This window comes from Balaenoptera musculus, chromosome 3 (genome assembly GCF_009873245.2).
Source record: "Balaenoptera musculus isolate JJ_BM4_2016_0621 chromosome 3, mBalMus1.pri.v3, whole genome shotgun sequence".
In the NCBI taxonomy this organism is placed as follows: domain Eukaryota; kingdom Metazoa; phylum Chordata; class Mammalia; order Artiodactyla; family Balaenopteridae; genus Balaenoptera; species Balaenoptera musculus.
The window spans coordinates 65345629-65489807 of record NC_045787.1 but is presented as its reverse complement, the minus strand read 5'-3'; the positions used below and the strand labels follow the sequence as shown (position 1 = coordinate 65489807).

Below are 144179 nucleotides of genomic sequence, written 5' to 3'. Positions count from 1 at the left end.
TGGCTATGCCTAAAAAGACTGGCCATACCAAGTGTTGACAAGGATGTAGAGAAACTGGCACTCACATACACTGTTAGTGGAATGCATAATGGTCAACCACTTCGGAAAACACTTTGGCAGGTTCTTAGAAAGTCAAATATAAACTTATAATATGATCTAGCCATTCCATTCCTAGGTATTTACCTAAGATAAATAAAAACATATGCCTATACAAAGACATGTACATGAATGTTCAAAGAAGCTTTATTTGCTATGGCCCCAAACTGGGGAAAACCCAAATGTTCATCTCAAAATAATTATAGTGAGTGAAAGAAGCCCAACAAGGAGTACATACTGTATGATTCCATTTATATAAAGCTCAGAAACAGCAAACTAATTTATATTACAGAAAGCAGGTCAGTGGCATCTAGGGATGGAAGGGCCAGTGAGGAGGAATGGGGGGGGAGGGTGAGATTAAAAGGGACACAAGAAAACTTCTACTGGAATAGATTTATCTTGATTGTGTGATGGTCTTACTGGTATAAACATATATTACAACTTTTCAACTGTATTTTTTAAGTCTGTGCAATGTATCACATGTCCATTTTACTTCAATAAAGTTATTAAAAATTTTTCTTTAAAAACCCATTAACTTGCCCCTAAACTACAATAAACACACATATATTACACACAGACATTCTTATACAGAGCATACTGTGAGACCTACTAAAGTAGACTAAAAAAAGACAAAAGGAAAATATGCACACACTCAAACCATTCTGCTTCTAATCCCAGTGATGAAGAGAAGAGTAGGATGAAAATTTCTAAGGCATCCTTCTTATATGCAGTGCCTACTGCATTCTGTTACACCATAAACCCGATCGTTGGAACGCATATTACTAGATGTGTTTGTCATTGTGCAAGATAATGGAATATCAAATTTTGTTATGTTTCTCAGCATAAATAAAATTTCTATGATGAGGTTCCACTATAATTTCTACCTATTCCATTGCTTTTTGGATGTTTGAATATGAAAATCACTTTCTACCTTAAAGGTCTGCACAGTCTCGTGGGAAATTCAGCATGTAAACATTTATAATACAATGTTGTTATGGCTATACAGAGGCAATTGATTTCACGCAGGGACAGAGGCTTGGGTAAAGCTTTATTGAGGATGTGAAATTAGAACTGTGACTTGAATTATATGCTGACATTTTCCTAGAAAGGAGGAAAGAGATTATTTCAGAAAGAAGGGCCTTCCTTTGATTAGAAGCACCTTCAAAAATAATGCAGTAGGGGCTCCAGAAATTCCTCCTTTCTAGCTCCTAAAACTTTTAAACTGCCATCTCCAAGCTGTTGATTGACTACCAGTTGCTGGGCTTTTTATATAGTTATCCCACTCTGTCTTACATTAGCTTTGCAGAGTGGATATTATTATCCCCACCTTACAGATAAGGAAATGTATAAATCACTTTAGGCTAAGGGGCTGTGTGGTCTTAGCGGTTTACAGCAATAAGAGTTTGTTTTCTGCTCACATCATAGGCCTCCACTGTGGATCCACTGTGTCTGTGCTCCATGTCATCTGTTCTTCTGGACCAAAGCTGAAGGAACAGCCCCTATCTGGGACATACTCATCTTGTGACAGGAGAACAGACCAATAGTGGAACCACAACATGGCTCCTAAGACTTCTGTTCACATTCTATTGGCTAAAGCAAGATACATGGACAAGGGTGACATAACGGCTGGAAGTCTAACCCTCTCTTTGGGAGATTGTACCATGAGCCACGTACCGTGGGAAGGGATGTATCATTCTCTCACTGCAAGAGGTAGCAACTATTTGGACCTTCAGAGGAGGAAGGTTCAGGAAAGTTTGTGTAACTTGCAGGCCATGTAGCTGAGTAGCAGAGCCAGGATTCAAAACTGGTTTTTTACTGTCAAAACCTCAGCTCTTTACACTATTCCACACTGCCTCTACCATGGATCTCAAAAGGGCCAGACAGGTCAAGACTAACTTTAAGTGTGGGGAATGTCCTTGGGATGGAAAAGAGAATCTACGTATTGTGTGTGGTGTGTCTGTGTGAAATAGGGTAAACAGAGACACAGAGATGTGAACTGGAGAGAAGTGAACACACAGGCTGATTGCTTTGTCTTCCCTCAGTTCTAGAACTAGAGGAAAAGAGAAATTCTCTATTTCTCTGTGAATTTATCACACCCTTCCCCCGAATACAGAGAAAAATATTAAATAGGGGTTTGAGGCTATTTAATACAGCCTCAATGTATAGCAATACATCACTTGGCGTTTATTAAGTACACCATGGATAAAGCACTAAACTAAGTCCTCTAGAGGAGACACCAATCAGATTGCAACCCATATGAACCAATATTAGAACTCAAATAACTCAAACAACAAATCCTTCAACCCTACAAGGCCTACTTCAGATGCATGGCTAGTTGGGAAGGTACCCCACACACAAGTTAATTTCACTTTATGTCAATTGCTAACAAGAGTCTGCAAACTCTGACACACTGTCCCTCTGTCAAGTCCTTCCACTTCCAATTCTGCCAGGGGCAACTCATCTTGCCCCTGGTTTTCCTTCCCTGGAGTCCTTTAGCACATGAGCATTTCCATATTAAAACTGAGGGAAATGCAACATAGAGGAGCTGGCCTGCTTGCCTGGAGCTTTAGCATAAATCAATGGAAGAGGGAGGACTTCAGTAATCATCTGAGCCCCAGTCTTTCTCTTCTGTCCTTGGAACGGTTCTGACTGAATGCCATTTCTTCCGAAGTCATCGTTAAGTAAATAAATGGAAGAGGCTGTATATAACAAGCCAGAGACAACAATTATGTGGCATTCTACGCATGACAGAACCGATTAATTTTCTGTCCTTTTAAAAATAAATGCTGTTACTTTAAGTCCGCACATTAGGCAAGTTTTAAGGAGCTGGTTGCTAAGGGTATCTAGGGAAACCTGGCAAGAACTGTTTGTAAGTAAATCTATGTTACATCATATAGAATAAGTCAAGTACCAGTTGGCAGAGTTCAGGAAAGAAAAAAGACATAAAAGATTAAATTTTATTTTAAGGTTGTATGGTGTGATGCTCAGCTTGACCATGGCTGTGTCCACTGCTGAGAGTCCAAATATGTCATGGGCCGCAGCTTGTGAACTACTGGGAAATCTATTTGCATGGAAGCCTCATGGGACTCCTAGGAAATAACTGAACCTGTATGCATTTGTGGGGTTCGGACATCTCAGGTCTGCCTGGAAAACTGGAGGAGCTGACAGAGTGAATGGGGGAGGACAGGAGAGGGTGAGGAATGCGCTGACAGCAAGTGCGTTCCACAGAGGACAGCAGCATTCGCGGTGAACTTGGCTCAGAGAAAACACACCGGAACGTACGTTTGCAGTGACGGCAGAAGGGAGTTTTACGTATAAAACGAAGGTGCAGTTTCTCAGTGGCAGGTGCTGTCCATGCCCACTCCGTTTACTGGCAGCCATGGTGGACATTCCCATACAGGCGGCCAGCTCTCTATTTCTCGGTCTTAGGGCTTTCTCCAAAGCCACGGGAGTTTCCCCAGTGCTGCAGCATAGCTCAGAAATGCTGGAGATTTAACACCCTCAGGAGCACCCCTCAACGAATAAGAAATGGGAGTCGGCGGATAAATAGCCAAGCTTCCTAGATACTTGGCGGACAAGTCTGTGGTGTATTCCACCCAGTATCTCAGACAGCCCCTAGTCAGATGGAGCCCCTGTTTCTCCACATAACCAGCTTATCATAACCTTGATCAGTGCTTCTTCCTTTTCTCTTTCTCTCTCCTCACTCCTTTACTCATGCTTACTGGAATATCTCACAAATTAACAACCTGCTCCCAAATCCTTGTCCTGGAGTTGGCTTTTGAGGAAGCCAAACAGTGATACTCACTGAACTCCATGTATCATGGGGTCCAAATAACTCAGCTTTTGAATTCCATTAAAAGGCTATAATACAAAGCCGGGGGGAAGACCGTTTGCCCACTCTGCCAGACTTTCTCAAAGCTCCCAGCGCCATGAAGATTCAAGGTGGTGACAAGTAGAGAAAGACTGATAGAACAGTGAGAGAACAGAGCCTTTGCAAAGCAGTTCCAAAGAGCAGTGGGGTTCAATACGGGGTTCAGAGCAAAGGCAGCATCAACCGCCCCATTGGGGTGACAGATACCACTTAAAGACACCAGCTGAGGGCTGTGAACCAGTGAAGAGATGTGGCAGGGTGGATGTCCCACAGGAAAAGAGTCATCAAGGGCATGTTAATATGCTTGTATGCTTACTGATGTGTTGCTTAGATAATGAACATTTTGGAATTATAAATTGCAATAGGGAAAAATAAAATCTGACACAGAAATAAAGATATTCTGTATCTCTCTATGGATCAAGGCAGTTATAGTTATTTCTTCCCTGTTGACAGGTTTTAGGAAATGAACATCCAAGCAGAGCACAGACTGCATAACACAGACGGCTAAGAGAGAATGAAAATGAAGTGGACCAAGGAAGAGAAGAGTCACCAAGGTTATTCTCCAAACTGAGCCCTGGGTGAGGGGTTAACTCCAAAGTTACTGTAAGGAATAGATGCGGAAGGTTAAAGGAGGTCCATGTAATAATTAAAACACCTAAAAGAGCAGTAAGTTGAACTACCAGGATATAGTTTAGAAATTCCAATTTGGGAGAAAAATATTACCTGGAGGAGTTGTTAAATTTTGCTTAACAAAACAAAGACCCAGAAGCTATAAAGGAGATAATAAACACACTTCACTATATCAAATATAAACATTTGTAGACAAAAGGTCTACACAAAAATAAACCAAAAAATGCACTGGAAATATGTCAATATGCTAGATATATTTGTATATAAAATAACATTAACATTCAATATAATAGGTAAAATTATTTGAATAGAAATATTAAAATATTTGGACATAATAGATATAATTTGAATATAAACAGTTACTATAAATAATATATAAAGAGCTTCTATAAACCAGTAAGTGAAAGAAAAATAGATATAAGATTGGGATTAGCCAATTCGCAGAAGAAGAAATCTTGGTGCTCAATCAACATAAAAATGTGATCTTTCCCTCCATGGTCCTTTATCCCTTCTGATCTCCCATCAGAATCTTTCTGCTTCTTTGGCATGGGCTCTGGCCTAGGTTGTCAGTCATTTGGTTACTTATGATTACATCAGGGCCTGCTTGTAGGAGGAGGATGTGAAAGAAATTCTACTTTTCCTGGTCCAGCAACAGGGTGAAAGAGCTACAAGGCAAATAACCCCTAAGATTGACAGTATCTTACAGTGTGACTCCAGATACTTTATTAGAGACTTTCTTTTCTCAATCTTACTAAGAATGGTACTGTTGTCTGCATCTGAGCATAATTCCTACAGTATGCTCATGTTTTTTTCTACCTTTTAAAATAATCTATTTTATCATCAGGAAAGTGTATAGGGGAAGGAAGCATCAAAATCCCTAGACCACTAAAAATTTTAATAAATGCATATTCAAATTTTATGAGATAGATTTGTAAATCATTTTAAGGCAGTAAATATATATTAATTCCCTTTTTTCTTTTATTCCTCTATTATTATTGATACCATCATCATTATTCATCTATTTGATGTGACAGAGACAGAAGGGGCTGGGCGTCAAAATCTGCCATACTGACTGTGGTTTTGTCCATTTCCTCTTGAATTTTTAATATCTTTGGTTGTACATATTTAACAATTCAACATTCATGGCTGTGGATATTTTCACTGTGGAAATTTAATATTCTGTCAATATTTTTTAAAATTTTCCTCCTGTATTATGACTTTTGCATGGTGTTTTCTGATATTAATATCGACAACCCCCTGTCCTTCTCTTGGCATTTGCCTGGCATACCTTTCACTCATTCCTTTGTTTGTTTAGCCTTCCAATTTCCAAGAAACTAGTCTTAATAGTGCCCACACAGTCTCTGCAAATATTTGTAAATCCAAATAATGAATCAAAACAGGTCTCCCTCTTTGAGAATGAGTTGACAAGAGAAAAATACCTTTTTTATTGGACTGGGGATCTAGTTGGTCATAAAAGGGCTGGAGAGTGTTGGTGGGAAGGCAGGGACCTTTTGCTCTGCTGAGTGCACTGCCTGTAGTCCTTGAAATTGTAGGCAGTCTTTTCATAATTATGTGATTTGGGGCAGTTTCCGCAACCTCCCTGTCTCTCAGGTCTATCTCGTCTGTAAAATGAAAATGATGATTATACATACTTTCCAGGATAGATGTGAGGATTAAGCAGGTTAATGCACGGAAAACTGACCAGCACCTGGCATGCTGTAAGTGTTCAAAAAACTGTGAGGTAACATCACGGTTCCTAATGTTACTCATGTCACAATACAGGCTCCATCCAACTGTTTTCCACTTTCCCTGCACCTCCAGAGCTCCCCTGTGGACATTTAGGGGTACCTGTGACAGGTGAGAGCTGCAGCTGTCAGTAGGAACTTGAGCCCGTGGAACTGGGTTTGCCATTTTGTTTTGAAGATTTAACTGAACAGAAAATGTTGTGTTGGCATCATTTTTTTTCACACAACAAAAAGATATATGGAAACAGACCACCCCAGTCCTCCTCAAGCCCCCCTTCCCAATGCAAATTTTGTAAATAGTTTCTTATGTAGCTTTTCTGAAGCCTTCCATAAACCCTTAAAAATAAGAAAAAAAGGGCTTCCCTAGTGGCACAGTGGTTGAGAATCTGCCTGCCGATGCAGGGGACATGGGTTCGAGCCCTGGTCTGGGAAGATCCCACATGCTGCGGAGCGACTAGGCCCGTGAGCCACAACTACTGAGCCTGCGCGTCTGGAGCCCGTGCTCCGCAACAAGAGAGGCCGCGACAGTGAGAGGCCCGCGCACCGCGATGAAGAGTGGCCCCCGCTTGCCGCAAGTGGAGAAAGCCCTCGCACAGAAACGAAGACCCAACACAGCCAAAAATAAATAAATAAATAAATAAAATTTAAAAAATAAATAAATAAAATAAGAAAAAAAATCAAGGAAGAAAAAAACCCCATGAATGGTAGTGTTTCACCTTTACACACTGTTCTGCACTTAATAACACCTCTTGCCTACGGCATAGACTTTCCCTATCATAAATTTACCAACAGTCTATTGATGGACGTTTAAGGTATTCTCTGGTTTATTATTTTATTTGCAAAAAGAAAAGTCACAATGAATATCCTTGGACACGTGGATCTATTTTCTGAAGAAGAATTTTTAGAAGTAGAATTCTGGGCCAAGAGTATGAGAATTTTTAATTATGGTAAATACTGTCAAATCATCCTCAGTGGAGATCATTCCAATTTACATTCCCACCAGTGGTGTGTGAAGGTAGAAAGCTGTCTTCCCCACACTTTTACCCTCGAAGCATATAAGCAAGCCTTTTTAACTCTGCCAGTGTGATAGCTGGAAACAGTGTTTCATTACAGTTGTAATTTACTTGTCTTTCATTAAGAATGAAAGTGGGTGTGTCTGCGTTTGCTACCATCATCTAGTGGTTGTGTTAGTGTAGTGAGAGGATGTATGAGAACGTTAGTCCCAGTTTAGCTGTGGGTTTAGAAACACTATGGTTGGCAGCCTGAACCTTAGTTTTGTTTTTTTTTTTGCTCATCACAGAAATACTTTAAAAATCAAAACTGCAGGTTTCCTTAGCCTCATTTTTTGTTTCTTTTATTTCATACTTATTTATTTATTTATTTTTTTACCAATTCAGTAACATTTCTAAATCGCAGTGGCCCAGAAGTTCTCAGGGAGTCTTTTACACTTCTATTAATTTTCTTTTCTGTGAAAATATACTAAGAAAATATAAAGAAGGAAATCCTTTCCTGCATGCCTGCAGCAATTAAATGATGAATGGTTAGCTGGGAGAGCAAGGCTCTCAAAGCAGGGGAAATCAGATGATTAGGTTCTGTATTTTAAATTAGGAATATGTACACTGAATACACAAGCAATCAGATACCCATTTATGCAGAAGTACGGAGAGCTCAACATTAATCCATTAATGACAAAGGAATCCAACATAAAAATGCAACTTTTCCTCAAAGAATACAACTTTCTTTAAAGAAAATTATATGTTTTAAGTCATTCTGTTCAGGACTAAGTATAAATGAACAGACACATGTTTAGACAAAGAAAGGACAAGGTATTTTCAGTGTGAAAACCTGAACCCTGAAATAACAACGAATCTGAATATGGTGTTCACGAGAATCATTTCTCAGTGAGGTGAGTGCCCCTCCAACGAGTATTTATAAGTTGATATTTCTATTTATAATCTAAACGTCACATAGGTTTTTCTAAAAGCCCTCTTGCCATACTTTGTTGCTCAGTTACAGGATGTGCAATGATAATTCCTGAATCAATGGGTTGTGCTGGACAATTCTATTGCTACATTAAACTGGTAAACAGTACATTTCCCCCCAGTGTCTTCTGTTTCCTATAGTCATGTCCCTTTCGCTATTGAACAGATTCTGGTTTAATCTAATTTTTCCATAATGATTCATCCCAACCTTTCACTGGACTTTCTACAGAAATTAAAAAGATTTAAACACTTCAGAACATGCCTCTGAAGATGCTGTGTTGGATAAATTTTATTAGTAAAGACAATTAATAGTTCATCAAATTACTGCTTTGACTGCCAGATTTGTATATGGCAAAATGGAAGTTGTTAAAAATAATGTTATGCAATATTAATTAAACCTAACAAAGGAACAGGTTAATGTAATGAATAGAGCAGCATTGAACCAGGCTACATGGCTCAGTTTCTTTACCAAATCTCTACATACATACATACATACATACATACATACATACATACTCTACATCTCGTACTCTTAACGGTTTTGACCCAACGTGATCTTCTCAATAATCTCTTTCCCAAAGCAATAATAATAAATACCAGTGGAGAAAACACTTGAGGGAGCATCTGTCCAGTACCTTCACCTTCTTATGGAAACAGCCTTTCTCCTTCACGCACAGTTTAAGAGGAGCCGCTATGGTCAACGAAATCCTCCCTAAGCCCTGGCCATAGAGACGGGCACCTGACCCAAGCTGGTTTTGAACTTGGAACCAAAGAAATAATCAAGCAGTCTCACCAAGAGATTGAATTTGTGAGAATGTAAAGCTAGGGAGCTATCAGTGGTAAGATTAGAAGGAAGAAACAGAAAGAAAATCACTTGTGACACCAAAAGGTAAGACAGAGAAGGGTGCATACAGTACACTTCACTTTCAGATGGATAGGTCAGGGAAGGCTCATGAAAGAAGTGGCATTTGAATCATCAGAAAGTCTACAAACAATAAATGCTGGAGAGGGTGTGGAGAAAAGGGAACCCTCCTACATTGTTGGTGGGAATGTAAATTGGTACAACCACTATGGAGAACAAACAGTATGGAGGCACCTTAAAAAACTAAAAATAGAACTACCATATGGTCCAGCAATCCCTCTCCTGGGCATATATCCAGAGAAAACCATACTTTGAAAAGATACATGCACCCTTATGTTCACTGAAGCACTATTTACAATAGCCAAGACATGGAAGCAACCTAAATGTCCCTCGACAGAGGAATGGATAAAGATGCAGCACATACACACAATGGAATATTACTCAGCCATAAAAAAGAATGAAATAATGCCATTTGCAGCAACATGGATGGACCTAGAGATTATGATACTCAGTGAAGTAAGTCAGACAAAGAAAGACAAGTATCATATGATACCACCTATATGTGGAATCTAAAGGAAAAAGAAAGATACACATGAACTTATTTACAAAACAGAAAAAGACTCACAGACTTAGAAAACAAATTTATGGTTACCAAAGGGGAAAGGTGGGAGGTATGGATAAATTAGGAGGTTGGGATTAACATACACACTACTATATATAAAACAGATAATCAACAAGGATCTACTGTATAGCACAGGGAACTCTACTCAATATTCTGTAATAACCTATTGGGAAAAGAATCTGAAAAAGAATAGATATATAGATATGTATAATTGAATCACTTTGCCGTACACCTGAAACTAACACAACATTGTAAATCAACTATACTCCAATATAAAATAAAAAATTAAATTAAAAAAATAAATGAATAAAATTATGTTAATCACCAAAAAAAAAAAGAAGTGGCACTTCAGCTTGACCTAACTCATGGGTAAGAATGAAAATTCATGTTTTATGTGTACCAGAGGGTGCTCTGGTGCGATTTTGGAACTTTCTCTGTTGTCTTCCCTTCTGGAGACCCTCATTTCTAAGTTACAAAATAGTTATTTGGATATATGTATAAGCATGTGTGTGCACATGTGTATGTGTATATTCATGAATAAAGTTACATGATTAAGGATATTCACTGCAGATTTATTCTCAGTAAAAAGAAATGTGAAAACATATTTATATGTGTACAATATGTATGTCTATATGCACACAGACTCATGACTACATGTTATGACATAAAACAGGGAGGAGGTCCATGAAAATTGTATTCCAAATGCTTATGTATCCTGTGAAACATTTTTCCAGCATGTACCTTCCTTATTGTTATTCTTAATTTGGTTTTTCATTTTTGAAAAGTTATACATGAACACAGTTTAGAGTTAATAGCTTGTTCTAGAAAACAGCACGCCTCTGACCTCCCATGTACCACTACTTCCTGATTTTCAGAGGCAACCACTTTTAAATCATTTAAAAACTTATAAATTAATTTTTATTCTGACTAATTTACTTAAATTGCTTCTTCTTGATCTTTGAGTTTTAGACACTGTTGACTTCCCACTGTGCAGACAAGGCTCCCATCACATGCATTCATCCTGCCATCTCCCCTTCGCTCAAGATAATCAAAACATAATTTTTATTAGATCAATGTTCATTTTTCAGCTGTAGTATACTATTTAGTATATACCATGATTACTTTGCCTTTTCTACACAACATTTTACTGTCTCTATTGTTAATAAGCGTCTTATTTTTGTACGCTTTGTTTCTTTAAAAGTTATTATTAATTGATTTCTATACTATTCCCCCACCCATTACTTAAATCTCCTCTAAATTAATTGAAACTTTTTAGGCACTCAAATTTATTTTCTAGAAAAAGTTTTTCCTAGAGCCTGATGATAAGCTTCAATAAAGGCCAATTATTCTTTTGAACTTTTTCCTAGAGATTCCTTTTTCTTCTGTCTTATGTTGGATGTCTTTCCTGGATCCTGTGTCTTCTGATTCTTGGTTTATTCCTTTATTTTAGGCATACACTTCACAAATATCCCTGGAGAAAAACATGGGTTCTAAAATTTTGGGGGTCTTGCATTTCTGAAAATGTCTTTAATCTTGTCCCAACCTTGAGTGATAGTTTGGCAGGACACAGATTTCTAGATTAGAAGCCATTTTCCCATCAGAATTTTAAAGTGGTTTTTAGTTTATTCTCTTTGTCTCTAATGTTATGAAATTTCAAGATAATTTCAAAATAGTGTGTCTAGGTATAAGGCCTTTTTTTTTCATTCCTTCTATCAGATACAGTATACATTTTTAAATCTAGAAACTCATAACTTTCAATGCTCAGAATTTCACTGAATTATTTCTTCTATGATCTTCTCCCACTTCCCCCACCCCAAACTCCTCAGATGTTGAACTTTCTACATTGGTGCTCTAATTTTATCTTTTATTCTTTTTTTTTTTTTTTTTTTTTGCTATATTTTCTGGGGGAATTTTTCAACCATTCCAACTCTTCTACAAAGTATTTCATTTTTGTTCTTTCATATATTTTTAATTTCCAAGAGCTCTGTTATATTCTATGAAAGTGTTTTGTTTTACTGGCGTTCTGTTTTTACTTTTTGGACACAACATATTTTCTTATCTCTGAGTCTTTTGAAGAGAACTCGGTTTGAGTCATTATTGTTTTTCTCCTTGTTTCATGTATCTCTTTCCTCCAAGTTATTGGGTTTTTTTAATTGTTTTGTTTCTTTATTTTGGTTTATGGCTTTCACCTTGGAGGCTTTCTCAAATACTTAGTGATCCTTGACCGTCTGCTCAAATTTATGACTGAGCCATCAACTGTTGATTAGAAGGTTTACATGGAGCTGCCTCCATAGGTACTGATAGGTATTGAATGTGAATTCTTTTCAGTGCTGTCTGCCTAAATTAGCCCACTGGGTGACCAATCAGATCCCTCAGAGACAGCTTCTTCAATTCTTGCTTGAGGATATAAGCCTAACAGCCAAGCTTAGCGGGTCAACGTAGAGTACATAAATCTTCACTTCATTCCCTGTTTACATGGGGCATTCTGTTCTCCATGTGCCTTAGAACAGAAACAGGACAGAGACCTTCTGTAGAGAGCAAACCAGCCACATTGGGGAGGAGGAGTGATGAGCCTCACAGAGAGGAGGAAAGAACTGGAGGACTAACTTTCTTAAAAAACTTTCAACCCAAACCCTTGTTTTCAGCGCACTTGCATCTCCACTTCCAGCGCTAGCCAGCAACAGCAATTCTGGAGCCTTTTGGAGGTCCCATGGTATACATCAGTTTGCTCTTTGCTTTCTCCACTGTGTGATTGGGACTCAGCTTTCTGGGATCTGCTAAGTCAGTTATAACTCTTCCATCTGTTCTTCAGCTTCCAACATTGAGTTACTGGCATCTTCTCGTCTCTTCTCATTGTCCTTGTTTATTTACAACCTTAAAAAAATACCTTTACTGTCATTTTATTGCAGTTTCAGGAAGGAACAGAAGCTAATGCTTGTGCAACTCACTGTGTTTAACTTTCCAATTTGCATTTTATAGTATACTTTTATAGACTTTAATATTGAGGCTAAGCTAGCCATGTCTGCTTATTTATTGTAATCCCAAAACACCAGATCTTTTAACAAGAAAGTTGTAGGCTTTCTTTTTTTTTTTAACTAAATATGAATGGATAGCAGGCAACACAAATTCACTTTAGAGTAATTTTGATAAGGTATTTAACTCAGCCTCTGTCCTGGAACTTGGGTAAACTGAGTTTAAAATGTGCACTCTGATAAATATTGAATATTTGAACCCTAGCCTTTGGAATCAATGTATTGAAAGTTTTCTTCACGCTTTGGAGTAAACAAGGGAGTCCAAAATATAAAACAAAAACCTGAACATCTATGACACCTGAACAATCTACCATTCATAAGTTCTCACTGTATGCACTAAGTCTGAGACACTTAAATTAACTGAATACCTGCAACCCTATCCCTATAAATTATTAAGAGATTTAAATTTCTTTAAATGAAGAAAGAAATGAAATGAAGAAATGAAGGCAATTCTCCTTACAACTAACTACCATCTATCTTAACACTGTCACTTCTTTTCCAACATATTAATTTAAGGAAATTTTAGAATGGGTTTTGAAATCTTGTTTGAAAAGAATTCCTACAGCTGTTTTTATCTCAACCTGAGGGGATATACTTAGTGGTCCATGAATATTTACCAGAGTATAAGACTTCACAGAATGTCTCAGACATCAGAGAAGCAGCTTCCCCATGTTACAGTTATCCATGCCATCCAAGCAGAGACCTCTTACCAACTGGGCCATCAAAACACACTGGGGGCCAGAGAGGAGAAACAGCCCTGCTCCACCTATGGAAGTGGGAAGGTCCATCTCAGGACAGGTTGGTGATCGAAATACAGGGATTCTCTCAGCAACTCCCATCATTCAGTACCAGATTACATTGACTATTTGTACAACAGTAAACGTCAGGATTTTTAAACAGTGCAAGCCAACTGATAGAGGTAAAGAGGCAATTTCTACAAAACATTCTCACTTGCCAAGGTTAAGATAAGCAAACATCCTGTAAGATTGTCTTAACAAAAATAGATAAGATGTGCAAGAATCTGTGGGGCTACATCCACTCTTCAGAAACTAGTCCCCTTATCATTTGGGGACACACAAAAACCTCTTGGGAAGAAAATGGTTTGCACAATTTGGAATCAGAGTCCAAGGCCATCTTGATGTCTTAAGTAGCTGACTGGTCCCAAGATTCCCCAAGCTACTCTCTCTAAGTGTCATTATGTGACAATGGTTCTAGAATCGTAGAGACTTGTATTCAAATCCTGGGCCTGCCACCTACTAGCTGTGTATATATGGCAAAGTTAGGTAACCTTTTTCATGTAACAAAATTGGAAGGGAATATTAGTTAGAATTCTTTTGATTGTAAATGCCAGTAACCCTACTAAAATTGGCTTCAGCATTAAACAAACAAACAAACAAAAGTACTGGTTAACGTAGTTTTTTGGCTCTGCTTTCCTCTGGGTTGGTTTCATTTGTAGGAATATTCTTCCCAGGGAGTAGCAAAGATGGTCCCTTGCCATTCCAAGTATACATACTCTCAATATTAGAAACTTCAGACAAAATGGCAAGGTATCTCTCCTCCAGGAACCACATGAATCTCCAACGTGAATTCTGGATGGCTTTTCTTGAGTTCTCTTGGGACAGTAACTTTGGCTACTGAGATTAGTACAGATTGGCAAATTTCATCTATGTCACACGGAAGTGAAGGCACAATTACCTTACTGCACCACTTGAATTACGTGGAGAGGTAGTTTCCGAAAGAAAAAGATTAAAGCAATTCAAAAAGCAGCCGACGTCCACAACATGGTCTACTCATCCCTATTTTACAGAGTCACCATGACAAATACATGAGATAACTTCAGCAAATTACCTGACACAGTGACTCTCAGCAATTATATTTTAAGAAGCTTCCTTACATAGATAAGCCAATTCAGTCCAGGCATTTCACCTACTGACTTGAAAGTTAGCTTTTTGTCTTTTGCTCAGCAGTCTCTCAAGCGTCTAATCAGATGCTGTTTCTTTAATTTCTAAGCACATGCTAAACATGATCAGTTAAAGCTAGAACTTTCAAAGAAATAATCAAAAGTCCTTACTTCCAAAACAAAGTCTGAAAACCTTAGCAATCAAAATACAGATTGCAAGCAATACACTGAAGTGCTAAAAAGTCACACACTGCCAAAGAACAAAAAATTGGTCCGCTTCAAAATAGGGAGCACCGTTGAAGCAGTCAACTTTAACCTCCACTTGAACTGGTTGAGACAGAGGACATAAACAGCCATTGAAATGACTACAGACTTGGTGTGTTATAAAAATGCTCTATGGAGTCCTGAAAATGAAATCTAGATGTTAAAAACTCTATGTTCTTGCTCTTTCAGCAAGTATCTTAAGATCCAAAAATTAGAGACCGTGATATTTTTCCAAGATCACTGTTCAAACTGCAAGGGTGGTTTATACACCCACTATTTTAACTATTTAGAGAGCCTCCCTTTGCTAGATATAAGATGATGTTTATTCAGTAGCTGGAATTGAGTATGTGCTAGATGACTTTGATATAATTTAAGGGTGAACTTGAATCCATATTTGTCTGCTGTTAGAAAGGGTGTGGCTAGTTGTGTCTTAAATGACTTAAGACTGGGTTGCCTATGTACTGCAATCCCCTGGGACTTCTGAGGGAAAGACAGTAAGAGTAGAAATTCAGAGATGGGGAATTATACCAAGTGAGCACTTACTAGTTTAGCTTGCCTGGAAAAGAGAATGCAAAAAAGAGGCTATGGGAAATATGCATGGAATATTTTAATGAATACTTGATGAATGCAGTTTATGGAAAATTGGATTCTAATATTTCTGCTTAGAGATGAAGCAGTAAAAATTATTTTAAAGAGAGGACTCTATAGATCTTTACAACTCCAGCATGGCTGTAACTCAATGCTGCTTTCAATATATAAAAAAGTCCAAATTACTTCACATTTGAGAATAAAGGGCTTTCTCGGTCAGCAACTGCATCATTTTCTGGTCATGTTCTCCTACACTTTTTTTTGCAAAAGAATAGTGTAAGTACTGCAAATTATGTGAATTGCTTTTTTAGAACATCAATTCCATTTATTTAAAATTTTTGATTTCATGCTGAAATTTAAGCAATGTGCCTTTTTATATTAGGAAATTGCTGTCAGTATACTAGTTTTCTTACTTCCAGCCAGCAACACTTGCTTTCAAAAACTGAAAGGGAATCTACTCTTAGCTTAATTATCAACACACACCTTTTTGTGGGGGGAGAAAAAGATCATGCCCCCGGACAGCGATAACTACAGTGTCTTTCTGGGAAAAGTCTTTTCCTTAGGTTTTTTTGGACCCCTGACTTGACTATGTGTTACTTTTAGCCTTGGGAATGTCTTCAAAGCTTTATGGATTTTAACAAAGAAATCTTATGGGGCAGTTCCTGTTCTCAGATAGTTTAAATCTGGCAGTTTTGCATGTGGTTATACAATGAGGAAATTTGTTTTGCTGATTTCCTTTTTTGGATGATGATATTATTTACCATGGATAAATAGAGCCTTGGAGCTCTAAAGACCCTGAGAGTCCCCCAAGAGTTGAATAAAATTAATAATAGAGTAAAACCTACATCAGTATTTAAGTGGGAAAGAAAAACTGAGTACATATGTCATCAAGAAAAATTCAGTTCCTATTATGTAGGTAGCTATTTTGAATAATAACTTTCAGAATCACTCATCATTCATGGAAAGAAAGGAGGTAAGTAGTTTTTATAATAGATGACATAATCTCTAGGTAACAATCAGTAAACTGATATGTTGAACCTTCCTATTAACAGTGGAAAATACAAATAAACTCCTTGCCCTCAAGTAGCTTATAATCTAAAACTAGAGATAAAACGTATTAAAATATACAAAGCAACAAAGCATCATAAAACTGATAATAACAAGAAATCTTATAAAAACTCATCACTGAACTCAAAAGGCAGCATATGTAATTTTATGTTCAGAGAAGCTCATGAAAGGGGGTGAAGTTTAAGTTGGACCTTAAAGAAAGGGTGGGATTTTGCTAGAGAAATGTACTGAATATGTCTGGGTAGGGAGAACAGAGTGAGCAAAGACATAGAGCAAAAACAATATTAAAGAAATAGCGATTAGTTAAGCTGGATTGGAATGGAAAGTTTGTGAGAGAAGTAGATTAGCTGCAAAGGTATATAAAAGGTAAATTGTGTGAATCCTCCAATGCAGTACAAAGGGATTTAATCCCAAAGGCAAAGGAGATTAATCTTAGAAAAGACAGATGTATGCAGGGTGAGCTGGACAAGGGAAAGACTGAAAACACAGCGAGCATAAACTAATCTTTGTGTGGTCCTTTCAGATTCGGTGCAGTTGATCTCACAGCAAATGGAGCCAGCCTGGTATCAGTGGAAATAGAAAGGAAAGGATGGATGCTGGAGATATGGCAAAGGAATGTCTGATTAGAGGAAAGGATATCGGACTTTCTGCGTCTGGGGGACTGGAAAAGTGCTGATACAGTAGCAAAAATGTGACATCAAAGGAATAGTTTATAAAGGGGAAAGAGAAAGAGTTTGGTTTTAAAAACGAGTTTTAATACTGATGTCCAGCGAGGAGCCCAGAAGCCAGAACTGGAGAGATATATTTGGTGTCTGCCTTCGTAGTAGGTGAAACCACAAGTATAAAAAGAGGCCCCAAAGGAAGTGGGTATATGGAAGAAGACTGAACCTCAGGACTATCTGAGCCTAAGGATAATATGGTAAAGGAAAAAGAGGCAGCAGGGAAGAAAGAAGCTTCATCCAAGAGCTAGAGAGAGGGCAGAGAAGAACGGGATAGTGAGCTGGGACAGAAACTAAGGGTTGAGGGCATTTCCAAAAGGGCAGAGCTCGCCTCTGCAGCCACATGTCCTCAGGTCACACCTGACAGGTACACTGCCCTGCAGGTTCATCTACGCCAGTGGCGAAAATTCATTCGAGGGAGTATTTTAGGCCCATTTGGCTGCCCAAATGAAGCTACAATTTCCCATTGTCCTTATCTATAGTAGCACCAACATTTTGATCCCAATAACTGAGAAAGAAGAAAGAAGGAAAGGAGGGAGAGAGGGAGAAATGATAAAATAATAAATAATGTAAGGTGCTATAGAAGAGTTAAACAGAATAAGGGTTGTCACAAAAAAAAGAACAAAGTCTTCTGAGAGGGCGTCTGTGGAAGAGACTCTGTATTCTTTAAGTAAAGTTGTTTTAATAGTTAAGAAGTCTGCATTTTTACTATAAGAATTCAGGAAGAGAAGAAATCTGAGAATTTCCTACAGCCCATTATACTGAATTCAACTTTGCAGATTTCGCTAACTGTTATGGTGGCCTTTAATTTACATCACAAAATACGCATCCGTAGCCAAAAGTGTTACAGTTTTTATAGCATTGATTTTAAGTGAAAGTTAAGGGAGTTTTAATCAGTGCTTTAAAAAAGTTTTCTCCTTATTAATTTGGAAGTGCTGTAATGACTTAAGTGGCCAAATTTGTGCCCAGTGAAAGCAAAAAAAAAAAAAATACCAAGAGCTTTCTAATTGAATAGCCACACTGTTGTATTTTTAAATATTCACTGAAAAATTCTCAGAATTTTTAGAATTGAGCTGTTCAGTGTCTCTCTCCCCATATATCCTGTAATAATTAAAACCTCAATTCCACTTTGAGGAACATTTAACACCATCTTTCTCACTTTCTTCAAATAATAAATGTGGCTGCTACATCAGCCATAGACTCATAAAGCTAAAAGAAATCTCAGGATCATCAAGTCCTAGAATCAGAATAAAGGATATTACCTAAGCTAGTTTAATCAGAGACATACATTTTGATAGTTTTAAAAATAACTTTAGGCTTTCAAAATCTACTGGCTTTGCAATGGGTAAAGTTATTACCTTGTAGGCTCATTCCTACAATTTCCTTAATAACACAGATTCTATGCTTATAATAAAGAGATTGAGAGTTTTCCTAAGACACATTTTTATGTATTAAATAAATGCATTCATACATACATAAGCAAGCAAGTATACCTAGGCCAGTTAAAATTAGGTTGGGCTGTAACAAATGAGTCCCCAAAGAATAGTGCCCTACATAAGTATTTTATTTTTCTCATATTAAACTCTAGGGATGTCAGTGTAGATGATTAGGGCAGCTATGATCCCAACCTTCTTCCAACTTTGGTTTCACAGTATAGGGTCTACATTCCCAAGATCTCATGTTCCAAGATGACTGCCTCAAATTACATTTGCCCAAATAAATGTGGTTTCTAATATTCTATATTATAAAAAAACTCTGTAATGAATTCATTTACAGGTAAACCTTTGTTTATAGCTCCCATTTTTCCTCAGAATAAATTCCTAATGCCAAAACGTCATTCAGGAAAGGCATAACAAATTACAACTTTCCCAGCAGCACCTAACTGTACCTGTTTTGCCAACACACACCCTTGAAAAAATTGAGTATATCATTCCCTCAATTATTTGATAGGTGAAAATATTTTTCGGTAATTTTAATTTTTACTTCTTTGATCTTAAGTAATCTTGAACAACTTTTGTGACTATTAACTACTCATATTTATTCTATTGCAAATTGTTCTGATACTCTGATAATTTGAAGCTGGAATGAGAAAATTACATGAAAACATTTTGCATATTATTTATATGCTCTATAAATATGAGATGCTGATAGTGTCTTATTAATAACAAGAACGTCTTTCCTTTCTACTTTTAGGACTGTTGTTCAGATCAAAAGAAATACTCAAAGTGACAATGCTTTGAAAACTTCATATATCTTACATGGAGAATGCATTCGGGTATACTCGAAAGTTGCTTAACTTGTTGACTTATTAACACAGATGGAAGATCTGTTAAGGAAGGTAAGAAATCAGTTTTCCCACTGTTATAGCTCCACATTGATATGGGTCCAGATGTATGGCAAAAGTAAGTTTTTCTAAGGTCCCCCCCCAAAATCACCATTAGCAGGAGGGAAAACAGATTTGGGAGAGAAAACTAAGGTTTGAAAAAGAAATGGGGCTACTTTCTAGACTTCTAAGTAATTATCACTATGGGTTTTTAAACTGACCTCACCTCTCATCTAAGAGAAAACAATATATGACACAGGAATTCTCTTAATAACCCTCTTCTTTCTTTTAAGTTGTCTAACTCTATACACATCATTATTTGCCTTCCTCTGCTCTTAGGATAGATGTTCCTCTATACATTGCCTGTAGAAGCTCCTTTCTGGCCAAGGCTGCAACTAATCTGCAGGATTTTGTCTCTCAAATAGATACCTCCAGCTAAAACTCACTACAGACCAGCTAACCTGCATTCACTTCAAACAAAAACTAAATTCGTCAATATTTTCCTGCATTTCAGTGTCCCTTAAGCAAATACACTGTATGCTAACATTTTGCCAAAGGCAGAACATCTTTTTTGTGTGTGACAATAAAGAGTTCAAATGCATATAATTCATGTTAACAGGATATGCAGATTTGGGACACAAAGAAAAGAGGTGATGGCAATATCATCTTATTCTATCATTTTTATAAATCTTAATATATTCTGATTATGCTGCTTATTTCAAAGTAGTATTAACTATGTTTAAATTATATGTGATTTTATCAGAATTTGAATTAGTCTATTGGACTTATACTATTATTATTTTTATGCATGGTTTATTTCTTTGTATTACTTGTCATGGTGGCTGGTTATTTCGTGGGCTTGGTAAGATATTAACACGAAAGAAATTAGAGGATAAAAGACACTAAACAATTCCAATATTAAATATGCTTTACAGGAAATGAAATGAATAAGTGTTTCCAAAAATGAATATTCTTCAATAAATCATAATTATTTTTCTGAAGAAAAATCCAACATACTTTAGTCCTTGGCTACTGAAAGTTATATGTTCCTGTCTGGGAGGGATGAAATGTTTCCTAAGTGGCTTTGGAACTCAAGAATGCAGAGCACAGTATCTGCATGAAGGGTGGTTCTTTATGCAGTTGGGAAAAATAAGCACAATGATTCAAGTGCCATCTATAGGAAATGTTAAAGTATGGTAAGAAATTTTACAGCGTTGATTGATAAGTAAACTTTCTTATGCAAAATACGTTAAGACTTTAGGCCTTAATTCTGAAATGATTAAAAATTTCTCATGCAAGGAAAGCTCTGGACTTTTATTCTGACCTCTCCTACTGTTAATGTTGGCTTAGTCTATAGATTTTCTCTACTCCGGGTCCATCACAGTGACTGAATGAGGCTGAACATCTGATGCATCAGTTGCAATCTTTTCATGCTGAGGACGTGTTATGAGTGCTGCCGTTAACAGCTGTGATTGTTGTTTGTAATTATCTCTATTTTCCTCATAGGTGGTCTCTTGCCGCTGCAACTTCCAAGCAATCATCTGCAATGTTGACTTCTCTTAAAGCTGTGATGCTCAGAACTGAACTGCCTTCCACTTTATTTGTCTCCACTAGAAAAAAAAAAAAAAGCTTAATGACTGCAAATGTCAGATATGTATTGCTGAAGCTGCCGCCATACAATATGTGAAATGTGGAATGTTGGTTGTTACTTTGATGTTTAAATAAGATAAATGTTTGATATTAAACTGAGGAAGGACTAAGGCTAGGATGACAAGTTATATCTTGACTGAAAATTCTGACTGGTAGTGGCTGCCTTTGCCACTGAAGATGTGAATCTACATTTAATCGTAGAAGAAAAGCAGTTATTCATTAGTAGTGTCTACCCTCAGTACATGGGTGGTGATTCAAATCTATTCGTTTGGGCTAAGAGATTCTAGACAAATCTGATTGTCATTGAGAGCGTTATATTATCTGTGTAATAAATTACTTTTAAAATCCAGCTGTAAGCAGTGTCATGTATACAGGTATAGGTTAACTCTAATCCTCAAGGTGGGGCATTCAGTTACCATTTGAAATAGGTTAAAGAGGAATCCATACGCTGGAAGTGCACTTAAGCCCTTCTAATATTTTATCAAAATCTTTACGAGAAATTTTACTAATCACAAAGAAATCTTAGCAGTAAGTTTTCATTGCTGACAAGGAACTCTACTCAATACTCTGTAATGACCTATACGGGAATAGAATCTAAAAGAAGAGTGGATATATGTATATGTATAACTGATTCACTTTGCTGTACAGCAGAAACTAACACACCATTGTAAATCAACTACACGCCAATAAAAATTAATTAAAAAAAAGAATGAACAGATGTGATTAATGTAGTAAATCATCTGCAAAAAGCTTGAGATATCTCTTAGGGGTGGGGGCTGTTTTCAGTTTTTATTTCTGGAAGTGTAGCAAACGTAATAACTGTTAAACTTGAAACTGAAGAAAGTAATTTGCTTCTGGTAGAAGGCCTATCCAAAATCCTTTCTGTAATTTCTAACCACATGATTGAAAAATATAGTAGTAAATGTGTATCATCTTAAAAAAAAAAAATTTTCATTGCTGAAAAGGTTTCTGAAATGTATGACTGGCTAGAAAGGGTATGTGAGACTAAATAAAGAAGGCATAAAAATTCAACAAATCTAAATTGCGAATCGCTGGAGATTTAGGGTTCCAACAGCCTTGGGCCACTCCATTTCAAGGACAGCCCTGTCATTTGACCCCAGTAAGTGTTGGTTGCACTGGCCTCTGGCTGAATGTTTCAGTAAGATGCATGTCAGAGGGGTTGAGGACAGAGAGACGGATGTTCCAGAAGTAACAAGAACGGATTATATGACTGTATTTCTTCCTGTTTGCTAACAGATATTTGTACATTAGGCAGAACTGGGTTCGAGGTTCAGACTTGCTTTTCTAATAAAACATCACCTGGTAACATGAAAGTGGGAATGCGTAGCCCCTACATATTCCTATTCATCTGAGGTGACATTGTTGGCCAGCTAAATTGACTTAGATTAGTTCACAGAAGGGGTTAGTCTTTTGTGGGAGATGGTTCATCCTATCTCCCTACTTTTCTTTGTTCCTTTTTCTCAGATACATTTTACGTGTAATGTTCTGTTGGAAATTATCTTCTCCTCCACTATCCTTCTCTGAACTTGTTCCTTGCTACTTTTTATCCATCGCATTTAATGAGGCATTTTAATAGCATGTACGTTTCAAATGGAGTAATGACAAATTCTCTTATGGGTTTAGACTCACAGAATTTACAGTTATTGAAGTCTGCATAAGTGTCTCAATATGCTAAAGACAAATCCATTATTTTTTGCAGGCTAAAAGGCCAATAATCTGCCATTCGTCAGGTATCTGAGCCACTTGAAGAAGAACAAAATACAACTTTGGTTCTAGGGCACAGTTGTGAAAGACCAGCTGTGGGCCACTGCCAAGTGCAGAGCACTGCTGGTCACACTAATGAAAAGACAGCTTCTCTTTAGTCTGGCTAGTTAGTAGGCTAACAGTTTGCTGGCAGCAGAATAGACTTTCAGACATTTTTACTTCATTGGTATGACACAAGATATGTATCAATTCTGCATTTAATTTTCCAGCTTTGCCTATGAAAGAAGACATTATTTGCTGTTTGCTAACTATCTGCTGTAGCTTTATTTCCCCAGCCTTCACCTTATATTCAGTGACAGGTTAACAAATCAAGAGCCTCTGATGCAAGAGGTCCAGTTCAGGTAATGATAAAGTAGTTGGTATCAGACTAACTCTCCCACAGAAAACAATTAAAATTTTGGACAAATTATGAAAAACAACTATTGGAAAGCAATGGAGAGGGATCAAAAACAGGCAGAAACTGAAGAAGGTACTGCACTGAGAGATATCCATGTTTAGATGGCTTTCCTCCAAAGGAACTTCTCAGTAGCACATGACAGCTGGGTAGAACCAAGCAGAAAGCTTCAGTCTTAAGATGAAGTGTCCCAGGATAGAGTTCAATTAAAGTTAAACTGTTGTACATAAATATTAAGAGAATTGAAAGAATTTGTTTGTCACATTAACGGGAAATATTTACTCTGCAGAAAGATGATCTTTTAATTTTGAACATGTCTTTTGGACAATTGAAATATTTAAGAAGAATATTGAATATATTTAATTTATAAATTCAGCTAAATATATTTAAAGGTGTTTATTAGTTAACTAAGTTTGAAATGGTACAAAAATGATGGTTAAAAGTTGCTGGACCTAAAAATTATAATCGTAAGATTTGTAAGCTAAAAACAATAACTTACTCTCATTGAACTCACAAGTTTTTGAACGTGTGAGTTCAGTAAATTGAATTCTAGTTATTAGAATCCAAAACTAACCTCTGAGTAGTCTATCTATGGAAAAAAAGAAAAGAAGAATCCTCAAAGATACTAAAGATCTCACACAGTCAGAGACAAGAGCATGACTAATACAGAGGGTGCCGGATGGGAGGTCAAAGTTCAAGCAAATGGGCAACACGGGATCTGAAGAAGCTGAGGAGCCAGAGGGAAGAATGCAGGAAGAGACCAAAGATAGCAAAAACAGGAAGGATCTTTGTCACCCTTTGTTTTAGCCAGGAAATATACACATATATTAGATACAGATATTTAAAAAAAAAGAAAATAGGGCAGTAGCAAGCACGTTCTTCCTTTTCATGAAGCCAGAATATGTGGGATACTGCAATCACCCAGCTGCAAGGGAAAGCTAAGGGCCACAAGGAAAAACTGCACCTAAGTGAACTGATGAAACCCTACAGATCCATCATGATTCATTCTTAGAAATCAGCTATTTTTGTTCTACAGCAGAATGTTAAGCAGAGTTTGGACAATGAAATGTACTGCAAAGTGATCAAGTAATATCAACAAGGAGATCTATGCAAGCTATTAGATTATTCCTTCCTTGAAATACCAAGACTCCCAGAGCCAATTTAATTGCACTTCTGCAGACCACGTTATCCCTGGTGAGCAGAACTACTTTTCCTTTACCATGTGATTCCCTTTTTGTCCTTAACGCTCCCACATACAGCAATATACAGAAGAACTTATCAGTTAGGTACATAAGTGTTTTAAAATCTACCTTAAATTATTTTGGAAAGGGCTAAATTTATATTTAAAATAAAATAATACAGATAATTGGACAATAGAGTCCTACCTTAAATTATTTCCATCCAATCTTGAAATATATTTTCTTTATATTAAATTTTTTTCTCCAAGGTATATTAGAATTTGCTCGCCAGCTATGATGGGCACTCACTGAAGACAGATTTTGAATTACTTTTTCTGATTAACTCATACCACCTGGTAATGCTGGATGTTCAAAATAATGTTTTTGCATATGCAGCTGCATGTGTCATCAAGCAGGAAGACATACAGTCATAGGTTGGAGTTGGGGCTTCAACCTATGAATTTTTGGGGGGAACACAATTCAGTCCATAACATATAATCCAGATGTTTACCATTTTTAACCAATGTCCCCACGCAATTCCTCCCTGCTACTTAGCCCACATTGCTTTAGCTGCATTACTCAGTAAAACAATTTAATGGCACTCTGAAAAATTAAATTCCTAATTCCAAATTTCCTCTGAAAATAGCATTTTCAGGTAGAACCAAGTGACTATAATCATAGCTCTAATCCAATATTTGCTTATATCCTACCAAAGTGCTTCTGAAGAGAGAGTGAGTTGGTCAGAGGCGGGGAGCACAGCCTGTAGACAGTTACATAATAATTAAATCAGAATTATCCTGGGAAGCTTTCTCAAAATATACCTTTCTTTCTCACTAAGCTCTCCAACTCTGAAAAGTTGTATGTGGATATCTGTAGGTACTGTTAAAAGATCTTCCCAAATTTCTCCTCATGCCTTTACTTTCCTTTCAGAAAATTATACAACGAATATTTCCGTGACAGATGCACTTGCTGCCAGAGTTTTCTAACAATTGAACCAGATACCTCTTTACTCTCCAAGTCTATAAACAAATTATTTTGCAAAGGAGAAAATTTTTTTTAAGACATATCAGATTGGTATCTGATATATTGGTGCCATTTAGTTTTATAAATACTTCTAAAAAATAACTTTTACTTCATATAGTAGTTGTAGTTCGTTTTCCGCTACTGTTATAAAGTATCTTTGTTCCTTTTCAAAGCACATTAAGAATATATAATTCTAGAAAATCACACTGAATGAAAAGTGCACTGGCCACGTTAACATATCAAAGTCATAGTGATGCAAAAAGAGCAGCAAAAGGGAAAAAATACGTTGACACACAAATGTTGGCTGGGACTTGGAGAGGAAACTATGTACTGTTCAATATAATAAATAAGTTACAAAGTTCACTTTGAAAAATAGATATAAATATACTAGCATCTGTATAAAATCAGTGGAGCTGGCTGGTAGGCTTTTATTGGTTCATAATAACTGATATTAAAATTTTAGGAAATTTGTTAGCTGGTTGTTAAATCACTGGTAGCTTGAAATGGATGAATCTGGAAGTATTTATACCACAAAAATCAGTGAATTCTACAAATCAGGACTTTTTCCCCAAAGAGCTAGTGCTTCAACATTTACCAGCATACCACCAGAGCACTCAGTGCAATTTATGTACCCATATTTATCACTTCAGTTATAAACATCAGACATTTCTTCCCTTCCTCCTCATCTATCCACTCCCAGTTCATCCATAAAAAAAAACTCTCTATTTAATTTTTTTTATTTAAAGGAGGAAAAACCTAATTGAGAAACATATTGGCTTGGTAGGAGTACTCTTATTTTTAAGTAGCAATAGATCTCCGCAGACCTCCCATGAAGAGATACACGCATACCATGGAATTTCTACATCTTCAAGTTTACTTCTGTAGCTTCTCTGTGTAAACAGACTCCCACAAGGTTGCCTGTTAGGATTGTATACAGCACATAGTATTCCATAAGTCAATGATTCTTAAATGATAGACCCAGGAATTACTCAGGGTCACAAAAAAACAGCCAGATTCTCAAGTCTCACTCTCAGAGAGATTGATGCCATTAAGCCAGGGTAAGATCCAGGAATCAGACATTTTACAGTATCCCAGGACACTGCGCTCCCACTGGTCTTCAGCCTACACCTATGAAGCATTGCCATAAGGCTGTGCATAGGGTGATGGCAGAGTGTGCAGACTTCTGGTCACCTTGCCGAAAATTACTTTGCACCTGCCTACTCTAAGGAGCAGTATCTGTTCAATCTCTCTAGGTCATGCTTACATCTCAATACCCACCTCTTCCCTGAGCCCTGATCAAATTAACCCATCGTCCAATTTGCCTAGATAATTCTAGATAATGTCTAGATAATATGCCAGTACTTTTCCTCTCCAAAATGTATATTTTACTTGCCAAGTGATTGCTGCTGAACAACTACTGCTGGTTTTCTTGGCTAGGGATCAGATTTTTGTGTCCAACTTCTAAGTAAAGCAGGACTTTGCTAGATTGGGACTTCCCCGAAGATCACACAACTTCTGTTCAAAGTCATGCTTCCCAGTTTGCAACCTTTCCTTGGAAGGCCTCAGAGATGCTAAATAAGAAATTCAAAGGCTTTTGAATACACTTAGGGGCCCTCCTTATGTCTCCCCCAAGGAGTAGAAAAGGAATTTAAACTATTTATCATCATCCTTTATTATCTACAGGGTTAATATTTGCCAAACAACTTCAAAGATAGTCAGGAGCTGACCAAGCACATCTCTTTGCTTATTGGAGTTCTGAAATTGTACTGGGACACTGTTCAGTACCAGTACTAGACCTAGTTCTCAGAGACTGAGTTTACCTGAATGAAGGAGTCATAAAACAAGTGGCTATACGTACTGGCCACTACCCTAGGTAGTCCCTAAAAGTTCTTTTGTGAGTGATTTCCAGCGTATACACATGCGGTAATAAATATATTTCTAAATTTTAACCTGCTTTTTCCTTCCATCCACACCTTCCCTGAACTTAGTGAATTCTTCCATCCCCCAACCAAGGGACCTCTTCCATTTCCCAGGCTTGCACAGGGACAGGTAGATATGATCACCTACTGCAAGAAGATAAACAAAGCCTGAGAACAATGCAAGAGAAAGCGATTTGGAGGCTTATGGCAGAGGAAGTTTTCCACTGGCAGAGTCTATAGAAGCAACCAGTTGGGAGGAAAGAATAAAAAGATAGGGAGGCACCATGTAGAAATGAGAAGATAGCGGAGAAAATTCGAGCCGCTGGGAGCTCACTTTTCTGGAAGCTAACTCAGTGTGCAGTTGTTCCCTTTTGAGATACACTCCCTGAGTGGGCAGCCAGTTGTCCACATTTCTGTTGGTTTGTATTGACTTTGATCTAGACCACAGAGAGACAGCCCGGGGTGCAAACAAGCCTCTCCATCTGCTTCTCAATTCGCTAGCTGCTGGCAACCCACAGGTAGAAAACTTAGGACACTTGGAAGCTTGCAGAAAAGAGGATGAGGGACTGTTAGATGCTTAGAAAACTCGTGAGTTAAAGATGGTATGAAGAGCAAGCCTTGCTCTCTGACCAGCAGTACAAGGCTAAAAGTATAACACCTTTGTAAAACTGCAAGAAAACAGGCCCTTCTGAGTGAACAAATCTAAAAAGGCACCTCTGTGGATGGGGGAATTACAGAAAGGTGCCCCCTCTACGCAGATGAATTACATACTGGCAAAAGAGTACAAGTGAGAGCAGCATGGGCTGAACTCCAATGCACAGCCTGAACGACCGCACTCAGCACACTGGCCAAGGCAGGACTAGATAAAACCAGGTGGAAACTGCTCCCATCCATTCAGCTGCGTGGACTGGCCTCTTTGTGGCTAGCTTTTAAGTTTGAAGACTTGGTTCGGGCATTGCCTTCCTTACCTTACCAGACAGGGTCAATACTCCGTTTCCCAAAATACTTTGAATGCTTCTGCCTGAATACTAATCTAAAACTATTATATTGAGATGGCCTGTTTGTGTGTCTATTTCTCCCTCTAAACTGTAAACTCAAAGACAGAAACCACAGAGCGTTGATCTTAAGACCTCTACCAAGTAGCATAGCACCTGCTACATAGTAGGATCTCAATAAATGCTTGTTTAACTGTCTATCCCTTGCAAAGCCATGGCATATTTACAATAGTATTTGCTTCTCTGTTAAACACTTCTAAATAGAAGAGGAAAGCCAATGATGTGGAGACGTTAGTAGCATACAGACACGCCACTCCACTCGACAGATTCAGTGAAGAGCCTTATTTAATTAGGCAAGTACGAAAGATAGCATTTTGAATTATTAATGCACACTGCCTCTCCTTTAACCTAAGCACATATTCAGGTAGATCCTTAAAAATAAACTCCTCCAAACTTCACCCATTTTGTGAAGTCATTGTTATTTGGAAATATTATGAAAAGTACTAACTAGCTAACAGTGATTCTTTTAGTCTCTATATTTACAGTGCATATGTAGAGCCTCTGACAATGTTTCTCCTTAAGCACACAAAATGTCATCACTAAAATGGGTGGGATTATACTGCAATTGTGGGAACAATAATCTGCATATTAAAATTTTAGATTTAGGGACTTCCCTGGTGGCACAGTGGTTAAGAATCCGCCTGCCAATGCAGGGGACACGGGTTCGAGCCCTGGTCCGGGAAGATCCCACATGTCGCAGAGCAACTAAGCCCGTGCACCACAACCACTGAGCCTGTGCTCTAGAGCACGCGAGCCACAACTACTGAGCCTGCGCACCTAGAGCCCGTGCTCCGCAACAAGAGAAGCCACTGCAATGAGAAGCCTGCGCACCACAAGAAAGTGTAGCCCCCGCTCACCGCAACAAGAGAAAGTGTGCACGCAGCAGTGAAGATCCAATGCAGCCAATAATTAATTAATTAATTAAAAACTAAATAAATAAAAATAGAATTTTAGATTTAGAATTTTGAATACAACAATGAAGGAAATATTTGGAAAAGTCATTACCCTGTATTTTTCCAAAAAGATGTGTGTTAGGAATTCTTAATGACAGCACACCTGAAACCTCACAATGCACTAGAGTCTATAAAGCCAGGGATGTGTAGAAACCAGGACTGTTCTGACATTTTCATTGTGTTTTCAGTTTTTGTAAGTAGTCATTTACGTCAAAAGGTAATAAAGCATAAAAGCAGTGCTGTGGGGGCAGTGATTTCATAAAACTGCCTCAGCAATGAAATTAGTAACACACTGCACTGTTTGATAGCGTACCTTTTTCAGATGTTATCAAAATGTAACTTTCAAAACCCTGGGGAGAAAGACATTACATTTTAATTTTCGGGTGAATTACAGTAGGTTTAGTATACATTAATTGAAACTCCTGTGTGCTTGGTCAACATGATAGCCAATGACTACCCGGACTTATATTTTTAAATTTGCCTTTGTTTTATCTTGATAAACTTAGGAAAGAAAGAATGAAAAAAATTAAACATATGAGCAAAAATTTACCTATAAAAATGATCATCAGAATATTGCTTATATAAGAAAAATGGAAAACCATACATGTCTTATAATAGTACATAGGTTACATAAATTATGGTACAGCCATACAACAGAATATACTATACATCCACAGAACAAATGCTGAAAAATATATTTATCATCTCAAAGGGATGTAGACATTTTGTTGCTTAGTTTTAAAAAGCCAGTTCAAGAATGCGAATACTCTTATAAAAATTAAACAGAAACCTCTATTAAAATAAAATCAGGAGGCTAGAAGGAGAAGCTCTCATACCCTATCAGGATAGCAGAGGCCAACAGGAAGAAGAAAGACTTCCTCTTCTTGGCTGGCAAGAGCTCAGCCAATGAGAGACTGTCACTATGCAGCCAATGAAAAACCACTACGTCTCGAAATCTCAATTCCGCCAATGAACACTTTGTCTACTACAAATTTCCCAACTTCCTTTTACCCTCTTTAAAACAGTTCTCTTCTTGTTGCCTGCAGATTTGCATATGGCTCCCCATGGTTGCAGACCCGAATTTCAATTCTTTTTTGATCTCAAACACACCCTTTTTGCTGGGGAATTAACTGGCAGTCTATTTATCTTTAGGTCAAGACTATAAACCTCAAAATGTAAAAAATAATAATAAGCCTGACAAAACAGGACAAAGTTGTTTTATAGGAAGTGGGAAAATGTGTGTGATTGATTTCCTAATCTTTTACAGCAGGTATGCAGTAGATGCTGTCTGAAGTTACCGTTTTCTGAATGGCATTGTTTAAACGATACCTCATTTTTATTTTAGAAGCTGTGGGCAAAATTATGCAGGAACAAACTGCATAAAAACTCCTTTTATTAACCCCGCTCTGAAATATTGTTTACTTTTATACTCACACCTTTTAAAATTTTGAGCTCTTTCTTTTGATATTTGTAATTCAATCCAAGGTAACATTGTAACGATACACTGGTATACACACCCTACTAAAAGCTTTGGTCATGAAGCAATTAAACAAATCAAAAGATAAAATAATTGAGTAAGTTGATTGCAATCACATTCAGAAATGAGCTTCAAACTGGACATGAAAGAAAAGTTAAAGGGGGATGCAGGACTTGAGGGCCTAAATGGTATATAGTATGGGGACAGAGAAAAATTTGAAGGCTGTTTATATAAGGAGTAGGGGACCCAGAAACAGATCTGCTAGCAGAAGCCAAAAGCTTCTGCCTTTCACTCAAATAAGAAATGCCTTGACTCATTGATTCTGCTCTGCTCTGGTCTGGGCTGGAGGGGAAAAGAATAGTCTGCAGAGTACCAGTGAGAGAACAGAGATAAAGGGAAAGCCAGAGCCAGAAAATAAACAGATAAATACATGAAAACAAATCCCTACATCATCTACAATCCAAGGAGAAGTGAATAAAACAGTTTGGCTGAAGCTAAGCATCAATGCCAAAGTGTAGGGAGGACTATAAATGGAAAGGTAAATTGGGATTAGAATATGGAAGGCACTGAAGATAAGCAGTGAAGTAGATTTTAACAGGTATGGATAACCACTTCTGGTTTTTAAGCTAGACTCTGGAAAGAATTAAACAGTGTAAAATGAACTAGAAGTACAAAAGAGGAAGGGGGAAACAACCTCTCATAAACAGCCTATTATATTCCAGGCACAGTAGCCAGTAATTTCACATTTAATATCTATAACAACTTGATGAGGCATATATTATAATTTTCACTTTACAGATGAGGAAATTAGGGCTCAGATAGTGATGTTCTCTTTTTACCCTGATTTCATTAATTTGAGCCCTTTCTCTTTTTTTTTTTTTTTATTGGTCATTCTATAAATGAAAGTTTATAGATTCTGTAGATATTTTCAAAGAACCAACTTCTGGTTTTATTGATTCTCTTTAACGTTTTCTATTCTCTATTTAATTTATTTTCAGTCACTGTTATTTCCTTCCTTCTGTTTAGTTTGAGTTTAGTCTAGTTCTTTTGTAGCTTCTTAAGGTTAAAAGGTTAGGTTATTGATCTGAGATTTCTTTTTTTCTTCTTTAATCTATGTGTTTACAGCATTGATTTCCCTCAAAGCACTGTTTTATCTGCATCACATACATTTTAGTATGTTGTGTTTTTGTTTTCACTCATCTTTAATGAAATTTTGCTTGTGATTTCAACTTTGACCGTTGGTTATTTATGACTATTTTAATTCCCACATATTTGTGAATTTTCTAAATTTCATTCTTTTATTGATTTATAATATAATTCTATTGTGGTTTATTCTATCATCGTACCAAAACCAGACAAAGACATGAAAAGGAAACTACAGACCAACGTTCTTTATGAATCACAAAAATCCTCAATGTAGTATTAGCAAACTGAATCCAACAACATATAAAAGGATTATACACTATGACCAAGTGAGATATATCCCAGGAATGAAATAAATAGCCTTAACAGCACAAAATCAATTACTGTAATACAACATATCAACAGAGTAAACAACAAAAACACATGATCACCTCAATCAATGCAGAAAAATCATTTCACTAAATCCAACATCATTTCATTTAAAAAAAAAAAACAAAAAACTCAATAAACTAGGAAGAGAAGGGAAATTCCTCAACTGAAAAAGGGCATCTACAAAAAACCCAAAGCTAACATCATACTTAATGGGGAAAGACTAAATAAAGTTTGTCCCCAGACTTCCCTGGTGGTGCAGTGGTTAAGAATCCGCCTGCCAATGCAGGGGACACAGGTTCGAGCCCTGGTCCGGGAAGATCCCACATACCACGGAGCAACTAAGCCCTTGCACCACAACTACTGAGTCTGTGCTCTAGAGCCCGCGAGCCACAACTACTGAGCCCACATGCCACAACTACTGAAGACCATGCGCCTAGAGCCCATGCTCCGCAACAAGAGAAGCCACCGCAATGAGAAGCCCGCGCACCGCGACGAAGAGTAGCCTCCACTCACCACAGCTAGAGAAAGCCCGCGAGCAGCAACGAAGACCCAAGGCAGCCAAAAATAAATTTTTTAAAAAAAAGTTTGTCCCACTAAGTTCAGGAACAAGACAAGGATTCCACTCTTGCCACTCCTATTCAATATTGTACTAGAAGTTCTACTTAGGGAAATCGGGCAGAAAAAGAAATAAAATTCATTCAGATTAGAAAGCAGAAAGTGAAACAGATTTTACTCACAGATGGTGTGATCTTGTATTTAAAAATAGATCCAAGCTCATTCTTGTTGGCACAAGGCAGTTCCTTGCCTTTGTAGGACTGAGGTTCCTGTCTCCATGCTGACTTTCAGCCAGGGGCTAGTTTCACCTCCCAGAGGCCTTCCTCAGCCCTTGCCATGGGGCCTCCTCCATCCAAGCCAGTGATAGCACATCCAATCTTTCTCATGCTTTGAATCTCTTGACTTCCTCCTGATGGAAAAAAAAAAAAAAAAAAAACAACACTCTGCTTTTAAAGGGCTCATGTGATTAGGTCAAGCCCACTAAGACAATCTCCTTATTATAAAGTCAACTGATTTGGTACCCTAGTTACATCTACAAAATCCCTTCATAGCAATACCTAGATTAGTGTCTGTTTGAATAACTGGGAGAAGCTATACGTACACCAAGGGTCAGGAACTGGGGGAGACAGGGGCATCCTGGAATTCTGTCTGGCGCAATACCCTTTTAACAAACTGGCTGAACTATTACAGCATTCGTAACTGTGTGTTTAAGAAATATATCAGTATGAGAACAGAGAAAATGAATGCTGAGCTGCATGGTGGACAAGCAAAGGTTGAGAATACATCATCGCTGTAGGGATTATTGACAGAGTATGGCATCAGGCGAGTGTGGCTAGAACACAGTGTGAAGTGGGAGGTGACAACTGAAGCCATACAGACAGGTAGAGACGGAGCTTTTATGCCCCATTGAAGAGATTAAGCTCTGTTCTTCGGGCTATGGGCACCAGGCACACAACATAGTTAAATGTCCTTGTGCATCGATTACTCTGATAACAGTGAGGAGGATGGACTCTGGAGCCTGACTGCCTGGGTTTACATCTTGCCTCCACCAGCTCTGTGATCAAGTTATTTAACCTCTATGTGCCTCAGTGATCTTATCTGTAAAAAGCAGATAATAAGAGTACCTGCTTTGGGAGCTTATCTTGGGAATTTAATGAGTTAATATAAATAAAGCACTTAGAACAGAGATTGGCAAGTAGTAACTGCTATTTCAGGGTTTGTTATCATCATTATTTAAAAGGTAAGAATGGAGAGCATTTAGAAGGCTACTAAAATAATAAAGATACAGTGACTCACATCAGTAAAGACTCAGGCATTTAGACAGAAATGAGAAATACTGGGAAGTAAATCTGACTGGACTTGGAGATGGGTGAAGATGCAAGAGTAGCTGAGAATGATTCCTAGGCTTTCTGCTGCAGGCGAATGGGTAGATGGTGAGTCCATAAGCCAAGACAAGAAATAAAGAGAAGGAGGGGGCTGGTTTAGGTGCAGATGTTCACTTGGGACAGATGGTCAGCCATACATCTGAAAATTAGAGTCTAAACTCTGGAGATTCAGATTTAGGAGTGATTGACATGTTGATAATAAATAAACGAGATTACCTAAGAACAGGTAAAAAGAAAAGAGCAACAGACCAAGAATTAAACCTTGGAAACACTAAAGGGATGGCAGAAGAGAAAAGACCTGCAAAACAAAGCAGTAGTTAGAGATTTGTGAGAACAAGGAGAGAATATCATCACCAAAGCGAAAGGAATAAATAATTTGAAAACCATGTAATGTGGGCAACAGTATAAAAGTAGCATATGAGGACTGAATAGTATCCACTGGTTTTAAAGCTGACACTACTGATGCTGTTAGGAGAGCAGCAGAGTGGATGAGGCAGCAGCCAAACTTACAGTTGGTTGGGCATTAAAAGTGAGGGAAAGAAGATACTTTCAGAAGCTTCTCGAGGAAAATTTTGAAACAGTGACAGAGTTTAGACCAAAAAAGAAAAAAAAAAGTAGGTCTGTTGTAACGTGCAAGAGGGAAGTTCAAAAGGTTGAGTATTTAAATTAGTCTGCCCAGCATGACTTGTTTGTCAGGTTAATTATCCAGCGTGTAGTATTTTAAATTCTCCGTGATTACAGTTTATTAACATTTCTCTGTTAACTTAGTTATGAGTTAGCATTAATTTCATGTGAAACAAACCACCCGTGATTCAAATCTTCTAGGGAGTAAACTGGCTCAATGAAATGTCACTTTTGTTAGAGATCAAAGGTTTCCTTTTCCCCATATTTGTGACAGTGAGGCAGTTACTTCCTGATGCCATTTGGAGCCCTCAGCGGTTTTTGTTTTTGGATAATTTCCCATATTTGGCTAGAAAGATGTCAAAACTGGAATCTCCAAATACATCAGGAATTTCTGGGTCATCTTTAACTTGGAGATCATTCCAGCCTGACCAGGCTTGGGGGTTCTTGTCTCCTGAGGAGTAACAGCTGATATTTACCGAACAGTTTGCGAACACGGCTCGGGTTACACTCTCTTCATGGTCATTTAACCCTCACATATCCGGGTAATCAGCAGCCATTATGATCTTCATTTTGTAGCGGATAAATTTCAGTTTACAAAGATTAGATGACCTGCCCGAGGACTCTGCTGGGGAGGGGCAGGGCCCAGATTTGAATATAAATAACCTGTACCGGGTAGTGGCTTCATCCTTTGCTTTTCCTCTACTTGCACACCATTCATTTATTCAGTGGAGGAAAAGCTGGGTTAAGAAAACAAGTAGCAAATGACTCATATTCCTAATGATTCAGGAGCCTGACTATTTATTATGGGAATAAGTCATGAATTACTTCCTTCCTTCTTTCCTGAGCTTGCCTTCTACCCACCACAGAACACAGTATCATCTTTACCAGAGAGAAAGCAGAAAATAGAAAAGGTAAATGTCACACAAGAGAGTCAATAAACGGGAAAAACGCAGTTCCATCTACCTGTGTAGGGGAAACCCAGTCCTTCCCCCTGTGTTTCTCTTTTACTCTCATGCTACTGACACAGCCACACAGAACACTTTACTTCCAGTCACCGAATGTGTGGAGGTTTCTCCCCACACCAGCAAACAGCACCCAATTCAGTTGTGGTTTGTGGAGGGGGACGGTCTTCCCCCACATCACCAAGCAAAGCTCAGAACCTTAGCAGGGGATCCTGCAATTTGACTCAATTCTGACACCATCTGCCCAGAGAGCGCATCGGATTCCACAGGTTAGGGGTTCAGGCCTATAAGACTGCCCCTCTCCTCCCATATCAGACAGGTGATCTGTGCTTCTGACCCACCGGCTACAGATTGGAGGCTCCCGTGACTCCCTCCTTGTTCGTCATACTCCAAGCGGAAGTCCAGGTTGCTACCTGTATTTCTGACTGCTATAAATCAGAGGTTCCCACAACCCCTGTCCTTGGGTTCAATTAATTTGCTAGAGCAGGTCACAGAACTCAGAGAAACATTTTGCTTACCAGATTACCAGTTTATCCTAAAAGGATATAACTCAGGAACAGCCAGACTGAAGCGATAAATAGGGCAAGGTGTGGGGAAGGGCAGGGAGCTTCCACACGCTCTCAGAATGTGCCACTCTCCCCAGACCCTATGTGCTGGCCAACCTGGAAGCTCTCCAAATTCTCTCCTTTGGGGATTTGATGGAGGCTTCATTACAAAGACGTGATTGACTAAATCATTGGCCATTGGCAGCTGATTCAACCTTCAGCCCCTTCTCCCTTCCCAGGAGGTCAGGGGATGGGACTGAAAGTCCCAACCCTCTAATCACGTGGTTGGCTCCACTGACAACCAGCCCCCATCCCTAGCTGTTGTCCAGAAGTCACCTCATTAACATAACAAAAGACACCTTTGTCTCTCTTATCACTAGGGGAATTCCAAGGGTTTTAGAAATGAGGACCAATATCAAAGATATATTGCTTATTATAAATCACGATATCACAGTCAGCCTTAAGTAAAGCAAGTAAAATCTCCCACCTCTCCTTTGTTTCCTGGCTTAGGTAAGTGGGCAAATGGTGATTCCATAAGCCAGGGCATCTCTTCTGAAAAGGTCTCCTTGCCTTGATGGCCTTTGGGTTGCTAAGCAACGCCCCTTCCTCACCCCTGTATGTGTCCTACCCATCACTACTCTTCAAACTCTGGCCCTGTCATCCTACCCATTCCATAATCCAAATACATAAATAATACATTGAGTGTCCATATTCAACAGGTTCTTTCATGCTTCAGGAATATTTCTTTTTTCTTTTTTTTCCTTAAATTTTCCACAAATAATCTTGTAGCTAATATTGTTTAATCTCTGCTTACCCTCCATAAAGGAATAGCTTCTAATCCTTACCTGACGCTTAAGAGAACTTTTCAGAGATGTTTTTTTCTCTTTCTCAAATTTTTTTCAGGTAGAAAATCTCTGCCTATCCAACAAAATGATAGCCCATCATATATCTTTTTGCTGATCAGAAGTTTATGTTACCTTTCACATAATAACCCCTAATTACAAGTCCTGCCCCAGAAAGGAGGTAGTATGTCATCTTGTTTTCATAATGACCAGAAGATGTAAGTTTAAAATGGTCCTCCTAGAGACCCTTTAACAACAACAACAAAACAACTCCAATGATGGGGATTCCAAATACTCTGGCTACCAGGTGGGAGCTATTTTTGAACAGACCTACTTCTTGCTGTCCCTCAAATTATACCACTAACCACTAACATTATACCACTAACATTGCTTCCCACTCTGTTTATAAGTAAGATCATCCCAGCTCAAAGGAATTTAATACCATTTCTTATTAATAGATCTGGAAGAAGACTTATGAGGAGGAATATATAAATTAGGGTAGGGAAACATTTTTCTCTCAAATGTCAATGTCATTCAAAGCTTCAATTAAAGACACCCTGGACATGAAACCTCATTTTAGTTAAGGAGTTTTTGCTCTTTTCTATTTTTATTACTTTTAAAATAAACTTTATTTTTAAAATACTTGTCAAATATTTGTCAATAACTTAACCACATGGTAGGCACTGAAGATAAAGCAGTGAATAAAATGGACTTAGTTTCTGCCCTAGGGTAGCCTAAACTCTACCAAGGAAGACAGATATCAAACAAGTCATAAAAATATGATGTTAAGGGGTTCAGGATGCTAAGGGAGTATATGACAGAGAAGCTAAAGCTGTAATTCTTTAAGACAAAAAATTTAGATAACATTCACTTCCAAATCTATTACATTTTCCATCGTTTATATGAAGAATACCTTAATAATGGGAGCAAAAGAAAACTTAAAGTTCTGGCCCTTTTCTGTTTCTTGTTCATATGTAACTGCACTCGTAACTCCTAAAAATGGTTAGACCTCGGGTAGGCAGCAATCTTATCTATTATAATGATAGCAGCTTAATCCGGTTTAAAATATCACTTAATAGAGACTGAAATTCTAAGACCGCATAAGCAGAAGTCTCTCAGTATTTTGGCAGATTAAATGGATGACTTTTCCCAAAATCTACTCCTCAAGTACCAATAAAAACCAGAAATGATTACAGCCCCTTTTATCAATGTGCTGGTAAACACTTTTTAGGAAGAGAGAATCATGTCTTTGAGAAAAACCAACAAAAATTTACCTAGCAAGACAATTAGGATTCCAAAATTACTGAGCAATTGGAATTTTTCCAAGCATCAAAGATTCATAATTATAAACCTTTCCCTGACAGAACATGTGTTCTGTTGGACAGGAGGACGCAAAGACTTTTATGGAGAATCATTTTACCAATATATAAAGTACAAGTTCAACTAAGCATGTGACCTCAAAACTATTCAGAGTTACTGTAATGCACACTTTTCCAGTTCCCGCCACAGAATAAAAGCATATATATACATGTATGCTTTTACTCTATTATTATTTCATTGTCTCATGATGACTGAACAAATGAAAATAGCCTGAACAATTGTTGATGAATATTTTGATACAAGAACACAAACTAAACGATTTAAAGCATTAAGAACAGATTATCTTTTTTTTTGTTTTGTTTTGTTTTGTTTGTTTTTTTATACTGCAGGTTCTTATTAGGCATCAATTTTATACACATCAGTGTATAAGAACAGATTATCTTATTGGTCAATTAACCTTAACTAAAATAGTCATCCCATCAAAACAACAAACATGTATTGCATCAAATTACTTCATTCCTAAAGGTCAAGTAAAGAATGGAAATTACAGTCATGGGCCTGTTATTTTTCTTACTCTTTGAATACAGGCATTAAAGAATGAATACAGGCATTAAAATTAAGTATTTTATTATTTGAGTGCTTTTTTCCTCTAAGGAAAAAGATATCTTTTGACAGCCAGAACTTTGAAGAATCAGTGAGACAAAATATGCTTCAAGTTTAATTATTAAAAAAAAAAAGGTGGTAGAAAGAAGTCATTTTCATAGTTTATAAAAGGGTAGTCACAAATGACATACATATTTTACATTGAAATGAAAATAATGCTGTGAACCTTAATTTCACTTTAAGTTATGTAGTTGATTAAAACAATTCATGATTTTTAATAGCAAAATTACAAACTAGAAAATAATACCATTAATAAAGATTGAAAGAAAGTTAGTTAGTGAATATCAGTAGTAGTAAAGCAGCCTGCATGACTGTCTACTAGGCAGAAATGAAGCTTTACTCTCATTTAAGAGCCAGGAATATACTCCTGATATACTGAATTATTTTACCTCAAAACTTTTATTTTCCCCCTTCTATATAGAACTAGACAATATTAGACATATTTTGAAATAAATAACATGTATTTAAAGCTCCCTAATTTGTGTTTTTTAAGTGGCTTCTAGGACTATAAATTTTCATTCAGTATGGGATCTCACAGAAGCTCACTGTTAGCTTCTTAAATTATCTAGAGGCATTAAAAATGGAAACTCAGTCAGCGGTTGCCAGGGGTTAGGTGGAAGGAGGGATGCATAAGTGGAACACGGAGGATTTTTAGGGCACTGAAAATATTCTATGACACTGAAATGGCAGGTACATGTCATTATATATTTGTCCAGATCCACAGAATATACAACACCTAGCGTGAACACTGATGTAAGCTATGGACTTTGGATGATAAGAATGTGTCCATATAGTTTCATCATTTGTAACAAATATACCACTCTGATGGGGGGTGTGGACAATGGGGGAGGCTCTGCGTGTGTCGGGGCAGTGGGTATTTGGGAAATCTCTATACCTTCCTCTCAGTTTTGCTGTGAACATAAAACTGCTCTAAAAAATTGTCTTTTTAAAAGAAATAGAATCTCAAGAAGGCCATGCACACAGTTTGTTTGTTTGCTTGTTAGTTTTTTACAAATATTCCAGTTGAGGGAGGGGGCTTCTGAACTCTCCGCACACAATTCTAATAGTAGTACTCAAATAATAAGTAATACTCAAATAACACAAAGCCTTTTATCCACAAGAAAATCCACAAAGTGATCAAACCATAATACAAAATTATCAAGCATATTTTTTGCTCTACAAATATTTGTCTATTATTTTATGAGCCTAGATATACAGAAACGGAGCATAGTGACTGTCTATGAAATTGGAGTACAAAATTCCATTCAGCAGAGACCTATTTGTTTAAGAAACATTCATGCACAGTAATTTAGTAATGAAAAATATATATTTTAGGAGTTGCCAGAGTCTGATGAACCACTATTGGTATATTCACTCAACTTGATCCAAAGGTAGTTTCTATAGCCTCCAAACAAAGCAGTTAATTCAAAGAGTAAAGAATGCCACTCTCAGGCCAACTACAGTAAAGCAGTGTAGATTTTAATGTATAGGTCACAAAACTAAATACACATCTTAAGTTTTTAGAACTCAGCTATCCAGCAACCCTTATCAAAAAGTTTTTGATGAAGGAAGTGCTATGTTCAGAGCTATGGCAGAGGAAAATAGTATTACAGGCATGTAGAAATGGACCCCTGCAAAGGAGAACTGAGTCGGGGAAGGCACCAGGATGCTACTACAAAAGAGTAGGGATCAAATAAGAAAGGCATATTCAAAATGAAAAAGAGGTGACAGGTGTGAGAAACATTTCAGACTTCCCTCCAGAGTCAACAGATTACTGACATGGTAATTTCCAACTAGCAGGAAAGATCAAGCATTTGTGTGGCGAGGCATTAAGATGCTGAAGAGAGAAACTAAGAGGGAAAAAATAAAGGGCATAAAAATCAGTCAAGCTGGGTTTTAAATCAAAACACATGGCTATTTTTTATGAAAGAGAAACCTGAAAAGTTCGACTAGAAATCACTTTCCGATTTCTCCCTGCTAACATGCTTTCTCTATGGTTTTGACGTGATTCAATTCATCAAGCTTTTCTCTACCACTACGTGGGCAAGGCACTGTGCTTGGGATGGGGTGGAGACAACACTGGAAGATTTAAGAATGAATTAGACATGAACAAGCAATGTGCTCACAGTATAATGAGAGATAGATATATACCCAACTGATGAGTTGAGCTGTGCAAAGTTCCATAACAGAGATATAAGGTAATAAATGGAGAGGAAGAAATAATTAATTCTTAGCTATGTTCTAAAAGAAGTACATTGGTCACAACTGCATCCTAAGTACTACTCCGATTCGCAGACATGGGTGGCTCTGACAATTCACAGACTTAATCAGGATATGTGCGTAACTTTGGGGACAATGCCTTAATCTGAGCAGACTCAGTTTACTTATCCAGAAAGTAAAGGATTGAATTAAATCGTTTCAGCTTACTGTTCATTCTCAACACTTTCTATTTCTATTTAAGTGTTACTGGAAGGGGGTCAACAGAGTTTAGAATAGAGAACATTAATAGGGAAAAAATTCCTAGAGATCACCAGATTCTAAAGTTACTGACATTTCTTTCCATGTACAAGATGAGATAATAGGCACCTCAACTTTGCAAATTTTTCATGTTCCCAAATTACCGGCCTTTAAGCTCAAAAGAGATCCAACACCAGGCATTTGCACCAGCAAGCGAATATTCTCTAGTTGACATTAGGGCAGGATTACTGAAGAATTGTGGTGCATTCAGCAACAAGGCCAATAGCAATTAGACACAAAATGGAGAAATACTTCCTCTTTTTCCTTTCTTTGTTTATTCATAAGAGCCTTCCTTCCAATTTAACCTTTCGTGCCTTAATTTAGCCATATGTTGGAACAACTAGATTGTGGTTAAGGAAGAAGTGCAGATTTCCTATTTACAGTAGAATCAATTGACTGAGCTAGTCTGTGAAAGGAAGTTTAAGATAAATGCATGTAAGACTATTTCCGCATGTACTGTTCAAAGGCTCCCTCCAAAATCCTTTTACTTCCTCAGTGCTTAAAATAGACCACAAGCGAGCTTTCTAATGAACTTAATGCAAAAAAAAAAAAAAAAAAAAAAAAAAGGGAGGGGGATATATATATGATAGATACATGAATATAAAGATATTGATAGGTATATTAGCTATTTTAAATACAGCCTAATGCCTGCCTAAAACCTGGATGTAAAGAAAGAATTAATTCTGTATTTCTGGTGATATTAAGAAAAAAAATAGATTTTACCTATCAAGTTTAGCATAGACCGATATAGACAATTTTAAAAACATCCAGATGTTTATTCAAAGTTTAGCATAGACCGATATAGACAATTTTAAAAACATCCAGATGTTTATTCCAAACCACTTAAGTCAAAATTTACTAAGAGGCGTGCTGTTCTAAGTATTTAGGTTAATATTCTCTTCTCGTCTCTAGTAGAACTATCTCTAAGCTTGGCACTTAACCAGTCTCTTCCTTTTGAAATTCTTCTCCATAGGTTTCTGATACAATATACTCCTGTCTTTCTCTCCATTTTCCTGACAAGGCTGGACTATTTTCCTTCACTTCCCAATAACCAAAGCCCTACACTTTGGTCTCTCCCGAGTAGTCTGGCCCTATGCCAACCTTGATGCATTAGCTAATTCACCCGTTTTACCCTAAGAAGAACTGTATATAAATCACTTTAGCTCAATTAGACTTGACATCCTTTTCTCTGAAGGTTATAGGGAGCAAGAAGAAAATACAATAAGGACTACATTTATTGATAGTTATAATTGGCCTAAATTTAAAATAACTATAAATACAAGCCAAAAAACATCAATATTCAAGTGGCTGATATTGTAATTCTAAGACAATAACCTTATTTTATGACTAACGTCAACCTAGTTTCTTAAGAGTAAAATATTTTACCTTTGTTGATTATCATTTATACAATCACTCATCAGCCAAGCATGGAAGAAAAATATGTATAATGTTTCCTTTAATTCTATGAGACCAATAACAATGATACAAATTATTAATCAACCTCTGATGATTTACTATTTATGCCACTGGCTATTAGATGCAAAATACCCTGAACTAGCTTGTTCAATAACTAGCTTTCCTCATTTGTTCTTATTGTCTCTCCTGAATATAAAAGATGACACTGTCATCTTCAACAACAGCAATAAATATTTTTTGATCAGCTTCTACCAGCAAGGCTGTGTGCTAGAAACTGAAGATACAAAGATATTATATCGCCCCTCAGAGAGTTTACAGTACACCTGATTTTAAAAAAACTAAATACATGAAAATATAAATAAAATGCAAGGTAGTATAAAATTGGCCAATGAGTGCTCTTAAGAGTAATATGGGATTGTGAGTGGGGGAATTCTTAACAATCAACACAGCACAACAAAGGAGATGGGACTAAATCTGGGCCCTACAGCAAAATGAGTATAACCTAGTTAAAAATCAAATAGACATCAATGTACTGAAAAATTAAAGAAAGAGTTTGGGCATTCTGGACAAAAGAAACACACTGAGGGAACAATAGATTACAAGAAAGATGCTGTGAAACCAAAACCAATCCAACAGACAAGCCAGAGAACATGCAGGCACTTAACTTCTCAGGAGTTGAGGATATTTATCACTTGGTATGATATTCATGTGGCCTCACTAGCTTCTGGAACATCTCTGCTTTTAACATTTGAACAATTTATTGCCTAATTACTTCTTTTGCCCTTTGAAGAGTTTCTCTGCAGGACACTTTTTGAGAGTGAGAGTACAAAAAGTGGGCCCTTGGAAAGTCATCCCACCCATTGCATTAAAAGCAAAATAACCTTTTATCAAATGCTTTGTGACCAGTTAAAATATTGAATTTGTATCTTAATCATGGAGTTCAACAGGAATATAGCCCGTGGGAATGACTTAATTACAAATGATGTCTTTCTCATGGTTATGCCCATAAGCCCAAGGGATGCTTTAATGAAGTTCTGAGCCCTCAGACAGGAAAGGTCAAATGGCTTTCCTCCCCACCCCCATCCCAGTATCTCAGAGTGCACATAGCTGCACCTTTTTCCTAGCAGATGTTCCACCAGGTATGATATTAGTCTGAGGCAAAAATTCCAGGAAACACAAATTCACTGGGAGGGAGTTCTCTGAAATTCAGTAGATAATAGAGCAGCCACTTTCAGAGTTTGAAAAGGAGATGAATTTAGATAATCTCCATTTGAATATAAATGTATATTTCATTAGAAGTGTAATATGCCAGGAGGAATACCACTCTGCTTGCAAATTTATCACACATTAAAGATTCATGATATTTTATACCGATATTTTTTAAATGTTGAAAATGTTCCTGCTATGTTTATACTATGCACATATTTAAGTCTGTGCTAGGTTAAGCCAGATGAATTGCCTTTTTTGGTAGGTCAAAAATGGTTGAATATTCCATTTTATCTGGTTCAACCCAATTACTCAAATTGCCTTACAATTAGCAAAAGAAGGCGAAGTTACATTTTATAACACCATTCTGACCTATTTTTCATTCTTAAAAAATACTTTTGCATTATGCTAAACAAGGTCTTTTCAATATCCATTAGCTCTAAATTGGTATTGGCTTTTCCAGAACCTTGATTTGCCATTTAATTTCTAGGCTCTGTATCTCTAGCACTTAGCCAGGTAATTTAAGGTAAAACATGAATTTTAAGCACATTAGTCATTTTGAAAATTAATTTTGAAGAAAATATTTGGTTTTTCTTTTCCTTGTAATTTAAGAAAGCTGCTCTCCCTGCCTTCTCCAAAACAAAAACAAAATACTTCATTAGGCCATGAAAGACATGTTTCTGAAATTCAGCAGGACCCTTTGGGGCCCTCCCAGGTACAAATCCTTTCTGTGTCCCCAGTTTCTTGTTTGTAGGAAATAGGTTTCATTCAGCCTCCTAGATCTTACCTGAGTTCCAAAGGGCAGATTCAAACAATAGCTAATCAGGGATGTGAGGGAATGCAGAAACAGGGAAGGAACAGTCAAGAAGCAATAGTGCAGCAATGGGTCAGGGTCCCAGTCGTCCCCCCCCCCACCCCCGCTGAAGGGATATAAATAACAATATCTTTGAGTTCTTCTGCAGGAACTAAGATACCTACCCTGGTGGAGGATGGGAACTTCAGGCTGAGGACCAGGTTCCGGGAAGCAACACCCTGTCACCTCACCACCAACCAATCAGAAAAAAGTCATACACTTCGCAGCCCCTACTCCACATTTTGCCTATAAAACCTTCTCCGCGAAAACCACGGGGGAGTTTGGGGTTGTGAGCACGAGCCACCTGTTCTCCTGGCTTGGCCCTGCAATAAACCTTTCTCTGCTCCAAACTCCAATGTTTGTTTGGCCTCACCATGCATGGGGCACACAAACTTGCATTCGGGAACATTTCCACATGAATTATTAATGTTAATAATTAGAAGGAATCTTCATACCCAGAATACTCTTTGGATATGCTTTTCCTAGAAAAGATATTTGTGTCTTCTAATATTTTCTACAACTTATACCTTTGAAAAATTATTTAGTCATGAAAATAGATTTGTACTAGTTGACTTACTTGATTTGATTTTTTTAACCAAAGCTTATTATAATGACTTTGCCCTGATGCATAATTATAATGACTGATCAAAGTAACGCATACCTCTATAAATAGGTACAAAACTGAACATTAACTAAACACAGAAATCTTTTTTAAAAGACTTAAAGCTAATTCCAGTGTAAATTTTAAATAATTAGTACACCATGTGAACCCCCAAGTGAATCAAAATGTATATAAATAATATCAATACATGTATCCATATCAGTAAAATTAAATATACACTATTGACAGGTTTAAGTACTTGTGATTAAGAACACTGCACTGGGGATCTTTTAACAAAGGCTAGTGTTGGGCTGCACCCCACAGGCCTACAAGCTTTGTACATGCTGAGCCTCAACCTAAGCGAGAGCCTGGAGGCAGTGCCAGAGACGTCAGGGGTTTAATGCAGCGGTCCCCAACCTTTCTGGCGCCAGGGACCAGTTTCGTGGAAGTCAGTTTTTCCACAGAGCGGGGCGGAGCGATGGGGAGCAGCAGATGAAGCTTTGCTCGCTCGCCTGCCGCTCACCTCCGGCTGCACGGCCCAACTCCCACCGGTCCGCGGCCCAGGGTTTGGGGGCCCCTGGTTTAATGGAGAGGGGAGGATCTTACATGTCGGAAGCAAGGTCCTGAAGCAGCACCCCATCGAGTGCAGCAGGCATCGGGCAGAACATGGCAGCAGTCTTGGCTCCCGGCGGAAGGGGAGGTTACTAATTATAGGGGGAATTGAAGTCAGGTTGGCTCATTAGTTACCAGGGAAACCAGCAGAGGGGCATGCCCCTCCCCACCCCTTTAATAAGCTATCCCGGTGGAGATGTTCCGATCTAAAGATTAGAACAATCACTAGCTGGGGCTAGAGGCAAGTTTGTAGGAGGATCTCTCAGGTGAGTAGGATTTAAGTAAAGCAGGGCCTGGTCCACCAGGGGATGTACAGAGAGCAAGAGAATAGCCATCTCAGGTGGCCTGACTACACAGCTAGCAACGGGCCTATCTGGGAAGATAGGAAATAGGGGTGGAGAAGGATTGACGAGATGACTCTGGAAGCCTATCTCAATTGGTAGGGTTTTACCTGAAAAAAAAAAAAAAAAAAAAAAATTCTGGTACAACTCACTGTGATCTAAAATGCAAAACGGATGGTTTTACGTGGCTAATAAACAATTTCTGAAGAGAACACATTACATTCTCTTAATGCTCTGCTGGAATAAGTATATGCATGGAGAAGGCCGCAGAATAAGAAACACGTGCCATGATGGATGGACCAGCTACTCTGATTTACTGCCCAGGCAACTCCCAGAGATCAGGTGTTTAAGCTGAGGGACCAAGATCAGTATTCTCACTATATTTATATCATTTCCTAGCCAGGTACCACCAGCTTCACCACCTTTGTGGAGCTTTAATGTAAAAAATGTAGGATATTTGTTCTCAAGTCCAATTCCTTTATGTTCCTTAAAATACATACCATCCTGAACATTTACAAGAAATAGCATAAAAACTCTTCTCACAGTTGAAAGCCAGAGATGTATCTTATTTTTATTGGCAGTTAATGTGAGGCCTACAGTGTAACAGCTGTCTCAATAGCTACGAAATTAACGACATAAAATTGCAAAGCCTAGAGCGGCCTGTTCCCTGTGAGGACAAACAGAAAAAATGAAAAAGAGGCGCCTTGCCCAGGTTTTGAAATTACAAGAAAAGTGTAGAATTGCCTGCTGGAGGATTCGTTTTTAATTATTACATTTCGAATATAACTGTCTTCATTCAGCCAGACTTTGTGGGTGTTCGGTTTGTCTTTGGAATAAAATCTTTTCAAGAGGCACTTGTAAATTTACCAAAGACTCGAATGGCAAGGGTGAGCCTGGGGGCAGGAACCGGTGAAATACAGCAGGGAAAAGCGGGAAAGAAGACTTTTTTTTTTTTTAAAAAAGAACTCTTTCCCGCCTCTCTTCTAAGAGGAAGCTGCCAACACTGCTTAGGTTTTATCTCCAAGACAATAGCGCCGCTCGCCGCCTCCAGCGCAGCTCAGACCGCGCGCACCGCCCTACTCGCGCCCCTGCCTCACCTGTCCTCCTGCCGCACTAGCTCACCAGCCCCACGAGTGACCTGCTCCACCGGCGTCCCTGCCTCACTGGTCCCCGTGCCTCCCACCCCACTAGATCATCTCCCCACGAGTCTCCCTGCCCCGCCAATCCTCTGCTCCATCAGTCCTCTGGCTCTCCAGAACCTCTGCCCCACCGGTTCCCCTGCCCTTCCAGTACACTAGTAGAGCGGCGGCCGACGTGACGAGCCCGCAGCCCGGCCTGCGCCTCCCAAGCCGGCGGGCGAGAGCCGGGAGCGCAGCCCCGATTCCCTGGACGCCCCTGAGCGCCCTGCGCCCACGGTGCCTGCACCCATAGGCTCCCAGGCGGACCGGCCTGCGTCTCGCCTCCTCCCTGGCCAGGGGCCTCTCGGGCTTGTTTGCTTGTCCTCATCCCCGGGCCAGCCCTGCTCCCTCCTCCCGGCGGCTGCAACAGCCGTTTGCTTCCTGCGGTGTGTTTCTTTTTTTCCCCTCTTAGGCTCCATCAAAGGTGGCTCTGTTATTGAAATATGAAGCCATTTCCTCTCCAAAACGCTTGGTTACTCAAAGCGGGAATCAATGGACCTATATACTCTCCCAGAAGTTATAAATAAATGTCTATTTGTTCAGGAGGCGTTTTCCCGCGCGTCCCAGCATCTTCCCCAGTGGTTATTTTAGGGGCGCGCGCGCGCGCGCGCGTGTGTGTGTGCGCGCGCGCGCGCCCTGTACCCATCTGGTTCTAATCCTGGGTATGGATCCATAAGCCAACCCCACCCATCCTGTCTGCCCCTCGCATTCTTCACTCTATAAATAAATCTAGGTTCTCTGAGCTCTGTCATCCAGGGATACGACAGCAGTTGTTTGTTTGTTAACGGAGATTCAAACTCAATATCAATACTGAGTCCAGTAAACAAGAAAGCATACTTCTGGCAATTTGGCCGAAAGGGTACCTCAAGTTTAGGAAGCTTTATCCGCTGTTGTCATAATTACCTTTCTACTTGGTTACCCTGGATCTACTTTGGGGAGAGGGAGGCGGGAAAGCGAGGACCTCTCCTACCTTTGGATTTTCCTTTTAAGCAGAGGCTAAAAAACAAAATGAAAATTCACTGTCCTCGCTTGTCTGCCTCACCCCGCTGCCCCACGATCATTCCACAAGCCCCTTGCCCCATCCCCTCTGGACAGATCCAGGAGGTGTGCTGTGAGTGGGGGGCTTGTGGTTTTCGCTACCGCTTTGCCTGAACCCCAGAGGAGCGAGTTACTCGGGGATAGGAGCAGAGGGCAAAGTCATCTAACAGGCTGCTGTTTCACAAGGTCTGGGCACTGAGCTGCCCCTCCTTTCCTCCCTGAAGTTTGCATGAAGTGCACGTTAGGCTGTAATTAGGGGATCTGGGAGGAGAACTTTCCTGGTGACGCTGCTTTGCTTTTCTTCTGCTCTTGGTGAGAAAGTGCCTCCTTCTTCCCAGGACCAGGACCTCTGCCATCCAGCGCCACAAAGAGACATTCTGCGCGGCGCAGGCACACACACACACACACACTCACACAAGCACACACACTTACCCAGAGACAAACTTAAGGTGAGAGGAAAGAGCCCTAGCTTCACTTGATCTCCAGGCTCCAACTTCAGCAGGACTTGAGAGCATCTGAACTTCTGGATTTTAGGACAAGGTAAAACTTCCATAATTTTTTTACTCTTTCTGTCAAACCTTGATACCTTTAAGATTTCAGAGAGCAATTCATATCATGATATATGTATACATTAAAATAACTTCTATTTTCTTTAATTTTCTTTTGAGTTTAACATGACATCTCAACTTTTTTTAAGATGCATATTGTCAGATAAAATACTGTACTGCAGTAAACAAGCTCAGTCTCGACTGGGGCAAGAATTAAGTCCAGTATCCCAGCTTTTGCTAGTGCTACCGTAAATCTGGTAGATGCATGGTTTCCAAGTGGCAGCTTTTCCATCTGTATTTCAACAAACATTTTTATAACACCTGAAAAAAAGGATAGTATAGACTGAAGAAAATGCTGAGGAATGGGAATGTCCATTCCACATGTATGAGTTTTCTTTTAGAGAATATGTAAGTGTATGTGAAAAAGAAAGTTACTGTAATCATAGGTAATACCTGTTAGATTGATAATCTTTGAGATGTTACCAGTTTTGGTCCACTCTTCTCAACTTAATTTTGAAATTAAGATCATAGAATTATGATGCTTTTCATATATAGAATGATGTTGGTAGATAATATTAATGCACTGAAAAAAAGATGTTTTAAGTCATGGTTGGTAAGATTACTTTTTAAAGTTGCTTAAAGGAATTATTTGTGTTGAGGCTGTTTATTTACCATCCTAAGCAAATCTGAACTCTTTTGGATTGAAATGAAGTTGTTCTCTTCCGTTGACTATGACTGTTGTGTTCCAAATAAGATGATTTATTATTTTGAAAATAAGTTATTTTATTTTCATTTATCCCTGGAAAAATACACAAAGTAGCCAATACATTTGGGAGTTTTTAGGGTGGAAAGTGTTCCTGTACACGTTCCAGCGTGATGTCATAAAATCAAACATACCTCTTGGAAGTTAATGGTTCTTAAGAAATAAAGCCTGTGAATTAATTTCTGAATGCAATGTAATATTTATTCATTACAAATGTAGTTTCTGGTAACCATTTCAATTTGATTATTTCAGTGTACTAAATTTGCAGTCATTTTATACACCCTTTAGTGACTTATTTTAATGGAATCATAAAATGGGAATATTGTTCCACAGAAAATATATCATAGCAGTTCTCTTTGGATAACTTTTAGTGTGATATTTCTTAATCCTTACATCAGTTTTTAACTTCAGTTCCATATATTTTTATGAATAAAGAAGTTTTTCTTTCATTCAGTAAAATAGAATGTATGCCAAATGCTGGTTGAGCATTTAAGCTTTAGCCTTTAGACACTTTGAGACTATATGTTCTTAATAATTTAATTTTTAAGCTAAGAGAATGACTACATGTTTTGGTAATCTCTTCAGAAAATTGAAAACAGCTTAAAAATGGGAAAACTAGATAAGAATTAATTTTGTTTAAATGTAACTTAATGATCAAGAGAAACCCAACAACCTGCAGACCACTGGTCTCCAAAGAGAATGAACCTAGAGGCCAGTATTCCAAAGAGGAGTGTTCAGTGGGCCTGGGCTTTCTGTGAGAAACAAGCAAGAGGAGAACATCATGTTCTTATAAAGTGAGCCATTTATTGTCAGCTAGGCCCTGTCTCTCAGAGGAATGACTGACACTGTAATTTAGAAGAACTGAAGATACTTTCACAGAGAAGAATTGATTCATTATATCCCTAGTGGTTTCACTTCCTTTTCCTTCCTTTGGGAGCTGGTAACACATCCAGGATAAATACATTCGGCGAACTCAGAAAGATGCTTTATGAATAGATGGTCTACTAAACAGTCCTGCCTTTTAGCATCTTGGATGTGGAATGTCGGTATTTTCTGAGTAGTTGAAGAAGTCTTTGAATCTTAAGGTAGCACAGCACTTCATCTTTGTAAAGATGAACAAGAGGCATATTCAGAAAATAACTCCCTTTTTCAGAAATGGTTTTCTTTTCATTTCCTTTTGCCCCATGCATGTTTTATTTTCCAGGTTACATTTTTTAAATAATGGTATTCCACCAGTTAAAATTCCAGCAAAATGCAGAGCAAATTTGAAAATAACCTTTACATTATAGTCTTCTGTTACCTTTAGTTAATTTTCTGACCTCCTGTATTCCTTATTAGTAACCCTAGTTCTTAGCCTATGGTATTTAAATGTATTTAGTCTGTTATTTAAAGGTAACGATATATTGTTGGGGAAAAACTGGAATGGAAACCTGAATATTAGGATTTTAATCAATAGTGTTTAAGGAGGATTAGAGGAGACAGCTGGTTAAACAAATATTAGGTGTAGAGTGGACGCGATGGTATAAATTAATAATGCAGCTCTTTATTTACACTATGAATGGGAGAGTCTGTGAAGGTTCCACGTGTGAAGCACGGTCCCTATGTGCCACCTAGTGGACGAGTCAAAGAAAGCTTTCTCACCAGCCTCTTAGTAAAAAATTCTGAGATTTCTATTTTGTTGTCATTGAACACTAACTGCAGGCCAGACGTTGGGGTAGGTGCTCAGAGTAGAAAATACAGCAGCTGACTTTTGTATAATTTAAAAATCAAGGCACCACTTAACGGTTGATTAAATTCCTGGTAGTTGCATTTAAAATCAGTTTACTCTTTACTGGGTAATTTACCATCAACTTTCTGCCTTCATGAGGATACAGTTTAATAACAGTAACTGGCTTCTAATACAGGATTGGTTTTTGGCAGAGATGTCATGACCTAGCTTAAAAAAGGGTGGGGAGAGTTTGAATCTTGAATCACTTTCTCAAATGGAAATAAATTTCTGTAAAGTTTACTGTTACTGATTTTAAGTGGGTAACTAATGATTAGCTTAAAAGGTTAGCACACTGATACTAGCACATATTATTACATATTCTTTAGATTTTTTTTCACTAAATGCAAAAGGATAAGAGTAAAAATTGCTTTTGGGTAGTGAGGTATGTTTTACAGAATATTGCTCTCAGACACTAATGATCAGCATGTAGAACAACTTCATCTATACCTGTTGTTCATATGTAGTTTTGAAGCAGGAACTTTGCTTCTAAGTCGACATGATAGAAAAAAATCTTAAGCAAGAACAATTACAAGGAAAGCCACTGTTGGAAAAAAGCATCAGGGGTTTCCCTGGTGGTGCAGTGGTTAAGAATCCGCCTGCCAGTGCAGGGGACACGGGCTTGAGCCCTGGTCCTGGAAGATACCACATGCCGCGGAACAACTAAGCCCGTGCGCCACAACTACTGAGCCCACGAACCACAACTACTGAGCCCATGTGTCACAACTACTGAAGCCTGTGCGCCTAGAGCCCATGCTCCGCAACAAGAGAAGCCACAACAATGAGAAGCCCGCGCACCGCAACGAAGAGTAGCCCCCGCTCGCGGCAACTAGAGAAAGCCCCCGCACAGCAACGAAGACACAACACAGCCAAAAATAAATAAATAAATAAAAAGCATCAGGATATCATAGGAGATTAATCCATCAGAATATTGCACAGAGACTTTTGAAAAATTTTTCTCTGGGAGATATATGAATTATCACTCCAATTGGTTCTTTGCAAGATATATGACTTAATGGCAACAGTGTTCAGCACATCAGCCTTAATCAAGACAAGTTCTGAAATTCAGATTGGAAGGAAAAATGCCTCAGTCGGGGGAAAAAAAAATGATTAATTTGTTGCTTGCTGAGCTCTGAAGGTGTAATCCACAAATCGAGTTAGGCCTGCTCGTGTGGAATGCAACTTTCCTGTTTAGGGGACTTTGGTTTTGTGTACAACAGCGACACCTACGCTGTGAAAGGAGAGCTGCTCATTAAGTCTTTCTTCATTAATGCCACAAAATTATAGCCTGACTTGATCGGAGGTAATGGCTGGAATCAACATCAACAATCATGTAAAATAAAGCATATTATCTTAATTCTTATTTCCAATGAGTTATTATCCACCAGAAACACAGCGTTCTGTTAACGATTTCATCTGATCATCCTTGTGATTTAGCGTGAATCATAGATTCATTTTAGTGAGAGTTTGCCTAAAAGTCAGAGGTCCTCAAAGTAGAAATTTAGTCATGAATTGGAAAACCATTACAAGAAGTTTTAATGACGGTTTCAGGCGACTTGATACTAGAGAAGAACAAACTCTACAAGAGAGAACCAGCCAAGCTTTCTGAAATGGTCTGATGCTATTGGGTTCTTGGCTGTATTGTAGGAGCTCCGCATAATGGCTTTTTCCAGTGGTGGAGACGTGGAGGGGGCTTTGCTGGGGCTGAAAAGTTCTTAGCTATGTTCAGACAAAACCAGGTTTGTTTAAAATAGCAAATGTTGCTGGACTATTTTGAGCTTCTATTAATTGTTTTATTGCTCAATAGGGGATAGAGGAGTGATATCTGAGATGGGGGTATTGCAAGAAAGCCAGGGGACTATTTGCAAAACAAAACAAACAAACTCACAGAGTTTTCTAAATAACCTAGAAAAATTACGGAAGTTCAGGGATAGGTCCTCAGTCTTATAAGGGCAACAGAAATTTCCCCTTTTGGCCAACCTTGCTTAACCCAAAGAGAACACAATTTACTTGACTGGTTCCAAAATTCTGATTACTATATTCCAATTCCATTTACTTATTAAATAAAATCCAATTAAGTTAATAACATTCAATTATTTTTATGATAAATCTGGATTTTCTGCAACTTTTCACAAAGTTTTATGGATAGTGTTTCAGCTTAGTCTCCACCTATATGATGTGAATTTTCCTCACTTTGACTCTCTTATTTGGAATTTGGGGATCACCTCAATCAATCATTCATGCGTTCATCTGTTCATTCAACAAAAATTTATTGAACATTTGCTATTTGCCAGGCACTGTGCTAGCTCTGCGTGCTGGGCCCTTCACTTTATACCATGAAAATTGATACTAAAAAAATCAAAAAGCCCACATTGATGATAATGAATGGAAAATGTTGCAAGATCCTGAGGTACATTTTAAGCGACAGAAACCACCAAAATGTTCTCGCCTCATAGTTTTTGTATTAGGAGAATTTTGAGCATGCATCTTTAAAATCATCTTCCCTTGTTTGCCATCTCCTAGCTGAGTGAGTAAGAGCTCTGTTTCTTGGTTGTGTGGGCACAGATGGGCCTGAGAGCGCAGCTCTGACACTCCAAAACCCCAGGAGGGCAAGGGTTCCAATAATCTGTCTATGCGGATGGGCAGGAAAAGCAAAAATTCATTTGCACACAGCTGCTGTCCGCCAGTTGGGAACTAAAATTCAGCCTGAGCACAGAATGATTTCGTGCTTACCATTTGCACCAGGCTCCATGCTAGGTGTTACAGAGTCACTGGCTCAAGGAGTTCACAAGCCAGTGGAGAAGACAGATGGACGCACCTCATAAATCACTAGTAAAATGTGCCAAGTAGGTGAAGCTGGCCTTCCTAGTATCCTGGGTCTCTTTCCGTGGCACTTAGCCAAACTCTCCACCAACCCCCGCCCCACCTTTTAAACTGCGACTCCTGCTCTCTGCTCCCTACCCCAAGAATCTGATACTTCTCTGTTTATTGATTTCTTGACTGACTGATTACACCCAAGTGTGAATGAGTTTCACTCATGCATTTACATTTCAAGCCTTTTATCTCTGTAAAGTAAATGTTTTGTTTTCTGTGAAAAGAATTTCAAGCATCTGGGGGCCTTCCCATCCTTACACCACAGTGTATAATTAAGCCGATTTAGTCCTCCATGGTCTTCAATCTCTGTTATCCCCATTCCCTATGTGAGGCCATAGAGATTCCCTCAAGGCCTGTTTCTAGAAATGTGCAGGACCTTGGGTCCTGCTAACCCACGGCCTGAACAACCTGTCCTTCCACCCTCCCCACAGGGCTTGGCCCAGACACAATCTCCCTCCCCCACCCCAAGGGGCATCCCAGCCCATCCCTTTGAACCCTCCTGTTCTCTTTGCTTGGGGGTCCTCTCAGCCCTTTGTTACCATGCTTGGGTGGCTGCCCCTGGACAGGTAGAACACCTATAGCTTCTTATGTTCTGTTGTTTGAGCCCTTACGTCACCCCAAATAGATGGACAGAGCAGTGAGAATCCACATATTCAGTCCAGAACTCCTCTAAGTCAAGGTTTTGAAGGAGGAAAAGACAGGGATATGCATAGGACAAGCACAGGAATTGGCCATCATGTTGCAAATATGGGTCAAGGCCAGCATCTTTTTTAAATGTGTGCTCAGGTACTTTCCAATTGGTTTCAGAGAAATTTCAGCATCAATGCTGACTACAGATTCTGGAAAACTAACTGGAGGAAAAAAAAAAAAAAAAAACAGTGAAAATCTGCCTTGGCTTTTTAAACAAATGATCAGAGTCATCTGTTTAAATATTTTCCTATTTTATATTTGACATAGGGCATACAGATAATCACGTTATTAGTTGTTTCAGATTTATTTATGTTTTCTTTGATTACACTCCTTTGATTATGCCACCACTGATGCTCCTGTAAGATGCTCCTGTAATATAAAGATGTGTTCATCACTCTTTAAATTGCTAGGACTAATGACCCAGATTGAGAGACTTGGTTTCCTTCCCCTACGGAATTCCCTGCAGCTTAGAGGATAGTGATCTTTGACCTGCATCAGTCACCTAGCTGGGGGATATGAGTGCCTGACATTCAGTAAGTGCCCTATAAATGCTTCCTGTTGTTTCCATCAGTGCCTAGTACCGTGCCGAACTTGAGGCTTGACGGGTCTCCCCGCCTTCTCTTCCAAGTGCCTATATTTCAGATGTCTGAACACCTCCCAACCCCAGGCCATTCCCTGACTCTGCCTTTGTTTCCTTATCAGTCTTCTTCTTATCTTTCAATGTCATTAAATTCATAAACTCTTCTCAGATTAAAAAATAATTATTGGTATAAAATTAATAATGTAAATAAAATTAACGGATAATTTTAATAAATCTCTAAATTTAAGGAAATTGAGACTGGAGGAAGGAAATGAGTTTAGAAAGGACATGGAACAGTATAGGCACGATCTAATAAGGATACACTGGATGGGGGAGAGAATTTGAGGATCGTGTGAATGTTTCAAGGGCAAATGATAACATGAAGAGGGGTGCAATTGACTAAGACTGGGAATAAAGGAAGAATAAAAGTTTCTGGAGAAAACAGTGAGTCTAATATAGGAAGTGCCCATGGGACAGCTGAGAACTCATATTAGTTAAATGTACATACTTAGGTGCAGGGGAGAAGTCATGGCTGGAATAGATATTTGGAAGTCTTTAGTATTAAAATGGTAGTTGCAAATCATATGGAAGAGAAAGGAGCTCATTCCAAGGAAGAAGAAAGGGGGAAACAGTTGACCAAGGACTAAAGCCCAGGAAAAAATTGGTAAGAATGAGTTTGCCATTATTTATAAATGATTTTAACTTTCATTTTATCAACAATAAATGTCCACCGAGATGAATAACATCAATGTTTTATTAATTCTTATATCTCACAGTCTTAGTCAGTCCTCTGCACATAGAAGGTGCCAGACATGTTTGTTGAATTAAATGAAATTAAAATCGCATTTCCGAGCCTTCAGGCTCTAATGACAGATTTTCATAATGATAACCCTGAGCATGGGTAAGCCCCCAAAATGTCTGAATTGCAGTTACTTATTCAATTTTGTCCAGAACTGAGCTAGCTTTAAATATATGTTGTTGCATTTTGTTGTTTGAAAATCAGTAATCAATGTGTGGTGTAGATGGTAATTCACCACAGTACTTGATTAATCTTAGCCCATGTTGTTTAGCTTAACATACAAATGAGTTCGCCACAGAATGTAGCCTAGTTCAAGTCCATTTATAATTCTTTTTCTGGTTCCTTGGTCCTGAAGACCTCTAAATCTTAGGTCAGATTTGCAGCCTAGAATCCCGGATTTCTCTGCACCTTGCTTTTTTTTTTCCTCCTAGTTCTTCTCCCTCCTGTTGCCCCCTACTTGGATTACCATGTAAACTATATTGAAGAATTGAGTAATTCTTAGTATAAGTATGTCCCAAATATTGCATGGTACATTCTTATACTAAAGAGATTATTTGCTGTTTATCTGAAGTTCAAATTTAACCGGTATCCTGTATTTTCCATTGGCTAAATCAGATAACCCTACCCACCTCCCACATTTGTGTTACTAAAGCCAAAATATGGCAAACAAGAATTTCTTCATGAGACTTCTGAACACTCTCCTTGTAAAGGCCAACAAATGAAGTTACTGAGTGAATGTTCACGAGTGAGATAAATGCATTAAAAAGATACTGTAAATAAAATTATCTAACTACAATATACCAATCAAGATGCAAATTTATAAAACATTTATAACTACTGTATGATATACCCTGGATACTAATAGCTATCTTAAGAATGCCATGAGTGTCTATCAGTGATGTGTTTTAGTCTATTTTAAATATTTAAAAATAATGTACGTTTCAAAATAAAACTTTTTAATTTTCACATCTTCAAGTTGGCAATAATGATAAAACAAATTAATTGCTTTTAAATGAAGAGAATACATTTAGAAAAATTTATAATAATGTACAATGGCTATAAACTCTTAAATATTCTAACTGCAGAATATCTGAAAAGGATCTTTTCGCTTAATTATATGTCCTATTGTAGTTGTGCTGCCACCTTGTGATGTTTTGAGGTATGACCCAATTTAACTCAGTCCATTAATGTGTTGTACCAGATTGACAATTCGGTCAATGTTACAATGATTCCTCACATGATTAATATTTTCCATTTCACTCAGAAATGCCACATATTTTAATACCAAGAAAGGGCCCTCAAGTATTTAATGCAAGTATTTTCTAGGAGTTTAATGTATTATCTGCAAATTAGTAAATCCCTCGAGATAATCGCTAAATTATAAGTCATTTATTACTGTATTAATTTATGTTTTATGGGTGAGTATAGGTTGTATCTGCCTGTATGTTTGTTCTACTTAACCTTTCAACCTGAATTTCCTATAAACTCCTTGAACCCAACATGTCCAAAATTAAACTCATTATCTCCCTTCTACCAAACCTGGTCCATGTCATCTCTATATAGCTACCAAGACATTTCATTTATTATCCAAACCAGGACACTTTCGAAAGTGAAATGAAATGGGGTGCCTTACTTAATTACTCCAGCAAAACAGGTATAAACCAAGACTGTCTCAAGCAAAACCGGTGTTCTCATATATAAGTTAAAAATCATCATAATCCCAATCACCCAAACTAGAAAATGTGGAGTCACAGACTACTGTTCACCGAACAGACCTGGAACCTCCATCTCAGACTTCCTTACTACCTACTTGCTCCCTTTCATCTCCACTGTCCATCAAACTGGTCACATTCTCATTAGCCTTGTCCTGTTGTCTGCAGAGGGGCCCAGCAGCCAGATCCTTTTTCAGGGTACATCAAACAGTCCCTTTCCTCCACAGCTGCTCCAAACTGCTGGCACTGCTGGGAGAACTCATCACCTGCAGAACGGGGGCCAGTGCACAACTTCATGGTATCTGATTTCAGCTGGATCTTTAATGCTATGTGGCCATTCTACCATATTGCTTGAAAGTTTTTGCTTCTCCAACTTCCTGCAGCAGATATCCAAGCCTCCCTAATCAATCATCTGTAAAGAATCCCTCTTTGTCCTGCCACCAAAACTAGTTAGTCCCTGACTAACACATCCTTCTTTTCCCTTCTGTTAGGAAAAACAACAACAGAAAAGGATCTCTCTCCTTTGCCTCTAAGCATCTCAGGCAGACATTGCCCCCTGAGTTCTAGATCCCGAATTCTCCAGTCTTTTCAAAGATATTCGCTATTAATTAGGCTTTTTCTCTCTTGTATTCTTCACCCTGTCCCACTCTGGTAATTTCCTCCTATTGGCATTTGATCATGGTCAAATCTTTTTGTCCTAAAATTATAAAACATTCCCTAACCTCACATAACATCCTATCTACTCATCTTTCTCCTCCCCCCTCAGAGCCAGACTTCACTCCGAGGGCAAGGAGCACGCCGCGCTCACTCTCCACCCCTTCACCCATGCACTCCTCAGCCCGCTGGCACCGCGCTTTCTCCTTGCACTCCAGTGGAACGCTCCTCACCAGGGTCACTGATGAGTTGTTTACAGTATGTTTGCTGAGTGGTATTTCACGCTGGTGACCACGTTCCCTTCACAACCATCTCTACCCTGGGCTTCTGTGACAGCCACTCCCCTAGTTGACACAGACTTCTTTGCTGACTCCATCTCGGTCTGTTTCAGGCTTCCAAGAGCCCTCCTGCCCCTTGGCAGCTCTGTACTCTAACAGCTTCCACCCAGGACACCTCACCCTACCTGTGCTCTCGCATCTACTCCTCTGCATTACACCACTATCACCTGTGTGCAGATGACGCCCAGCGCTTTATATCTGGCCCAGGATTTTCTCCCGAGTGTTCGGGACCACGAACATCTCACAACTAGGAAGTCACCCTAACATCTCAAACTCCACAGGTCAACTCCAGATCAACTCCTTTTCTTTCTCCTGAATTTGAACTTCCCCCAATTTTATCTAGTTTAGTAAATGGCACAATTTTCTCTTCACTCAGCTTCCAAAAACCAGAAACATGGGAATCATCATATAGACTCTAGCCCATAAATATCTCTTAGATATATACACCTTTTTTTATCTCCATTAGCATAAACCTTACCCCTAATTGCCACCCTCTCTTCTCAAATTCCTGTAAACCTTACCCACTGGTCTCTGTGTCTTACTGTTTAGATTAGAAAGTCTTACTGCTTTCTAATGCATTCTCCCACATTCTCTCACACTTTCTGAAGTGTAAACGGAAAAGACTTGCCTGCTTAAATCTCTTCAATGCCTTTGTATTGCTGTGAAAATTAAGTCCAAGTTCTTTAATATGATTGGCAGGGTTCTCAGTGACCAGCTGTAGCTTACCTTTCCAGCCTCATCTCTCATCTAAAGTGAGCCGGCATCCCAGCTGACAGGATCAAATGACCAGAAAAATTAAAACAGTAGAAACAGATCAATAGCTCTAAATATTAGAGTTACCAGATGCAGATTTTATGTTTATTTTAAGAAACTGGGGGCTTCCCTGGTGGCGCAGTGGTTAAGAATCTGCCTGCCAATGCAGGGGACACGGGTTCGAGCCCTGGTCTGGGAAGATCCCACATGCCGCGGAGCAACTGGGCCCGTGATCCACAATTACTGAGCCTGCGTGTCTGGAGCCTGTGCTCCGCAACAAGAGAGGCCGCGACAGTAAGAGGCCCGCGCACCGCGATGAAGAGTGGCCCCCGCTTGCCGCAACTAGAGAAAGCCCTCGCACAGAAACGAAGACCCAACACAGCCAAAAATAAATTAATTAATTAATTTAAAAAAAAAAAAAAGAAACTGGGTCCTAAGAAATTTAGCAAAGAACTGGAAGCTACAAAAATATGATTCAAATGGAAACTCTAGAACTGAGAAAATGTAATAACCAAAATTAAGAACTCAATACATGAGCTTATGAAAAGTTTAGATACATTGAGGAGATGATTAGTAAACTGGAAAATAATTCTGAAAAAATAACCAGACTGAAACCTGATAGAAAAAGGATGAAAGATACTGGAGGGGAAAAAAAGTAAAAGGTATGTGGGGTATAGACACTGGTGTCCCAGCAGGAGAATCAGCAAGTGGGGCAGAAACAATCTCTTAGAAATAATACCTTGTGACTGTCCATGTCAGGGATTCAAGGAGCACTACAAAGCCCAACACGATAAAAACCAGAAAATAAAAAAATGAAAAACTCACAGCCAGGCATGATACAGAAAACTGCTGACAAAAACAAAGAGAGAATGTTAAAAACTTCCAGAAACAAAAGACTTCAGATAGACTAACAAGTAGCAAAATTAGCTGGTTGGAAATTTTGCTTTTCTTTTCACTTTAGGAAAATGCCAAAAATCAGTGGGTTGGCTTGGTCATCTTCTGGGTGGATCTTATCGAGTCAGCCTACTTTCTCTGAGAGCAAAGTCTTCAAGCCTAGAGGGACAGCAGTGTGGCTGGTTCCCCAAAGGAGCTGCACTGAGATAAATCTTAGTGGTGACTCAGTTCCTGCAATCTGTTCTCAGATGCTGTACAGTCCTATTGCTATCTAGGAAAATTCTGGAAGCAATTTGGGAGTCTCCTGTCTATCTTTATCCCTAAGATTATTTTAGATTACAAAGAAGAAATAAATATGATTGAGAAGTTGATGATTTATGCCGGCGATATATATATATATATATACACATATATATACATATATATATACCTATATCTATCTATCTATATATGTGTGTGTGTGTGTGTGTGTGTGTGTGTGTGTATATATATATATATATATATATATATATATATATATATATATACAGTAAGTCCCCTACATACAAACAAGTTCCACTCCGAGAGCACGTTCATAAGTCCAATTTGTTCGTAAGTCCAAAAAAGTTAGCCTAGGTACCTAACTAACACAATCGTCTATATAGTACTGTACTGTAATAGGTTTATAATACTTTTCACACAAATAATACTTAACAAACACAAAAAATAAAGAAAACATTTTTAATCTTACAGTACATTACCTTGAAAAGTACAGTAGTACTAGCTACATCACCGCTGCTTTTACGCTTGCTTCCGGACATCCTGGGCTTAAAATAAAGACACTGTACTACTGTACTCTATACAGTACTGTACAGTAAAGTACACAAAAGCACAACCACTTGTAGAGGATGCACATATGTGACAATGTACGCCAGACACGTGAACTAACTTACATGATTGGACATGCAAACGTACGTTCTCATATTTGAAAGTCACAACTTGAAGGTCGTAATGTAGGGACTTACTGTATATTACAGCAAAGTGATTCAGGTTATACTATATATATTCTTTTTCATATTCTTTTCCATTATGGTTTATCCCAGGATATTGAATATAGCTCCCTGTGCTACACTGTAGGACCTTGTTGTTTATCCATCCTATATATAATAGTTTGCATCTGCTAATCTCAAACTCCCAGTCCTTCCCTCCCCACCCCCCTCCCTCCCCCTTGCAACACAAGTATGTTTCTCTATGTCTGGGAGTCTGGTTTGCAGATAAGTTCATTTGTGTCATATTTTAGATTCCACATATAAGTGATATCATATGGTATTTGTCTTTCTCTTTCTGACTCACTTAGTACGATCATCTGTAGGTCCATCCATGTTGCTGCAAATGGCATTATTTCATTCTTTTTTATGTATGCCAGATATTTTCCAATGTTATAACTATTTGTTTAAGGCATTGAAAGACAGGTCTTGGCAGCCAAAGTAAATACAAATTTATCACAAAGATTCCGATAATTAAAAGCTCCAGAATATTTCTCTTCTCTTACCAGACATTCATGGAGTTCCACTCTTCTAATTCTTTGCTCATGCCCTCCTTTCAGGCGGGCATCCCTTACCACGTTAACCCTCCTACCTGAAATACGACTCCTGCTAGGATCCTTCATATAACACTTCCTCCAAGAAATTTTACATTGTACTGCTAGCTGGAATTCATCACTTTTCTCTCAATTCTTTCTTAATATTTTATTTGTATCACAATTACTTAGCACACTTTTCTATGTGTTATACTGTATTTATCTGTTGAAATGTCTTTCTTGTTAGTAGATTGTTTATCCATCTGATGTCCTAAAGAGTTCTGACCTGAAAGGTTAGATTGGAAATTGGAGTTCAAAGAACCAAATCTGTTCCAATGTTCCACCCACTCTAGGAATCCCTTGTGTAGTATAATTGACAGACGTTTGTTGATCTGCTTCAACACCTGCAGCGGCAGAAAGCACTAGTATTTCACAGGGCAATTCATTTCACTTTTAGAGGACTTACCAAAAAGTTCTTCCCGACATTGTGCAAAACTGGCTTCCTTAACTTCCATCCACGTGTTCTCGTTTTGCCCTGTGAAATTACATTGAATAAGTTTAATACCTTCCCCAGTTTATATCTGAGCAATTTAATTCTAAATGCAAAACACTGTTATGTTCTGTAAAATTTTGTTATTTGGGGCACATCATTCCAAACTCTGCAGATCATTTTATTTCTTGTAGCTTCTAAGCCACATTTCAACTACTCTTAGTATTAGCTTTATGGCCCTTGCGGGCTTTGAGTCTTGAAACTCTGAAAGGAAAAACTTCATTTATATTAACGTGACTTGAAAGTAAACCTCTTGATTGATAGTGCTCACAGAATTATTGAAATGAGTAAGATAATGTCCTTGTCACTGGAAAGGTCTCCTTTTTATTAAACAAATAGCCAGTGCACCAGAGAAATGGAAAATAAATGTCAATGCAGACTTGAAAACCTTTCTTTTGAAAACAGAAGGCATTGATCATCTGCACTCTTTTATTAACTTCACTTCATTACGTATTGTTACTATTTCAAATTAATCTTCAGATAGCAGAATGAAAACAGCATTGTACCGTCATTGAATATCTATATCCTTAAACTGTTAGGATATCAAAAACTGAAACCAAGCTTGTCTAATAGTGATGATTAGTGGTAATGCACTAATTTCCCAAAGATAAAATAATATATTTTGAAGAATATGAGATCTAAACATTAAAAGAAAATACCAATTTACTGTAATTGGTATAAAGCAAAATGTGACATTAATTTTGTATTACTGTACATTCTTTGAAAAAATGCTTCCCTCCACCCCAATCCTCCTTGCCTGTACCAGTATTGCAGTATCCATGCTAAGGATGAGAAGTGAACAATCTGTGACTCCCGAATAATAATAATAATAATTGTAAATTCTGAAAGGTAATGGATTTGCCATAGGCCAGCAGCTGTCACCTCAGACTGACGGAAGGCAAGAGGGTCATTCAGAGATGAGACATCTGCAATACCTTGAATGCCAGGCCTCCCACTTTTAAAAACCTCTTGGTTTCTACACAGTACAGCAGTAGATTTTAAATAAAGCATTTGTTTCAACCTACCAACAGGAGAATTCCAGTGTTCTGCTCTTGACGTTAAAGTAGAAGTGTAGCCTGAATTATGCTCCTATTATTATCAACATTTTAATCGATTGTTAATTAAACCTATTATCCTAAACTATGGAACAGGATTGATTTAATATTAAATATATTGGGAATCAGTTCTTTCTTTGCTTACACTTTTCATTTATGTAACAGAATGTTCCCATGAATCACAAATCTGAATTTTTGGTGCATGCGTGAACAGTATAGGAAACTTAATTTTGAATGAATTCAAAAACATTTCCCTTCATCTGTGCCCTGACATATAATTGAAAATTACCTAAGCATACACAAAAATGCCTTACAGTGTACTGACTTCCTGTGAAGTTGAGATTTTGATGTAATTGCACTCGTGCTCTGTGTAATGCCTATGAGCCTTTGATTAAGGAAGATTGCTCAGGAGCAGAGCGACTCTCTACACAGCCCATAGGATTTCTCCTTGAAGTAAAACAAAGGCATCCTGGGCCTTGATAATTTACAATTTCGGACTTCCCTGGTTGCTCGGTGGTTAAGAATCCACCTGCCAATGCAGGGAACACAGGATCAATCCCTGGTCTGGGAAGATCCCACATGCTGCGGAGCAACTAAGCCCACGAGCCACAACTACTAAAGCCGGCGCGCCTAGAGCCCATGCTCCACAACAAGAGAAGCCACTGCAATGAGAAGCCCGCGCACCGCAACAAAAGAGTAGCCCCCTCTGGCCACAACTAGAGAAAAGCCCATGTGCAGTAATGAAGACCCAATGCAGCCAATCAATCAATCAATCAATCAATTTTACAATTTGAACTGTATATATGCTCCTTAAGGACAACCAGAAAAGTGCTTGTCATTCAGCGTGAACAGGTTCTATGTAAGATGCCCTAATAATAGTCATCACCACATAAAGTCACCAAAACAGTTTTTGGACACACACACTTGATAAAAAATAATCTCCGTCAAGATTATCTGCCCTTGGTGGTTTACTAACTGGTTAAACAGCCAAGTGAAAAGTGGTGAAGGGAGATGCAGACAAACTGCACCTTTATTTATAAAGCCAGATCTTTACATTTGGGTTCTGTAAAACCTTTGCCTGTGGGCTGAGATACAAAGCGTAACAGGGATTAGAAACTTACTTCAAGGGGGAGTATGGAAGGAGATGGAAGACAGAAGGAATCAATTCTATGAAAAAAAAAAATCACCTTCAAGGGACTTCCCTGGTGATCCAGTAGGTAAGACTCCGAGCTCCCAAAGCAGGGGGCCCGGGTTCGATCCCTGGTCGGGGAACTAGATCCCACATACATACTCCAACTAAGAAGTCCCCATGCCACAACTAAGAAGTCGCATGCTGCAACAAAAAAAAAAAAAAAAAAAAAAAAAAAAATCCCGCATGCGCAACGAAGATCCCGTGTGCCGCAACTAAGACCCGGCGCAGCCAAAACAAATAAATAAATAAATACTTTAAAAAATTACCTTCAATAGTTTATTGATGGTAAGATACATTCATTGTATTAAATATTTTACATTTGTTTGGCTACTTTATGGTTTTTAAAACCTCAACTTTATTTCATATACTGATAGTTTACTTTTTACTGACTTAGCATTCTCTTTTTTAAATCATTGATAATTTACACACAACAGTGAATTTGATTTTTCATAGCTAATATATTACATGGGGATTAAAAATTTATTAAACATGTTTAAAATTTTTTGAAATAGCATATTCTACACTAAAAATGTTATATTTCCCTTAATCAAGAGAGGCTAATCCTTAAATAGAATTGAGTATCATATATAAGGTTGCCGCATTAGAAAAGTATTGGGGCAACTTTTTATATCCATGCTGATGAAGTTCAAATTTAAGTTATTTCAGTTATTTTGGAGCTTGCACTATGGAGTTAGGTAGACCTGAGCTTAAATCCCAATTCAGATTTTACTGTGACCACCTATGTACATTGTGCAAATTGCTCCTTGAGTTTCCTTATCCATTTTAAAATAGAATGATTGATAGTATTTGCCTCATAGTGTTTGTAGTTCTGAGAATCTACCATGATAATAAACGTAAAGCACCATATAAAGCTATTTATATTATCTTCATAAACTACTACTAAGGGGAAATATAGGTAAATATTTATCTAATAATGGCAGAAGAAATCATTGAGGAAAATACTAATACATTTAGTTTCATAAATGTTCACAATTTCTATACACAGAAAACACTATTAATCAAAATAGAGGGAAAGTCTTCAACATACACCAAAGGAGCAGTATCCGTAATATACAACGAGTTCTTAAAAATTAGTACCATCTTTTCAACAAGAGTGCTGAAACAATTCAACGGAGAAGGTATATTTGTTTTAAAAATTGATGCTGGGACAACTAGGTAGCCACATACAGAAGAATTAAGTTGGACCTCTAGTTCATATCACACACAAAAATTAATTCAATATAGAGCAAAGGCCTAAACATAAAAGCTAAAATTATAGAAACTCTTAGAAGAAACATAGAAATTAATATTCATGAACTTAGAATATGCAATGTTTTCTTAGACATGACACCAAAGGCACAAGCAACCAATAAAAAAATAGAAACTTGGACTTCATCAAAATTAAAACTTTTCTTCAAAGGACAATATCAAGAAAATGTAAAGACAACACACAGATTGGGAGAAATTTTGCAAATCATATATCTAGTAAGGATCTGGTATCTAGAGTATATAAATAACTCTTACAACACTTAAAAAAATTAAAAATGGGCGAAGGATTTGAAGAGACATTTTTTCCAAGAATATATGTAAATGACCAATAAGCACATGAAAGGATGCTCAACATCATTAGTCATTAGGGAAAGGCAAATAAAAAACAAAATGAGATACAACTTCACTCCTACTTAGGGAGGATATAATTAAAAAGACAATAACAGGTGCTAGTGAGGACATGGAGAAGTTGGAACCCTCATGCATCACTGGTAGAAATATAAACTGGTGAACTGCAATTCCATTGCTAGGTGTATAATATGTTCATGTAAAAACTTGTACATGGACGTTTATAGCAGCATTATTCACTAGAGCCAGAAAGTGAAAAAATAACCCAAATATCCATCAACTGCTGAATGGATAAACAACATGTGGTGTATCTATACAATGGATTATTATTCAGCCATAAAAAGAATGAAGTACTTATACATGCTACAGAATGGGTGAACCTTGAAATTATGCTCAGTGAAAGTAGCCAGTCATTAAAGGACCACATACTGTATGATTCCATTTACATGAAATGTCTGGAATAGATAAATCCACATAGACAGAAAGTAGATTAATACTTGCCAGAGAATGGGGGGTGGGTGATGGGGAGTGACTACTCATGAGTACAGGGTTTCTTTTAGGGGTGATGAAATGTTCCAGAATTAGATAGCGGTAATGGCTGCACAACTTTGTGGATATACATCTTAATTTAGTAACCTCACGTAGAATCTAGCTGAAGAAAATATTTACCTAAAGCTATGTAATAATGTTTTTTATTAGTAAAACAATACAAATATACTTAAATATCCAAAAATGGGTAATTATTTAAAATATTTTTGACATACACATACAATAGTGTAACATGCAGGTATTAAAAACTATGTAAAAGAGGATTTAATGAAATGAAAAGATGCCCATTATATATTCAATTTTAAAAATCGCTTTTAAAAAGGCCATATAATTTTGTTCCATCTCAGCAAAAATAAAAAGCATTTCTATTTGGCTAAAATGTTTGGATAAGTATGCAATAAAATGCAAACAAAATTAATCTCCATTGGAATTACAGATGATTGTATTAACTTATAACATTTATTAAGGTACAATCAACATGCAATAAACAGGACATGTTCAAAGTGCACAAATGATAAGTTTTGCATGTATATATGCCTGTAAAACCAATACTACAATTAAGATAATAAAAGCTTTCATCACCCAGAAAGTTTTCAACTATCCAACTATGTTTATTTATTTAATAAACAGCCAATTTCCAAAGTGATCACGTCATTTTACATTCTCTCCAGCAGTGTGACAGAGTGTTCCAGTTGCTCCACATCCTTTCCAACACTTGGTATGGTTAGTCCTATTAACTGTTTATCTTTCATCAGATTAGCCTGGATAGAGGTTTATCAATTTTATTGATCTTTTCACAGAACCATCTTTTGTTTTCATTGATTTTCTCATTGTTTCTGTTTTCTACTTCATTGATTTCTGTGCTGATCTTTATTATCCTTTCTTCTGCTTATATCAGGTTTCGTATGCTCTTCTTTTTCTAGTTTCTTAAGGTGGAATCTGAAGTCATTGACTTGGGACTTTTCGTCTTTTCTACTGTAGGTGTGTAAAGCTATAAATTTTTTTTAAATTTATTTATTTATTTATTTTTGGCTGTGTTGGGTCTTCGTTGCCGTGCATGGGCTTTCTCTAGTTGCGGCAAGCAGGGACCACTCTTCATCGCGGTGCGCGGGCCTCTCATTATCGCGGCCTCTCTTGTTGCGGAGCACAGGCTCCAGACGCGCAGGCTCAGTAGTTGTGGCTCACGGGCCTAGTTACTCCGCGGCATGTGGGATCCTCCCAGACCAGGGCTCGAACCCGTGTGCCCTGCATTGGCAGGCAGATTCTCAACCACTGCACCACCAGGGAAGCCCCAAAGCTATAAATTTTTCACTACATAATGCTTCAGCTGCATCCCAGAAATTTTGATATGTTGAATCTTCACTTTCATTCAGTTGGAAATAATTTTTAATGTTCCTTTTGATTTTTTTCTATGACCCTTGGGTTATTTAGAGGTTGGTAGTTTAGTTTCTAAATACATGGATATATTCCACATATCTTTTTGTTATTGATTTCCAACTTAATTCTACCATTACCCAACATTTTTCTTATTCTAGGTCCCAATGTATTCATCAAATATTTTTCATAAAGCCTTTTAGTTCCCATTTACAGATGTTTCTCTCATGACCAAACAGCTAATGAGAATTCCATGGCCTAAATGATCTACTTTGAATAACATCTTAATACTTTCCCCAAACTCAGAAACTCATCACACTACTAAAACCTGTTTCTACATCTGCGATTTTGGCTTTTATGATCTCCTTGTGTGGCTCATTTTTTCCCTGGCATTACTAAACCTCAATTATAAAACAATCTCTCTGAAAAAGGTATCAGAAATTCCTAACTATTTTCTTGCTTTGGGTGTTTTAGGGGCAAAAAGAAAATACCAAGTTCCTTTCAAAATTTAAGATTGTCCTTTGCATTATATCCAGCCCAAACAGATATGACAGAGTCCTGGTGCCAAGAATGTGTCCCATGCAGCCTTTCTTTTTAAGTAAGCTGAAGACTGCTTCCTCAATTAGTTGAAACTTCTGGGTGGTCTTTTTAAAAATAGTTCTTTGAAGAAAGTAGTGAACTAATAGTACTATAAAAAAAAAACTTTAGTCCTTTAACTTTGAATCTAAGAAAGAATGAAGAGAAATTCAATGTTTTTTGTTTATTCATATAGAATTTTCTATCTCTGACTTTTAAGAGCGAAAAATTCTAAAAAAATCCAATGGAAGAAAGTTTTTTTAAAAAGATGTGTATATATTTGGGCTTAGAATTAGCCAAGTTTAATTAATTAAGAGAGAGAGAGAGTGTGTGTGTGTGTGTAAACTACTTGGTTTGCTTATTTTTATATGTAAATAGATGCATACACACATTCTGCAGTCTATATTAAAGTCAGTGTATAATAAATTTAAAATATCTGGGACATGTAGTAAATAAAGAACTCTGTGCAATTCTGAGAAAATTGGCTATTACTTAGCCTGCACATTTCATTTCCACTTTTGGGTCTGAAATCACCCCTGTGTGTTCTTTCAATATTATCCCCCCATTACAGCTTGCCCTAGGCAAAATACTGAAGTAGCTGAAGTTGCCTTTATGGGCACTCCATTCTCTTCCAGAGACTCCTTTTTCCTTGTTACTCTTCTTGGCCGGTCAGTGAAAAAAAAATTGTATTTCAGTTGTGAGGCCTTTTATTTCCCTGAAAATTATCCATTTAGGTAGCTATTCCCTCCAGAGAAACAGAGGACAGGCTGACAATATTAGTCATCTTCACTACTCAAATGCCTGTAACTCTGATTTTCAGTACTACACTGGATGCGTCAGTCTAACAGTTTGACAGTGAAAATAGTCACCACTTAGCACTCAGAGCACTTAATATTGGTCCTGGCTAAATCCAGCAACCCCAAACCCTCTCCACCCACCCACCCCAAATAGGAAGGAGAGTCAAATGAATTCTGTCATTAAAAAAGAAAATCTTCCACAAACAGGGACCTAACAATTGGGGTGGTTGGCTAGTGGACTGAGCAAATTTAAATAAGGTAGACTATTTACCTATTGTAGACTTTGCAACTCCTCCAGGCAAATTCATTCTAAATGGCATTTTTGGTTGTGTAAATACAATGTCTGTACTAAGAATTGTTCTGAATACAGAACACTGAATTTAAGTTCTCCATGGTGCTGCTGACCTTTATCAGTGATTGGCCAAAGGAGCTTTGGTTGGCAAATGAATATCGTCATGGCCTTCGGCTTAGTTTTCTTGCCTCATTGTTTTATTAGTGGAATTATTAGCAGCTATTTCTCACTGTCCATAAGCAGAAGGTTTCCTGCTTCTGTCCACCACTGCCCAGAATGCATCGTTTTCTAAGGCTGTTGTCTCCCCAGTCTATATTAATGTCTCCCATTTAAATAAGCTTTCCTAAAGTACCCATTATCACACACACACAAAAAGACTCAAATCTGCATTTGGCAAATACCATCCCAGGAAATTATCCAAAATCATGGATGCCAACAAAAGAGGTCAACAACCATTTGCTTTTCATGTGTGTTTAATTATTGGAGGGAATTTGATTTGCCAATTATGCTAGTATTCTGAAGCAGCTTCATTTTGCTGTTGAGAATGTGAACTTCTTTAAGTGGGACTGTGCCAGTGAGCTTATGCCAGATCCATTGTGGGCACCGAAAAGTTTAATTTGTGATGAGAACCAAATAAAGAATGGCAGGAGCTATGCTACTGCATAGAGATAAATGGAGCCTGTGCCCCAGAACAGGCAGCCAAGGTGGATGGTGTGATTCAGTGGTCAATGGGATGACTTCTTGGACAAAATATTTCTCCCATTGCCTAATATGCTCACTGTGAAAGATAAACCTTTGAATCAAAAGCACTAGTAGAGAAGCAAGATTTATCAGAAGACTCAAGACAAAGGAAGTGTTGGTTTCAAGGGAGGAGAGGGTCAGGACAGCAGGTCTGAGGTGGGAGCCTGGAAGTATAGATCCATGAGTAACTAAAATGCCCCAGACACAAGCGTGTTCTAAAAAGAGAAAGAAGAAGATGGAAACAAAGGAAGACATGGAGGGAAGCAGGAGCAAATTTACCTTGTCCCACTTGGCCTGTTTTGTGACTTAGAAATTCTTGTCTAGCTAATATTTGTACTTTAAGAAAACCAAGGAGATAGAAAGATTCTTTTGATGTTTCAGTTGAAGAGCACTAACTAGGAATGTTCTATATAAATGCACTTCCAGAATTTAGATATTCTAACACCAAAGAGCACAGAATAAAAGTTTATCAATCCTCCTGATGTTTTCTCTTTTTTCTCTTTCCATTATGTAAATTAAAGAATAGGGTGTTCCAAAATATTAGAATTGACAGATATAAATTGCAAGATAGTCATGAGAGTATTCTTCCAGCCTGAAGATTCAAGGACAGATACTACAATGTAGGCATTGCTCTGATCAAGGCAGCTGCATCCTAGTTGGAGAAGTTGAGTGTCTAATCACATCAGTATGACACCAAATGCAATCCAGTGGGATTTAAAGAGGTCCTTCCTGGTTTGGTCTCCATAATGGTGATATAGACTGCATTTTATATACTTGCCTCTAAAATATTATTGAATAAATGTTTTTCACGTGATGCCAGTAAGTAGTTATTTATTCTGCCTTTGCATATGATTAAATGGAAATTTATGTTTTTGCTGAAAGGGTTATTTTGCAAAGACCTTCCTAAACTATCACTAAAAATGCAAATCATAGTCAAGAGGTTCCTAACAGCAGGCCATGCTCTGCTTCTCAACTGGAGAAACTGCAGATGTATCCTTTGGCCATTCACTACATACTGAGAGAATATTTGCCAACTGCGCAGTTCTTAAAAATTGATTTTGCCTAAACCAGATCATAGAAGTTAATGATTCAATGAGATCCTTGTCTCTTCCTCTTTTCCTGTGGGGTTTTTTGTTTGTTTGTTTGCTTTTCAATGACAAGTTGCCCTTTTTCATACCAGTTTTATTGTATACATTTTATTAAATACTTTAAGCACATTTCCCCTCTTGGAAGAGGAAATCTTAATCTTAAATCTTATTCCAAAATACCTGTCACCTTAACTACCTTAGCTGTCGAACAGCCAACTTAACCTATTAACCTGGTTGTTGTTTTTTTTTTTAAGCAATGGCATTTTGACAGAATGAAATTCTTCCCTTGAAATTCAGGAATGAATGAAAAAACGACACACCCTTCCAGATGTGAAGAAAATAAATATTATCCTGCCCTTGAACTTCCTGAAATTTAAATGACCTTCGGTTTTGTGGTACTTTGCACCCCACCCGCTTTACTCTCTTCCGCCACCCCTTTGGCCCAGCATCACAGATTCACTGAGCGTTTCTAAGCTCACTTGTAGACTGTTTCTAACATGGCGGGGTGGAGTGGGGACTGCGGCATATGCCCGTGTTGGCATTGGATCTGACGCATTTCGACGTTAGCAGAATGAAGAGGTGACGTGGTTGCCCCTGAACTCATTCATTGCTCGAAATGACCATCTAAAGTCCAACGACATTGAACCTTCTTACTTCATGGCTACTCTTACTATTCACTCTCTTTGTCTCTCCTCTAAGCCCAGGGAGGCTTCCATTAGCCTGGCAGAAAAGAACAGCAGAGTTCAGAGAGCCTCACTAAGGTGATTACATTCGACAGACTGGTCTCGCTCCCTTTTCCACTTTTTCACCACTAGCAATGGCTGCTTCTTTGTTTTACATGTCATGCCTTTCTCTTTTCATGACAGAAGTCAGATAATTGTGTAAGGAGTGCATCAAAAGTCATGATCCTTAAGCAAATTTTAAATTAGGAGGAAATGACATAGATAATTTGGCCTCAGGTCTTGTTCTTTCCCTTTTTTGCCCCTATTTGACTACATTTTACATCTATAGTTTTTGCTTTGAGTCTGCTGTTGGTGGTAGTACAATTTCAAACAATCTCCATAGTACTGGGTGAAGAAACCAAATAGGAAATGCTGATGAAAAATCAATTCTACTCATACGAAGCCTTCAATGGCTTGTACTGTGTTTTATTTTCTACCAGTGTGAGAATATTCTATCAATAAGATGGGCTGGGGATTAGCAATGGGGGTAGAGGAGGTAGACAGCAATGAGAGTCCATGTAAATGCCTTTAAAGATTTTATGCCTTATGTTGTTCTACAAATGAACTTCAAGAACCTGGGTGGAAACACTTGCAGGAAGGTACAGGCAGTCATATGCTCTTGGCCAAAAGCGGTCCTTTTAAGTCAGATTATGCAGATTATCTTTTCAAATGAGGAGCAAACTTGAAAGATGACAGGTTGAGGTTGAGGCAGGCCAGAAAGGGTCACAGAAATCAACAAAAAAAATGGAGTAACTAGTAGTGACTCTAGTAATTACTTAGTTAACTCTAGTACACCCTCCATCAGCTGCATTTAGAACCACAGAAATGCCAATCTTTTTAATTCATTCACTGAACACTCACTGAACACTCACTACATGCCAGGAGTACAAAGACTAATAAAATACATTTTTTGTCCTCAGGGGGTTTAAACTTTTATAACATTAGCATGGAATCGAACACTTTTAGGTGCTTCATTTATCATTTGAAAATTAAATGACTGTTTTCTAAGTTTGTATGAAATGTGATGATTTGTCTAATAGGTAAGTTGTGTGTGTGTGTGTGTGTGTGTGTGGCATATCTAATATCTAGAGAGCTATAGCATATGGTTGTGCAGATTGTGTACTATACAGCACTGGAGGCTGCCATTCATCCTACAGTGCACAAAGCAAAACCAGCATCCCTGAGCTTCTACTGTGTGCAGAGGATATTGTGGTAAACAGAGTTTCTACCTTCTTGGAGCTTGCATTCCAGCTGTTATGCATCCATGCAATGGGCTGGATTCTGCTCTCAAATCCTATAAAATATATTCCTAGAAGCACTTTAAAGTACATGGCTTGACAGTCTTTTGCTATAACCCAATATGAAAATGTATTAAAATTCTAATGTGTTCCATAATTACACTGATCATTGAATTTATAGCAATATTATGTTAATCTGGCGTTCCTGAAGCGTGAGAATCCAATACTAAAAGTTAACCCGTTACTTTCAAAAATTTTTACATTTTACTTTCATAAAAAATTGGAAATCTTTTTAAAGCATGTTATGTTTGCATCTTCCTTAGTAAACAGAGAATATATGACATGGTTAAGAAAATCCCTCTTGGGGTGTGGAGAAAAGGGAATCCTCCTACACCGTTAGTGGGAATGTAAATTGGTGCAGCCACTGTGGAGAACAGTATAGAGGTTCCTTAAAAAACTAAAAATAGGACTACCGTATGATTCAGCAATCCACTCCTGGGCATATATCCAGAAAAGAGGAAAACTCTAATTCGAAAAGATACATGCACCCCAATGTTCATTGTAGCAATATTTACAATAGCCAAGACATGGAAGCAACCTAAATGCCCATCAACAGATGAATGGATAAAGAAGATGTGGTATATATATATACAATGGAATACTACTTAGCCATAAAAAGAATGAAATAATGCCATTTGCAGCAACATGGATGGACCTAGAGATTACCATACTAAGTGAAGTGAGTCAGACACAGAAAAACAAATACTATCTATATATGATATCACTTATACGGGGAATCTAAAAAAAAAAATGATACAAATGAACTTACTTACAAAACAGAAATAAACTCACAGACCTAGAAAACAAACTTATGGTTACCAAAGGGGAAAGGGGAGGGGGGAATAAATTAGGAATTTGGGATTAACAGACATACACTACTATACATAAAATAAACTACAAGGACCTACTGTATAACACAGGGAACTATATTCATTATCTTGTAATAACCTATAATGGAAAAAATCTGAAGAACAGATATACATACATATGTATAACTGAATCACTTTGCTGTACACCTGAAACATTGTAAATCAACTATTCTTAAAGAAAAGAAAATCCCTCTTAGTAATATGCTCTAACAGGGTTGTATTTTGAGAATATTATTGTGAGACGTGTAAAGATAAATATCTCTCGGTGGTTGTGGCACTTTGTTTAGAAGAGCTGAGAGCATCAGGAAAAATGCAAACAAGCGTGACATGCAAGACCTTCTTGCCCCTGCCCCTGCCCGCCTGTCCAGCCTCGTCTCCGGCCAGCCCATTCTGATTATCCCACTCTCCCGTCACAGGGAGCTACGTGTCGTCACACAAGCAGCCCAAGCCTCTCACAGCTCATTTCCTTTGCATGTGCTATTCTAATAGACAGCGATATCCCTTTCCCTCTTCTCTATCTCCTTCTTATCTTTCAGATCCAGCTGAGCAGTCACCTTCTCTGTGAAATCATTCCTAGCCGCTCCCAGGCACCAGGATTAGGTGCCTGCCAAGGTTGCTGCATTTCACAGCTCCAGGGGGTGCCATTCCCTCTGCATACCACAGAGCTCCTCCTCCTTCTCCAACAGTATCCTACGGAGATGCCTCTATATGCTTAGCACCCTGCTGTCTACCACTTCGCAGCCTCCCAAAGGGTAACTGCTTTGCCATCTGAAGCTGAACCTTACTTCTACTTGCCTGGCATGAAGTGGCGCTCAATGGATAATTACTTGAATTATGGCTTCACGCGGCACAGTACATATTAGGAGCCCTCAAGATATGTCAGGCTGGTTTTTCCCTCCCTGGATCTGTTCAGATTGTTCACTTAGCCTATCTGGCCATTTTTTCTCTATTGGGATATCTGTCCTTCAAGTCATTCCTCCCATTGCCAGTGGCTGTGCTGCTGGCGGCCTTTTTCAGGAGTCCATGAGCTCTAAGGACACTGCTCCTTCTCCACGGCCCAGCTGCTGCTGTTTTCTTCTCCCTCCTCCTCCTCCTCTTTTTCTTCTTCTTTTCCATCTCTTTCTCCTCCCCCCAATTCCTCCTTTCCTTCCTGCTCCTCCTCCTCTTCTTGTTCTTTTCTGCTTGCTTCTCAGTGGTAGGAAATTTTGCCTTTCAAACGCTTGTCTGCAAATGCACACTCTGAATCAGCCATTGACATTTTATTTCCCATGGCATTTATACGTTTCGTGGTTCTCTCAGTATCTGCAGTATTGTGTGCACTAAAAATGATTTTCAGGTTGCAGTTATTACCAACACCTGAGGGTGATGACTGACAGCTGAGTTTGTGAAGTTTTGCTACAACTTTTTAATAGCAGTTCATTTTTTGAGGAGTTGCACAGTGTCACCATTTCCCTTGCTTTCTAGGTACTTTATTCTCAGGATTACATTTTATCGCCTAGATACAGATAGATCTGCGTACTGCTGAAGTTAGCAAGATGAAAGAGATTATTCAAAGGTCATTAGTACACAAATAATCCTCAACTGTCATTTACCCGGCATTGATGAGAATTCTGATCTTTATGTTATTGTTCATGAACAGCCATTTCTTTCTATGAAACTTAGTTTTTATGGTTGCTCCTTTCCTCTTAACTCTAACAGCACCCACCCAGGAACTCTGTCACCTTTACACTGCTCTTGCTAGCATGGACTTGAGACTCTCCATAATATCTTACAAAACCATGGTCAAGTTTGAAATGGAAAAGACCTTGGGCAACTTTGTATTGGTAATTCTAGTGGTGGGAATATGGAGGGAGTTTGAAAGTCTGTGGGAGGGTTCGGGGTGGTAATTTTATGGTATTTAGGACATTGAAAAACCTTCGAGATCTATGTGTACCTACTTTCCGTACTTCTGATAATACTGCCCATATTTTTATGCATTATACTCACAGATGATTATTTACTTCTAAGTCAATGGCAAGACTAATACCTATATTACATAAAAGTTTTAAATGGCATTCTTCTTTATGAAAGTTATAAATTATGTAGATATTTTTAGTGTCTAGAGCTCTGACTGTCTAAGCTTCAGTGCCTATAAAGGTTGATTAAATGATGTTGTTTTCAAAGCAATTATACTCCAATAAAGATGTTTAAAAAAATAAAAAATAAAAGATAAAATGTTTTCAGAATGAAAAAATTCCTCAGCCAAAGATGTAAATGAGGATTATTTAGTTTTAAAAGCTTAAAAAACACTGAAAGATCACTGTAACTTAAAAATCTATTAAGACATATTCTTGGGTTGTATCTTGTATCACAAAACCAATTTGGAAACTTGATTTAACGAGCTTAGCAGTCAATATTTGCGGAGAATACTGGATTCTCCCTTTTTGTGCTGTGTAGACACAGCCTTTCAGACTGGAACAGGCTTTGTTATTCATAAGCCAATGAACTGAATTCTGATGAGATCATGCTTTGACGTAGGATGTGGACCAATAGTAAACCTGCTTCAGGGTCTTGGAAGATATCTTAAAAGTGACAGCCAAAAGAGGTGGGGGGCTGCACCAAGCAAAGAGGAGAGAAGTTTATGCTCTAAAGATCACTAATGGATTTATTTTTGTTTTTATCATGACAGTATGATCAGATACCTCAGGAAAACATTGATCATAAAACTCTTCATTGTATTCAGTAAAAAATCAGAATTGACATATATTTTAAATCTTTCTACACCTTCTCAGAGTCTGATCATCGTTTAAAATATGTGAGTTGCCTGATTCTTGTTGTTTGTCAGCTAGTTTAGAATTCCATGTAGGATACAGTGGGGAGCTTAGAGGTGGATTTTGCATTATGTTGAAAACTTGTTACTGTCACATCTGTGATGCACCAAAGCTGTCTTGTAGATAATTTGCAGTTGTATTTTTAGATCTAGTGTTAATATAATGTTTAACTGACAGCTGTTGAAATTTTGATCTTTATAAGAAATGCTAACACTTTAAACGAAATGGAGCCTTAAAATACTGTTTTGCTAGCTTAATTAGAAACACTTTCAAAAGCAAATTAGTTGAAATTCATGTTATGATCAGTTTTCTATAGGTATAAACTGTACTTCTAAATAGCTTAAAAAAATTGTTTCAAATTATAAAGTCTATAGCTAAGAGGTTTGGATTTATTTAGTTGTGTGAATATGAGCTAGAGTAACTTGCTTTTATGTAACCTACATTTAAAAGCAGTCCTAACACTTACCATCTTATTCATATTTGCACATTAAAATACAAAGAGGAGAGTTATTTTCCATGGTGTTAAAATGATGTAAAAGATTAATAAAAATGGAAGTTGTTTTATTTTATTCACTTTTGTGTTTTTAGATTTGTTATGTTAGGAAACAATGAGATAGCAATCTAAGCTCTTAATATTCATATAGGTGTATATATATATATTCATTCTTTTACAGTGCTTCAGGAAAAACTGTTTACTATACATCATTGGTTAAAAGGGGCCTTCCAATCTCTTTAAAATGCCTGTGTTTAAGTTCTATTTGCATTGCAATTCACTAGGGAATATGTTTACCTTTGTAGAGTTTTTAATTTAGTGACAAATTCCTTGCCAGCATTCAAAAATCATTTAGGGGCTTCCCTGGTGGCGCAGTGGTTGAGAATCTGCCTGCCAATGCAGGGGACATGGGTTCGAGCCCTGGTCTGGGAGGATCCCACATGCCGCGGAGCGACTAGGTCCGTGAGCCACAACTACTGAGCCTGCGCGTCTGGAGCCTGTGCTCCGCAACAAGAGAGGCCGCGATAATGAGAGGCCCACGCATCGCGATGAAGAGTGGCCCCCGCTTGCCGCAACTAGAGAAAGCCCTCGCACAGAAACAAAGACCCAACACAGCCATAAATAAAAAAAAAAAAAAAAAAAAAAAAAAAATCATTTAGTATTACTGAGAATGGCAGTAAGTCATTGGATTTTATACATTAAGAAAAATATTTTTAATGTTTAATTTTATATTATTCAGTATAATGCTTTGTTAATGATGCTACTGAGAATTTTGATCATGGACTCAAGGAAGAATGAATCTATAAAATGATGTGTTTCCTATACAAGTATGCCTAGCAAGTATATGGTTTAGAGTAAAACAACTTTTTTCAGAACAATGCTAACATATGTACAAGTTTTTCTTGTTTGGTTTTTGAGGAGGTTATTCTAGTCCAGAAACAAAATTTTAGTGAAATTTTAATTTTAGTCAAAATTACCTCTAGCATGTGGACTTATTATTCTCATAATTTGATCATGATTATAATGCCAAGACACCATGTAGCATGGCAGCATTTAGCAATCAAACTATAAAAGAAATTGTGAGTGAGCTTGGGAAGTGACAGCACTGCTAATTTATATACCAACAGGTTTAATCATCTTTTAAGAATTGCTCATGAGGCGATTTGATTTTTGAAAATTTTCTTTATGTGTAATAATAGAAAATGAATGTTTTCTGCATTCTATGAAGGATGCATTTTTAATTGCATAGCAATGTAATATTCATATCAGTTATAGTCTAATTTTTAATGCTCTATGGTAAAATTACGATTTTTTTTTAGGGCAACAAATGTAGGATAAGTTCCCCACAGGTAAACAGAAGGGAAGGTAAAGGATTCATTTTCTTTTAATCTCACCATTATCATCAAAATGTATTTCTTCACATGTATTTATTGACCTCCTTTACTAATAACTCTCTGGTTAAGAAGCAAACTATTAATTATGGAAGACATGCCCCAACCCTAAAAACCTAGAAATCTCATGTAACTGAAAGGCTTTTGAGTAGATGTGAGAACCCTGTAGGTGGCGTACACACAGCTCACGGGAATATGCCCAAGCTGCTGTAGCAACGTCCACTACGCTCCAGGGCTTTGAGACCTTAAGTCCTGCCCATATCTTATACTAGTTTTTTCTCCAACAGATTGTGAATTATCCACTAGCATTAGAACTAGAATATTGGGGGCTTCCCTTGTGGCGCAGTGGTTGAGAATCTGCCTGCCAATGCAGGGGACACGGGTTCGAGCCCTGGTCTGGGAAGATCCCACATGCCGCGGAGCAACTGGGCCCGTGCGCCACAACTACTGAGCCTGCGCGTCTGGAGCCTGTGCTCCGCAACAAGAGAGGCCGCGATAGTGAAAGGCCCGCGCACGGCGACGAAGAGTGGCCCCCGCTTGCCGCAACTAGAGAAAGCACTCGCACAAAAACGAAGACCCAACACAGCCATAAATAAATAAATAAATAAATTTAAAAATCCTTCCCTCTTAAAAAAAAAAAAAAGAACTAGAATATTGGAATATAATGAGAGCAAGTCTGGAATTTCCTTGGCATGACCTGGGAAGAGTCTTACTGACTGCCCGTGTAAATGCGCAGGCATTACTATAGTTACAACTTATATTTTCTCCGTCTTGTTATATGAGTGGACTTTGACATCTACCTGTCCACTGGTATTATCCCACAAGATTGGAGAGGCATAGTTTATGCTGCCTACTCTCCAATACAATTCCAACCAAAGGTATTGCATGTAAATAAACGCTGAAGGAAGTGTTCCCAGCTCTTAAGCATCACTATAAGGTTAGGGTTTCACATAGTCTATAACCTGGGAGTGTCTATGCCTCATTCATTTATTCGTTCAGCAATGCCAGACTATTAGTTACTCAGAAACAAGAAAAGTCCAAATAAGTCACTGTGCTTATTAGTATCTATATGCACTGCTTTCCCCCATACTCCCTAGGGATTCAATAAAAACTTGCAGGACTGAACACTATAAACACCAAATATAACATGTGCTTTTATTTGTATATGCTTTTTATGTTTTAGAAAAGCAATCAAGAAAAAAAACCACTGTGGAACCCTTTCCTAAAGCTGGTTTTGGAGAAGTCTAACCCCTATCTCAGGAATTATCTAAAGCAGGTTCAGATGGGTCAATGAGCTGCTGGAGCAAATGTGCTTTGATTAAGTGAAGAGTTGCTGAGTTTGTCCCAAACTCTATCAATATTCCTCCAAGAGACAGCTGGCAAAGAATAACCAGCCACAAAGCAAGAAGTGAATCAAAATGCTACTTAAACAAGCGTTATTGATGTCATCCCTTTAAAAATCCATTAATTTGTTTTTTGAGGTGAACAGTCCTAAAATGCCATGTAAGTAGAATGGAGGGCTTGATATCTCTGTTAAGAAAAAGTTGAATAATAATAACAGCAAAGACTGTGTGGAAGACTTTGACATTTGTCATCAACTATTCTAATTGATGGATAAAAAAAATCTGACCCTGAAGCAGTTGAATTACTTAAGAGTCACACAACTGGAGTGACAGAGCAAAGAATGAAACTAAATTCTGCCTTTCCTCCATCACACTGATAACATATTGCCCATCTCCCTAGGATAGCCCCAATTTACATGGTACTGGTTTCCCATACAGTTATAAGTAGTTCTTCTGTTCACTCTCTGCCCTGGTTTGGATGATAAATCATATGATCACATCCAATATCAAATAATGTAATAAATATAATAAATACAGGGAAAAGAGAAGAGAAAAAAATGGTTACAGTGGATGGGTAAGATTTGTAGGTAACAAATGGAGAAACAGAAGCAGAAAAGCAAAACAAAAGATAAAAAACATCTTTGAAATGAAAAATTTAGGGGCAAAATGGAAATTAAATAGGCTGATTTCAAAGTATGGAGGAGGAAGGAAAAAAGTCATAAAATTTTAAATGCAGCTTATTTTGAGAGTCGTGAGGACCCTTGGTTCAATTATTCTAAGGCTTTAACATTACCGGACACCCTGGTGACCTCGTAGTCTAGAAACGGTCGGTCTGTTGCTTCCTTGTCCTTGGCGTGATCCTTTCGTAACTCAGCTTTGACTCCCTGAAGCTCAAGCACGAGATGAAGAACGCCTGGTATTCTTAAAGGCTTAGACACGTGGTTCTCCAATCTGAGCCTGCGTCAGACTCACCTGGAGGAGGGGGCAGGGCTTGTGAAACACTGCCAGCTGGGCCCTACCCTCAGTTTCTGATTCAGGAGATCTGTCGTAGGGCCCAGGGAATTCGCTTTTTTAATGAGTTGCCTGGTGCTGTTACTACTGCTGCTTCAGGCGCTCCTCTGTGTTTTGATTCCTGCACTCATTCCAAATAGTGAGCTTTTTTTTTAAATTGAAGTATAGTTGATTTACAATGTTGTGTTAGTTTCAGGTGTACAGCAAAGTGACTCAGATATATATATATATATATATACATATATATTCTTTTTCAGATTCTTTTCCCCGATAGGTTATTACAAAATATTGAGTAGAGTTCTCTGTGCTATACAGTAGGCCCTTGATGGTTATCTATTTCATATATAGTAGCGTGTTATGTTAATATGTTAATCCCAAACTCCTAATTTATCCCTCCCCCGCACCTTTCCCCTTTGGTAACGATAAGTTTGTTTTCTGTCTGTGGGTCTGTTTTGTATATAAGTTCATTTGTATCATTTTTAGATTCCACATACAAGCGATAGTGAACTTTTTAGAACTCACCTGCCTCTGAGAAGGAGATATCTTTAGTTTGCTATTTTCTTACATTTATCTATGAAAACTGATCAGGTTTGAGGTGAACCATGCCAGCTTGATAACAATACCTTAGTCTGCATAGTTTTTATACTTTTCAAAAACACTTTTCACCTTGGGGAAAATATTACTATTTTGTAGGTGAAAAAATTGAGGCCTGATGTGTTGATGATGAGACCTGGTATAGAACTCATGTTTTCTTCCTCCTGACCTAGGACTTTTTCCAGCTTCTTAGGTTGCCAAAGGATCATGCCAAGGAAGCAGTAGACTGACCATGGCCTGAGAAGGAGGTTACCCCAATGTCTGTGGCTAGACATCTAATTCAGGGCATCATAAATTCTCTTCTACTTCAGTATTTTGCACTTTCATAGAGCAATGCAAGATGACAGGGCAGATGTTCTGTTCACTTGGAGTTTATACAGACTCACTCCCTGAGGGTAGTTATTGGTGTATAATTGAACACAGATTTTTTTCATTCATGGCTTCTCTTTTGATCGTTGGGTATATTCCAAGCAGTTCTGCATTCTGCCCCATTGTGTGCAGTAAATCCTGGGGCTTAGGTAAACACCCAGGGGTCCCTCCGCACACTGAACAATTCAAATGCATCAGTAGTCTGAGTTCTTTAGCCATCATTTGGGTCAGTGGTCTGACTTCTGGATTTTACACACCTGCAGAGTCAAAATAGAAAACAAAGCCAGCCAACAAAAACAAAACAAGTGATGAATCAGCATAAGATTGTCATTAAAAATATATTGCTAAGTAAGTATAAAATAATCTACAATTTTAAAAAGTCTAAAAGTTATAATTCCATGAAATAAAGGCCATTCTAACAGAAAAATGGTCAGAAAAGTTACTTCAGAAAAAAAGAACAATTTTTAAAAGTTGAATTAATTTAACCTAATGAAAAAGTATACTTTTGCAGTCCCTTGTTTTTTTTTCATTTCACTGCACCACTGATCATGGACCGTCTTCTGCCTGTAACTAGATCAGACTTGAAAGATATCAAGGAGGAGAAGATTCAGTCTATTGTAAAATAATTCTGTCCAATCAGATTCTATGGTTTGCTCATTCAGTTTCTAGCAACCTCTGTATTTATTCTCATAACCTGTAAACTAAATTTCAAGTGCTGAATTGAAACCTGGTGTATTTAATTATGCCCTCAATGGAGGGAAAAAAACAACTCTTCACCTGTCCTCTATATAACTACACACATGATCTTCAAACAGTGTAAAAACTCGCCTCAGTCTTGGCTCCTTTAGTCCTGGTAACTGTTTCTCCCAGGTCCAGTTTTCCAATCGCCCTTCCTCTTGGCACACAGGATGGGCGTGCAGTGAGGAAAGCATTCCAACTTTGGATGTACACACGCCTTGTGCCAACAGTGCTGTGATCAGTGCTATGCCTACAACCCAGCGAGAGAAGGATGAGGAGAAGCACTCCAGCTTGTGTGAAGCCTTGAAAGAGTTGTGAGAGCTGATGGCATTCTTCAGGGTACACCAGACACCAGTGATGGTGGTGGATTGTTCAGGCTCACATCAGACTGCCCAGATCCCCAGCTTCTCACTTTACACGATGCGGACTTCACCACTCTGACGTGTTTCCAGAGCTGTAAAATGTGTATACTAACATACTTCAATTGAGCTGTTCTGAGAAATAACAATTAAATGGGTGAAGCTTCAAGGACAGTACCAGGCATGTACAGTTGTCCCCAGAGTCCTTGTGGGAATTGGTTCCAGGATGCCCTGTGGATACCAAAACCCACAGGTGCTCAAGTCCCTTATATAAAATGCTCAAGGGCTTCCCTGGTGGCACAGCAGTTAAGAATCCGCCTGCCAATGCAGGGGACACGGGTTCGAGCCCTGGTCCGGGAAGAGCCTACATGCTGTGGAGTAACTAAGCCCATGCACCACAACTACTGAAGCCCATGCACCTAGAGCCCGTGCTCCACAGCAAGAGAGGCCACCGCAATGAGAAGCCCGCACACCTCAACGAAGAGTAGCCCCCGCTCACTGCAACTAGAGAAAGCCCGCGCACAGCAACTAAGACCCAATGCAGCCAAAAAATAAATGAATTTATTAAAAAAAAATAAAATAAAATGCTCAAGTCCCTAATATATTTGCATATAACCTAGGCACATCCTCTTGTATACTTTAAATCATCTCTAGATTACTTATAATAACTAATACGATGTAAATGTTATGAAAATATTTGAAATTAAAGTTTTGCTTTTTTGGTACTTTCTGCAATTTTTTTCCCAAATATTTTTGTTCTGAGATCGGTTGACTCCGAGGATGCAGAACCCATGGATACAGAGGGCTCTACTGTAACAGTAGTTCAGGAAATATGTGGCATTAGCTCTCAAGACACAGAAAATAGCATACATGCCTTCCACTTTGTTTTATTTCCCCATTGCCTAATACAATAATTTTAACACGGTAGGTGTTTAAGGAATAGCAGTCGGCCACTTTGGTGTTAGACTGTTGGTATTGTATATCTTTGTGTCTATCGAACTATTAGACTTTTAAGTTGGGCAGATATCTTGCTTCCAAATAGTGGTTCAACTGTCACCAAAGCAGAACTGTAAAATCACAGTACTATCATGCCTGTGACTGTGAACACAGACATCTTAATCTGAACTCATCTTGAAGCTGGCGGCAGCATCACGGTGGCAAGGTTTGGTAGGCAGTAGAAAGAGACCATCAGTGTGTGAGCTGCAGGTGAACTAAGACTGTTAATTCAAGGCTGCCAATAACTGGTTCTATAAAAGCCCCCAAATTTCCTAAATTCTGCTCTTGTCAATAACTGAAAAATTTTAACCAAAAATACCTGGAAATTCAGAGAAGACATCATTACAAATGCAAATGAACAGGGTTCAGTGTCCGTCTCCTTTGAGGACCAGCACACAGACAGCTGGCATAGCCCTCATCCTCAGGAACCTCAACCTAGTGCGCAGTACCTCGCGTGTACTTGCAGTTTGCTTAAACACCTGAAAATTGTGTCCCTGAGGTTTGCCTTCCTAGTTTCATGTCTTTTGGTGACACAGTTGTTATACCGCCAGGGTAACAAAGACCATTTCCACTTTCTCCTACCTGGACTGCACTGATGCCCGTGTAGGGGTATTTGCACTGAGGATGTGCAATGTCCTCAGCTATTTTAATTAAAGATGGTGCGCGTGTGAATGCACGTGTGTGTGCCCACACGTGAGCCACCGTGGTGGTGCTCATGGCACCAGAGTGGTGCTGTAAACAAGGCAGGGCACGACCTTGCCACGAAAAGTGCCATCTGACTCTCATATGGAAGCCTTGGGAAAAAAAGTTTATACTCACATATAACATAAGTCAAAGTTTTCTTATCACCTACGTTCAAGTAAAAGAGCCTAAATAAGAAAGGCAACAAAACATATAACTTTCTCTTTCAGAAAAATAAGTGTAACTCAAAGTAGGTGTTGCTTTTGCCTAAGGCAAATACAAACATTGTCGCTTTCTTAGATGTGTGACCTCCAACAAGGTAACTGTGTCAGAAAAAATGGAAAGATTTGTCTCACAGGGTTATTATAAGGACTGCATGAGCCATTACACGCACGGTGCTTAGCAGAGCACTTGGCAGATAGTAGACGTTCAATTAAAAGGAACTGCTGTTATTATTATTATTTATCTCCAGCACTGCCCCCACCCCAGGATGTTTGCATTTTAAAACTGGGTCGTTGGATACTTAATACTGTGACACAATGGAATGAATCCTTAGTGATATAATTTTTAATACTATGATATGGAATTAAAGTAGATATATTTGTGTGTGATATATTTTAGGTACAAATGAGTAAAAATCAGGGTGACTTCTGTGGTAGGATGCATAACTGTGTGTGTGTGTTTTTAGGGGGGAGTACACAACTCCCTATAAATTATACTGTAGATGTCCACCCTAATGTGAAAGATAATCTAGCAAATTCTCTGCCTCTGCTCATCTTGACCCTTCTTAGAATGTCTCCTTTAACAGTCAAAATTGTATGTTTTTCTCACACCCTCTCTTCCACATTTCCCCCTCTCCTCTGATTCCCGTGGTGAGCAAAGAGCACAGGACACCTCGTATACCCGTTGGCCCACTGTCTTATGTGTCTGTCTATAACTGTGTCAATCATATTCCAAATTCCAAAAGGTCACCTCTATTATATCTGTTCACCCAAAGCGTAGTTCCGGGCTGGAAACAGGTAATAATTGTTAACAGTATGCCTATGGACAAAAGTCAGTTGTTTCAAAAAAATAATCATTTCCCAAGAAACCTCAGAGGAGCAAGCAAGTGAACTCCTGAAAACAAGATCAGTAAATCGGAATTTTGCAGGTGACAGTTTTAGTTTCCTGGGAAAGTAAGTTTCTCAATTTGCTCATCCACCATCTTCTTTCTGTGACATAATGAAGAAAAATAAAAGGCTTAAAGCAAACATGAGAGACTGAATCCATAAGCGTCACAACGATGCCGATTTCAAAGTATGGGAGAAGGCAGAGAGGTACTGCTGTCCCAAGAGACTTGGGGGACGTCTGTGAGTAGTGCATTAGGCTCTGCAGAAGAGGCTGGCCTGCAAGGACCTCCAGGAACAGACTCAGAGCTCTTTAATAAGTATTCCAGGGAGTCAGGCTTTCCTGGAAAAAACAAACTAGTGTGAGAAGTCATTACTGTGCAATTTCAGTCTTAAAAATAGCCAAGTATTGTTAAGGCTGCTGTGTGCATGAGAGAAAAAGAAAGCTCTTGTTAATGTCTGCCTCAGCTTCCACATTAAAGGAGGAGCTACACTGAAAATCTTGCCTGGCAAATACTGCAAAGGTCGTCCGGTTTGTATTATTTGGAATCACTTTTTGGTCCTTAGAATGACAAAGTTTTGGGGGGATTGTGTCCCTTTTTGTCAAATCGGTCTTGCAATAAAGGACAGCCAGGCGATGGCTCAGCCTCTTTCACTCAGGACTACAGCTGCGCCTGGCGGTCTATTTCAGATCTTTATTTGCCTAATTGCCCTGCGAGGCTGGCAGGGACGGTCCCTGCAGCCGTGGCTCTGATGACTGCAGAGACCCTACCTGGCACTCCAAGTTGATGCGTCAGCATTTTAGGTAGAAATGAATGAAAAATCAATCAGGATGACTGCAGTGGTAGCATGCACAACTCTAACCTAGTTTGTCTATAATTTTCAACTATTCACCATAGACCCAAGCAGTGTTTAAGATGGTGAGTCTGTAACAAATGTGCTGCTTCTGTTTAATCAGGCATGTTTTTGTTTGTCCTCTTTTCTATTTAGAACAAGCAAATCTAACCTGCTTAGGAAGCCATATGTAAAATGAATGGATTCAGTTCTGAATTAAACCTGATGATAAATATTCATATGTAGCTATATCAAACTGTTTTATTAACTTATACTTCAAATTCAGAGGTTTAAATATTTTTGAAAAGTCTGTTTATATCCTTGCCACGTCTTTTTGTAACTTGCTATAACTCTACATCGAAACTATACTGTTCTAAATAAATTTCAAGATTTACAATTCTGCAAAGATAGAGTTAAACACTGTTTGGACTCTGGCTACATAAGAGAAATTGGAATTGTTCAAAGCTGCAGTCTTCAGCTCCCAAAGACAGCTACAGTAACTTTCTGAGCACATCGGGTTAAATATTTTTACAGACCCATTCTATGATGATAAGGCAGTAATAAGTTGTGCAGTGCAACACTCCAAAGGGTTCCAAATCTCACAAGCCTCTTTGTATGTGATGCCCTCACAGTGAAGAAGATTCTTTGGGCTACAAAGATGAAGAGTCTACTTCTTCTGGTGCTGATTTCAATCTGCTGGGCCGATCATCATTCAGACAACTATACTGTAGATCATGACAGAGTTATTCACATCCAAGGTAAGAAAACACAGCTTCTCTTATGAAAGTCAAATTCATTTCAAGTTACTTAGAGTTGAGATGCTTGGTTAGTGTTTCTTAATTTTAGTTCTGCTGCATTGACTTTTCCTTTCAGCGAATTGGTGAACATGCTCCCTGGCTTCTGAATGCTATTGCATTACAGTAGAGTTAAGAATCAGGGACAATTAAAGTGGATTGGCTTAAGAATGTCCAACTGCAGGGAGCTGATGCAATTGTTCAAGGCTTTTCAGTTGCTATCTTCTAAGTAGAATGGAGGGTAGAAAGTTTATTTAGAGGCAAGGCAAAAGGGGGGGAGAAATAGGAAGTAAAACTTGAGATGTAAGGTAATTTTGTTAGAATCATCATTAAGAAAAACAACGTGAAAATGAAAGTCAGACAAGCTAAGGTTCAGGAAAAAGTAACTTACCCTATTAAAATTTCCTTCGGTAAAGCTTTAGTTCCCATAGACCAATGTATTGCCCTGCATATTTCTTTTCAGCTCAGCTGAATCCTAAGCCTGGGAGCTGTAGCAGGATTTGAGGCTGCAGTACAATGCAGCTATTTCCTCAGCCCCAGCTTCAGATGAGGGACATCCTGCATTAAGAAAGCTAAGAGACTTAGCTTTCCATAAGACTTAGCTTTCAATGTTGCATTTCAATGCAATAAGAAAAATATAATTCTAAAGGAGCTGGAGCTTCTCTCTTTGCCCTTGTATGCTGAATAATTAAAATAAGAATGACAGGATTTAACAGTTTAAACATATGATGGTATGAATTTTAGATGAACTCTGTTTGGGGACCAGAGCATTATAAGTTTGCTAAGAGACATAAAACATCAAGTTATAGCTTCAAGGTCAAAAGTGTAGTCTCAGAAAACTGCATACACTGTTGAAAAGTATGACTTGTGAAGGTCAAATGATAGCGTAGGTCTGGCTGGAAGTATTTTCCTGCATGTATTACAACTACCCAGATAGAATTCTGAATGTGACAATGTCTAGCTATTTTAGGCATTTCTCTTTCAGTTCTCTTTGTTTCTAACAGCTTTACGGTTTTCACTGTTGGACCATAAAAAGGAATTACATAATCATAAGTTTTACTCTGCAAGCTGCTGACTCAGCTGTTTCCTTTACTGTATATAGTAGAATCAAAGCTGTTTCCCAGAGACTTAAGATATTTACACATAGAGATTTCTGATGAGGGAGAACATCCTTTTAACATCAAGTCACAGAAGTCAATTCAGCCAGACAGTAATACCTAGTAATTGTTAACAACAGCAGTTTTAAATCCGATGGAGGATAAACTTTAGCAATGGTTTCAAGCCATTACTAGACTAGATACCTGTTATCGATGTATAAATCATTTAGTCTAAATTTCATGCAGAGTATAAAAATATTATTTTAAAACTATATTAACATTTTAAAAGTTACTCCTGAAGGAAGCCTGTAAGTCAGACTCAAGTTTTCTCAGCAAGGAAAACTTCTGTTGCTCCAGTCTTTCCATTCCCATATACTCTGTTGAAATTTAGTGCAAAGGAATTGCTGACACAAGGTATCAGAATTATCCAGATTATTTGCCTACACTATCCAATTTTTTAAAAAATGACTTGCTAGTCCACTTCATTTTAATTGTAAATTCATGTTCTTAGAAAGTTGCTCTGAGCTTTCAAGTAATAAAACTACAAAACAAACAAACAAACAAACAAAAACTACAAGGCCTACGTTTTGCTTGTGGAAATTAACACTGAAATGTGATTTGGGTCAATATTATGATGCTATGTCCATAGTTGAAATTTTTTAAAAAATTGCTCTAAATACCTGTTCTCATTAGTTTTTATCCAACAAAAAGTTTTCTTTTTACTTTATTATAGCATTCAGATTGAACTTTCATGTTCTCAGCCCTTCAGAGAAACACTTCCAAATGGCCTGCCATAATTTCAGTCACCTTTTATAACACAAAAATAAACCCACAGCACAGCAGATAATCATTAAAGCAGATAAACTGCATTACCTACTTGAAATACTGGATTATTTTCTCATATTTAAAACTTTTATTTATCAAACAGCCCTCCAAAAACAAAACAAAAACATGGCCCAGAAGGAATTTAAGGGAGCTGAAGCCTTCATAAAATTTTATAAGAATTTTGCAATCAAATGATTAAATTAGTAATCTGAATCTCAAATTCCCAATTTGTACTGATAAGCAGTATGAGCTCTCAGTGACAGAAAATTATTCAAAATTCGTGTTACTACAAAAACACCTTTTCTATCTCTCATTTTTAATTATTTTTTTATTTTTGTACCTCAAGTTTCCCAGGCTTAAATAATACCAGGGGAATAATGCACATAATCCTCAAATTCTCCTTGGCTGCCTTGATAAGGATGCTGAACACTTTGTTAATATGTTCTTAACTCTTATGCATAAGAGGTACCTAATTATTTTTTCTGAAGGCTTCCTCCTTATCTAGTTGTGGGAGATTCTATAGAGATATAGGCAAAAAAAAATTTTTAATCTGGTTTAAAAAAAAAATGTCAGAATATCAGGGGAAAAAATGGCAAGTATAGATTCCTGTGCAAAGTGTTTCTATTGAAAAGCTTTAGATAAAATTGCACTTGTACTAATTCACTTCCTTTAATTTTTTTATTGAATCAACTTGGTTATACAAGAAAGTAAACTACACTTGTCCATGGGGTCTGCTAAAAATTTGCAATCAAGATATCAGCTTCTGTATCATATACTGTTCACAGTGTGGGGGATAGTGATTTCCTCAAATACTTCTACAGGAAGAGATAACTGCTGTTGACATTGTCTCTATAACAATCTCAACTAATGGATTATACTCCTCATTTCATGATGTGCCTAGTCAAACAACTTCTCAATCCTTTGAAACTTGAGTTCATTAGGAAGAATTTTATATGGAGTACTAAATCACACAAAAGCACAAGTTTTAAAATATTTGGATCTGGTCTAAAAAAACTCTTTGCAGACTTTCAATTACCAGTAGAAGTTCAGAGACGATGAATATACTTTTTAAAATACAACTTTTACGAAGACATTTATATGGACAGCAGAGAAATTTTATGACCATTTGCCTATTAACCAAAATAGCTGCAAAACAATTATAGTTATACTGAATACGTAACCGCCCGATCTTATCCATGTCAGCGATCCCGTGTTTCCTGCCTCTGGCATTCCAAGTGCAGGTTTTCTGATGACAAGTTCAGGAGTTTTTCCCCTAATGCCAGTTACTGGCTTTAGACCTTGGGCAGTTTACTTAATCTCTTCAAGTCTCAGTTATCTCATCTATAGAATTGGGTATAATCACTGTTATTCTATAAAGCTTTGTGAGAATTAAATTAGATAATATATGGAAAAGTGCTTAGTACCCAGAACACAATAAGCTCCAGTAGATGATAGTTGTTATCGCCATGTTGATTATTTCTTCACTGTCATGGAAAACTGATTTTTAAATAGAAAAAGGAGCACAAATACTGGTGGGAAAAGGTCATGCTTTTCAAATTCATTTGCTAGCAGAACCATATCATTACCTTAGTTCTAATGAAGTAAACATTTTATAAGTTGCCTTCTTTGCCCTCCTTAATTCCAGTTTTAAATTTCTCCAATAGTATTAAACACTATCTGATCACTTTTACTTTCTGTGTAGAAAATGAAGCTTTCCAAACTTAAGTAATATTCCCCTTAATATACTTAGTAGGTGAACACAAATAAGCTACATTAAACTTTTTAAAAGAATAATAAGAGGAAATCTTAGAGATGAAAACAGTTCCCTTCTTTATAATAAGTAAAACTTATGGTCACTTTTCTCAAAAGATAAAGCAATTAGATTTTTTTAAAGAAAGAGTTGTCAGAAGTTCATCTCTGTGGGTGGCAAAAATAATGTAGATCTAGAATCCCTCACAGAAGTAGACACTCTCCACTCAATGTGGTTGGTTCCCCCTTCTTGGGCCCCAAACCACTCTTCCATCCTAGCTTAGCATCAGACTGTCAGCTTTGTAACACTCCAGCTATACAGTAGTGCCTGGCACATAGTACGTGCTTAATATATGTGCTGAATACATGAATGAGTGCAATGAGACACTTCTAAATTACCACTATCATAATGAGCACTTCTCAAATCCTGTGGCATCCATGGCATTTAGCAACACATGACACATTGTGTGGGCCTAATGTACATTAATAGATCACTGCTTTCATTCTGTAATGTTGGCATAAAGTAAATCATAGTTTACAGAATTTAAGAACTTAAAAGGACTTTAATATAGCTCATTGAGATCAATACGCCATTGTATAAATGAGGAAATCAAGACCCAGCACTTAAATGTTGCTTGGCCCAGGTTGCATGGCTGATGAGGAGCAGTTTCTCTTGGCTAACCCCCTTCTTCAAACCTGGGATCATTTTTCACCTTCTTAATGAATGCACCCTGATTACTGTGCTCTTCCCCTCCTGTGGCATCCCGATCTATCTCTGATCTTCTTTTCCTTTTCTCTGTAGTCCTGGATATCTACTTTACTTATTTTTATGCAATTGTTTGTGTCCATCTCTGCCACAAGAACATATAGCAGCTCCACGAGGGCAGGGATCTTTGTCTGATCTTTGTCCCAGTCACCTAAACTAATACTGGGCACATAGTATAGGTAATCAATACATTTGTTAAATAAATTCAGGACCAAAATCTAGGAACTTTTCCTAATCAAGTCCTAGTCAGTCTTTCCAAATCTCAGGAAACTTTACGGTTTGTACGATGAGAGGCAGCAGATAAGGAAGAGGATTCTGAGTTTCAATAGCAATTTTTGTTTGGTCATTTTTTATTGCTCCCACACTGCACGTAGCGTCTTACAATCCAGGAGAATCCACCAGAGGCAGGATGCAGCAATCCTCCTAATGTGTGCACGAAGCTTTGAAGAGTATTTGGTTTACATTTGGTCACTGCAATGCTATCGTGTTCCTTATGTAATATCTGCAGAGTTGGGATCTGGTGGTGCAGAGAGGATCAAAAGGAGTGAAGTGAATTTAATAATGGATGATCATAAACCATCTACAGAGCCAAAGTTTAATAGGAGAGCTAGATAAGCGTTCTCTCTTCCACTTAAAACTTGTTTGGACTCAGACTCCATGAGTCTGTTATTAAAAGTTAAATTATAATTTATTTTTTTCTTTTCGAGGCAGAGTACACTATCTGCAGCTACAAAAATGCAAAATCCATGAATATCAACTATATTTTCCAAATTGCATTTGGCTAAATGCATACACTGTTAATAATACTATCTAGAAATTATGAGGTATAAAATATTAGAGAATTTCATCATGAAATTATAAAAATTAGCAACATCCTAATTCTAAAATCTCTTCTTAATTTACTATAGGATGTGAAACCAAATATGCTAATAAGAACCTACTGCTTTAAACACAGCCTTATCATTTGATCAGAATAAGAATATCACCATATAAATACAATAAATAAAACCAAAAGAGAAGAAGGAAAATGTATATAGGCATATACATACATATGTAAAAATACTGCACGCATATATATATATACACTTATTCGGCCTGCTATAACAGAATACCATAGACTGGGTGGCTTATCAACAATAGAAATTGATTTCTCACAGTTCTGGAGGCTGGGAAGTCCCAGATCATGGTGCTGGCACATTTGGTGTCTGGTGAGAGCTGGCTTCCTAGTTCAGAGATGGCCATCTTTTCTCTGTGTCCTCACATGGCAGAAGGGGACAAGGGACCGCTCCTGGGTCCCTTATAAAAGGGCACTAATTCCATTCATGAGGGCTCCAGCCTCATAACCTAATCACCTCCAAAGGCCGCACCTCCAAATATCATCACACTGGGAATCAGGTTTCAACATATGAATTTTGGGGGGGGGCACAAATGTGTCATCTACAGTAAGCACCTTAATAGGCCTTGGGAATAGAATGATGACCAAAACTCACAGTCTTTGTCTTCATCAAGCTTATGGTCTAGTGAAAGGCAGACATTACTAGGAATATAGAACTACTAACTGTGATAACTGCCATTCAATAAAGCAGTTTCTCTAAATTATAGGTATAAGTCAAGCATGGCAATAATTTTCCTCAACTGTATAGTTGGTACACTAGATACACACACACACATATAGTTTATACATTTATACACACATACACAATGGTTATAAATAGAAAAAGCAAGGAATGAAATGCAACTTTGCATTTGCTAGCCCATTGCCCAGTCTTCTTTGCATTTGTGTGTCCTTTTGAAATAATCTACTCATTCGGGCATTTGCTAAACATTGGCCTTCTTTGTGCAAAATACTGAGTTATTCTCTATGGAAGAACAAACCATCTCCTCAATGAGCTTAATGACAATATTATCGGGGCAACAAAGATGACAAGAAACAATAAAATAAGTGTTATATAGAGGTGGAAATATGAAGAAAAGAACAGTTACCGAACAAAAATATCCTACTATTTAGAATTTTGTATTCATACTCACTTTTTAAACCCATAAAATACACCTTAAGAATATTTCTAAACTTGTTGTTGAGTAGCCTAAAATGCTGAATTCTATGTTATTCTATAATACATCTATTAAAACAATGAATTTTAGAATATTTCCAGGTATAAAAACCTACATTTAATAATATTTTCAGGTAGCAACAAATTCACACTAACAGCCATTGCTTTCTCTGTTCCATCCTGAGTGCTGAAATTGGCAAATTATGCAGGAAGCCAATGACTGGAAACTTTCCCAAAGCTTTTTTTTTCCCCCCAGAAAAATCCATTAAATAGAGAAGCCTTTTTCTTTGGTTGCAGCTTTGCTGGAACCAGTGTTGACTCAGCTAAAGCACTGACCTATAGCTGAATGGCTTAATGTTAAAGTAATTTCAACATGCTATATTTCTCTGACTTTCCCAGCTACCAAGAAAGAATAGTTAGATTTCTTTATTGCTTTGGCTCTTTATTTTAAATGGAAAATGGAAACTACTCTTTTAGGAATGTATTTTGGAGTACAAAAATCTACCAAAGTGCTAAGTTAAAATATTTAATTAAGAGGTATCAAAGTGAAAATATCCAGGGGGTGGGAGGGGATCTCTGTTACAGAAGTATTTTTATTTCAAAATGAAGACACTGAAAGCATAAGAAATCTAAAAGTTGTATACAAATCACTTCAAAAACATTTTGTGTATTTTGTATTGCTACAATGTAGTAGCAGCACTAGATACATGTGTTCTCAAAAATGATCATCAAGTAGTCAGTACAAATTGGAGCCATTTTAATCTTGTTTTAATTAAACACGTTGGTTGCTTGACTTGAGTGCTTACTTGGTAACTAATTACCACATGTATAAGCTCTGAGTAGTATGTTTTTACATACTCAAGGATTATGCTGTAAAAGGTACTAAAGAATATTAAGTTAAACAAGAATTCTACCTACCTTTTCCACACACTGTCCACTCAAACAAGACAAGGACATTAAGGATAAAAACACAGAAAGACCATAGTCCATCAAGTACAAAATTAACAAAGCAAGTTAGAACAGGGAGCATTTACTACAGTCAAGGGTTCAGATTAGGTGAAGGGGGTGGAAAGAAGGGAGAGTCGTTTCTTGTTTCTAAAGAGAGATCGTAAATTTAAAATAGAAACACCACTGAAAACATATCCTTGAAGTGAGGAGATTTCCACTTCTAGAGGATTCTATTTGAAGTGGTGTTTGTTTGCTTCCTTGCTTTGCCTTGTTCCTGGAAAGCATTGGAAATGACATTTGTCCATTTGGCTCAGAGTTACTGAATGGTAGGGAAGGCGCAGATGAAACAGGTGAAAGGCATGTAAGTTAAAGACAGGTTTCCTTATAAACTATGGTATGTATTACATATACTTTTTATTTTCTTAGTTATATGGCTACATTTTTTCACAATGGATTTATGATTATCTGTGACCAATAATATTGCTAGTAAAAAAAAATGAACACTCACACAAGGGTTTTTTCCTTTTCTGTTTTTTGCTTTTTTCAAGAATAGAGAGGAAAATTCTAAAGTTTTCTTCCCTAGAATAATGTGGGTTATGAACAATTCTTATTTTCTCTTGAAAAGTGTCATAAATTATACTGAAAGGTTTTAAATCTCCAGAATCTACATATGATTATTTTATGTCCTCACTTTGCCTCGTTTTTTATCACACAATCATTAATGAAGGGTCTTAATTAGCTTAAAATACTGAAAAGCTGATTGGATGGTTAATACTTCATAGAGATGTTTCCATGTAAACGGAATATCTTATTTTAAAAGATGTATAACAGTTACTTATAGGCTACCCATAATATATTAAAATCAAAGTGTGCTCCAAAACCAAGCTTTGGCCTCTTTTCTTATAACTATTTATTTGGCTTGCATATGTAATTGAATGAATAAAAACAAATGAACATATAGACAATAAATATAAAAGTGTTTTTAAGGGGGAAAATCTTGTGAGAGAGCCCCTAGGGGGCTGTAGGATGAACCCCATAGAGGGGCATTAGGAAGGGCTCTGTAGGCTGAGCTCTGAATAGTGGGCAGAAGCCAGTCACATCAAAAGCCAGGGACAGAGCATTCCAGGTAGAAAGAATGGGAAGTGCAAATTCTCTGAGATGGGAATAAACATGGTATTTTGAAACCAGAAAGAAGCTAAAGGGACTACAGCCTGGCAGTGGAGAGGGTGTGGTTTAAGATGAGACTGGAAGAGGAGGCATGAGTGAGACCATTGTACTTTTTATTTGGTTCAGAGTATAGAGTTCAGATTTTATTCTAAAAGTGCTTGAAAATGGCTAAAAGGTTTTGAGCAAGGGGATGATGTAATATGATTTACATGTACAAAAGACCAGGTGACTACTGGATTATGGTGGGTCAAGAGTAAAAGTGAGGAGACCTTTAGGAGGGCCTTGAGGTAGTTTAGGTGAGAAATCATGGTGGTGTGGACCACGATGGTAGCAGTGGAGATGGATGGAGATGAACCAATTTGGAAAACAAAAAAAAAAAATGAGGTAGAGATGGCAGCACTTGCTGATAGACTAGACATAGGGATTAAGGGAAAGGGGCATATCAAACACACCTGCTAGATTTTGGCTTGAACAAATGGATGGATGACGGAGGCATAAAACGAATTGAGGAAGATTGGGAGAAGAACAAGTCTGGGCAGGAGAGGAGGACTCAAGTTATCTGTTTGGCATCCAATATATGACCAGCAGGTCACTGGATTTACTAGTTCGGAGCTCAGGAAAAAGTACACTGCTAGAAAGTTTTGGAATCACCAGCACATAAATATTTACAGCCATGGGACTAGATGAGATCACCTGGAGAAGGAGGAAATGCAAGCAGAGACAAGGAGATCGCCCTGGTCTGAAATTTGGAAACCCTCAGCATCAACAGGTGGGATAAAGGAGGATACAAAGGTCACATTTTCACTTCCCAGAGTCTAAATCCTGATCACTGATACGTGGTAATTTTTTTTCCCAGGTAACTTTTTTTAAAAATCTAAATTAATTGCAAGTGTTTAAAAATAGGAGATAGTCACATTAAAATGTGCATTTCTAGGGAACTCCCTGGCGGTCCAGTGGTTAGGACTCTGCGCTTTCACTGCCAAGAGCGTAAGGGCAGGGGTTTGATCCCTGGTCGGGGAAGTGGGATCCCACAGGCCACGAGGCGCAGCCAAAAAAAAAAAAAAAAAAGTGTATTTCTAGCATCTGTTGAAAAATCCAAAGACCTGCTGCTTTTCAGCCTGCATTCCCATTGGACAACATCAGTGGGAACGAGTACCTGCTCCCCGTTAGCAGGGAGTGCGTGCACCCAGCAATGGTGCGGTGCCTTTCACTCCTTGTGTTCTCAGGACCATGGTGCTCCCTTCATTCTCCCTCAGCCTTGCCCACCTGGGCTTTTGTGTTCCACTTACCTTTCATTTTGTTTCAGCACTAAACGTTTAATACTTGACACATTATAGGCTATCAATTCATGACTGTTCATTAAGAATCAAAAGTTCCCTTTTGCCTCCAAAACTGACTCTGGATAGTACTATCTTGACATCTTTCACACTAAGTGAAGACCCTAACCATACCAAGGTATAAAACCAACAGTGTCCTTTCTGCAAATTATGGATAACTTGACCTTACGTTTTACCACAAAGTGGAAATAGTCTGAGCAGAGACAAGTAGATTTGAGCCCTTTACCACATAAAAACACATTTCCAATAATTAGGGAGTGTGTGGTTAGTTACAGCCTAATGAAGAAGAATGACTCATGCTAATGTTTCAGTGTCTCCACACCCTTTGAAAGAAGTCTGCACTACAGTCCTGGAAAGTATGATTCTTCAAAGATTATCATTTACTATATTAGTGAAACATTCAAATTTTATTTTCTTATAATGTATTCCTTAATTTCTCTATATCTGTGATAACTCTATCTTTTTTCTAAGACTAAAATAATAGAAATCAAATGCTATTTCTTTACCCATAAATCTTGGATAACATGCATAAATTTAAATTCTGAAAATTATTAGCAAGAGCAGACAACTCCTAGTTGACAAAGCTAGTATGACCGTCCTAAGTTTTGGGACGAGTCACATTGGACTTACCAATGGCAATAATACTGATAAATTAATATTAACATTTAAAACCACTTACTATGTGTGATGCGCAATAGAAACTTCATTACCTAGGTCATCTCTTTTAGCCCTCACCACCGCACTGTGTAATGGTGGTTACCCTCACTGAAGCTGAGAGAGGGTCTGCAGCTTGCCCCAGGTCGTATGGCTGTTGAGTGGTAAAGCTGAGATTCAGACTCAGGCAGGCTGATTGCTCTGCTCCTGACCCACCGGGAACCATACAGCCTCCATCTAAGCCTTCTCTGAGAAACTTCTGAGTGAAGCAGTGGGTACAAACGGCTCCCATTTTATTCCATTCAACTGATATAATTATGTTCCAGAAGAAATCAAATCACTGTGAAAAAAAGATTTGGTCTCAAGCCTTGGAGAAACTTTTCCTCAGGCCACCGTAGTCATTCTGAAGAGCAGTTCACGGAGCAATGTGGGGGGACAGCTACCAGGACACACATTCCACCTCTACCCCCAAACGAAGACTTTCTGGAAGCCCCAAGGAAACTGAGGAGGAAGCAGGAAGAAGCTGGATTAGATACAGCGGTTTTTTTTTTAAAAGGCTTTAAGGTGGTGGTCCTGAAATGAGCTCCTGTTCTATTAAGAACCACTAGATTAGGAGAATCATGATCAGTTGATGAGATGCGAGTTTTCAGGAATCAGTACTTTCTAGGAACTGTCTTCTGAAAGAGCATAGGAAAGAAGAAGAAGCTGGTTTGCATACCTGGCACACTTTGGACACTCAGGAAATGTTTGTTAGTAACAGCCAACATTTACTGGGCACTCAGGGTGCCAGGCACTAGGCTAAGCTCTCAGCGTATCACCTCCTTTAACCCTCCCAAGAACCCTGCAAGGAAGGTGGCTTAACTCCATTTTCCTGATGAGAAAACTGGGCACATAAAGGTTAGGTGACACCACGTAAGAGGCACAGTCCCTATGCTTAACCAATAAACTACAGCTGCTGAGAAAATAGATGAAACAATAATGAATGTGGAAAGACAAAAGCCACAAAGAATTTAGTAGAACAGAGCTAAACACCCTCCTCACATGTTACTTCTTCCTGGTTGAAAAAGATGAAGAAAAAGGAATTAAAAAGAGACAATATTTTTCAAGACAGTAACCCAGTTTCAGGTTTACATCTCAGAACACAGATTTTTGAACTATGTTCAACAGTAGTTCCCCTACAACTACTTGGAGGCTCTTGATGCCCATTTCCAGCAAAGAAGCTCACCTTTTATATGGCAAAGATCTGTCTAAAGTATCCTTTGGGGAGAAAAATTTCCACTGTCCCTGAAAAAACCTTCAGGCTCTAAAATAGTGATAGCACTTATCCTTATTTTTTACTGTGAAACTTGGATATAATAACATGGTACACATTCATGATCCACATCACCCGAAACAACACTATATGTTGGTGTTGGGCTGTCTCCCATCACAGGATCAATTTAGCTCTAAGGCAAGTGTTGGGCTGCACCCCACAGGCCTACAAGCCCTGTACCTGCCCAGCTTCAAGACTGAAGAAAGAGCCCAGAGTCAGCAACAGAGACATCAACAGTTTAATGGATTGGGGAGCTTACACGTCTGCAGCAAGGTCCTGGAGCGACACCCCACTGTGTGTGGCAGAGGGTAGGCAGGACCTGGCTGCAGTCTTAGCTCCCCAGGGGGAGGGGAGGCTACCATTTATAGGGGGAATTGATGTCAGGTTGGTTCATCAGTTACCAGGGAAACCAGAAGAGGAGCCCACCCCTCACCTCCCCTTTGAGAAGCTATCCTGGTGGAGACGTTCTGATCTAAAGCTAGAATAATCATTAGCTGGGGCCTGGGGCAACTGTGTAGGAAGGTCAGTCATGAGAGTAGGGAGTAGGTGAAGCAGGCACTGGTCGAGCAGGGGATGTACAGAAAGCAAGAGAACAGCCATCCTGAGTGGTCTGACCACACAGGAAGGAAGACGGATGTGCTCAATACCTAAGGGAATGCTCCGCAGCACAGCACATCAGATCATGCAGGTCACATACCCTTTCAGGAAACTGAAAACACAATTCTAGGTAATGTGGTTCAGCTGTAGATTGATAGGAACTAGCAGGGCACGATGACTATACAGTGCTTAGACAGCAGGTAGGCCCCGGCAGAGGGCGGAGGGGTGTTGGGAGGAGTATGTTCCTGTGGCCTGTGAGGCCAAAAGACAGGGTCGCGGAGGGTGAGAAACAGCAGTCATCACTCTACAGCAAAGAGCAATCTTCACTCACCTTATTTCCAGCTTTGGACTTTTCCTTTACAGTCAAAACTAGAAGACAGTCAGTACCTTTGTCAGTGGTGTCTTAAAGGAATTGAAAAAACGAGGTAAAATTTCCATGTTTTGAAGACCTGTTTAAATATAACATTATTATTAACAGAGCCATAGGTCTTCTACAAAAACATAATCTTACAATTATAACAATATACTGCAATTCTGGCTACCAGCTTCTTGTGTGTATTTCTAGAGACACTTTAGGGAAAGTTTGTTTATCTTTGTCAATTAAGTTTTTTGTTAATTTTTGTCAACCATTTTTTATATTTTTATTCCATTTCTGCTTAGTGCGTGCACAGGTGATACATGCACACGGTTCAAAAATTTTTAAATATGGGAGTGTACACAGTGAAAATATCCCAGGAGCTCTCGACCCAGACATCTACCTTTTCTTTCCACAGGCTACCATGGTTATTAGTTTCATGGGTTTCTAGGGATTCCTTCAGATATAGTTTATGTAAGTATACATATTTCTTTCCAAGTTACACAAATGGTAAGGAGCACACATATTCTTATATGTCTTCAGGTCAGCGTTTGAACTCCAGGTGAAAGCAAAGATGGGCCAGGGATAAATACAGCAGGATTTCAAACTCAAGTCAAGTAGTAGAGGGCAGAGGGCGGACATAGATCCTCCTTAAAGCTTCTTTCCTGCCCTCTTCAGGTCACCCTTCCTGAAGTGCTGAGTCATAGAGGAGAGACTCAGAGTCCTTACATTGAGGAACAGCTGGGCAAGAAACTAAAGCTCTGTCTCTGATAAACGAAAAGCCCTCCGAAAGAACAGTAAAGACTAGATGCAGAGAGGGAGGGGCAGTGGGGAGGGCCCTTGTAAACGTCTCTGATGCAAAGCTGACAAGACACAGCAGAATCAAGACCACTCACTGATGGGAGCTTCTGGCTCCCAGTGAGCAACATAGGGAACAATGGGATTCACTCCAGTCGGAAGGAAACAAAATACAGTCGTCCCTCAATGTCCACTGGGGGTTCGTTCCAAGACCCAACTCCAATACCAGAATCCTCAGATGCTCAAGTCCCCTGTATAAAATGTTGCAGTATTTGCACCTAGCCTACAGGATCATCCCTTATAATACCTAAAACAATGTAAATGTTGCTATGTAAATAGCTGTAAATACAATGTAAATGCTAAGTGTAAATACTTAGGCAAGCAGCAAATTGAAGTTTTGCTTTTCAGAGCTGTCTGGAATTTCGTTTTCAAATATTTTCCATCTCTGATTGGTTGAATCCCAAATGAGGCACACACAGATATGGAGGGCTGACTGTAATTATAAACAGTTAAAGATTAATGAGTAAGATAATTTTTTCCTAAATTATGTATCCTACTCAAATGTCATGTGTAAGATGAGAGACAAATGTCTAAATTATGTATTCTTTTTAAATATTGTGTCTTTAATATGTATCTTTATCTGTTTTTATAAAGTATTTGCATTTTAGAGCAATATGGTATAAAGCAAGGGCAGGGGTCTATGTCTACTGCCATAGCTGAGCACAGCCTCCGGAAGGCATTAGTCTATTTCAGTCACAGACACTTATCACAGGCCAGGCACTATTTTGATGCTGGAGGAACAATATAACAAGACGTGGACTAGGGAGGCGGAGTGACTGTTTTCAGTAGACTGTGGTAAGCACAACAATAAGGATACAAAACCATCCTGGTTGCTCATCATCGGGCAGGTTGGCTACCCTAAAGGAAGTAACAGCTTCCAAAGTGCTAGTCTTACACATCTCAACCCACCAAAGTGATAACAAATGCCGCAAAAATAAGGAACCATCAGATGATGTTGGTAGAATTTTTTCTTGGGAGGGGAGTATTTTTTTGTCTTTGTTTAGCCATCTTAAATATATTCCTCAGTTTTCTTTGTTTGGGTTCTTTTTACATTTTATTGGTCTAGGAAATCCAAAAGTCTGGAGGCTCCTTCATTATACACCAGTGAGAAAGTAACCAACACCAAGACTGGTTATTTTGTACAATCCAAAAAGTTATTTATTTTTAAAAGACAAACTTTGACCCATAACACCTTTTTTTTTTCTTTCTGTTACCTCTATTTATTTGGCAATGAACTGTCCCCCTCAAATGTTTAAACTTTTAATAGAACTAAGAACAATAGGTAATAGTCCAATACCATATTTCTAAATTGTTTTTCTGCAACTAATTGTTTTTGTCCTATTGTTTAAAAGATTTCATCTAAATTACAGAGTGATACAAAGATCAGTTTTTCGGTCATGCCATTGCTTTCATAATTTGGTGAAACTGAATGATGTCCTCTGGATTTCACAGCAGACTGTAATAATGAAGCCCTGCTGTTTCCCCTGGAGACAACTGTGGTCTTTGAAGTGCATCAAATCCTTCGTCACTGTCACTGACACTCACTAATAAAAATATGAAATTCCTGTAACTTACAGATTGAACTTTTAAAAAATTCAGTCCCCCTAAAATGAGCACATGTGTGCTGCTTGGTTTTCTCTAGTTAATATTTAAAAAAAAAAAAAAAAAAAGGATAAGCAATACTCATTCTGATGATCAAGGTTTATTTTTATCTTTTGCATTTGATTTGCTTTACAACTGCCCTATTGATTGAACAGTTTTGACTTAAACATTAATTTCAAACCAATCCACATTTTTAACCCAATGATCAGATTACTCTAGACAAGACTGTGCAAAGTTTGCCATCAGCATTATAGGCTCCCTTTGTTCCTGCCCTCTACCCTCTCCCTCTTAGTGTGTTTCCTGGCTGATCCCTATCATGACAACCTGCCATAGGGAGCCAGATACGAATCTTAAGCTCAATGTTCTCATGATGTAGACCTGTCACTCAAACAGCTAAGCCCTGCTAGAGCCTGCAACAGAGCCCAGGGCTCCTTACTCACTGGCCAGTGGTCTTTCCTACATCTTACCTGCTCTGCAACAGGCCACGCCCGCCAGCAACGCTCAGTGCTGTATAATCTGCAGTGTTGAGCTTCTAAAAGCAAGCAAACTAATAAAACACATTGTTCTAAAGGCCATGTTGGGGATTTAGGTTAATGAACGTTAATGGCCCTCAGTCACTCAAAGTGTTACACATTACACAACTTTCTCAGGGTTCTTTGAATTTCAGCCAGGGCCTCGTGGCATCTACTACCTCAACACCCCAGTTGCCCCAAAAATAAGAATGGTGGAAATTTATACATTCTAGCAGGCTTGTTAGAAAAATTATTTTGTGGGAAGCCAATGGATTTTTGGTGTCTGCTTAGTTCTCAACATTATACCACATAAGTCACCATCTACGCAGACTGCTAGAGTATAAGTAAATAGTACCTAAAAAAAAAATCAGAAGCTTATACTTCTAAAATACTACAAGATGATTTACAGTTAACCTCAGAAAAAAATTAGAAGTTTCAGTCTCTTGTACAAGACTTTTGATCTGTGCTTTAACTCTTTAATTTATAAAACACTCAGGCCTTGTATTCATTCTGGAATACCTTATGATTATGCTAAACCACACAATAATGTCCAAGTTTCCTATATAACACAGGTGGCATTGTATGTATTATTTTACTCCACATGGTTAAAAACTTTATAAGTAAGTGGAACCATGGAAGGTTAATATATGTCAAAATTATGCTCAATATTAGGCAGTATCATATAGGAGAAATACAGGGGAAAAACTATGCAGTAGGAACAGTTTGGGCCAGCCATTATTTTAAGTGCTTTATGTGCCTATCAGGTCAACTATACATAGTAGATATTACTCTCCCTAATTCACACGTAAGGAAATTGGGGCTTAGGGCTTGCACACCTTGCTCAAGGATTCAGAGCTAGCAAATTGAAGAGGTGAGGTTAGAACAAGGTCTCTAACACATCAAAGCCCATGTTCCTAACTACCGTAACGACCCTTTAGCCCACTGCATTTGGGCATTAGTTTTGACTTTAAAGTAAAAAGCTTGAGAGAATCATGAAACTGCAACTTTTTGAAGGCCTCATGTCTTGTCTAAGCTCAAGTCCCAGCATGGGAAGGCCCAGCTTCAGGCGTCCTCCCAAGGTAGTGGGTAGATCCATGTTCCCTAGGGCCTCAGGCATTGCTGAGCAGACTTATTAAACAGCACCTTTTCCTCCTCCCAGAAAGAAGATACTAGAAATATTTAGGAAGAACATGGATGCAGTCCCTGGGGATATTGCAGGGGGACTATTATACATAGGGTAGAGTTGGATACATTTACCTTTTATGTATTATGATTCTATGGGCCTAAATAAGAAGATAAAGAAGAGAATCTAAAGGAAATGCTTAATGAGCTGGATTTGTGATTCATTTTAATTAAGCCATTATCCTCTCATTTTATGATCTATTCAAAGTAGGGGCACTGATGGCTTTAAAAGTGGTTAAGCTGTTCAGTTTCTGAGGACTGGGGCTGACATAAATATGTTCATTTTTTAATATGAATTTTGATTGCTCTATGATAAAAATATAACCACTGTCTATTCTTGGTTGCTTTATTTTAAAATCTGAATCCTACGTATGCCATTAAATAACTAAGTTTTGAGGTTTGTCTGGAGATGACTGGCTACTCCCCTGATGACCTGTGTACTATCGCTAATGATTCGTGACCAAAGTTTATTCAGAACCTCCAGCCTAAAGCAGGAAGGGCTGCTTGAAAGACAGCTTTGGCAGCCTTTGAAAGCTGTGTGTGGATGAGGTATGCGTGTCCAGGAATTCTTATATCGCTTTCTCATTTTCAAAGCTTGCACATCCTCAAGAGACCTTGTCAAGGTCAAAAGCGCAATGAGCGAACCAGGGGAAACCCCAGAGAAAGCCAAGATCTGAAAATAACAGCGGGCTCTCCAGAGGCCGGCGGCCGTGCTAACTTGGCAGGCTAGGAATATCATGGGGCTCCCAGGAAGGCAATAAAGTCCTTGGAGGAGGGAGGAGGGAAGCGAAAGGGCAAGGCATGGCAAGGCAGAAGCAAAGCAAGAGGATTCTGTTAACCAAGATACAGCAGAAAGCAGGGGCAGCGGGGGGTTGGGGGGTGTAGAAGGAGATTTAAGGGAATAAAGAAACATAATTATCTGGTTAATTAGAAAATAAATACAACTTTGGATACATTTTTAACATCCAAGGTTTGAGGAATATATTTCAAAATCTGGAGTTTTTTAAAAAGCACTCATTAAAAATGCCTTTCTGATGTCTGGCCTTTGTGTGAAAATAATACATACATGTTGCTTGAAATGCTCCAGAACGGCATATCGCAGGTGTATATTTGAATTGAAGCCAGAGATGGAAGGACAATCTAATTCTTTGGCCAGAACAGTACAATGAAAGTTAATCATGTTGCCGTATACTTTTCCTAGAAATATAATACAGACTTATCGTATTAGAAAGCTCAGCTGGGGAGAGATCAATTTACCTAGCTTGAACGTTTTGGGTTTATATTGATGAAATAGTTATGGTTCCCTGTCACTTCTCTTGGTCTTGTTTCTACATTTTTGATATTTAACTGTAGAAGAAAAATAAATAGAATTTACGATGACATCTTCAAACTTCAGATGACTATAGAGTATTATAGCCAATATTTCTCATTGATTATAATGCACATCCTTCCTTTTTTCAGTGGCTTAAAAGACATGACTACCTTGCAGATGCCCTCTAGTTACTAAAGGTACCGTTCTACATGGTTCAAAGGAGATCTCTGCTCAACAATGCAGAGAAGCTTATCGCCAATGCTACTCTTTGTCAGATACCCCGTGTAGGTAGTATATTTCATATTATAAAAAAGTCTAAAAGCATATTAATGGTTCTTTCCTTTTTTTCTCTCTTTTCAATTATAGCAGAAAATGGCCCCCGTCTACTCGTGGAAGCAGAACAAGCCAAGGTGTTCTCACACAGAGGTGGCAATGTTACACTGCCATGTAAATTTTACCGAGACCCTACAGCACTTGGCTCAGGAACCCACAAAATCCGAATTAAGTGGACCAAGCTAACTTCAGATTACCTCAAGGAAGTGGATGTTTTTGTTTCCATGGGATACCACAAGAAAACCTATGGAGGCTACCAGGGTAGAGTGTTTCTGAAAGGAGGCAGTGATAATGATGCTTCTCTGGTGATCACAGACCTTACCCTGGAGGATTATGGGAGATATAAGTGCGAGGTGATTGAAGGATTAGAAGATGATACCGCTGTGGTAGCATTAGATTTACAAGGTAAGTATCTATAAATCATGTTAAACTTAGGAATGATAATTAATCATTGCTTTTTTTTTTATGACAAGTAACGTCTAATGGTTACCACAGTGCTGATGTGAGAAATCAAAAGTCCATGTAAAGAATGTTTTTCTGTTCTTTTGTAATCTACAATCTATGATTCCAGCTTTCATATTTGAAATGTACACACAATGGTTATATGCAAATTTGAAGCTATTTGCAAGTAGGAGAAACATGCAGTGGAACTGAATTAACAACATTCAGAAACTGCCTTATGCCATTCAAAATTTAAATCTCATTACATAGTTATTAAGAAATTCAGAGTGGAGGCTTTTTTATTATGCTTCTAAAATTAACTCAGGTCACTATTTGCAGATGACATGATACTATACATAGAGAATCCTAAAGATGCTACCAGAAAACTCCTAGAGCTAATCAATGAATTTGGTAAAGTAGCAGGATACAAAATTAATGCACAGAAATCGCTTGCATTTCTATACACTAATGACGAAAAATCTGAAAGTGAAATTAAGAAAACACTCCCGTTTACCATTGCAACAAAAAGAATAAGATATCTAGGAATAAACCTACCTAAGGAGACAAAAGACCTGTATGCAGAAAATTATAAGACACTGATGAAAGAAATTAAAGATGATACAAATAGATGGAGAGATATACCATGTTCCTGGATTGGAAGAATCAACATTGTGAAAATGACTCTACTACCCAAAGCAATCTACAAGTTCAATGCAATCCCTATCAAACTACCACTGGCATTTTTCACAGAACTAGAACAAAAAATTTCACAATTTGTATGGAAACACAAAAGACCCCGAATAGCCAAAGCAATCTTGAGAACGAAAAATGGAGCTGGGGGAATCAGGCTCCCTGACTTCAGACTATACTATAAAGCTTCAGTAATCAAGACAGTTTGGTACTGGCACAAAAACAGAAATATAGATCAATGGAACAGGATAGAAAGCCCAGAGATAAACCCACACACATATGGTCACCTTATCTTTGATAAAGGAGGCAAGCATATACAGTGGAGAAAAGACAGCCTCTTCAATAAGTGGTGCTGGGAAAATTGGACAGGTACATGTAAAAGTATGAAATTAGAACACTCCCTGACACCATGCACAAAAATAAACTCCAAATGGATTAAAGACCTAAGTGTAAGGCCAGACACTATCAAACTCTTAGAGGAAAACATAGGCAGAACACTCTATGACATACATCACAGCAAGATTCTTTTTGACCCAGCTCCCAGAGAAATGGAAATAAGAACACAAATAAACAAATGGGACCTAATGAAACTTAAAAGCTTTTGCACAGCAAAGGAAACCATAAACAAGACCAAAAGACAGCCATCAGAATGGGAGAAAATATTTGCAAATGAAGCAACTGACAAAGGATTAATCTCCAAGATTTACAAGCAGCTCATGCAGCTCAATAACAAAAAAACGAACAACCCAATCCAAAAATGGGCAGAAGACCTAAATAGACATTTCTCCAAAGAAGATATACAGATGGCCTACAGACACATGAAAGAATGCTCAACATCATTAATCATTAGAGAAATGCAAATCAAAAGTACAATGAGATATCATCTCACACTGGTCAGAATGGCCATCATCAAAAAATCTAGAAACAATAAATGCTGGAGAGGGTGTGGAGGAAAGGGAACACTCTTGCACTGTTGGTGGGAATGTAAATTGATACAGCCACTATGGAGAACAGTATGGAGGTTCCTTAAAAAACTACAAATAGAACTACCATACGACCCAGCAATCCCACTACTGGGCATATACCCTGAGAAAACCATAGGTCAAAAAGTGTCATGTACCACAATGTTCATTGCAGCTCTATTTACAATAGCCAGGACCTGGAAGCAACCTAAATGTCCATCGACAGATGAATGGATAAAGAAGATGTGGCACATATATACAATGGAATATTACTCAGCCATAAAAAGAAATGAAATGGAGGTATTTGTAATGAGGTGGATGGAGTTAGAGTCTGTCATACAGAGTGAAGTAAGTCAGAAAGAGAAAAACAAATACAGTATGCTAACACATATATACGGAATCTAAGGAAAAAAAAAAAAAAGGCCATGAAGAACCTAGTGGCAAGACGGGAATAAAGACACAGACCTACTAGAGAATGGACTTGAGGATATGGGGAGGGGGTGGGGTGAGATGTGACAGGGTAAGAGAGTGTCATGGACATATATACACTACCAAATGTAAAATAGATAGCTAGTGGGAAGCAGCCGCATAGCACAGGGAGATCAGCTCGGTGCTTTGTGACCACCTAGAGGGGTGGGATGGGGAGGGTGGGAGGGAGGGAGATGCAAGAGGGAAGAGAAATGGGAACATATTGTATATGTATAACTGATTCACTTTGTTATAAAGCAGAAGCTAACACACTATTGTAAGGCAATTATACTTCAATAAAGATGTTTAAAAAAATAAATAAATAAATAAAATTAACTCAGTTTCAAAATAATGGCAAGTTTTGTGAAGGACATCTGCTAACTAAAATACATTTAATTGTATTCTGTAAAATAACGGTGAAAACTTAATTTAACAAAAAAGTAAACTCTGGATTTATTCAAATATTCTTGTAAAGAAGTAATTTGTTTTAATGGTCCAGAGTCTCTTAGACACTGAATACCAAATGGTCAAGGCATTTTGTGGGGGGAGTTTTACTTCTTAAATATGTAATACATTCAGTAGGTTCAAAGATCAAAATGTATACAAAGCTAAACAATAAAATGTATCCATGCCATCCTGTCTCCCCTCTGCCCAAAGCCCTTTAGGCCTCTCCTTAGTTTCTCATGTATCTCAAGACACCCTTTATTCATGAATTTCAGTGTTTCTTTACAAGGAAGGATGAACTCTGGCTGCATTAATAGAAGACTTTCCTTCCTTATATAAACTATAGGTGTGTGTTTGCTAGAAGCTCCTTTCACATTCTAGGCCAGATTTGTGGCTTTTGGAAAAATATGTTTGGCGCACTAGCACTTCATTGAAGATGTGACCTTCTGAATCCCACAGAGTGCCTCACATGCATGCAGATTTATTAGCTTTATGTATCTGATACATTGCTTGATGTTGTAAAGTTCATTTTTGTGACCTTCTCTTGTCTCTCTTAGTTGTAATTCTTGGCTCCTGATTGCATGCCACCTTATACATTGAGTTTTTATTGATTCACTTTCATATCTATGAACATTGGCATTATTCAGGATGAAAGAAGTAATTGGCTTAGAGAAGACAGTCAATCATCAAATATTAATTGAGGGTCACTTTCTTTTATCAAAGAGGCATCAGGCGCTGGATGCTAGTAGTATCAAGATGCTTATGTTAGTCCCAGCTTTGTCAGTGTATGTTTTGTAACCAGAGCAAGTTACTTATCCTTATTGTACCTTGGCTTCCAATCTATGAATAATAGGTTGACCTGTATTATCTGTTAAGTTACTTTTTCTTAAACTTAAGTAATTCACATGCCATATTTATTATCTCCCTACACTTACTTAAAAATACCTTTAAAATAAATAGAAACCAGTATAACTTGCCAGAAATCGAAGGAAACCATAAAAATAAGTACAGTGAACATAAGATATTTCTAATTATAAATGGATACATGCTTGCTGATGGCTTTGAGCATGAAGCCAGCTCTCCCTTTTCTTGAAAAGCAGATTTAACATGTGTTAGAAGATAATACAATCTATGGTCAAACTGAGACTTCCTTTAAGACACAATTAGAGGTGTTGAAGGGGAATTGTAAGAAGAGTAATTTTTCCTGTATAGGCCCTGCACTCTCCCAAATCTCCATGTTTTCCATGCTTTCATAACACTTCTCTACCATATAGCACATACGTATATGAGCTAAGTAAATGTATCCAAGAAACCAATTTAATTGATAAATACTTTTACAAGTGCTGTTTTGGTACCATGAGAAACAAAAAAATTCCAAATCATGGCTCCTTTCATTCAACAATCTTACAGTCCATTAAAGATTCTAAGATACTTTCAAAAGTAAGTACTTTAAAATAAGGTAGAATTTGGTAAACTAAGTAGGTAAAACAAATTGCTCTAATCATATGCATATTTATTTTGCTCACTTTCAGTAATGTCCCTTGACAGCTGAAACTTAGGGAAAGCTCCTTTTCTAAGGTAACATGGCTAGGAGTAAGAGCTAGGGCTAGAATTTGACACCAAGGGCACTGAATGAAGTCTATGCTTTTATCTACTATGATCTGGGAGTTTGCAGGAAGAAGAAAGTTTCTGTTGTGGGGGGGGAAAATGGAGGTTTCAGAGAGGCAGTGGTGTTTGACAGCCTCAGTTCTTCTGAAGTTTTCTCAAGATTCTCAAAGGCCCCAAAGTTATTTGGGAGATGACCTAGGGACTGTCCTTGGTCATACTTCATTTCTTGGTGTGCCCGTTCTCACTGCAGAGAATGTTTTTCCATCCTTCTTGTGTACTATAACAAGGGCAGAAGCAGTCATTACCCAGAGGCTCTGCCTTGAAATAACTGACATTTCCATATTTAACATTATATACATGAATACATTTCTGAACTGGAGAAAATATAATCCTTCGAGAATAAGATCAAAGGGACTTCCCTGGTGGCGCAGTGGTTAAGAATCCGCCTGCCAATGCAGGGGACACTGGTTCGAGCCCTGGTCCGGGAAGATCCCACATGCCGCGGAGCAACTAAGCCCGTGCGCCACAACTACTGAGCCTGTGCTCTAGAGCCCACAAGCCACAACTACTGAGCCCATACACTGCAACTACTGAAGCCTGTGCGCTCAGAGCCTGTACTCCACAAAAAGAGAAGTCACCGCAATGAGAAGCCCTTGCACCGCAACGAAGAGTAGCCCTGGCTCGCCACAACTAGAGAAAGCCCGCAGGCAACAACAAAGACCCAACTCAGCCGAAAATAAATAAATAAATAAATTTATTTTTTAAAAAAAGATCAAAGATCAACTCTACCCCCTGAGCCCTCCCCTTCCACCCCCAGCTATGATGTTCTCAGAGCACTGTATACAGATTTCCATTGTAATTCTAATCACATTTTGTTTTGTAAATATTTGCAAATTGTCTGTCTTCACCTGCTAAATAGGATCTACTGGAGGCAGTCAAGTGCCAAAACAAAGTCAGTGCTCAGTAAATAGTTTATAGGTGAGTGAATGTTTGATACAGTGGGTTTATACTTTCAAATACAAAAAAGCCTGCATGCAAGGGAAGGCGGTGGAAAGGAAGAGACATTTGATTGGGACCATGAAAGGTGAACCTGGTTCTTTCAAGGGGTAGAGAGCATGACAAAGCGGGAAAGAGGGCATCACAGGTGTGAGGGAGAAACTCTTCAAAGGCCAACATGTGACTAACAGATGCCACAGACAGTCAGCAACCACCTTGACTGGTTTAAGGCTCGCCATGGCAACAGGGTGGGATAAACATTTTTAACTTTTTATTATAGCCAATTTCAAACATTTGGAAAAGTAGAAAGACTAGTATAATGAATCTCTATATATCACCAGCTTCAAAAAATGTCATGGTATAGCCAATCTTATTTTATCTTGCTTTATTTACTCCCACCCCCAATGAATAACTTTCAAGAAAATCTCAAGACATTATTTTATCTATATATACTTCAACATGCAATAAGAACTCATTTTAAAATAAAATTACAACATTTTAATTATAGAATAAGATCTGAGGAACCTTGATTGCTACCTGAGGATAGACACTGGGAGGGACTTGACAATTTCCACCTAGTCTGGGGTAGATGCTCAAGGTGCAGCAATTATATACGTAAGAGTTTGAAGGCTATGATAAACCACATGTAGCACAAGAGATACCTTGTGGTTATCATTTACTAGCTCTTATTCCAGGTCCTGACCTTTTTCCATTACCAATTACATCCTTATAGAGGACCATCTACCAATCAGCAAGTTTCACTCAAGCGCCTTGTCAATCTTCTAATATGCATAAATAAGACCAGGGAAGCGTATCATTTTGAATATCATAATTAAGCTGCCTTTCCAACTGTAATTGTACAATGCCTTTAATCATATTGGCCCTTTAATACCAGATTAAATGCTATGTGCTTCAAAGAATTTTCCCAATTAGAAAAATATCGTTCTTCTTCAAGATGCCCAAATTGTATGGTTTGTATTTATAAGATTTTATTCTGTCTTGGATTCAAATTTATATATCCATAGTATATATATCAAATCATGGACTCTTTGCAGAAAGAGGTCACACTCCAAACTCAAGGTACCCTGGAGTACTGAGTGCAATGCCTTGCTCTTAGTTGTGTTTTAAGATCTGTTTTTCAAATCATACTGATTAAAAAAAAAAGTAAACCCTTTTGAAAAACTGACCTACATATGAGTTGGAATTAGCTGTGGAAACACAATTTTTTTTCATATAGAATCTTGGATAGGGTAAAGCCCTCTGATTACTACCAAATTACCCACACTGCTAGAAACAACACCCAGCAAGAGACAAGCCTTATATGAATATAACAAGGAGAGTGTCACTAGACATTCATGAGTAGCCCAATACAGAATTCACTTGCGCAATCAATAAACATATAGATATGATATGAAAAACATATTTGTGCTTCCAATCTTCCACTGTATTGGTCTTCCATTGATGAAAATGGGGCCAAATACACAAAAATATAGTCTGAGAACTTTTAGAAATAGAAAGCTAATTTCAGATATGTACATAGCACTGAAAGGTACTCTGAGAGGCACTGAAGAAGGTAAAATTGTTCTGCATGGTCTCTACCTTTTTATTACTAAAAATATTTACTTTGTGGAGTTACTGAAATTTCCTTAAGCTTTTATATGTACCATGGCATGAAAACCTTTCATATATCCAACAAATTGATATTTGCCAACCACTAGGATGAACTGGTCTGTGCAATTATAAGTCTTAAAGAACGTGTTTTTAAAACATTTCAGTTGACTAAACTACCCACATCATTTGATATTATTCTTTTCCATGTGAGGTATCTTCCTTATTAATCCCCTTTTTAGTGATGCATACCAGCCCTTCATGGAAAAGAGCTTTTGCTTATATTTTGACATATAAGTATAAAATAATCATACTTGGAAAATAATCATATACCTTTCTTTCTCACCCATGAAAGTTAACTTTCTTATTTTTGTAATGCCGGATGAAAGCAATCACCATTTGCTCCATAATTCAGCTGTAGGAATTGCACTTTTTTCCACAGAGCCAAGAAGGTTTCTGTAATTATAGTCTTAGATGTTGACATCTTAACTAGCTGAAAGTAAAATGAGCAAATAAATAAAATACTAACAAACATGCAGTTCCAGAAATGCCCACACTTGCACGAAACACTTGATTGTTGAAATGTATGCACCAAATGTGTACAATACAGTGAAACTTTTAAAACGTTGGCGGGGACACAGAAATTGACCTTGATTTACTTGGAATGTGTTCTTTCCAGCATCACCAACCATTAATTAAAATCTGCTAAGTAAATCTTTTGAGTTACTATAAGTTGATCGTTTATTCTTACAATTGAAAAATAGTAAAATTTCAATATAGGGTTTCACTTTGACTTTGAGTAATGATTGCATGAAATTATGTTAAATTTGCAAGGAACTCAGAAATACATTACAATGGATTTGGAACTGAATCAAACATAACTCAGTGGTTAATCAAGGACAAATTACTATAGAAAAAATTTTCACAATGCCTATGGGAGTCCACCAAACACAGTCTGGTGAATTTAAACTGAGAGGCTGTCTAGGTCTTTAAAATTATTATAAATTAAAATAGTCTGCATAATCCACTGTTACCATCTTGAGCTATTTGAGAAATGGAATTCAACCTAAACGGTTGAATTTAGGTTTAGATACTTTGAGATTTTCTCTCACTTAAGGTCTAGCTGCCAAGGAAACCTCTACTGGATAAATTAAATATTTTCCTTTTCATTGGCATTCCTGGGGTTGCTGAGAAAGAGGATGGAAGGCACGAGGGGGCAGGGAGCACTACAGCAGCTCCTTCCCAGTGCTGACTGAGTCTTAGCTGGATGCTGGGCACAGCCCTTCTTAGAAGGAGTCATCTTCAGGCCTTCCCCACCTCCATTCCGCCCACTGCTGCAGGGGGCAAAGGCAATGAAGGGAGTCTTTTCCTCCTTACTTTTGGCTCCGATTCAGCTTACAGATCCTTCAGCCAAGAACCTGAGAAGGCAGGATGAGATCAGGAAGCCTTCCTGGATCTCTGCCTCTAGTGGATGGTGCCAGCTGGACTGCCCTACAGGGACAAACGTGTCCAGCAGAGAGACCTTCAGTGGATGTGACTTGATTTAGGCTACTGAAATTTCTTCTCGTAGAGTCTTCCAGGACAATTTCTAAAAGAATACATTTCCTGTGTACTGGTTACAGCATTAGTGGGTTGTGCATCCATCTTGTATGGGGCCTGCAGTCTCATAAAATAGCACATTTGGTATGATCCACCAAATTACTGCGTCAGCAGACAGTTTTTTACATTCCACACACTAAAATATGAATTATTTTTAATTATATTTAAAAATTCAAGGCAAAGCCTTGAATAATCACTCGAAATTAATTGTCTTTTAGCAACCATGGGGGAGACATTTTGATACAGTGGTCCTTCATAAAGTCCAACAAATGATGCAACTTTGCTTTCTTATGATGCAATCCTTATCCTTTAAAGAAACTGTGCAGAAAGTTGTGAAACAGCTCAGTCACCTCCCATGATTATCTGAAATGCTTTTGGAAAGCTGTTGCATCTTCCCAAAGTCAAGTGCCAAGTCACAGTGTTTACATATACTAAGGGTTTTTGTCCTCTAAAATATTTAATCCTTTGGCAATAACTTTGACAGATGTCTATTTTGTAGGACAAGCTTCTGGAAGCTTTTTTTTTTCTATTTGCAATAAAAATGTTTTTAAAAGCTTAGTTTCAGTTTGCAATACATGAATACGGAAACTGAAAAATAGTAATGGAAACATTACTCTAATTTTAGTCGCATTGTTCAAGGACAGAATAAAATAAGATTAAGAACTACACTGAAAGTTGAAACAGATAAGAGAGCCACGATGTTTTTTACGGAAGTGCCTCACTGTAAAAAGTTACCTTATTAATATGAAATAAGACCACTTAATTATGTTGTTGTTAGATATGCAATAGGTAAGTTCTCAGGGAGCGCTATTTGGAAACTATAATCTGCAGACGAATCGTTTCGGAAAGGAGAATTGTGAGGACTGAGCTGAACTCTTAGCAAAAGAGGTAAATCACTGAAGTTACCGGACCAAAGAGCTAACTGTGAGATGCTCAGAGCTGAGAGGTTGTTTGAAGGGAAATGGGACCATGAGAAAACACTGCAAGTTGAACAAAAACTGCTTCTTCATCTGATGGAGATTCTATTATGTTTTTCCCCACTCAAGTGGGATTTGCTCATAGTTCTTACTATTTGTGCCACTAACGATTCCTTGCCTCCTCCTTTGGACAGGTGTGGTATTTCCTTATTTTCCACGACTGGGGCGCTACAATCTCAACTTTCACGAGGCACAGCAGGCTTGTCTGGACCAGGATGCTGCGATCGCCTCCTTTGACCAGCTGTACGATGCCTGGAGGGGTGGGCTGGACTGGTGCAATGCTGGCTGGCTCAGTGATGGGTCTGTACAGTATCCCATCACAAAACCCAGAGAACCCTGCGGAGGCCAGAACACAGTGCCCGGAGTCAGGAACTACGGGTTTTGGGACAAAGATAAAAGCAGATACGATGTCTTCTGTTTTACATCCAACTTCAATGGTAAGATATTAACCATACTGCCTTGTTTCCTATCCCAGAGACCAATACATACTGTGATGTGACATTAAACTTTTAATCTTATCTACTTAAAAAAAAAGAAAAAAAGCTTTGAAGTGTTGCTCCAGATATAAGAAATTCTGAAATGTCATAATTTTTTAAAATCCACAGACATCAAGCAAAAGTACATATTTCCATGATTCTTTGGTTTTATTGCATCCAACTGTTATTATGAAATAGTTTAACTGTCACGTTGTATGGAGTCTTTTTCTCACTGCCAAAGGTGATGCTGCCACCAGGTGCCCTCCATGGGACAGAGGCCTCTCCACTGAAGTAAGGATGGCGTCTGTGTCATGGTCTTCTTCTCTAAATTACAATGTCAATTTATTCATAGATGATCAGCAAAGCTTAGGATAAAGAGACAGCATTATCTCTCTGATAAAGAGAGGGCTCAGGATAAAGAGACCTTTGCAAGAAAATTAAGTAGAAATAACATTGGAGGTGAAAGCAGAAGTGAGAGATCCAGGTTGTATCAGTGCTGATGACTGACTCATTGAATGCGACACAGCTCCCAACCCTATCTTGCTCCTTCCAGAACCAGTGACGTAACATGTAGGGCCCAGTGCAAAATCAAAATGTGGGCTCCTTGTTAAACAATTATTAAGAATTTTAAGATGACACAGTAAAGCATTAAATCACGCGTGCGGCCCAGTGTAACTGTACAGGTCGCAAACCCACGAGGCTGGCCCTGGCCCCATTATTTTATATTTCAGGTGCCTGGTGACATGCTTTGGGCGAAACAGCAAGGGATCAGGGATCAACAAACTTTCTGTAAGGGTCGACAGTAAATATTTTTGGCTTTGTGGGCCATATGGTCTCTGTTGCAACTACTCCATGTAGCTTTGTATGTTATAACACAAAAGCCGCCATGAACAATATTAAACAGATGGGTGTGGCTGTGTTCTAATAAAACCTCACTGGACCCGTGCGCTGTAGTTTGCCAGCCTCAGCTACAGATGATAAAACTAACCCTCTTATTAATGTTCCCGTGACGGCTGCCCTTTCTCCAAATCATATCCTCTTAGTCTAGAAAGAACTGGCAAGCATTAATTTAGACTTCAATAATCTGTATTTAAAGAGAGGCAGGAGGGTATCACATTACAATGTGTAATCAGGTTAGACAGTCTGATTCTACTCTGCCTGAAACTAAAAGTCTGAGAAAATCTTGCACTGATGGGTATCACTTTAGTCAGCTGATGTCATATTTTATACATTTCATGCATATTTGATACAAATTGAAGGAATCTCAGTAATTAACACAATTGAATCAGTGGTTGAGACTAACTTGCTCTTTCTTGTAAAATCAAGCAATGGTTAGGTGTCAGAGCTCCCACAGAGGGAAATTGAAAAAAATAACTAACTTCATCCTCTTTGCCAGTGAGTGAACAGACTGAGTTCACATTCTGAGTCCATATTATTTATGGCAAGTGACTTCCTGTACGTTTTGCATTTTCATACTGTAGTCTTTGAATAAGAATAATGTCTTATTGATACCTGTAATGAAAAGGACTTGAGGGCTTTTGATTATTTTTAAATGGACTTTTCTGTCAGGAATGTTTTTTGATCCTTTCACATTCAAATTTTGCCTCTCTAGAAACTTGTGCTGGGCTTCAGTCTTGCTACAGCTAGAATTTAAATAGCTCTTGCTTTTAACATGGAATTCTATCTTCTCTAGTGCCACAGAAGGGCCCTTTTTGCCACTAATTAGCTAAAAGAGACCTATCTGTCATTTCCCTTTTCTTTTTTACAGCTCTAAAAGGGCCATGTCTGAACACACATTAAGGGGCAAGGAAAAAACTAATTTAATGGAGAGCAACCTAGGGGCACTACATTTAACTGACAATCCTGTGTTTCAGAACCTTTACAGACACTGCTCTATATCCCCCTTCATTGAGAAACACTTCCATTTAGGGCTCCTTCCACCTCTGTGGGGCTGAGCCACAGACAGGCCCACTGACCCTCTCTCCTTTTCTCCGCAGGCCGATTCTACTACCTGATCCACCCCACCAAGCTGACCTACGACGAAGCGGTGCAGGCTTGTCTCAATGATGGTGCTCAGATTGCTAAAGTGGGCCAGATATTCGCTGCCTGGAAACTTCTGGGATATGACCGTTGCGATGCAGGCTGGTTGGCGGACGGCAGTGTCCGCTACCCCATCTCTAGGCCAAGAAGGCGCTGCAGTCCTACTGAGGCTGCAGTGCGCTTCATGGGTTTCCCAGATAAAAAGCATAAGCTGTATGGTGTCTACTGCTTCAGAGCATACAACTGAGCGTGCCCCTAGAGCACGTCAGTTTTAAAGTCATTAAGAACATGTGAAAGGTTTTTTTTTTCAATATGAACTCATGCAAATTACCAAAACTGTGATAACCCTTTTTTACTTACTGTAAAGTCATTTTCATAAAGACCAATTCATTAATTTGTTTTTGTAAAGTTATCATTCAATATATATTATAAATTAATATAATTTTAAGGGAAGCACTACATAAGGAGGCTTTAGAGCCAAACCGTTTAGGCTACACCATCCCAACGAAGTATCCTTTCAAGATCGGGGCATGCAATAGCGTAAGGATTGCTAGGATTAAATTAAAGAAAGTAAAGCTACTCAGAGTAGCAGCTGCCACAAGCACAAATTTTACACATTTGTACAATTTTGAAATGCACTACAATAAACAGATTAGAGCAACAGATTTGAAATACAGGCTTCTTTACATAAACTGAGATTCTGAGAGGCTGCACAAAACTTAGTTTCACAAGGGAACAATCTACACTTTTCTAAAATATTTCAAAGCTCCAAAAGACAGAATTATTTTACTCTTTAAAATCCTGCCTTTTTGACCAAAAAAAAAAAAAAATTCTTATGGACTCCAATGTATAATAACAAGCACAGTTAAAACCCCTTAATAATCCCATTTATATGAAGTATGAAACTAAAATAAGCAGGTAATATTTAACCAATGAGACTCCTACCTTCTTCTAATTAAAAACTACACAGGCTGAGAAGAATTGTTTTATCTTTTGAGTAGCTTTACTGAGTTATATTTAAATTCTAAGGGCCGTTTGCTAAGCAGCATTTAGCATCTACTCAGGGCAGTTATATAGATAAATGCTGGACAGAAAAATTGTAAAATTTAGCAGCTTGATTTTATGTTAGCCTATGAATGTTATTGTCCTATAAAAATACTTTAAAATATTTAATATTTCTTTATTTTACATGACATGACAAAAATTTAAAATCATAAAAGGAATGAATTACTATACTTGTCTAACCAAGAAATAAGAACCCAACTTTAAAAATTCTTATTATTCCTATTTGTATGTATACTAGAAAGTCCAAATGGTGCCTGTGTTTGGGGGAAGAAAGTCAACAAAGTAGTTTTAAACCTCTCTCCATATAGAAAATGTGGTCAGTGATGTCACTTTCTTGCTGATCATCATTAGGCCTTACATGAAATGCTGAAGCTGTCATCAAAGAGTTTACACTAAAATCTTCAGGGCTTTAAATGAAAGGGTAAGAACAGCTTCAGGAAACAATTTTCCCTGTTAGCAGCTCCAATCTTAAACAAAGCTCGGTTTTCCTATATTTTTATGACTGTTGAGACCCCACAGGACCATATTTGTATTCAAATTACATTTCATGGTTTCCCATTGTTTCACAGTGAGTTCTAATAAATGGGATTTAGTATAATAATCCAAGTATGACATAGCTCGTATGCTTTCATGAATGTTTTTATGTAGATTTTCCTCCCATGAACATGAGTAAATAAATCTGTTTCCTGAATTGATTGTGGTTGCATTCAAAGCTCTGTAATAATTCTAATAAATTTACTCTATAAATGTAGAATTATGTGTGTGGAAGGTATAGAACAATTGGAATTCCATGAAATCATAACTATATGCATACATTATCTAGGCAGAATATTATAAATAAAAGTAGATCATTTCTTCCACCAAAAGCATATCTGGAAATTTTCAGATGCTTTCATATTAAAAGATGAGAATGTATGCATGCACAGTTTTACATTAGGTTGGAAATGCAAATTGTACAAAAAATATAAATCCAAAGAGATTGTGAGGTTTAACTCAAACACTGCTAATACAAATAGAACTCAAACTTCTAAATTAAAAATACCTGAATGGTCTAGGAGAAGATGAATATATTATTCAAAGAGGGACTATCTCCAAAATAGTGACTCTCGTACCTCAAATATGGGGGTTAGCTCATTGGAGGAAACCCATACTTGAGTGATTATTACCCACGTTACAAGAATCTTATTGGAATTGCAAGTGGGAACAAGTTTCTATTGAAGCAGATATATAATTTTCAGTTATTGCTGCAGAACTCTACCTTTATAATATTAAGCATAGTAGCATTTCTTAACTTTTGAATACTTACTAGTACAGGAATTGGTGCTGATCAAAATCTCTGGAGTGACTGTTAGCTGATTAAAATCTATACTGACTGCACACCATTTTTCCATGCTTGTAAAAAACTATATATATATATATATGTCTTAAAAGAATGAGTACTGCTGGGCAGAATTTTTATCTTCTTCTGACTTCCCCCAAAGGACCAGTTCCCATACCTTTTTGGACTCCTCCTTGAATAAGAGTTTCTTTTTAATGTTCTTATTTTGCCATTTTCCACCAAATGTCTATTTTCCTACTTCATTCCTCAAGATATCTCACTGAGAATGTCTGAAAAAGAAAGGTTATCCTAACACAATTCCTAACAGAAAGTCGGTACAACACTGGTTAATTCAGAAAATTGCTCCTCAGACTTGGGTACCAAGAGTATCAGAGGGATGAGATGGGAGTCTGGGTTAGGAAATCTTTTGATCATTTTGTCCATAATTAACACTTGGCCCGTTTAAGGAACAAAGTATATCTGCACATTTCACTGACTCACCTACATTGGAAAACCTAAACAAAAAGAAATGATTCATATAAAAGACAGTATAAGAATAAAAACAAGTTAGTCATGTTAACACTGGAAGCCATCTTTTAATGACTGCTGCCATATTTTATCACAGTAATTTCTAGTCAAATATGGTATTTGTAAATTTAAACTTTCTCTCATAGAAAGGGGGCCGGTACCTGTTAAAGTTTTATTTTATGCAATAATATAGTCACTTATTATTTTGGCAATTAGAAGTAGTCTCAAAGGAGATTCCAATTTGGTTGCTGGCAGCCATACTGGGTTTCTTGATTTCAATGCTCCAAAGAATATGGTGGTCTCAAGGAGTAGCTGATCACTAAAGAGGGAAGGATGAAAAGGGAATTACCCATCCATTCTCAGCATAGAATGCATCAAGAATGATCGTTGGATAACTGACACAGTTGTGTTGAGAAGTTAACTGTATCATAGCTCACTACTGCCAGCACAGCAATTATGTACAACAAGAGAAATGAAAAATACAAAAGTCATTAAGCCACCTGATTAAAAGGAAGTCAGTATTTCAAGGCATTTAATACCTACCGAGTACAAATCTGAGGAGAAGAACCAATCTGTATTACAAAAAAAAAATGTTTTCATTTTCTGTAAGATACAATGAACTGGTAAACAAACATTAAAAGTCAATTTTGTGTTACTGCAGTATCTCTTGATTCTTCTGAGTTATAGAATCTTAGCTATTTTTCTTTGTGTCAAACTCTATAAATACATTATTTCAAGAAAAGACATTTAACTCATCCTTGTTCTGATACATTTGAGTTCAAATTGTAAACACAATTGAATTCCCATTTCCTATATTTTGTAAAGTTAACAACAACAACAAAAAGGAGTATACCTGTGCTGTTGTTAAATCAGCAATAGTACTATCCCCAAATCTACTGGCTTTTTATATGAGTCAAAGTACAATTTATTTTGTTCACCAGGTCAGCAATCCCAGGAATCTGTGATGTCATTGATTAGATTTACATACTTGAGATACTGTAAGACTTTAATTAGTAGTACTGAATTAAAAAGAAAGGTTTTAATTTTCTTACTAAAGTCCTTCTCTCTAGCACTTTACACTCCAATAACAAGGAACATATTTTTCAATATTTCCATTCCTTCCTGAATTTTCAACGTGGAAAACAGTTTCTGGATATTCCTGGTATTTAAAAATGGTTTCTTGGGTGCAAGAGTCTCTTGCTGATGCAATGACTTGAATGCAAGCACACCTAAAACAATTTGGGTCACTGACATTCAAACAGAAAAATGTACTTTAAAATGTTGCCCATACTTATTTGGAATACACTGAACAACCTTGGAGAAGAAAGTCCAAGGATAACATGAAATTAAATCATCTTCTTTTAGTGTTTAAGTTCTCACACAGATGAAAGCTATCACCTTCACTTTTCCAGCAAATCTCTTGTATTATTAAGGCTAGGTCATATACAAACCTGCTTGGTACTTATATTGAAGGGTCCTATGGGTTTTCATAGTGCTTAAATAAAAACAAGTTCACTGTTCAGATGTGATGGCCTTGGTTCCCTACCAAGTGACAAGGCTTAATGCTAAGACTATTCTTGAGTAGAAGCGACCCTGTCCAGGATGGTCAGATATGCAAGGATAGTTATAAAAAAAAAAACCTCAAGCATTACATTAAAGCATTATTGGGTAGTATGATTTCTTGGGCCCTTCATTTAGGATTATTTAGGGGCAGAGCTTAAGATGGCTCTGAAGTCTTTGCTTCTCTATAGGTGATATATTTAGGAAACTGACAGCAGGCTACTCGCTCTAATCTTAAGGAGGAAATTCACTGCACACACATTTTTTTTTTTCACTAAGAGCAAACAAAGCTTATTTATTTTCTCTATATTTCTTTCAGGCCAATAAAGTTTTGTCACCTCCATAGCCACTCATCATCTGAGACAACTTGGGTCAGCCCAGAGGGTAACTCCATGTTTTTTCTGAAATCAAACAATTTTCCTTCTCAGCTTATCTCTGTTCACTGGGGTTGTCCAGTTTCACATGCCTCAGCTATAAAAAGATGGCTCTTTCATTCAGTTGGTATCTGACTACAGCCTGAGGTCCGTTTATTCAGGAGAGTATTCCCAAGGTGGAGAGAAAGCTTAGATTCTTCATTTTCTAACAATGAAACTATTGGTTTGATCAACAAATGTAAGATTCTTGGATGGGGATAGAATTCTAAGAATACCGTGTTCCCATATTTTTCTTTCTAAGGAAGGAGCCCGATTGCCAGCTCTTCATCCTGCTTGAAATATCTGGGATTCTTCTGTTGTTGTTTTAAAATTTTTTTAATGTTTCTCCCTTTGATTTTAGTCAATGAAAATCCTGCCTGCCAAAACTCATATATATGTAGAGAGCAGAAAAAGATAAAAAGCAAGAGAGTTTGAGGTTTTAGTCTTTGAAAGGCCCTTCTTTGAAGATACTGAGAATCTTGCATGTGAATCTGAAACAGAACTGCAGAACCACTCATTTATTATTCTGATAAATAAACATATTTGCGTGTAATGACTGCTGTGAGCTCAGGGGAAAGATAAATACAGTCCTTTGTGGCTCTCCCTGTACTTGAGGTCTGCCAAATTGAACATCCTTGCTCCATGGGAAGATACTTATTCCTGTGATAGGAGCCAAATTTCAAGCAGCTGAGAAGCAAATTCTGCTTTTCTAATTGAAAAAAAATTTTTTTTAAGCCAACCTTTCAGTTCAATATACATAAAATTTCAATAATCTATCAAAGCAGTTGTAAGCATATTAGAATCAGCTAGGGAGTTTTAGGAAAACTTTGAGGCCTGGGTCTCTTCTCCATAGATCATGCTCAAGGGTACAACCTGGACATCAGGATTGTTTAAACCTTCCCCCACAGACCCCTGGTTAATTCTAATAAGTAGCCAGGGTTGAGAAACACTGGTCTTAACAGACTTAGGAGGAAAAATCAAAGCCATCCCACTGATATATGATTGGATTGATATTTATAGTTCACAATTAAAAATAATTTTTAAAAATAGTATAATTGGTTTGAATTTGATCAAACTTAGAAATTCTTCAAATGTAAACATTTAATTCATTTGATTTGCTCTTTTTCTTCTAGTAATAGTTCCCATTATATTAGCAAATGTGTTGTAATAAGCTATTTATCTGCCTGCCTGCTCTACTATTGTCACTTCTGTAAAAACTACTTTAAACCACATGTATCCTAATATCAAACTCTTTCCCATCTAAAGTACCAAAATCCCAAGGCTATAACAATAATTGTGTAAAACATTTTGGGGACAAGAATTCAAACTCCACACTGAAGCCAGTGGCTTCTGAGATTTAGTTATCTCAGGAAAAAAGACCTATGCTCACAGGGAGCTTTACACTACAACATGGGCCCTCAGACCCAAAACAAAACAAAACGGAACAAAAAACAAGCTAACACAATGCTGGTAAAATAGGGAAGAAAGATAATGAAAATTACTCAAAATTCAAACATTCAAGGAAAAAATACTGTTAAATTTTATAATATCATATTTTCCATTATGTTTGCGAAAAGGTCATGCATGGTTTTTGATAAAAATTAAGTCATCATTACAGATTTTAATTAAACACTTGCTAAATCAATTAATTAATTGATTCATCAATTCTAGTAAATATAAGATGTATGAACTATGTCATTAATAAAGCTATAAGTGATTTCCTAACTGGCCTATGAAGCTGACAGAGCTATCTGAGTCAGCTGCAACTCACCTTGAGGCAAGTGAAAGACTTGAACAACACGATTCAATAATAAATTAGCTTGAAATGTCCTTTAGCCATTCTTCAGCTTCCTTAGTTTCCTGGCCCCTCCAGAGAGCACAGAGGCCAATGGTCTAGAATTCACAGAGGGAGTGGGACCTGGCCCTTCCTTCCCTGGCTTTAGACTAACAAAGGAAAGGCTAGTGGCTCAAGGCATGGAGGCTTCCTATCAGAATACTGCCTGTGCAAAAAGAAAGCATAAAGTTCTGTTTTGTATCCTCCCCACCAAGAAGAAAAATTTTAAATTCTAAAGAAAAAAACAAATTAACTAACAGTTAATAACAAATTAACTGCACTAAGGTGCACTAACAATATAACAGTTACCTGCCACCAAAAAGATAGAAGAAATTGTTGAAGTATGACAAATCCCTTGAGAACTGGCTCCCTATTAAAGGGTCATTGGAGGAAAGTTCAGGCATCAGGGTCTGGAGGGTTTGATAGGAGAGCACTGCTCAGGATGAACTTTGGAAACTAAGAAATTCTCAAAGCAATAGACAGAGTAACAGTATCTAGAGACTGCTGCCTAATGCCTTAGAGAGTCTGCGGAAGAAAGTTATCCCTGTGACAGTGGTCTGCAGAAATGCCCTTATCTTACTGACCAAAGCACTACTTCACAAGTCAATTTTGACATGTAATGTAAATGAACCACTTCCAATTTTGTTTGGAATAAAGCAAAGATAAATAAAACACTGAAAATATCACTAAAGCTTACTGCTACTTGAAATGTAAATATTTATGTCTCTTCACATATAGAATTTTTTTAAAACATCAAAAATTTACAAGCATATAGTATTTATCTGAGGCTATAAAACTTATTCCCTTCCATGCAAATACTCAAAAATGGCAATTAAAGAAGTTGTGTGTTGTCTTTATGATCTCATCTTTGTGCAGTCAATTTATTAATACGCATAGTAAAGCCTGGAAGGATATACACTAACATACTCATAACATAAAAGATATATACTAACAAACTCATAACATAAAGGGGTTATCCTTTTTCTTCCTACTTCTGAAGTTTCCACAGCAAAGGTGCATTATGCAAAAATTGTTTAACAAACTCATCTGCCATAATATTAGTATATTCTCACTGGAGTCGAACAATTTCCAAAAAACTTGGAAAAAAGTATTCCAGATTTGATTCTAAGAACTCCTGCCCACTGTACCATCCTCGATTCCAGGTCTGCCACTATAAAGCCACCCTGGCTATCTCTTGGTGCGGACCTGAATCACCTGCACTGCATTTCAAGAAGTGCCGTGCGCATTTTGGATAAAATGATTCTTTACTGTGTGGGATTATCTCACCTTTCAGGGCACTTAACATCCCTCACTCTTCCAGCCACCCACTGCCAGTGATTACGCCCTTCCAATCAATCTAATAACTCAAAACACACCACACAAGTTTCCATACATACTCAAGATAGGCAATACTGCCTTTTTGGGGAACAGCCTGAGTTTTCTATTATAAGGTGGATGATCAGAGTAAAAGGAGAACTAAAGAAACCAGTGGAACTCAAGCCCCAGTGGAGCTTTGCTACATCTGCTATAAGGTGGGCACAACCAAGCTCCTGCCTTAATATCCACCCGAGCTAGATGAGTGTACTTTTCCCGAAAAACCAGCCACCTCTCAGGTGTTCAGTCAAGGTTGACCTTCTCCAAAAAGCCCTGGAATATTTTATCCAACTCTAATATCTTATCGGCAGTGGTCCATTTATGAATGCCTGAGATAAGGAGGGAAATAAACTCATCTCAGCATTTATCCCATTGGTTAAGGTTATTTGCTGATTAAATGCGTTAAGTGCTTCTAAGGTTCCTGGCGCTAGTAGGTGCTCAGCAAATGCTATATTCATCATTAGTCGTCATTACCATCATCATCATAATCATTATTTGTGATTTCCTTTTCAAGCACAGTATATCAAATAGCAACTTTATAATGACTGCCCTCTAGTCTACTATACACCATGCTCTGCACAAAGCAAGTTATTCCTTCTTCAATCTGGTGATGATCAATTGAAGACCTAAACAGTTCTTGCCCCACAGTCAAAATTTGGGCCTCATAAATTGTACCCATATTTCTAATAGACACAATGATTCTGTCCTTGACAATGTAGTTTTCAAAAGAATTACCAAAATTCTTCACAAACATATGTTTTTACAAACATTTATTTATTTTTTAAAATTTTTATTGGGGTATAGTTGATTTACAATGTTGTGTTAGTTTCAGGTGTACAACAAAGTGAATCTGTTATATATATACATATATCCACTCTTTTTTAGATTCTTTTCCTATGTAGGCCATTACAAAGTATTGAGTAGAGTTCCCTGTGCTATACAGTAGGTTCTTATTAGTTTTCTATTTTATATATAGTAGTATGTATGTGTCAATCCCAGTCTTCCAATTTATCCCTCCCCCCCTTACCCCTAGTAACCATAAGTTTATTTTCTACATCTGTAACTTTATTTCTGTTTTGTAGATAAGTTCATTTGCAGCTTTTTTTTTAGATTCCACATATAAGCAGTATCATATGATATTTGTCTTTCTCTGTCTGACTTACTTCACTCAACCATGTTGCTGCAAATGGCATTATTTTGTTCTTTTTTATGGATGAGTAATATTTCGTTGTATATATGTACATCTTCTTTATCCATTCCTCTGTTGATGGACATTTAGGTTGCTCCCATGTCTTGGCTATTGTAAATGGTGTTGCAATGAACATTGGGTGCATGTATCTTTTTGAACTATGGTTTTCTCTGGATATATGCCCAGGAGTGGGATTACTGGATCATATAGTAGCTCTATTTTTAGTTTTTTAAGGAACCTCCACGTTGTTCTCCATAGTGGCTGCACCAGTTTGCATTCCCACCAACAGTGTAGGAGGATTCCCTTTTTTCCACACCCTCTCCAGCATTTGTTTGTAGATTTTTTGATGATGGCCATTCTGACCAGTGTGAGGTGGTAGCTCATTATAGTTTTGATTTGCATTTCTCTAATAATTAGTGATGTTGAGCATCTTTTCATGTGCTTTTTAACCATCAGTATGTCTTCTTCGGAGAAATGTCTATTTAGATCTTCCGCGCCTTTTCGGATTGGGTTGTTTCTTTTGATACTGAGCTGCATGAGCTGTTTGTATACTTTGGAGATTAATCCCTTGTTGGTTGCTGCATTTGCAAATATTTTCTCCCATTCTGTGGGTTGTCTTTTCATTTTTTTTTTTTTATGGTTTCCTTTGCTGTGCAAAAACTTTTAAGTTTAATTAGGTCCCATTTGTTTATTTTTGTTTTTATTTTCATTATTCTAGGAAGTGGATCAAAAAAGATCTTGCGGCAATTTATGTCAGAGAGTGTTCTACCTATGTTTCCTTCTAAGAGTTTTATTGTATTGGCCTTACATTTAGGTCTTTAATCCATTTTGAGTTTATTTTTGTGTATGGTGTTAGGGTGTGTTCTAATTTCATTCTTTTACATGTGGCTGTCCAGTTCTCCCAGCACCACTTACTGAAGAGACTGTTTTTTCTCCATTGTACATTCTTGCCTCCTTTGTCATAGATTAGGTAACCATAAGTGTGTGGGTTTATCTCTGGACTTTCTATCCTGTTCCATTGATCTATATTTCTGTTTTCATGTCAGTACCATACTGTTTTGATGACTGTAGCTTTGTAGTATAGTCTGATGTCAGGGAGCCTATTACTCCAGCTCCGTTTTTCTTTCTCAAGATTGCTTTGGTTATTTGTGGTCTTTTGTGTTTACAAACACCTACTGAATTGTAAAATCAAATACAATGTAAGATTTATGCCGTACATGTTCCTTTGGAAGTTTTCTGCATGGGCTGAACTCCTTGAATTTTCTTAATATATAATTCTAGTGACGTTTGAACCAAAAAAATTTTTTCCTGGCTTGGCATATCTTCCTGTAGCAAGTGAAGCTTTTTTTCCATTGATCAGAGCTCATCCCTCTAGGATTCAAAATCAGAGTCAACTGTCTCAAAATCACTGTCAATTACATGCATGAAAAGTCTGAGACATCTTTAAATGATCATCCTGGAACATCTGTTGTCTAGGCTTGTGTTGGCACAGACTGCAGTCCCTTAGTGGAGGTAAATGCAATTTTGGTAGTTAATGGGGGATTGTGGCAGGCCGTGGAGGCAATGTCCTTATTAATGATTTTTAAAAGATCTAAAATTGGGGTTTGCCAGACAAAATACAAAGTCAGCTGTGTTCTGACATAGGACTTGGTCACCTGTGTTCTGACATGTGACATTTTTGATAAAGAAAAACTGCAAGTTTGTTGAGATCAAACACCCTGCACACTTCTCCACTTCCTACACGGTCCAGCAGCCTGTGCTCTCATATACTGCTCACTGCAGATCTCAAAAACGGTGCAGCTTGACTGAGGGAGAGAAAGATGAAGAGGTGTCTGATGTGAAAATGAAAATAATCCTTTCCTAGATCTTATTTTATTCTCACCACAAAAAAAGAAATGATAATTATGTAATGTGATAGTGGTATTATCACTACAATGACAATCATATTACAATATATAAATATATCAAATCAACATGTTGTACACCTTAAATTTATACAATGCTATATGTCAAATACATTTCAATTAAAAGAATAAAAAGAAAATTCTACAATGAAAATGAGATTTGTTACTTTATAGTCTTTAGACTAATCTATATAACACTTTGGATTTTCTTTACAGAAGTTTCCTTATATAAGAATTTAACTACTGATAATGTGTTTCCCTGCAAACTGGCAAATGAGAAAGGTCACTCAGAGCAAAAGACTTTTTGGAATAATTTAAAGTATATCATATAGATGTAGTACATATATACAATGGAATATTACTCAGCCATAAAAAGAACAAAATAATGTCATTTGCAACAACATGTATGGATCTAGAGATTGTCATACTGAGAGAAGTAAGTCAGACACAGAGAGACAAATATCATATGATATTGCCTATATGTGGAATCTAAAAAAAGGGTACAAATAAACTTATTCACAAAACAGAAGGAGAGTCACAGATGTAGAAAACAAACTTACAGTTACCAGGGGATAAGGGGCAGGGGGAGGGATAAACTGGGAGATTGGGATTGACATACACACACTACTATATATTAAATAGATAACTAATAAGGACCTACTGTATAGCACAGGGAACTCTACTCATACTCTGTAATGGCCTATATGGGAAAAGTATCTAAAAAAAGAGTGGATAAATGTACATGTATAACTGATTCACTTTGTTGTACACCTGAAACTAATACAACATTGTAAATCAACTATACTCCAATAAAAATTAAAATATATCTTTATCTATCTGTCTATCTATCTATATGTATATCTTATAGGTATGGTTTAATTTTAGGGAAAGAGTTTTTATTTAATTATTAAAAAGTGTCTGAATCCCTTTTAGTTCTCTCTGAAGAAAACATCATGGAGCACAAACCTCAAAATCGGTCGAGTCCTTAGTCCTTGCTAAGTATCTGTGAATAGTCTGGGTTGCCACATTTCATGTCCCAATTTAAAAGTCATTCAGGTTCAAATTCTTTTCAGTTGCAAGCATGTTCAGGATCCCTAGGGAGTCTGTGACAGAACCAGATGGCTGGCAAATCTGCAGAGTTCCACCTAATCTAACTACTTATCTTAAAATAATTGAGTTTCTCCTCTGCATGTAGCCTTTAATGAAAAGCAAATTGTGTAACAGGAAAATATTATTGATGCTTGTTCAGGTTTTGTTGGGCAATTTAATATGAGTTGGTCTTGGTAAATATGGGAAGAAATTAGGGTCATGAGACAAATTTCCAAGTCTGCAGGTGCTCCTCTGCTTGCTAAATAGAGGAGTGGAAATGCATGTAACTTGTCCCAGTGGAACTTGTGAAAGCCTACCAGTTTTAAAAGCAGACCAACTTCCAGGTTTGACTGAAATGTTTCTTAATTGGTCGAGTCATACAATGTTATGTATTTCAGCAGTTCTCAAGCTATGCCACCTCACATATAACAAACAATACAGACGTTCGTGATGTAGTGCAATATTCTGAAGTATCAGCTGGCATCTTTCTTCCCAAATACTGAATTTGTTCACACACACCCTGAGGGCTTCCTCTCTCCCCCCAATGCTCAGGTAAACAGTTTCCCTATAAGCACTGAAGAGAAACTTAAAAATCTTTTTTTTCACATATACACATTTTTTTATAGTGCTGAGAGCAGGGAAACATCCTGAAATTTCAAAGCAAATTCTAAACTTTCGGTATTGGCGACAACCTCATGATAATATAAGGACAACTGCTGAGCAGAATGCTGGAGAAATGGGATTAAGGTTAGCAGTCAGAGATTCAAAACAAACATACTAAGTAACTCCAGATGAGGCTATGGATGAAGAGAGAATTTTTTTAAATGATATGTACCCAGATGCATTGATTTAACTGCATTTAAAATTACGACCATTTGAATAATTTTTATTTATTAGATTCATGCCATCTTTATGTAAAAAGTGTTTAGGCATTGCATGCCACACACCAGCTGTTAAACGGATCCTTCTGAGCTAGCATTGATGGCATCTTTGTCTTTAGGAGAAAAACCTTTCTAAACAAGATACTGGGTTGGTTTTTGGGTTTTTTTTTGGTTTGTTTTTTTAACACACAGGGCAATAACATTGCTGATACTAAATTTTGTTAGGAGAAGGTGGTAATATTTTGAAGTATACAGTATTTACAATTTTATGTGACTAGGTTTATCCACAGTTTAAAATTTTAAATAACTGTGTTCAAGTTAAGTGGTTCCTAGATAAAAGTGTAAGCTGTGGTTTCGTATTTAAACAAGAGACACTTTTGGAAAGAATTAAATTGCCAGATGGTGAAATTTTTCGACAAAATGCTCTTAGCTAACAATGTAAATGCAAAGGATATGTAAAGCTTTAAAAATCAATGTAGCAGATCAGCATCTAAGTTAAGTGGTAATGACAAGATGTCAAATCAGACTACTAAACTGCTTTTTAAATACCTTTCAGTCATTACTAACAACCAACTATGGAGAAACACCTTTTAGTCATTATTAACACAGTTCAGTTTTTCTGCAAAAAGTCTGCATACAGAAATGTCCAGAGCCCTGCAGGGCCAGACTCTAAGAGGTTCACTGTCTGCTACCTCCCATCTGCAAATGTGTCCTCCTGGGGGTACCTAGGAGAACTCAGGAAGGGGGTCTTCTCTCTGACTGTACTGGTCACCATTTCCACAGACTGCTGTAGCTCTGAGAGGAGGAAAGCAACTTCCAGGTGGCTGTTTCTTCCCTCCCCCCACTTCTAACAAATCCTATAATCTGTGACTATATCCTGTAAAACATTATCACCCTTCCTCCTGCCTGCAAGACCCTGGGGTTTCTTGATTTAAAGGTATACACTGGCAACATGCTTAGACAAAATCATCAAGGGTAACAATGGAAGAAACAAGACCTGTGTCATCAAAAAAGATAACTAGTAAATATTACTTGATGGAGGAAAAACAAACAAACAAACAACAGCTTATAAAATTTTCTATCTTTATCATGGAAAAGGGCTTAGATAAAAGCTATTTTCAGAGCAAACTCTTTCCATACTCTGCCCACTAAATTTAATTCAAATATATTATCTCGGCACACCTTAAAAATATTCTTCTGCAAACTGGCCCCTTTAGCAGTGATAACAGCCAAATTTAGCTTTGTCCATAAGCCAATTCTCAAATACTCACAACATTATCCTCAGGTTCAGATATATACAGTAAATTAAAAGGCCATTTAGTAACTATGTGACAGCTAAACTGTCTCTAAGCAGCCCTAGGCAAAGGATACAAACGTCTGGTTCTTTCGCAGAGAGCCATAACGTACAAACAACTTTACAATGTTTAGTCTTGCTTTTTGTGGTCTATAGGCTCTGCCATCGGTAATGTGTTTATCAGTGAAAATATTATGTGGCCCTATTTGCCAAGGCACCAAAGACATGCTCAGGATAAAGTATCTATGAACATGCTATTTATTAAAATGCAAAGGAATTATGTGTGAGTCACCTTTTCAAAAATAGTCATTTTGTATTTGACCTTTACCAGTGAATAATAGGGTTTCATTTGGAACATAACTGCATGACCTAAACCACTGCACTCTGCACAATACTCTTCACAAAACCCAAGATACTTCTTGATAAAATAAGCTGAACGCTCCCAATTTAAACAATCAAACTGAAGTGTTTAAGGGTCTATATTCATTGTTGCGTTTTAAAGTGCTCATAGAATCAGTGTATATAGCAGTGTTGGCTTCTTTCCCCTCTGGCAGCTTCGGGTCCTCTTTCACGTCTCAGGGAACTGCCCCCGTGTCTCTACCTCAGACCTGGACATGCCTTTCTAGATCCTGGACTCCTCAATTCCCACATGGTCTCTGTCTGCTCACTTTCTGTTTTCCCGTATCCCATGCCCTGTAAGTTCTCAACAACTGAGCAGACTTCTCCCAAAGTACATTTTCTCTAGATAGGCATATATGTAAGGACACACACACACACCCCATATATATGCATAGATGATTTCACCTGAAATCCCAAGTCATCCACCTGGGATCATTCACCTGACTCCAATGTCCCCTACCAGTCACAGGTCCCACCACACTGACCCATTTACCTCAGGCCCCAGATACACCCAAACTAACTGTTGTCCCCCTTCCTGCCAAGAATGCTCATTCCCACCTGTTCTCCCTATAAAAATTCCTCAAGGCCTTTCAAGATACATCTGAATATCACCTATTTCAACAGGTCCATCCTAACTCTCCCGGGTAGGTTTAGAAATTCCTCATCTATCCTTCCCATTATCCCCCATATGACTCCGCATTGCTGTGATGGTTGCTGTTGATGGTCACTTTTTAAAAACTATATATGCCTTCCTGTTTTACTTATAGACTCCTTGACAGCAGGAGCCAAGCTTAACGACCTTTTGTATCACCACACATCCACACTCTTTGAAAAGTTCATTTTAATTGAAATGTCTATTACATAGGCCCTAAACTGGGAGTTAATCCTCTCAAATGATAGTGAATAAGGAAGAAATATTTCTGCTTCGAGATCTAAAATGCCTGTATAGAACTACTAGGGTAAAAAGAAAATATAACTGCAATGAGAGAAGCAGGAACAAAACTGAAATAAATGGAATGAAGTATTTGGATGAAGGATTAAAGTCCTACCAATTGTGATTAATTTTGGAGGGATCTTCGGGATTTTACTAATAGATATGACCCTTTTCCCAGAAAATGGTCTGTTTATACATATGAACACACACAAACACACACACACACACACACACACACACACACGTCTTTAAGATAGTTACAAAGGGTCTTTTCCCCTTGAAACACTTCCATGGATGATTCCAGTAGAGAGCTTTCATGCTGGTATTCTCAGGCCATAGATTAAGAACACTGAGCCTTTGAAAATGGTATGAGAGGACAGAACCCTGTAATTCAATAATCAAAGAACAAGCTTTAGGAGAAAGTGAAATAAAACCAAGGGAAAGACAGTCCCTTTGGAACACTCTGGCTCAAGGAGCTTTTGCCCCAGTGTTTGTTTGACTTTTATTTTAATTTGTATCTGGCTTATAATTACAAGTAGGTGTTGAGGCAGTGTGGTTTTTGTTTTTTATTGTTGTTGCTTCCTTATGAAACAAAAACAGCTGATACAGCTGATTAAAGGCCTCCATCCTTTTCACCTCTGAAGGTGAAAGAGCTGAGATCTTGAGGAGCAAGTTGTTCTTAGGAGAAATATCTAAGGGGTGGGGTAGGGAGCAGGAAGGGAAGAAGGCAATGGCATATAGAGAAGAGAGCTGAGATGATAGGCATATTTTTACCTCAAATTCAAATTTGGAGGAGCTTTGCAATCCTTAAATCCTTCTATTAGAAGTGGGATTGAGTAGGAGAAAGCAAACAAGATGGAATATGGAAGGAAAAAGGAAAACAAACTTAAGCAAATGAGATGCAGAAAAATGCTAAAATTATATGAAAGGCTTAGCATAAGAAACTACTACTTAGAGGAAATCTGACATGTTAGAAGTTAGATATGAAAATATGCTGTGTCTACAGACTACAGGAACCACTGCAAGGCATAGAATGCTTTGACACCAGTCAGTGTAATTCAGCAAGCCCCAGGGTTATTCTCGGTCCCATCTAGCTTGCCAGGACACATAATTTCCTTGTGGAGACTTCCAAGGATTCTGCTTGAGTTTCTCCAGCTAACAACATAAACAATAACAGGATGTTATCATTCACTGAGCACTCACACTCCGCGAAACACTGAGGAGAGCACTGTAGATGTGCACGATTTCTCTCAATCCTCACAACCATTCCATGAGGCAGGTGCTATTACTACCTTAGTCTGCAGATGAAAACATGGAAATTAAGAAAAGTGTTAACTTCCAAAAGGTCAAACAGCTGATAAATGCGAAGATGAGAGTATTTCTTCTCCCAACATTCATTCACGTGGAAGGCAGCTGCAGACCTTAATTAAACTGAGACGTGATGTCTGGAATGTAAAATGATTTTTCTAACACTATGGCAGACAAAGAAAACACCATCCGGCAACCAAAAGAAATTTCAAAGTAACTCAGATTCTTTATTTGAGCAATACTTCTTAAAATCCCATTTCTCCCCCATCCAGTTCCCTCCCAACCCACAGCTGCTCTGGTCCTTTCCCACAGTAACCACCCTAAAAACTCCACGTTCAGTCCTAGCCATCCTCTCTCTGGCACCTTTCCTCCTCTTTTCTTGTTCAGCCTTCTCATCGTTTCTCCCAGTTTTGATTCACAAAAGCCAACTCTGCAGGAGTTCTGTGCAAAGAAGATAAACCTGCCACCTATGGATGGACCGTCATCTCCTGGCACCACTTGGTAGGCTGAGCACACGCCTAAGCTCAGGCCCATTCTCCCTCTTGCCCCTGAACTATACCTAACAACAAGCAGCTGTGCATAGGACACTGGGAGAACTCTCCCCAAAAGAAAAAAGGAGAGAAAAAACTGAGCAGGGGAAAGCCGGACCACTCTTCAGTTGGCAGGGAGGAAAAAAGCCCGAGAGTTCCCATATGTTTGTCATTTTGGTTCTGTGACATTTATTTGTATGTTTTTATCCTTCAACTAGCCTTAAATGTCATGGGGTTTGGGGTGTATTTTGTAGTAATAGGAAACCACTGATGAAATTTGATGAAGAAAGATGACTTAAACTTATATATAGACATTGGAAGATAGTCTGGCCATAAAGTAAAGGATTGATTGGAGAAAGGAAGGGTGATGAGTGGCTAGAGAGAATTTTCTTTCTTTTTTTGCCCTCTTCTCCTCACCCTTGAAAGGAGTCTTTGCAAAGACTCATTCATAGTCAGAGACATTGTTATTAAATAATGCATTGAAGTTTCATTATGGGAGGAGGTCACTATTAGCAAGAGAAATGTAAGAGTGTTTAAGTTTCACTCTGTCTGTGATCATGGCTAAGACATCTACTTGGAACTCTCAGACGTAACTGGATGAGATGTCACAGGTGCTAGCCCGGTGCCTGGCACGTGGGAGTCAATATTTATTTACTATATGGATTCTTATCCATTGCACAAATGAATACATGAATAAATAGGGTCTGGTCCTGAGCAGGCAGACGGGGACAAGGGCTAGTGACATTTAAGTTATTATTGTTACATAACTTCATCGATTCCAATACGCTGGTGGTACCAGGAAAAGCGGAATTTTGATTTAATAACTGTGGAAAATGAAAAGAAAATCAAGTTTGAGGGGATCATAATGACATGGATTTAGGACACTGATTGAGCTTTACAGCTAGAAGACTTTATGATCTCTGTAATAACTTGCTACTCCCACATGTAGATGAAGAACTGAATTACTACCCTTCACTCATTCAATTAAATATTACTGGTGACTACTTTGGGCCAGGAATTAAAATAGGGATAATACAGAGATGACAAAGAGGGGGCAAAGATCAGCCATACTTCAATTAGACATAAAGAACTCACAGTCTGGGGTAAACAGTATAATACAAAGTGCCATAATTAAGGTATATACTGAGTCGTAGTTGACCAAGAGGTAGGAAGGAGCGTATGAATTACGGGGGTGGGAGGGCAAGCACTCCTCATTGGAGGAAGGAGTATTTTGTTACTGACATTGTTTAGAATTGCCAATGCCCGGTGATAACAGAAAGCAGGCTGACCCTTAGTCTGTGTTCTTATTGTTCTTAAATTCTCCACAGACAATGTACCCCCTTTGTGCCTGCCTCCAGGGCACACTGCTCTCCCCCATCCACTATCTCCCATCCCCTTGATATGACACGGATGTCAAGGGCTGTATAAGCAAAGTGAAAGAAGACAGAGACCTTTTCTGAGGAAGCTACAGAAAGAATAACAGGACCAGTGACATTTAAACTGAATTTTGAAAAGTACTAGGAGTTCGCCTGATTATCTTGAGTTAGAAAGTTATAAAATATGAATTCCTACTGGAATTAGGGAATTAATGCCCATTGTTCTGTGTGGGACACCACTCTTCATTTATGCTTGTGTTCGACATCACCTCCATCCATAACCAGCTAAGAGGTACCACAGCTAGTCTTCAAAATTAGTCAATTATTTTGCTCTCTCTGCCTTTTCACACTGGGGAATACCCAGTTTTGCTCCCAGAGGGGAAGGGAACCCTGACTGTGGAGCATGAGCTGCCTCTCCACGCACACAGATGTGGGAGAGGTTCTGCAAGAAGCTGGCTCGGAGTAGAATGTTTATTAGGGAGTGCCCGTCGCGGGGAGGAGAAGGAAGGGGGCTTAGCTGAGGGAGAAGCCAAGCTGTGATGCAGGCCTCATAAACAGCTTCAGCTGATGCTGTGGGGAGGTCTGGAGTTAAGATGGCCCTGCAGAGTTGTCCCACATTGCACTGAAATGACGGAGCCTATATACTCCAGTCAGTCATTGGCTGCGGGCGCCCCAGGAAGGTGTGTCCCTGGGCAAGGCGGAACACTGAGCCGCAGCCAGCCCCAGTCCTGAAATGCTCGGTCCATTCCCACCTTCTGCCCCATCACCACTCTAGAGAAAAGAGCCATGTGCCTTCATTTAACCATATTCTTGACTTCTTCAGCATTTGTCCTTAGTAAGAACCACACGGCTAGGTAAAGAGGCAGGCTGCCACCTCCCTTATCTTTCCCCCAGACTCCTTTGTTTTACACATCTTGGTTGATTTCAATAACTAACCATTTGCACTGCTTGTATTTCTTCTCTTCCCGTGCCTTAAATTACCACTTCTGTGTTTTAAATTCACCAATACAGAGGGAGCCTTGAAAACCCTAGGCCCCCTCCCTAGACCTGCACCCTTGATCCCAATAAAAGTGGAGCCCCAGGTCTGTGCTTTCTCTCTCTCTCTCTACCTGTGACTTCACTGTGTGCCCCCAGATGTGCCATGTGATTTCTAAGACTTGTAAATAATAAACATTTTTTTAAAGTTCTTTGATGGTTATTACTGATGGTGTTCTGCAATCATAGTAAGAACCACAAGGGCGGGTCCAGCTACCACACGGGTTATCTAAAGGTTGAGGCTGGCGTAATACACAGGATGTCAATCCTTCCCAACTTGATGTATAGGTTCAATGCAATCCCAATCAAAACTCCAACACGGGGGCTTCCCTGGTGGCGCAGTGGTTAAGAATCCGCCTGCCAACGCAGGGGACACGGGTTCGAGCCCTGGTCCGGGAAGATCCCACACGCCGCGGAGCAACTAAGCCCATGTGCCACAACTACTGAAGCCCCCACGCCTAGAGCCCATGCTCCACAACAAGAGAAGCCACTGCAATGAGAAGCCCATGCACGGCAACAAAGAGTAGCCCCCACTTGCCGCAACTAGAGAAAGCCTGCATGCAGCAACAAAGACCCAATGCAGCCAAAACTAAATAAATAAATTTATTAAAAACAAAACAAAACAAAACCCCAACACGTTATTTTATGTATATCAGCAAACTTCTAACATTTACATGGAGGGGCAAAAGACCCAAATAGCCAATACAATATTTAAGGAGGGCTGATTCTATCCAACTTCAAGATATTCTATAAAGCTACAGTAATCAAGACAGCGTGGTATTGGTGAAAGAATAAGAAAATAGGTCAATGGAACAGAACAGATTCCAGATATAGACACCCATAAATACAGGTAACTGATCTTTGACAAAGGAGCACAGGTGATAAAATGGAGCAAGGTAGTCTCTTCAACAAATGGTGCTGGAACAACTGGACATCCACATGCAAAAACTGAATCTACACACAGACCTCACAACTTCACAAAAATTAACTCAAAAATGGATCACAGACCTAAATGTAAAACGCAAAACTATGAAACTCCTAATAGATAATATAGGAGAAAACCCAGATGACATTGGGTATGGTGATGCTTTTTTAGATGCAACACAAAAGACATGATCCATGAGAGAAATAATTGCTAAGCTGGACTTTATTATAATTTAAAAGTTCTGCTCTGTGAAAGACAATATTAAAAGAATGAGAAGACAAGCCACAGACTAAAGAAAATATTTACAAAAGACACATCTGATAAAAGGCTTTAATTCAAAATATACAAAGAACTCGTAAAACTCAATAATAAAAAAAAACAAACAACCTGATTTTTAAAATGGGCCAGAGACCTTAACAGACACCTCACCAAAGAAGATATACAGATAGCAATAAGCATATGAAAAAATGCTCAACATCATATGGCATCAGGGAAATGCAAATTAAAACAATCGTGAGTTACCACTATACATCTATTAGAATGGCCAAAACCCAGGACGCTCACAACACCAAATGCTGTCAAGGATGTAGAGCAACAGAAACTCTCATTCATTGCTGGTGGGAATGGAAAATGGTACAGCCACTTGGGAAGACAGTTTGGCAGCTTCTTACAAAACTAAACATACTCTTACCAATGGTCTAGCAGTCACGCACTTTAGTATTTACCCAAAGGAGTTGAATACTCCTGTCCACACAAAAACCTACACATGGACGCTTATAGCAGCTTCATTCATAATTGCCAAAACTTGGAAATAATCAAGATGTCCTTTAGTAGGTCAATGGATAAACTATGACACATCCAGACAATGAACTATTATTCAGTGATAAAATGAAATGAACTATTGAGCCATGAAAAGACGTGCAGTAACCTTATTAATAAGCAAAAGAAGCCAATCTGAAAAGGCTACAATACTGTATAAATCCAACTATACTGACACTCTGGAAAAGGCAGAACTATAGCACCGTAAAAAGATAAGTGGTTGCCAGGAGCGAGGGAAATGGAGAAGAGATAAGTAGATAGAGCACAAAGGATTTCTAGGGCAGTGAAAATAGTCTGTATGATTGCGTCAGTCCATTCAGGCTGCCAAAACAAAATATTACAGACTGGGTAGCTTATAAACAAAAGAAATTTATTTCTCACAGTTCTGAGGGCTAGAAGACTGAGATCAGGGTGCCAGTGTGGTAGGGCGAGGGCACCCTTCTGAGTGGCTGACTTCTCCTTATATCCTGACATAGCAAAAGGGGCTAGGGAGCTCTTTATAAGAGCACTCATCCCATTCATGAGAGCTCCACCTTCATGACCTAACCAGCTCTCAAGGGCCCCACCTACTAAAAGCATCACCTTTGAAGGTTAGGATTTCAACATATGAATTTGGGAGGATAACACAAACATTCAGACCATAGTAACGATAGTATAATGATGGATATGTGTTATTATACATTTGTCTAAACCTATAGAATACACAACAACAAGAGTAAACTCTAAGGTAAACTATGGACTTTTGGCGATAATGATGTGTCAGTGTGGGTTCATCCTTGATTAAAAAAAAAAAAAGTACCATTCTGGTGAGTGATGTTGATAATAGGGGAAGCCAGGTATGTTTGGGGACAGTGGGTATATGGGAAACTCCTGACCTTCCTCTCAATTTCGTTATCAACCTAAAACTGCCCTAAAAAAATTAAGTCTTTTAGAACAATTTTTTAAAAAGAAGGATTATAGTACATCACCATCTCTCCTTGCAGGAGAAACCACAGGGAGCAGGGCACAACAGTTCTCCACTTGTGACATCTAGTGGCTCTGCACCTGCATGACAACTTCTTAGCCAGAAAAGAAAAACTGACATCAGCAGGGCTCTGCTGGATTTCTCCAACTCCTGAAAAAACACCAGAGCACTCCTCATTCCCCACAAGAGTTCAGCAGTGTTCCAGTTTAAGAGCCAAGTGGATTAAAATATAAGGCATTTGTCTGTCTGCAGAGTATTTATCTGGATTCAGGAAAGCACAAAAAACAAAGTGCACCAAAGCCTGAAAATGATGATGATAGGGAAGAACTGAAAATCTAGCTCCTATCCTCAGGCTATTCCTTAGCACAAGAAAGACAATTAAGCAGCTGGCCAGCCTCCGTAGCGGCATCTTGTTTAGTAGTGGGAGGCCACAACAGAATGAATCTTCAGGCTTAATAGCTGGTGTCTTCATGGATGCTGGTTGCTTAGGAAAGAACTGGGACACTGACCCACTCTTAAGTCATTTCTGTGACAATGTTGGCTTGGCTAGTTGGTAGCCTCTTTGTGCTTTTGCTAAATAGAAGTACTACGACTTTGCATATATTATCTCACTAAATTTAATCCTCACAACTCCAGAAGGTAGGTCTTTAATTCCCTATTTTGGTAAGTGAGAGTGCAAGGGCTCAGAGAGACTAAATATAACTTGCTCTATTTACAGCTAGAAAGTAGCATTGTTGGCATCTGATTTCATGTCTCTTTGGCTTCAGGAGTACATTTTTCTTCCATATGACATTCATCCAGATAATAGTTTTGATAAACCAGCTAACGTTCTTTGTTTTTCCACTGCTATTTTCCACTTTCCTTGCTCCCCCCTCCCCTATAGTAGATATTCTGGGTTCACTGCCTCAGGGGAGGCATGTGGGCAGACAGAAAGCTGAAAGACCCAGCAAATATCTGGGCTTTTGTACCCCAAAAGTCTAGGTAAGGAAGTTAGAGGA

At 38.1% G+C, this 144179-nt stretch overlaps 1 protein-coding gene across 1 annotated transcript; it reads left to right on the top strand.

Moving 5' to 3' along the window:
- Positions 1–49478: 49478 nt before the first annotated feature.
- HAPLN1 (hyaluronan and proteoglycan link protein 1) lies at positions 49479–121288 on the top strand. The gene is made up of 5 exons (XM_036849347.1): positions 49479–49849; positions 89315–89440; positions 108167–108538; positions 118061–118363; positions 120400–121288. The coding sequence occupies exons 2-5, from the start codon at positions 89341–89343 to the stop codon at positions 120687–120689; spliced, it is 1065 nt and encodes a 354-aa protein (XP_036705242.1). The 5' UTR covers positions 49479–49849; positions 89315–89340; the 3' UTR covers positions 120690–121288.
- The last annotated feature ends 22891 nt before the right edge of the window (positions 121289–144179 follow it).

Coding starts and splice junctions, on each gene's coding strand:
- HAPLN1 (XM_036849347.1), top strand. CDS start 89,341: ATGAAGAGTCTACTTCTTCTGGTGCTGATTTCAATCTGCTGGGCCGAT. Junction 89,441..108,166: donor CAGAGTTATTCACATCCAAG/GTAAGAAAACAC, acceptor TTTCAATTATAG/CAGAAAATGGCCCCCGTCTA. Junction 118,364..120,399: donor TTTTACATCCAACTTCAATG/GTAAGATATTAA, acceptor TTTTCTCCGCAG/GCCGATTCTACTACCTGATC.